Source organism: Dromiciops gliroides, chromosome X, assembly GCF_019393635.1.
Source record: "Dromiciops gliroides isolate mDroGli1 chromosome X, mDroGli1.pri, whole genome shotgun sequence".
In the NCBI taxonomy this organism is placed as follows: Eukaryota; Metazoa; Chordata; class Mammalia; order Microbiotheria; family Microbiotheriidae; genus Dromiciops; species Dromiciops gliroides.
The window spans coordinates 23,983,626-24,127,804 of NC_057867.1; the positions used below are offsets into that span (position 1 = coordinate 23,983,626).

The window sequence follows — 144,179 nt, forward strand, 5'->3', positions numbered from 1 at the left end:
TGTGTATGACAGTGATGGAATATTATTGGGCTATAAGAAATGACAAGCAGAATGATTTCAGAAAGGCCTGGAAAGACTTGTATGAACTGATGTAGAGTGAAGTCAGAAGAACCAGGAGAACATTGTGCACAGTGACAGCAATATTGTGAATGACTAATTCTATTCTATATTCTAATGACTATTCTAAGCAATACAATGATCCCAGACAATCCCAAAGGACTCTCTCTACCTCCAAAGAAAGAACTGATATTGATTGAACACAGACTGAAGCATGCTATTTTTTACTTTCTTTCACTTTTTTTCCTTTTATTCAAGTTTTCTTATACAAAATGACCAACATGCTAATGTTTTACATAATTGTACATGTATAACCGATATCTGATTGCTTACCGCCTCAGGGAGGGGGCAGAGGAGGAAAGAAAGGAGGAATATAATTTGGAATTCAAAACTTTAAATACAAATGTTTATTTATATTTTTTAAAAAAGCTATTCAGGGGCAGCTAGGTGGTGCAATGGATAGAGCACTGACCCTGGATTCAGGAGGACCTGAGTTCAAATGCGACCTCAGACACTTAACACTTACTAGCTGTGTGACCCTGGGCAAGTCACTTAACCCCAATTGCCTCACTAAAAAAAAAAAAAAGCTATTCAGTATTCAAGGCATGTTGTGTTAGTTCATGAGCCCCCTCTGATGAATTTACTTTTACTGAGCTAACCTGAAAAGACACATTAGTTCAAAGCATAAGAATTTAATCAAACAGCATAGCAAGTGGTTAAAACAAAATTCCTTCTCTACCCATACGTTCTTCCAAAAGTTCTGTTACCAGGAAGAAAAAACACACTTATACAACCCATGTGATCAGTCTGGACCCTGTCGTTAACCAGGTCAACATTACACAGTCTTCTACTCTTGAATTGCTTGCCCCTTGTCCTATTGCCATTCATGTCTTGCCAAACTCCAACCCTGGATTACCTTCCACCACCTGCTTCCTCGGCTCTTACTCAGAGTTTGCTGAATAGTACTAGACTTGTTATCTAATCTTGACTGGGCTTTCATTGCCCAAGGTAATCCTTTTTCCCTTCCCCAGTGGAATCTCCATTTCATTCCCCCAAATTCTCTCTTCAAACCTCCTACACCAACCTTTTACCCCTCTCAGCTGGAGGCCTTGTTACTTACTTAAACTTACAGCCACTTTATAAAATGGAAGCCACCTGTCACAAAGAATCACTTCTTCCCACCAACTCTGCATCTGAAAAGTCCTGGATGCCACCCTCTCTGCTCTCCTTTGCTCCAGTCTCTGATGAAGACACAACCCTTCTCCCCAGAGCCAAGTGCTCTCTGCTAGATCCCTTTATCCTATCCTCTCCTGTTTTCTCTAGCTGATTATGCCTATTATCAATCCCTGCCTCAACTTGAAAGCTCTCCCTCTCTACTGATTCTTTCCCTGTTGCCTATAAATATGCCCAGGTCATCCCCATGCTTGTAATACCAGCCCCTCAGCCATTGGGCCTAGGTCTTTCCTCCCTTTCACAGGCCAAACTCCTAGAAAAAGGATTTGTAAGTGTTGCCTCCACTCTCTCCCTTCTCACTGATGACTCAGCCTCTTGTACTTTGGCTCTCACCTCATCATTCAACTGAAATGGCCTTCTCCAAAGTTGCCAATGATTTCTGAACCACCAAAGCCAATGGCCCTTTCTTAACCCTCATTCTTCTAGAGTTTTCCACAGCATTCCATACAGTTGACCAACCTGTCTCTCCTGTGGGTTTTTAAGGCCCCCACTCTATTGTTTTCCTTCCTAACTGACCAACCACTTGTTCTTGGTCCCAATTATGTGGGGTCACCCTCCATATCTTACCCTTATGCATGTGTGTACCTTGGGACTCCATCTTGGGTCCTCTTTCTACGCTTTTTTCTCTTGGTGATCTCATCAACTCTTACGGGTTCTTTTATCATCTTTATGCAGACGATTCCCAGATTTATATTGGGTACTGACTACATTGCTGACTACTCACTCCCTCTCTTCCCATCCCAATAATCAAATCAGTTCCCAACTCTTGCTTACTCTACCTCCATCTACACTTTGCAAATATTTCCCTTCTCTCTGCTCACAGGCTCAGCCACCTAGTTCAGTCTCCTGGACTACTGCAGTAGCCTTTCAACTGGCCTCCCTACTTCAAGTTTCTCTCCTCTCCTATATAATCCAACTTTCACACAGCTGTCAGAGCACAGGTGTGGCCATGTCACTTCCCTGCTCACAAAGCTTTAGTGGCTCCCAATTGCCCCAGGATAAAACAGATATTTCTCAGTGTAGCATTTTCAAGGCCTTTCAAATCTGGCTTGATGCACCTTACTTCCCTTCACAAAATCTAATCTTGGCTTGCTTGCTGATCCTCCCAAAGGACATTCCAACCCCTGTCTCCAGGCCTTTGCTGTGCCCCATGCCTGGAAAACAGTTACTTCTCACCTCCATCTCCCAGAATCCCTAGCTTCCTTTAAAACTCAACCCAAGGGGGGCAGCTAAATGGAGCAGTGGATAAAGCACTGGCCCTGGATTCAGGAGGACCTGAGTTCAAATCCAGCCTCAGACACTTGACACTTACTAGCTGTGTGACCCTGGGCAAGTCACTTAACCCCATTGCCCCGCAAAAACAAACAAACAAACAAACAAAAAAACTCAACCCAAGGAGCAGCTAGGTGGTCCAGTGGATAAAGTACTGGCCCTGGATTCAGGAGGACCTGAGTTCAAATCTAGCCTCAGACACTTGACACTTACTCGCTGTGTGACCCTGGGCAAGTCACTTAACCCCAACTGCCTCACTAAAAAAAAGGGGGGGGTGCAGCTAGGTGGTGTAGTGGATAAAGCACCAGCCCTGGATTCAGGAGTACCTGAGTTCAAATCCAGCCTCAGACACTTGACACTTACTAGCTGTGTGACCCTGAGCAAGTCACTTAACCCTCATTGCCCTGCAAAAAAAAAAAAAAAAAGAAAGAAAGAAAAAGAAAAAGAAATAGGCAAGGAAAGAAGTAAGCATCCAGCCATGGCCTTTCTCCCATTCCCCTCAGGATGGAAATTGCAATCTCCCCTGGAAAAGAGTAGGCCAGATTACAGAGAGATCCATCCATGCCAAAAGTGAAGCACAGAGATACTTTTTGACAACCGACATGAACCATTTTACATAGCCATACATATCCTATACATTTATGTAAATATGAGATAAATTTGGGAGGGGAGGAAGGTACTAGCCGCTAGGGGGATCAGGACAGGCCTTATGTAGGAAGTGGCTCTTGGGTTGAGTTTTAAAGGAAGCTAGGGATTCTGGGAGATGGAGGTGAAGAGGAATGTACATACATGCTGTTTCTCCACAATAAGATGTAAATTCCTTGAGGGGAGGGATTATTTTATTTTTGACTTTGTGCACTTACCACAGTAGGGATGGGGGCAGGGACTAGGCCTGTGATTTCATTGGTTCAGGGAACTCCTGTTTGAGAAAACTCCCTGTATTGCTGGAGGTCAAAACCTTCTCTTCAACTTCTAGTCCTAGAGAGTTGCCTAAAGCACTGAGAGAGGTGACGTGGAACTTGAATCTGAATCTTCCTGGCTTTGAGGCCAGCTCTTTGTCCCCTATGCCATGATGTCTCTAAACACTTAGTAAATGTTTGATTTACTGATAAATTGAGGAACATACTTGGAACATGTGTGGCCAGGGCACTTCACAACTCTAATGCTACAGAGCTATTGATATCCTCTGGTGATGTTAACACAATGCATTCCCATGCTCTCTGTTAGGAGACATGACATACCTCGATGTCTTGCTGGGTTCCATTTTCCCACCAGTTCAATACTATCTCTATTGGGTGTTTCTACTGTACTCAAGCTGTGGGTGGTGTTTTCTGACCTGGTCTCTGCTACCACCTTCTGGTCTATATCTCAGCTAGCCTGGTCCTGGATCTGAAGGCACGGAGTCACATCTACTTCTAATCAAACTGTAGGGCTTATTAATAGCACCCAAACCACTGGTGGAATACTTACTCACAGGAAAGGGATACAAAGAAACACAGGCTTCTGTCTCACTGCCACACTGGGCTCATAGTCTTCATCTAGTTTTGTGAAATGAAGCTGTACATGCCCCAGAAAATTGACTCTATCCAGAGTATAGACAGGATCACCAAGAGTTGGACACAACTGAAACGAACAACAACAAGAAAGGCTATAGATTAATTCAGAATGGTCGTAAGAGAAGAGTCTGTGTGGTTTTGTACTGAGGTTGATTTTTTTTTTAATTTTCTTTTTTTTTGGTCAGGCAATTGGGGTTAAGTGACTTACCCAGGGTCACACAGCTAGTAAGTGTCAAGTGTCTGAAGCCAGATTTGAACTCAGGTACTCCTGAATCCAGGGCCGGTGCTTTATCTACTGAGCCACCTAGCTGCCCTTGTACTGAGGTTGAAAAGAGGGAGGCTGAAGCCTTTTAGAAATATTCCATTTTATGCTCTAAATCACTTTTTCCCCCTTGTGGGGCAATGAGGGTTAAGTGACTTGCCCAGGGTCACACAGCTAGTAAGTGTCAAGTGTCTGAGGCTGGATTTGAACTCAGGTCTTCCTGAATTCAGGACCAGTGCTTTATCTACTGCACCACCTAGCTGCTCCTCTAAATCACTCTTGATTAGAGAAATATAAATTTAAGTTATTCAGAGGTACCACCTCATACCTCTTAGATTGGCTAATGTGACAGAAAGGAAAACATGTTTGAGGGGATATGGGAAAACTGAGATACTAATGCACTGTTGGTGGTGTTGTAAACCAATCTGACCATTCTGGAAAGCAATTTGGAACTGTACTCAAAGGGCTATAAAACTGTGCATTCCCTGTAACCCAGCAATACCACTACTAGGTCTGTATTCCAAAGATATAAAAAAGGGGGAAAGGACCTATTTGTACAAAAATATTTATAGCACCTTTTGTGGTGACTAAGAAATGGAAATTGATGGGATGCCTATCAATTGGGGAATGGCTGAACAAGTTATAGTATTTGATTGTGATGGAATATTAATTAGTGTTGCTATGGAATACTACTCTGCTATAAGAAATGCTGAGCAGGCTGATTTCAGAAAAAACTGGAAAGACTTGCATGAACTGACAGTGAAATGAGCAGAACCAGAAGAACATTGTAGACAGTATTAAAAACATTGTGTGATGATCAGCTGTAATTGACTTAACTCTTCTTAGCAATACAATGATCCAAAGACAATCCCAAAAGACTCATGATGGAAAATGCTCTCCATACCCAGAGAAAAAACTGATGGAGTCTGAATACAGATAGAAACATACTATTTTCAGTTTTTTTTGTTTTTCTTCCATGTTTTTTGTTCTGTTTCTTCTTTTACAACATGACTAATGTGGAAATGTTTTACATGATTGTACATATATAAATTATATCAGATTGGTTGCTGTCTTGGGGAAGGGGAAGGGGAAGAGGAGGGAGGGAGAAAAAATTGGAACTCAAAATCTTTCAAAAATGAATGTTGAAAACTGTCTTTACATGTAATTGGAAAAATAAAATACTATTAAAATTTTTTAAAGCATGCCTTTCCTGTCCATTATTTATGATGTCCACAGAGAGGTCCTGTTCTTGATTTTCCTTCTTTCTATTTTCCTTGATTTTATCACGTACATAGTTGTTATCTGTTCATTCATTGATAGATGTCAAGTCAACAAGCATTTATTAAGTTCTTACTATGTGCTAGACACTGCTAAACACTAGGATATAAAGAAAGGCAACCCCCCCCCACACACAAACTGATCCCAACTCTTTAGGAATTCAGAGTTTAATATGAGGGACAACATGTACACAATTATGTACAAACAAGATATATATACTGTGAATTGGAGACAGTCTCAGAGGTAAGGCACTAGCATTAAGGGGGAATTAAAAAGGCTTCTTGTAGAATGTGGGACTTTGGCTGAGACTAAAACGAAGCCAGAGAAACTAGGAGACAGAGAGATTTCCAGGCATGAGGAAAAGACAGTAAAAATGCCTGGAGTTGCAAAATGAAGTGTCTTAATTGCTAGGTGACCTGATTCAACCTTTTAGGGAACAGCCAGTGTCACTGGATCATAAATTAGGTAGAGGTGAGTAAAGTGTAAGAAAGGTGGGGGGGAGGGCAGCTAGGTGGCGCAGTGGATAGAGAACCAGTCCTGGAGTCAGGAGGACCTGAGTTCAAATCCAATCTCAGACACATAACACTTACTAGCTGTGTGACCCTGGGCAAGTCACTTAACCCCAATTGCCTCACCAAAGGAAAACAAACAAACAAATAAATAAATAAATATATGTTATTTAAAAAAGAAAAAGAAAAAGAAAGGTAGGAGGGGTCCAAATTGTGAAAGGCTTTGAATGCCAAATAGAGGATTTTATATTTGATCCTGGAGGTTATAGGATACCACTAGGATTTATCAAATAAGAAACTGACACGACCTGCACTTTAGGAAGATTGATTTGATGGCTGAGTGAAAGAATACACTGGAATGGGAAAAGATTTAAGTCAGGGAGATCAACCAGCAGGCTATCGCAAGAGTTCAGATGTAGGTGATAATGGCCCATACTGGGGTGATGGCAATGTCAGAGAAAGAAGAGGGTGTATATAAGAGGTGTTATGAAGGTAGAATTGATAGGACTTGGTAACAGAATGAGTTGAGTGTGAGGAGTCAAGGATAACACATGGGTTGTGAGCCTGGGTGAATCGGAAGATGGTGAGAACAGTAATAGTCAACTTGGAAAGAAGGGAAGCTTTGGAAGAGAAGATAATGAGTTCAATTTTGGACATGTTGAGTGTAAGACATATATGGGACATCTAGTTTGAGATGTCTAACAGGAAGTTGGAAATGCCAGACTGGAGGTCAGCAGAGAGGACAAGGACAGGAAAAGGAGATTTGAGAATCATCAGCATAGAGATAATTGAACCCATGAGATTTGCGAAGACCACTCAGAGAAATAAGACACAGGGAAGAGAAAAGTGGGCCCGATACAAAGGGTTGGGGGACACCCACGGTTAGCAGGCAAGACCTGGATGCAGATCCAGTGAAGCAGATGGAGAAGGTGCAGGCAGACAGATAAGAGGAGAAATCAGGAGAGAGCAAGAAGTATCAAGTAGAGGCTAATTGTGTCAAAGGCTGCAGAGAGGGAGAGATGTATGAGGATTGAGAAATGGCTGTTAGATTGGGCAATTAAGAGAGAACTAGTAACTTTGGACAGAACAGTTCTGATGGAATGATGAGATTGGAAGCCAGACCGCAGAGTTCAGAAGAGAGTGAGAAGAAAGGCTGTGGAGGCACCATAGATGCCCTTTTCGAGTTTAGCTAGTTGGGGACGGCCAGATCAAGTGAGGGTATTTTGAGGATGTAGGAGACATGGGCATAGTTGTGGGTGACAGGGAATGAGCCAGTAGAGAGGGAGAGACTGAAATGAGAGAGTGGGGGTGAAAGAAGGGGCAAATTGCTGAAGGAACTGTGATGGAATGAGATCACTTGTACATACAGAGGGATTTGCAATGGGCAAAGTAACCGAATGATATGAAGTGAATTAGAGGGAAGAACATGGAGTGCTCAAGAAATAGACTCAATTTTTTCCAGGGAAATAGGAAGAAAAATTTTTAGTTGGGAGGATGGGGAGAGAAGGGTCCATAGGAAAGTCCGTCCTTCTTCCAAATCCCCCTGGGGACCCTTAGTTGTCAGACAAGAAGGACCTTGCTGATGTTCTTTTGTTTAATTGAGTCAAAGCCTTTGTTGCCTTGATGGTCTTACAATCTGAGACCTAGAGCTAGAAAGGATCTTAGAAGTCATTGAGTCCAACCCTCTTATTTTACAGACGAGGAAACTGAGGCGTAGATGGGTGAAATGACTACCCAGGGCCACACAGCTAGTGTCTGAGGTTAAGACCATCACTGGCCATAACCACTGGGGCAGCTAGGTGGCGCAGTGGATAGAGCACCTGCCCTGGAGTCAGGAGTACCTGAGTTCAAATCTGGCCTCAGACACTTAACACTTACTAGCTGTGTGACCCTGGGAAAGTCACTTAACCCCAATTGCCTCACCCCCCCCCCAAAAAAAAGACCATCACTGGCCATAACCACTGTACTGGATTTTTTCTTATCCTGAGTAACATTCATGATAAATTTCCCATGTAGTTCTCCCCTCCTCCCCACCATCATATCAGATACTATTGTTTTGCCAGCCCTGCATAAAACTGACATGGAATCAATCTACATATTTATTAAGCACCAACTATGTACCAGTAATTATAGCAATACTAGATGAGTCTCTATCTGGTGATTAAATCGACTCAGAATTTTACCATTATTTCATATGTCAAATGTCCTCAATTGGGTTTGTCTCTCCAGAAATATGTCTGAATATCTGTATATCTCAAAAGATGCCAGAATTTGTATGAGCATTAATAAAAGATAACAGGGGGCAGCTAGGTGGTGCTTCAGTGGATAAAGCACTGGTCCTGGATTCAGGAGGACCTGAGTTCAAATCCAGCCTGACACTTGACATTTATTAGCTGTGTAACCTCAGGCAAGTTACTTAACCAGCATTGCCCTGCCCTACCCCCAATAAACAAACAAATAAATAAATAAAGCCAAAGAGAAAATGGAAGTGAGGACACTGATCTCTCAGTTACAAAATCCAATGGTCTTTTCTTTTTTTTCTTTCTTTTTTTTTTTTGGTGAGGCAATTGGGGTTAAGTGACTTGCCCAAGGTCACATAGCTAGGTAAGTGTCGAGTGTCTGAGGCCGGATTTGAACTCAGGTCCTCCTGAATCCAGGGCTGGTGCTCTATCCACTGTACCATATTATTTCCACTTTGCCAAGGAGAATGATCTTTGCACTGAGAATACTTAGAACACATTTGGCATGGGAGAAACCCAAGATAAGTAAGGAGATGGCCAGACAGAATCTAGCTGACCTCAAACATCACAAGTCACCAGGCTCATAAAAAGTAAGGTGCTATGATGGATGACTGATGTGGAGAAGGTCTCAGAGAATGGGAAATGGTGTCTTAGGATGGGAGAAGGACAATTTTGTCACAATTTTCAAAAAAGGATGAGGATGGGCAGCTAGGTGGCACTGCAGTGGATAAAGCACCGGCCCTGGATTCAGGAGCACCTGAGTTCAAATCCGGCCTCAGACACTTGACACTTACTGTGTGACCCTGGGCAAGTCACTTAACCCTCACTGCCCCCAGAAAAAGAAAGGATGAGGGTGAATTCAGTAAACTCTAGACTGGTGAGTTTAATTTCTAGTCTTGACAAAATTCTAAGACATATTATTAAAGGAATGGGTTAGGAAGCCATGAGCACTGAAATTCAGCATGACTTCTAGGCTGGTAGATCACGGGAGTATAATAAATATACTATCCCTAGATTTCAGCAAAATGTTTTTTAAAATCCATGCTATTTTCCCTTTGAGGCTCTTTATCAGAATAATTTCTGCTTGTATCTTTATAATTTCCTCACTGTGAGTTTTCCATCGTTCTCCAGCCGTCTTCCTCAGGTAAATACTAGGTCATTGGATCCTATTGTATGTAATCTTTGGGTACATAGATAGATAGATGAATAGATAGATAGATAGATAGACAGACAGACAGATGAGAGAGACAGAGACATACATATATACACATGAGGTCATTGGATTCTACCATATCTCTTTACAGAGATAAATATACATCTATCTATATAGATAGATCACATATATACATATACATATATATATACATATATATATATATATGGAGAGAGAGAGCAAGAGAGGAGAAAGAGCATATGATATGGTAGGATCAAATGACCTATTATGTATGCATGTATGTATTATTTATGTGTATATATGTGCATACATTTTATATATATATATATATATATACACATACATGCACATCACCAACATTTCTTCTAGTATGCTTTCCCATCCTCCTTCCAGAAAGCCATACCATATAACTCATAATATTATTTTAAGAAAAAAAGAGAAAAATCAACATTAATATATTGAAAAAGTTTGAAAATATACATACTGAACCATACCTATGAACCTCCTCCTACCTCTGCAAAGGAGGGGGATGGGGATACCTTCCTATATCTCTTCTTTAGAGTCATGCTTCTTTATAATTTTTGCAATATTCATTTTTATTGTCTTGTGATTGTTGGTTTTGCCATTGACATTGTTGTAGCCATTGTGTAGTCAGTGTATTTGATGCAGATAATGCTGCATAAGATTGTGCAAATCTTTCCATGTTTCTCTGTATTCATAATATCCATTGTTTCTTACAGCACAATAATATTCCATTACATTCATGGGCCATTGGTTAGCCATTCCTCAGTGGATGAGCTCCTACTTTGTTTCCAATTCTTTGCTATCACAAAAAGTGCTGCTATATTTTGGTATCTGTGGAGTACTCCTTATTTACAGCCTCCTTGGGGTAGATGTTCATGAGTGGAATCTATGTCAAAAGGTGAGTTTTAGTCATTTTATTTGCATAATTCTAAAGTGCTTTCTAAAATGGTTGTACTGATTCACAACTCCACCAACAATGCACCCACAATCCTTCCAACATTGACTGTTCCCATATTTTGTCATCTTTGCCCATTTACAAGGTGTACCTCAGGGTTATTTTGATTTACACTTTTCTTATTAGTGCTTTAGAACATTTTTTCATATAGATGTTAATAGTTTGCAATTCTTTTCATAACTGTTCATATCCTTTGCCCACTTATTTATTACATAATAGCTTTTGGTTATACATATATTATGTACATAATAGGTGGTACAATGAAGAGAGTGCGGGCCCGGGGGTCAGGAAGATCTGAGTTCAAATCTGGCCTCAGACACTCCCTAGCTGTGTGACCCTGGGCAAGTCACTTAACCCTGATTGCTTCCTCCCCCCCGCCAAAAGAATGTATCTCCTACCCACAGCTATCAAAGCTATATGATCTCCCCTCCTAACATTTTTATGGTGCGATCTTTAATATTAAACTCATATTAATTTCATTAATGCATTGTTGGTGGAGTTGTGAACTGGTCCAACTATTCTGCAGAACGATTTGGAACTATGCTCAAACGGTTATAAAACTGTGTATACCCTTTGACCTAGCAACACCTCTACTAGGTCTGCATTCCAGAGATATTTTTTTTTAAAAAAGGACCTATATGTACAAAAATATTTATAACAGTTCATTATTGTGGTGGCAAAGAATTGGAAATTGAGGGGATGCCCATCAATTGGGGAATAGCTGAACAAATTGAGGTATATGAATATTATGGAATATTATTGTGCTATAAGAAGTGATGAGGGTTTGGAAAAAGATAGGAAGACGTACGAACTGACGCTGGGTAAAGTGAGTAGAACCAGAACACGGAATACAGTCATAGCAATATTATACAATCAACTGTGAATGACTTAGCTGTTCTCAGCAATACAATGATATAAGACAATTCCAAAAGACGTATGATAGAAAATGTTATCAACTCCCAAAGAGAGAACTAATGAACTTTGACCAAATCATAATTTTTTCATTTTCTTTATTTTTCTTTCATTTGTATGGGTGTTTTTGTAACACAGCTAATACGGAAATGTTTTACATGACTTCACATTATAGGTGATATCATATTGCTTGACTTCTCAATGGGTGGTAGAGGGATGAGAGGGCAAGAGTTCTGAATACCATAATTTGGAACTCAAAATTTAAAGTTAAAAAAATTTTTTAAGTAAATTTAGGGGGGCAGCTAGATGGTGCAGTGGATAGAGCACTGGCCCTGGAGTCAGGAGGACCTGAGTTCAAATTTGACCTCAGACACTTGACACATTAGCTGTGTGACCCTGGGCAAGTCACTTAACCCTTATTGAAAAAAAAATTAAATGGGAAATATTTAATGAAATAAATAAAAAATATAATCAAAGGGGGAAAAAACCCACATATATCCATTTAGAATGTATTGTGGAACTTTATGTAAGGTGTTGGTCTGAGCTTAATTTCTGCCAGACTGCTTTCTAGTTTTTATTAAATAAGGAATGCTTTTCTAAGTAATTTGTTTTCTCGTTTATTGAATGCTGGATCATTAAGTCCCATTGTTTCTGATTCTCCCTTGTCTAGTCTGCTCCATTGATTTACTTCTCTATTTTTAAAACAACATGATTCTGATGACTATGGCTTTATAATAGAGTTTGAGGTCTGAAAGTGCTATTGCCCCTCTCTCTATATTTGTCTCACAAAAGGAGTCTGGTAACATTCTTTCTCAATTTTTGAGAATAATTTGTGTATTATTGGTATTTTTTTTCTTTAAAAGTTTGATAGAATTCTCCTGTGAATTCATCAGGATCAGGAAGTTTTTTCTCCCTTCCCTGTAACTTGGAAGCTCCTTTAGAGTTACCTAGGAGTAGTTGTAGTTCTCCTGAGATCAGACTATTTAAGATCTCCTTTTTGTCCTCTATTAGCTTGGGTATTTTATATTTTTGAAGGTATTCTCTTATTTTGTGTTCTCAGTTTTGTTCAGATAATTGAAAAATATCTTCTGGATTTCTTGCTACTTTGATTTGATTTTTCTGCCCTCTTCTTTTTACTTCTAAGAATTTATCAATTTTGTTAGTCTTTTCAAAGAATCAGCTTTTAATTTTATCATTTCCTTAGTCTTTTTTGGTTTCCAGTTAATCTATTTCTCCCCTAATTTTTGTTTTTGTTTTTTTGTTTTTTAGTGAGGCAATTGGGGTTAAGTGACCTGCCCAGGGTCACACAGCTAATAAGTGTTAAGTGTCTGAGGTCAGATTTGAACTCAGGTACTCCTGACTCCAGGGCCGGTGCTCTATCCACTGCGCCACCTAGCTGCCCCTCTCCCCTAATTTTTAATATCTCCTCTTTCATGCTTTAGATTTATTTATTGCCTTTCTAGTTGGTTTTTGGGGGGCGGGGCAATGAGGGTTAAGTGACTTGCCCAGGGTCACACAGCTAGTAAGTGACAGTGTTCTGAGGCCGGATTTGAACTCAGGTCCTTCTGAATCCAGGGCTGGTGCTTTATCCACTGCATCACCTAGCTGCCCCCGCCTTTCTAGTTTAAAAAAAAAATGCATATTAAGTTCATTCTATTTTCTTAATGTATATTTTTAGGAATAAAATATCCCCCCAAGGCTTGCTTTAGGTGCATCCCAGAAATTTTGATATGTTCTTTCATCATTATCATTTTCTTTCACAGAATTACTGTTGCTATGCTTTGTTCTTTGATCCACCCATTATTAAGAATTTCATTAAGTCTCAATTTGGATGGGTAATTTTTTTGTTTGTGCTCCCTGAACTGATTACTATTTTATTGTGGAATATTCTATAAAGGATGTATTTATTATTTTTGCCTTTAAAATATTTATTTACAACATCTGTGCCCTGATACATGGTCAATTTGGGTAAAAGTTCCACACAGTGCAGAGAAATGTATGTATTTGTATATGTATTGTATATGTATATGTGTGTGCGTATATATATATGTCTATGTGTGTGTGTGTGTGTGTGTGTGTATACACAGTCCTATCTTGAAGATAGCATTCTTTTAGCTCTAGTTTCTCCAGAAATATATTCAATTCTAAATTTATCTTCCTGTTAGAGTTGTCTAAAATTAAGAGGATACTAAAGTGTCCTGTTATTGCATTACTATTTCTTTGTGTAATTCAGTTAATTTTTCCTTTACGAATTTAGATGCTAAGGCATCTGGAGCACACACGTCTAATATTGCTATTAGTTTAAAGTCTATGGCTCCCTTCAGCATAATATAGTTTCTTTGTTTCTTTCTTTACGTTGTGAATTTCTGTTTTTGCTTTTCTGATAGCATGATTGTAACTTCTGCTATTTGGATTTACCCGGTGTTTAGTAAATCTTGCTCTAGCCCTTCATCTTTAGTCTGTGTATGTCTTTGCTTTTAGATGTGTTTCTTGCAAGCAACATATTGTGTTGTTTTCTTTTCCAATCTGTCACTTTAAAAATTTTGTTGAATTATTTAGTCCATTCATATTTAAAGTTAATATTTTCCTCTATTTGTCTGTAATACTGTCTTTCCCCCCTGAATTAGGATGTTTTGGGTCCTTCTGTAAAGATGGTACTTTGCCTTTTCAGTTATTTTTGTTTAATCTACTACAAGGAATCCTATTCTAGTGGGCTCTCTCTTTCCTCTCACTCTGAAACCTCCTTTCCTTCCTGTTTGTCACCCTTTACCCTAGTTTTGATGCTTTGCTTAACTTATTAATTCATCTTTCTTTTATTTAGTTATCTAATCCTTCCCCTTTTTTTTGTTTTTGTTTTTGTTGAGCAATGAGGGTTAAGTGACTTGCCCATGGTCACTCCCCTTTTTTTTCTGTTAGGTAGTCAAATAAAATTCAGCCCTGCCCCCACCCCATCCAACCCTTCAACTTGTTTTATTAGGTTCCCCTCACCCCATTTTTTTCCTTTTTCTAAAAAAGATTTCTTTCCCTCATTCTCTTCAATAATTTTCTTTCCTTTCTATTATAGACTTTTATTCTTTAAATTATGGTCCTTATACTTATTTATTCCTTTAGTTTGTATTCCTCATGGAACCAAAATTTCTAAGGTTATCTATTTTGAGTTCCCTCTTCTAAATTTACTGCTTTGTAGATCTTGCTCCCTGGCCTCCTTCCCCCCACCTTTTTGGGGGGGGCAATGAGGGTTAAGTGACTTGCCCAGGGGTGTACCTCACTCTTACAAATATCAATTCTTGCAGGGGATGGAGAGGTTATAAGTACTGCCCCATGATAGGAATTTTCCTGCCCCTAATTGTGAAGTTCTTTACTACCCTTTGCCCTCCCCATGATCATGTTTCACCCCATTTAATGGGATCTCCTTTCTGGGTCTTCAATGTCAGTTTCTCCTTTTCCTGAGGTAGGATGAGTGGTCTATCCCAGCTTCAAATGCCAGCAGATTATACCCATCACGGGTTTCCTGTATCCCTTTCTAGAACCCCCTCCCCCATCCTCATGGGTACATTTCAGGGGGATCCTCTCCCACCACTGAATGGAAATTTTGTCCTCTTTCTTTTCTCCTATTTTGGTTCCTCCCTTTGTTTTTTTTTTTTTTTAATTTATTTTTTTAATTTATTTTTTTGCAGGGCAATGAGGGTTAAGTGACTTGCCCAGGGTCACACAGCTAGTAAGTGTCAAGTGTCTGAGGCCGGATTTGAACTCAGGTACTCCTGAATCCAGGGCCGGTGCTTTACCACTGCGCCATCTAGCTGCCCCTGGTTCCTCCCTTTGTAACATTCATTCTCCTGTAGACCCTTTTCTTACTGAGAGACTAGAGGAGTGATTTTCCTTCCATTGTTTACCATTGACCCTACTTCCTTCTATATTCTTCTGCCCCTTTCTCTCTCTCTTTTTTTTTTTTTTGGTGAGGCAATTGGGCTTAAGTGACTTGCCCAGGGTCACACAGCTAATAAGTGTCAAGTGTCTGAGGCCGGATTTGAATTCAGGTACTCCTGAATCCAGGGTCAGTGCTCTATCCACTGTGCCACCTAGCTGCCCTGCCCCCTCTCCCTTTTTATGCACCTTCCCCTTTTGCAGTTTAATCCCATTAAAAAAAATTAATTCCCCAGTAGGTAGGGCATTCTGAAATTTAGTCCATGGTTTTTCAGACCTATTCCTGCACAATCAGTTCTTCCAATTGTGACAGGTAAAACTAAATGTGTGTGGTTACCCTATCTGTCTCCTTTTGAGGAAAGCTAACTAGGACAACAGTTTAACAGTTTAGGTATTAAATATTTATTAAAATATATTAGAGGTTAAGGGCAGCTAGGTGGCACAGTGGATAAAGGACCGGCCCTGGATTCAGGAGGACCTGAGTTCAAATCCGACCTCAGGCACTTGACACTTACTAGCTGTGTGATCCTGGGCAAGTCACTTAACCCCAATTGCCCCACAAAAACAAATAAATAGATAGATAGATAAATAAATAAATAAATTAGAGGTTAACAAAGAGAGAACAAGTGTCTCTGAAATAGGAAAACCCTAACTACCTCAACCACTCCTGGTTCAAGCTGCCAACCCTGCCCCCACCCCACCAGGTTCCCACCACCAACTGACAAAACCAACTGCTTCACGGGCTACTTCAAGCTGATTGGTTGAGAGTGGTCTCATGTGAGGTAACTTCGGGACACTGAACCTTAGAAAGGTCAACCCATGCTCTCACAGCAGGGAGCCTCTGGCAATAATAATATTCTCGGGGGCAGCTAGGTGGCACAGTGGATAGAGCACCGGCCCTGGATTCAGGAGGACCTGAGTTCAAATCCGGCCTCAGACACTTAACACTTACTAGTTGTGTGACCCTGGGCAAGTCACTTAACCCCAACTGCCTCACCAAAATAATAATAATAATAATAACAATAACAATAATAATAACAACAACTCTGCTCTGCTATTCTTGTTGTTTTTAACCTGGCAAGTGTCTTCCTCTTTCCAGGTTTTTCCCCCGGGCAATTTAATTATCTGTGTTTTCCTTGGTTGTTTTGTTTACCTTTGCATTTCTGTTGTCTGGGGTGTTTGCAAAGCAAACAATATGCACAGGTCTGGTTTTCTTTGTAGTAATGCTTCTCTTTTATTGAATGTTCATCTTTTTTCGTGGATGATTTTGACTCAGTTTTACCGGGTATGATACCTTGGCTTGCATCTGGAGGTCCCTTGCTCTTCAGAACATACTATTCCATTGGCTTCTGCGGTTTCTGGCGGGTATGAAATAGTTTTGTGTCCACTGAATTTCCTTTAGCTTTAGTCGCGTCTTGCAAAAATTGTTGTCTATCATTGGAACTGTTCATCTTAACCATTGTGTGTCTTGGAGTTTGCAGCAAAGGATTGTTTTCTGGAGACAATCTGCAAATTTCATTTGATGCTTTGTTTTCTGTGTTCCGAATTTCTTGTATTAGTTTTGCATTACGGCGTTCAGGTTTTTTGATTTGTTGTGTTCTTCTGGGAGACATATTATACTTAAGTTGTCTGGATACATCCTGTTTTCAGGATCATGTCAACCCACATTCAACAAATATCAGTGACCCCCTATCACCTCCAGGATCATGTATAAACTCCTTTGCTTGGCATTTAAAGCTCTTCAAAATTTGGCCCCTTCCTACCTTTTCAGTCTATGAAGTCGATGGTCCAGTTTTTTCACTGTCCTACCTAGGATGACGCATCAGTCATTTCAGTGCCTTTGCATTGCCTCCCCACCCCCCCACCCCCCACCCTGGGATGGTCTTTCTCCTCATCTGAGCCTCTTGGAATTCCTGGGCTCTTTGAAGACTCAGCAAAAGCTCCACATTCATCATAAGGCCTTCCCTGGTTCAGTTGCTAGTGCCTTCCCAACCCTTAAGGTTATCTTCCATTCAGTGTGTTCAGGACATCTTCCTACTTGGGTTAGAATGTGATATCCTTGAGAGCAGAGACTATTTCACTTTTGTCTCTGTCCTCAGTACCCGGAACAGTACCTTAGCAGAGTGTGTGCTTGCTGAATTGATACACGTACTTCATACTGAGAGGATCTGTGATTTCATCACTGTCACGCATTCCTTTTATGAATGCAAACCACAACCCCAATAACGAATTTCAAAATTTTAGTTGGATGGGACCTCAAAGGCCATCGATTCTAATCCAAAAGAATGGCCAGCATCAGCTGTAACAAAAGGTCCTCTAGCCTTTGCTTACAGACCTCTGACCACGTGGAACTCGCCTTCTTTCCAGGCCTATTCCACTTTGGGACAGCTCTACTTGTTAAGAGGCTTTTCTTTGCCCATTGCTTCTCCCTTGATTCTCATTCCTCTTCTACACTACAATCCTTCAATGAACTACTTGAAGACAGCTACTAGGACTCATTGCCACCCTCTCACCCTCCTCAAGTTTCTCCTACCCCAGGTTTAACATTTATAGTTCCTTCACCTGATCTTCCTATGACATAGTACTATATACTCAAGACTGTTCATCACCCTTGTTGATAAGCTGCAGTGTCCAAAGGAGGGTGATGTTCTTTAAGCTATAGTGCCCAGATGTCAGTGAACACAATAATCCAGATGTCATCGGACCAGGGAAGGCAGAATGCAGATGGATTATTACCTCCTTATTCCTGGCAGCTCTGCCTCTCTTGATGAAGCCCAAGACAGAATGAGTCTTTTTGGCAGTCACATCACCCTGGTGACTCATATTGAAGTTGCTGTCCAAAAAAACTCCAGACCTTTATTAAACAAATGTCTCTCTCACATTGTACCTGTGAAGGTGACTTTAAAAGTGGAGTTCCAAGTGAAAGAGGTGGCAGTTGGTTCAGCGGACATGCAGGTACTTGAGTCTTAGGAGCCTAGACACCCATAGCCATATATTTTCAATTCAATAGTATTTATTACACACCTGCTCTCTGTAAAGCACTATGCTGGCTCCTAGGGAAACAGAAAAACTGACTTTAAAAAGCTTATGTTTGGGGGCAGCTAGGTGGTTCAGCGGATAAAGCACCGACCCTGGATTCAAGAGGACCTGAGTTCAAATCTGGCCTCAGACACTTGACACCTACTAGCTGTGTGACCCTGGGCAAGTCACTTAACCCTCAATTGCCCTGGGGGGAAAAAGTTTATGTTCTCCTGAGAGGCAGGGAAGATATGTGGTATATGTGTACTCTAATTAAATACAAGATAATTTGAAGGAGAGGGGCACTAACAACTATGGGAATTCAGGTAAGGCTTCACATGTGAGTCTTGGAGGATGTGTGGAATTCTAAGAGGTGGAGGTGAGGAGAGAGTTCATGCCAGGCATGGGAGATGATCTAAGGCACAGAAGTGGAAGATAGCATATAAGTAACTCAGAGACAAGCTGTGAAGGGCTTTAAATGCCAAGCCAAGAACTCTTTTTGTGGTGGCAAAAAATTGGAAACAGAGGGGCTGCCCATCAATTAGGGAATGGCTGACAAGTTGTGGTATATGAATGTGATGGAATATTTTTGTGTGCTGTAAGAAAGGAGGCAGATGGGGCAGCTAGGTGGCGCAGTGGATAAAACATCGGCCCTAGATTTAGGAGGACCTGAGTTCAAATCCAGCCTCAGACACTTGACACTTACTAGCTGTGTGACCCTGGGCAAGTCACTTAACCTCCACTGCCCTGCAAAAAAAAAAAAGAAAGAAAAGAAAGAAAGAAAGAAAGAAAGGAGGAAGATGATGGTTTCAGAGAAACCTGGGAAGACTTGTATCAATTAATGTAAAGAGAAGTGAGCAGAACCAAGAGAACAATTTATAGTTACAAACATATTATAAAGAAAAATAATTTTGAAAGACTTAGGAACTCTGCTCAATGAAATAACTAACACTGACTCCAGAGAACTCAGGAGGAAACATGTTACCCATCTCCTGATAGAGAAATAATGAACTGAAAATGCAGATTAAGGTGTTTTTCTTTTTAATCTGAACATGGCCAATGCAGGAATGTTTTGCTTGACCACACATTTGTAACAAGGCTTTTGTTTTTCTTGCTTTCTCGATTGGTGATGGGGGAGAGAGAATGCCTATCTGAAAATACAATTTCTTTTTTAAAAGCCCCCCAAATGCCAAGCTGAGGCTTTTGTATTTTATTCTAGAGGACATCGAAGATTCTTGGAAGATTGCTTTACCAGGTGTGTGGACAGATTGGAGAAGGGAAAGACTAGAGACAGGAAGATCAATTAGGAGTCTATCATAAGAATCAGGTGAGAGATGGTGAGGCCTGAACCACAGCAGCTCTGTGAGTGGGGACAGGATGGATATGAGATCCTACGGAGGTAGACTGGCTAAGACATAACTGTCTGGATATTGGGGCGGAATGAAGGAGAGTTGAGGATAACTCTAAGGCTGTGTAACGATTGGAATGACGCCACCTGCTGGAGACTTACTGTAGAAGAGTTCTGCCCATGAAGTGAAGGTCTTTGAGGGCAAGACCAGGAGTCAGGAAGTGACGCGGGCTAGTGGGAGGAGGAAGGAAGAGACTGGCGCTCAGTCTCGCTCTCTTTCCTCTGGACTCGGGTGGAGAGCGGAGCTAGAAATGTGCTCTCCCTTTAATAGATAGGAATCTAGGCCTTTCTCTCTCTTTACCAAATTCTTATTCTCCTTAATAAATGCTTAAAAGTCTAACTCTTGCTAAAGCTTATAATTTATTGGTGACCACTCATTAAATATTTTAGACAGACTAGCTAGAATTTTAGCCCTTAACAGCTGCAAACTTGTATAACTCAATGGTGACAACCACAAGAAATGCTGATCATATTTAATTTTGAGTACTTGAGAATATAGTGTGCCTGGTTCACTGACTACTTCTTCTGTCCTTTGAAAGTGAGGCCATAGGGAGGTCCCATCTCAGACAACCAGTCACTTCTGTTTCTAGGCAGGGGCAATTGAGTGAACCCTGGGTCACTCATTCACTGGTCAGACCCCACTCAGCTTTGCTGGTCCCAATGCACAGGGTTCCTGAGTTTCTCTGATGGTTCTGATTTTGCTGCCTTGTGCTTAAGTCTACTCCTTGTAATCCATTTCTTCAGATCCTTCTCTATGTCTATCCCTTCAGGCCCTTTGGATTTATTGTCCTTAAACCTGTGTCTTTAAGACTAATTACCTAGTATTTGTGGCTAGCCTCTTCAGTACCGGCCATCTTATTCCCTGAATTTCTGCTGATATCCTTGCTTGGATACACACTGGATTTTGAACTTTTTGTGCCATTCACTTCCTTTCCCTCTGCCTTGTAGAGCAATAACCCAGTCTTTTACATATCCTAGGAGTATATCTCTATGTGCTCCTTTCTAGAATAACTAGTTCCCAACCCTGTGAGCCCACTAAAGATTTCAAATCCCACCCTGGCTGTCACCAGAGCCCCCATTACAGTATAACATTAAGATAGCTAATCGTAGGGGGGCAGCTAGGTGGTGCAGTGAATAGAGCACTGACCCTGGATTCAGGAGGACCTGAGTTCAAATGCGACCTCAGACACTTAACACTTACTAGCTGTGTGACCCTGGGCAAGTCACTTAACCCCAATTGCCTCACTAAAAAAAAAAAAAAAAAGAGTAAATAGGTTGGGGCAGCTAGGTGGCGCAGTGGATAGAGCACCGGTCCTGGATGCAGGAGGACCTGAGTTCAAATCTGGCCTCAGACACTTGACACTAACTAGCTGCGTGACCCTGGGCAGGTCACTTAACCCCAATTGTCTCACAAAAACAAAACACACACAAAAAAGATAGCTAATTGTAATCATTAAACAAATACCATCTGAAAAGATACCAAGATAAAAGACCGGAGACAGGTGGCTCACTGTGGATCTGGGGGCCCTGCATTATAGTGGGATCCAAGGGGGCAAAAAGATGATGTAGTACAAGGGCAGTACATCAAGCAAGATCAAGAAAGTGGGTACCCAAATAGGTTTGAGATCCAAAAAGTCTGTATGTTATTTGTCTCAATGTGGAGTGTGTCTTTTTGGGGCCTGGCATGAAAGACTAAAGGTACTCTCTGTTGCTTTGAAAAACCTTCAGCTGTGTGAAACTAGTTACCACCAGTTTCTCACATGGGAAACACCAATATGGTGGCAACAGTAGTTGTCATCCCAGTTCAGCTACCAAGGGGTCAGAACTGACAGGCCATCATGAAACCAGAACAGGCAGGCAACATCTGACTGCTGACCATAACTAACATGAAATACCTCTAATGCCAAGCTATCTTTTGACCGCCAGGGAGTATGTCATTACTTCAATAGCCAGTCCTCACCAAAGACCCTGGAACCAGCATTCAACTCTCATTCAAGACATACAGTATCTTTCAAGAACACTGTCCACTGATGAGAACTCACTATTTGACAAAAACTGCTGGGAAAACAGGGAGACAGTATGGCAGAAACTAGGCATAGACCAACATCTTAAACCTTATACTAAAATAAGGTTAAAATGGGTACATGATTTAGACATAAAGGGTGATACTATAGGCAAATTAGGAGAAGGAATAGTTTATCTCTCAGATCTACGGAGAGAACAATTTATGACCAAAAAGAGATAGAGAATATCATGAAATGCAAAATGGATCATTTTGATTAAATTAAAAAGTTTTTGTACAAACAGAAGCAATGCAGCCAAGATTAGAAGGAAAACAGAAAGCTGGGAAACAATTTTTACAGTCAGTGTTTCTGACAAAGGCCTCATTTCTTTTCTTTTCTTTTTTTTTTTTCAGGGCAATGGGGGTTAAGTGACTTGCCCAGGGTCACACAGCTAGTAAGTGTCAAGTGTCTGAGGCTGGATTTGAACTCAGGTCCTCCTGAATCCAAGGCCAGTGCTTTATCCACTGCGCCACCTAGCTATCCCCTTAAAGGCCTCATTTCTAAAATATATGAGGAACTAAATCAAATTTATAAGAATGCAAGTCATTCCCCAATTAAGAAATGGTCAGGGGGTCAAGGGGGCAGCTAGATGGCACAGTGGATAAAGCACCGGCCCTGGATTCAGGAGGACCTGAGTTCAAATCCGGCTTCAGACACTTGACACTTACTAGCTGTGTGACCCTGGGCAAGTCACTTAACCCTCATTGCCCCACGGAAAAAAAAGAAAAAAGAAAAAAAAAGAATATGAACAGGCAGTTTTTAGATGAAGAAATCAAAGCTATCTATTGCCATGTGAAAAAATGCTCTAAATCACTATTGACTAGAGAAATGCAGATTAAAACAACTCTGAGGTACCACCTGACACCTATCACATTAGCTAATATGACAAAAAAGGGAAATAATAAATGTTGGAGCTGTGGAAAAATTGGAACACTAATGTATTGTTGGTGGAGTTGTGAACTGATCCAACCATTCTGGAGAGCAATTTGGAATTATGTCCAAAGGGCTATGAAACTGTGCATACCCTTTGACCCAGTAATACCGCTACTAGGTCTGTATCCCAAAGAGATCATAAAAAAGGAAAAAGGACCCACAGGTACAAAAATATTTATATCAGCTCTCTTTGTGGTGGTAAAGAATTGGAAATTGAGGGAATGCCCATCAATTGGGGAATGGCTGAATAAGGCATGGTATATGAATGGAATGGAATACTATTGTGCTGTAAGAAATAATGAGCAGAGGGGCAGCTAGGTGGCGTAGTGGATAAAGCACTGGCCTTGTATTCAGGAGGACCCGAGTTCAAATCTGACCTCAGACACTTGACACTTACTAGCTGTGTGACCCTGGGCAAGTCACTTAACCCCCGTTGCCCTACCAAAAAAAGAAAAAAGAAAGAAATGATGAGGAGGCAGCTTTCAGAAAAACCCAGGACTCAAGTGGACTGATGCTGAGTGAAATGAGCAGAATCAGGAGAACATTGTGTGATGATCAACTGTGATAAATTAGCTCTTCTCAGCAACACAATGATCCAAGACAATTCCAAAGGACTCCTGATGAAAAATGCTTTCCACATCCAGAAAAAAAGAAGTGTGGAATCTGGATGCAGATTGAATCATATGATTTCTACTTTTTGGGAGGTTTCTCTCTTTTCTTCTGATTCTTCTTTTACAACGTAATACAGAAATATGTTTAATGTGATTGTGTGTATATATATATATATATATATATATACATATATATATATAACCTATATCGGATTGCTTTCTGTCTTAAGAAGGGGGGAGAAAAATTTGGGACTAGAAATTTTATTAAAACAAATGTTGAAAACTATCTTTACGTGTAACTGAAAAAAAACTATTAAGATTGGGAGGGGTCAGCTAGGTGGTGCAGTAGATAGAGCACCAGCCCTGGATTCAGGAGGGCCTGAGTTCAAATCCAGCCTCAGAACACTGTCACTTACTAGCTGTGTGACCCTGGGCAAGTCACTTAACCCCCATTGCCTCAAAAAAAAAAAAAAAAGATTGGAAAAAAAAGAACAGTGCCCACTGTGTTCTGTATTACGTTTTGTGTCAAGGCCCCTCTTCAGCCATTGGCAGCTATGTCTTTTTTCATGATCCTTAATATCTTTGGGTAATCAAAGAGAAACCATTCATTTTCCTTTTGCTTTCTTACACATGCCCCTCGAGGTCTGAGGAAAAGGAAAAACTTTGTCACCCTAACCACAGTACACGTCTTCCACTTTCTCATGCCTCCTGTTTCTCAACTCCTTGCAATCTGGCTTCTTATGTCACCACTTAACTGAATCTGTCAGTGCTCTCGATTACTAAATCCAATGGTTTTTTCTCAATCTTTGGCCTTCTTGAACTCTGCAGCTTTTGACACTGTTGCCCTTTCCTTCTTCCTGGATCCTCTTCTCCGTGGGTTTCCATAACAAGCTCCCTCCCTTCCTGATCCTCTTCCTCTCTGACTGTTCCTTCTCACTTTCCTTGGATGGGTGATCATTTATGTCCAGCTCCCTATGTGATGGTGTCTCCCAGAGCTCTGTCCTGAGCTTTCATCTACTACTCTCTATATACTTTTTTTTTTTTGGTGAGGCAATTGGGGTTAAGTGACTTGTCCATGGTCACACAGCTAGTGTCAAGTGGCTGAGACTAGACTTGAACTCAGGTCCTCCTGACTCCAGGGCTGGTGCTCTATCCACTGCACCACCTAGCTACCCCACTCTCTCTATACTTTCTTGGTGACCTCATTTGATCATAGATCTTGAATTGGAAGAGACCTCAGAGCCCACCTAGTCTAGGGTCCATGATACTGTGGTTTTAAAAAAATTTTTTTTGGATAACTCTATTTCAAGACAATTTGTTTCCTTTGTAATCTACTATATTTTATTTTATGCATTTAAAAACATGATTCTGTGAAGAGGTCCAGTGGCTTCCCCAGACTATCCAAAGGAATCCAGGACATTTAGAAAAGGTTTAGAAGCCCTGCTCTAATCCAATCCCCAGTCTTCATTTTAAATCTTTTTTTTTTTTTTTGGTGAGGCAATTGGGGTTAAGTGACTTGCCCAGGGTCACACAGCTAGTAAGTGTTAAGTGTCTGAGGCCGGATTTGAACTCAGGTCCTCCTGACTCCAGGGCCGGTGCTCTATCCACTGTGCCACCTAGCTGCCCCTCAGTCTTCATTTTAGAGGTGAGAAAACAGGCCTAGGGAAGTGAACTGACTTGGCCAAAGGCATTCAAATAGTAAATATCAAAGGCAGGATTCAAACTTAGGTTTTTGGAATCTCTGGTCAATATACTTCCCCTTATACAATGCTGCAGATGACTCCCAAATAGAAATTAGCACAGCCTCATCACCAAATGCTGACTGGACATTTTCACTTAAATACTCATAGCCACAACAAATGCTCATTGAAAACTCAAACTGAACCTCTGCAAAGTGGAATTCATTAACTATACTGCCTCCCTACCTCCTCCCATCCCCTTAAAAATTCCTAAGTTGGGGACAGCTAGATGGCGCAGTGGTTAAAGCACCGGCCCTGGATTCAGGAGTACCTGAGTTCAAATCTGGCCTCAGACACTTGACACTTACTAGCTGTGTGACCCTGGGCAAGTCACTTAAACCCCACTGCCTAAAAAAAAAAAAAAAAAAAAAAAATTCCTAAGTTGGAGAAGCATCATGGAATAGTGGAGAGCTGGAATTAGTGTCTTGAGGACTTGGCTTCAATGCGTCTTTGTTTCTTACTATCTATGTGATCTTGGACAAGTCACTTAACCTAGAATTCTGAGCCTCGGTTCCTCACCTATAAAATGAGGAAGGTTGGACTTGGGCCCCTTCTGTCTATGATCTTACTTTCTATTAAGAGTATCATTAGGGGCAGCTAGATGGCGCAGTGGTTAAAGCACCGGCCCTGGATTCAGGAGTACCTGAGTTCAGATCTGACCTCAGACACTTAACACTTACTAGCTGTGTGACTCTGGGCAAGTCACTTAACCTCCATTGCCTGCAAAAAAAAAAAAAAAAAAAAAAAAAGAGTATCATTATCCTTCCAGTTGCAGAGATTCCTAATTTTGGAGTCATCCCTGACTATTCATTCCTCCACTCCCAAATAGCCAATCAGTTAACAAATCTTGTCGATTCTACCTCCACAATTCTCATCCAACTGCTTTTCTCAATTAACACAGCTTCTATCCCTAGTTAAGGTCTTTATTACACTTCTCTACCAGACCCTTGAAGTACCCTTAACTGGCTTTTCATCTATCCCTCTACTCCATCCTTCACATGGTTGCCAAATTGATACAACTAAAGCACAGGCCAGACCATGTCACTGCCCTGCTCAAAATTCACTGGCTCTTTACTGTCCCTAGAGCAAAGGATCAAGTTCTTTGCTTGGAACGGAAATCCCTTATAATCTAGTTACAATCCATCTTTCCAGACTAATTTCATGAGTCCCCTTCATGAACTGTCCCCTATGTGATGTTCCACCTCTTGCCTCTTGTGTCTTTGCATTCTCACCTTCATCTCTACTTAAGTCAGTCAACAAGCATTTCAGAAGAGAATATCAAGTGCTGGAGATACAAAGAAAGGCAAAAAAAAAAAATTTTTTTTGAAAGCCCCACACTAGTCTCCACTCAGAGGTCCAAGTCTAATGGGGAGACAGCAAGAAAATCACTATGGACAAACAAAATATATTGGCAACAATCGACAGAAGGAAGGCACTAGCATTAAAGGGGATTGGGAAATACTTCTTGTAGGTGGGATTCCAGCTGAGACTTGAAGTCAGGAGACAGAAATGAGGGAGACATCCCATGAAAACACTCAGTCAGGAGACAGCGTCCTATTTGAGGAATGGCAAAGAGGGAAATACAAATGGATTGCAGAATGTGTGGGGTAGGCAATAGGTGCAAGAAGACTAAAAAGGTAGGGGGCCAGGATACGAAGGGTTTTGAACATCAGGGGTTTATATTTGATCCTAGAGGTGCTAGGGAGCTACTAGAGTTTGAGAGTGTGTGTGTGTGTGTGTGTGTGTGTGTGTGTGTGTGTGTGTGTGTGTGTGTACGGTGGGGGTGTCACGGAGAGAGACAAGGCTAGGAGACCAACCAGCAACCTATTTCAATAGTCCAGCTGATGTAGGTGATAAGGACCTGCACCAGGGTGTCAGAGAAGGAGAGGGTGGGAGAGAGTATGGGAGAGCTGTTATGAAGTAGAAACAGGCCTTGACAACTACCTGGCTACCGAGCTTCCCCTTCACTACCCACCCTCAGTAATGTTATAGAAAAATTGATACCGTCATAACCCACACATGCACACATACACACATTCGTGCGCACACACGCACACACACTCAGAATGCAGAAAAGTTCACCAGTTGACACAGCCATACAAGTTGGCCCCACCACTCTTGGTTTCATGGACATACACAAAGGACTAGAGACAAGTTGGGGAGGGAAAAAAGGATGAATGTGGCAACAGGTGAGAAGAGCCAAGTCCAAAGGGAAGTCGGTGTGACACACGTACTGCAGAAGACCCTCAGGGGCTGCAGGAGCAGGGTAGATCTGCCCTGGGCAGTGGGCTCCTCCTCTGGCCTGTGCTGAGCTGCAGGGCTAGGCCCAGGGGTGGGAGGGGCAGCATCCTGTAGGGTCAAGACACTCAATTGTGATTCTGACTCTGTGCTTCAGCATTGCTCCTAATCTGAAATTCTAATGTTATCTACTAAGAAAACACGCGTGCACGCGCACACGCACACACACACAAATAAAATAAATAAAAACCAAAATTTTTAAAGGGGGGGGGGAGATAAAGCACCAGCCCTGGATTCAGGAGGACCTGAGTTCATATCCGACCTCAGACACTTGACACTTACTAGCTGTGTGACCCTGGGCAAGTCACTTAACCCTCATTGCCCTGCCACCCCTACCCCCCAAAAGACATCCACTGTACATCTATTTCTAGATGTCTAATAGGCAACTGGAAGTTAGCAGAGAGGTTAGGGCTGAACAAGGTCTAAGAATAATCAGCATAGAGATAATTGAATAGTGTAGAGGGAGAAGAGGACCCAGGACAGAGCCTTGAGGGACACCCATGCTAATGGTCATGACATGGATTCTTAGGCTGCTTAGCTTCTCGGATGCTCTGCTCCCTTTTTAGTGCTTTCCCCACCTTCACCCACATTGACCTTGCATATATTTTGCATTTACGTATACATGCACATACATTCCCCAGCAGAGACTTTCATTTTTGTATCCCCCATGTCTTGCCAATCATAGGCATTTAAATGCTTGACCCAAGTTCCCTTCAATCCTAACTTGCCTGTTACTTAAGGTGACTTTCTTCAGTGGAAGTCTGAAGGAGGAGGTGGAATGTGCCAGCCAGACCTAGAATAGAATGGAATCCCCTTTGCACACTGCATTCATGCCATTTCCCGGACTTGTAATGCCTTTGCCAAATTAGATGTAGCCTTCCAGGTTGAAGCTCCTTCTCCCCTTGCCCACTAAACTCATTAGCAACTTACAATCTATACCACACAGAAGTACAGCATGAATGCCACCTGGACAATGGTGGCTTGTGTGTCTCAGCCTTGATAATAAGCAGGGCTCACAATCAGCCCCTTGGAAGATGACGCCTTGATGGGATGATCTAATGACAAAACTGGCCATCAGCGTTGGCGTTAAACATTTATTGTGCATCTGTGTGGAGGCCACAGTGCGAAACCCTGGGGATATAGAGAGGGACAAGAGCGGATACTTTGCCTTTTGGGGCATACAAGTCAAGTTGGAAAGACAATACAAATACCACCTTACATTTGGGTAGCACTTCACAGGTCACAAGATGTTTTCACAGAGATCCTCACAACAACCCAGTGACAGGCAGGGCAGGTAGCATTATCTCCATTTTTACAGACAAGTAAACTGAGGATCAGAGGATATTTACCCAAGATTACATGGCTAGTAAGTGGCAGGGCCAGGGCACATACAATAGAAAATCCAAAATCCAAGATAGTGTATGTTAGGTGCCAAATAAATAATACAAACAATAGTAGAAACACAGACTCTCACAACTGCAAGAGCCGTCTCGTCTAAGCCATATGTAAACAGGAACTGTCCCGACACTGTCCCTGATGAGTAGCCTCTTCCTGAAAACCTTCAGGGACAGGTGACTTACCACTCACTGGCAGCAAGTACCAGAGGAGTTCAGGAGGGTGCCAAGCATGGGAGTGGTGGGGGAAGAGTTAATGGAGGAGGATGCACTAGCCCTTGAAGGGTAGTATCTAATAAGTTGAATAAAAAGGAAAAGGCATTTCAGGTAAGAGAAACGGTATGGGTAAAGGCACAGAGGTGGGAATTCAAATAGCTTCCATTTGTATCGTGCTCCAAAAAAATCCCTGCTAATCCCTATTTTGGAGATGAGGAGACTGAGGCTGAGAGCTGAAGTGAATTATCTGTTACAAAGTTAGTAGGTGGATGGGATTCCAAACTAGGCCTTCTGCCTCCAAGGCCGGTGTACTTTCCACCACACCAAACGGCAAGAATGGTTAAGTTCTGCTTAGGGACTCAAGTGTAGGCCAGCTTGGTTAGAGGGTTCACATGGAAGAGAATCCCAAACAGGGAACTCGAAAGAAACCAGTCCAAAATGTAAATAAACAAGAATCCCCTCTGCAAAAGTCTCCAGTGAAGGGAATCCATCACCCACAGATGAGGCCCTTCCACTGGTGGATACCTTTTCCCTTACGTTAAGGCTAAATCTCCCTCAGCAACACCTACCTGGTTCCTTTGAGTTCTGTCCTTCACGACTAGGCAGAACAAGTGAAATCCCTCTTTCACAAGATACTTCAAAGACTTGGAAAATTGCTATCCCGTCCCCACTAATTCTTTTCTCTTTCAGGCTAAATGCCTGCAGTCAAGATAGCGCACTCCCTAGTCCTCTCGTTATCTGAGTCACTCTCTTCCAGATATACTCCTATGTGCAGTAGCAGAAGAAAAGGTTTCAGAGGTAGACAGGGGCCAGATTATCGAAGGCATTTTATGATGGGCTATGATGTTTGGATTGGAAGGTCAGTGTGGAACTCAACAGCATCGCACTGATTTGTAAGTATGAAGACACAAAATTGGATTGGGTAAGTGAGGAAATTAGGACCACAAATTGTATCATTGACAGTGTTAGCCACATAGAGCCAGTAACTCTTAGAACTCCAATTACTTAGAGAACCAGACAGGTTTGCACTCAATGGAAAGAATGTGCAAAGCTCTAGAATCAAAGGCTGCCTCAATTTAAAAGTGGAAGAGGCCCTGGAAGCCATTTAGGCCAAATAAGGCCCCAGAGCTGAAGGGATTTGCTTAAGATCACAGTCACCAGAATTAGAACTCCTGCTCTTTGACTTGAAATTCAGCCAAGCTTCCCATGGCATATGGGGAAGTCCTTAGATGGGACACCAAAGAGGGAAATCCCCCCTCCCACCCCGCCGAGTCTGCATGCCCCTGCCCTAAGTCTTGGCTCCTGTTGGTTCTCCTGGGCAGTCTACCCTCTAGTCTAGAACCCAAAAGGGGAGCTGAAGTCAAGACCTCTTTTCTCTCCACAATAAAGTCTGGTAGAAAGCACAAGTTAAGACTTAGGGACTTAGGCTTGACTCTTGCCTGACACTGGCTATGTGACCATGAACAAGTCCCAAGCTCTGGGGTCTGTTTCATTTGTAAGTGAGTTAACACCTCTAGAACCTACTTCACAGGACTGTTGTGAAATTCAGAGAGAATATGTGTAAAAGTGCTCAAAGTATTATATCATTGGTGGCTATTATTACTAGAAGGAAAAAGCAAACGATTGCTTTTCCTGTCCTTAGATTAAAGTGAATTCAATGTCCTCTTCTCCAGTCCTTGATCTTAACCTTCTCTCAATACATTTTGACTATCTCTAAAAATACTCTTTGTCTCTCTAAAATACCCCTGGGCATCACCAGCTGAGCAGATCTAACTGAACGAAGCATTTGTATTTGGAAATAACCAGAAATAAGGTTGGATGGGTACAGCGAGCAGGGTCAGCTAGGTGGTGGCCTTGGCAATCCAGGGACAATGTGGGTTCTAGAAGACATGATCAAAGTGACGATTTAGCAAAGTTAATCCAAAAGTCTTAGGCAGGAGAGATTTAAAAAAAAAAAAAAAAAGAGTGGAGCCTGGAGGCAGGAAGAGGAGTTAATAGGCAAGTGCATTAAATCCAGGCTTGTGACAGATGGCCTCTGAGGGTCTCAACTACAGCGTGGCAGTAGCAAGGCATGAAAATGAACTGACATGATTGAAAGCCAATCAGCAACGTAACACTGGTTTGGGTGTAAAACAAAGCAAGTCATAGATAAGACACACAAGCTCACCTTCAATACTGTTATAATACTACATGGAATCTAGCCATAGCATAAATTTTCTGGGGCTTGAAAAGCTGCAAGAATAACTGAAGCTTTCCTAATATTTATTAGACCCAGAGTGTTACTCTTTAGTGTGAATTTTCTCATGTGAAATAAGCTCTGAGCTCTGTTTGAAGGCTTTCTCGCATTCATCATATTTATAAGGTTTCTCCCCGAAATGAATTCTTTTATGTAAAATGAGCTCTGAGCTCCATCTGAAGGCTTTTCCACATTCATTACATTTACAGGGTTTCTCTCCCCTATGAATCCTCTGATGTACAATTAGGTTTGAGGTCTGACTGAAGGCTTTCCCACATTCATTGCATTCATAGGGTTTTTCTCCAGTATGAACTCTCTGGTGGGTAATAAAATGTGAGCGCAATCGGAACGCTTTGCCACATTCATTACATTTATATGGTTTCTCTCCACTGTGAATTCCCTGATGTATAATAAGATTTGAGATCTGAGTAAAAGCTTTTCCACATTCATTACATTCATAGGGCTTCTCTCCACTATGGATTCTCTGATGTTGAATAAGTTGGGTAGTACCCTTGAAGATTTTTCCACACTCATTACATTTATAGGGTTTCTCTCCACTATGAATTCTCTGGTGAAGGATAAAGGTTGAAATCTTATTGAAGGCTTTCCCACAATCACTACACTTATAAGGTTCCTCTCCACTATGGATTCTCTGATGTCGAATGAGGTGTGAAGCACACCTAAAGTTCTTTTCACATTCATTGCACTTATAAGGTTTCTCTCCAGTATGAATTCTCTGGTGCCCAATGAGGGATGAGATCTGACTGAAGGCTTTCCCACAGTCGTTACATTTATAGGGTTTCTCTCCACTATGGATTCTCTGGTGTTGAATGAGGTGTGCAGTCTCTTTGAAGGCTTTCCCACATTCATTACATTTGTAGGGTTTCTCTCCGCTATGGATTCTCTGGTGCTGCTTCAGGCCTGACCTTGCTGTGAAGGCTCTGCCACATTCATTACATTCGTAAGGTTTCTCTCCGCTATGAATCCTCTGGTGGACAATGAGGTTTGAGGTCTGACTAAAGGCTTTCCCACATTCATTACACTTATAGGGTTTCTCTCCACTATGAAATCTTTGATGTACAATAAGATAGGAGGTCTTACTAAAGGCATTCCCACATTCATTACATTCATAACGCTTTACCCTACTATGGATTCTCTGTCTTACAGTCTCTGGATTCAGGCTAAAGTTGTGGTTATATTCATTACGTCTCTGAGCTCTACCCCCAGTGGGAGCTCCTTCATATGGCACAGGGAAATCCTGCACTGTCAGTCCCATGTGTAAAGGGAAGCCCAAACCACAGTTTCTCCTATAATCACTATATTCGTGGCCTCTCTGCTCTAGAGAGACTTGGTTGGGGTTTAAACCCATAATGCTGAAACCTCTCTCCTGGGACAGGGGACAGCTCCCTGGGTCACCTTGCTGCCTCTCTAACCTGTTTTCACATGCAGAGACATCTCCAAAGTCAAAGCCCTGAGGAATGGCCCATGGGAAGCCTGCCAACAAAGTCCATTGTGATGCAACTTCTTCAGACATTCCTGGCTTGGAAATAGGCTCCTCCTCATTCTCAATCTTAATGCCATCACCTGAAATGATCAATTAAAAAAAAAAAAGGTAAGCACAGAATGAATGCCACCAGTTCCCTGTGCTGAAATAAAATTGCTACTCTAATCTCAATCAAAGGGAGAGTATAGGAATTAAAATTTAAATATTTATATATAATTATATATAATATATAAGTATGTATAAATTTAAATTATATATATAAATTATTTTAAATATAAATATATAGAATTTAAATCATAGAAATAAAAACCCATTTAAAATGAGAGGAAAAAGGGGCAACTAGGTGGCGCAGTGGATAAAGCACCGGTCCTGGATTCGGGAGGACCTGAGTTCAAATCCGACTTCAGACACTTGACACTTACTAGCTGTGTGACCATGAGCAAGTCACTTAACCCCAATTGCCTCACAAAAAAAAAAAAAAAGAAACGAGAGGAAAAAAGTGAGAGGAAGGGGGTGGCTAGGTGGCACAGTGGATAAAGCACCGGCCCTGGATTCAGGAGGACCTGAGTTCAAATCCGGCCTCAGACACTTGACACTTACTGACTGTGTGACCCTGGGCAAGTCACTTAACCCCCATTGCCCCACAAAAAAAAAAAAAATGAGGGGAAGAAGCCCAATTACTGGAAGGGGTGAGAGGCCACAGGATGGGAGCAGATAGCCAGACTCAGGAAGCCCCTGGTTCAAGGACCTGCCTCAGAAGTTAGGTGATATAATACAAATGGGTTCCAGACTGGAGAAAGAGCTGTTATGCTGAGAGCTTAATGACCCCATGAAATCACTGGCCTAAATCCAAACCAAAAAGGAACAATCAACAATGAGTGCAGAGCTTGCGTAGAAGGAGAAGAGAGGATATGAACTGACAGTGGAGGTGAGGTTAAACAAAACCCAGCCAGGGTGTAGGGACCTTCCATATCACTGCTGCTGCTGTAGTCTCTTACCCTATTATCCCCCGCCTCCTTCCCCCCACCCTCACCCCCCAGTACCTATTTCCTTTTCCTAAGCTTACAAATCTTCCCCTCCAATTAACCTGCAGAACAGAGTTTACTGACGTATAGTGAAGTGAGCAGAACCAGGAGAACGTTGTGCAGTGACAGCAACATGGTTGGAAGAAGAACTGTGAGTGACTTAACTATTGTCAGCAATGCAATGATCCAAGACAATCCCAGAGGACTAATGATGAAGTATACTGCCCACCTCCAAAGAAAGAACTGATATCAATCGTGCAGACAGAAGCATGCTATTTTTCACTTTCTTTCATTTATTTTTTATTTGTTTTCTTATACAAAATGCCTAATATGGTAATGTTTTACATAATTGCACATGTATAACCCACATCTGATTGCTTATCACCTCAGGGAGGGGAGGGCAGGAAGGAGAGATAAAATTTGGAACTCAAAACTATAAATAAAAATGCTCATTATTTCAATAAACAAATAAATTAACAATTGGAAAAAATAACATGTGATATTCACAGTCTTCATATGAATAACTGTTGCACTTTCAGATTTTAAAAATGGCAAAATTCATTACTTTTGTTGGTTGAGAACTCTATGCAGCTGATAAAGTGGTTAAGTCCAGTTCAATGACTAAAATGCTACTTTCCATTTTTGCAGAATTAAGTAAAATTAGAAAATGAGAAGAAAGTCGACAAATTAAACCAAAGAAGTTTACAATGCTTCTTTAAATATTTTTTTTTTAAAGAGGGTACATTTATACTCTACCTCTGGGCTATTGTAAAAAAAAGCATGATGTGAATTTAAAAGTGATATATCAATGTTATTACCCACAGAAGTTCAGCCACAGACTAGGTCCACTGTCCAAGAACTAATTGAGCTGAGTATCCCCAGTAAGGTGGGCTGCTGGGTAACAAGCTTTCTGGAAACCACCATCACAAATGAAAGCATGGGGGGGGAGGAGGGAGGGAGAAAAATTTGAAATTGGAAATCTTATAAAAACAAATGTTGAAAACTATCTCTATATGTAACTGGAAAATAATAAAATACTTTTATTCAAAAAAAGAAAAAAACAAATGAAAGCATCAACTGGCCACCGTGACTGTGAGACATAGTGACAGCAGAAAATGGGGAAGAAGGTGCTAAGAAACACATTTTTTTGGACTATAAACATTAACTTAGCATCTGATACACTAAATGTATTCTAAAGAGAAAGATATCAATTCTGATTATTAACAGTTCCTACAGAAATGTATATAAAGAAGCTGCCGAGAGGCAAAAAAAAAAAAAAAAAAGAAAAAACCAGCTTAGAAGTAGCAGTTGCTGGCAAATCATCTCCATCAGCCAAAGCCATCAGTGGTTTAGAATATAATAATAATAATAATCCCACCACGCTTGCAAAACATTGCAGAGGAGAATGAAATGGTGGAAGATGATGAGCAGCACCACTTTACAAAACAAAAAAACCAGCAGAACGGACAGTAAGTATGCAAGCGTTTGACAGGACGCCAAAGCCAAAGCCTTAAGCATCCTTATCTATCAAAGGGAGGGGGGGATGGTCAGGGTTTGGATCTGACTTCCAAGCTCTCTTTTAGCTCTAAGTCCGTCTCTGATCCTACCACACGTATGGGTGTCACAACCACAGAGTCTAACAGAAGAGGGATTCTCTATGTGGTCAAGCCCTTTGGCCAACTCCTGTTTGTGGACGACTCCGTGTTGACTCACCAAGCCCTGGAACGTTTCAGTGTCTCCTAAACAACTTACAGTCGTCATCATTCAAAGGAGGGGGTTCAGCCTTAACTATTAACAGAATGCCTACTTTTTACTATGATGTGCAGCATGAAGGACAGCCCCAAAAGGTGGTCCCCAAATTGAACAAGAGGAGGAAAGCAAGCTGTATTGTCTTAGGAAAACTGTTCATTGTTTTTAAGGAAACTGTTTCTCCCTAAAACAAATATCTGTTATTTTGTTTGTTTGCAGGGCAATGAGGATTAAGTGACTTGCCCAGGGTCACACAGCTAGTGTCAAGTGCCTGAGACCAGATTTGAACTCAGATCCTCCTGAATCCAGGGCCAGTGCTTTATCCACTGCACCACCTAGCTGGTCCCAAAGGTCTGTTATTTTAACAACATTCTTCCGGTATTGTTGTGTGGCTGAGTCATAGAATATAATCATCTCCGAGGCTGAGGATCATCCATAGGGTGGTGGAGACATACAGTCAGAATGAGTAGACAACAAATACATTACCAACCAAGAATTATATGAGCAGCATAAAGGATGCCATCAGAGAGATGTAAAATCAGCAAAGGTGGGTTTGTCTTAGGGCAAAACTTAGCTTGTTCCACTGGTATCCATAAAATGTCACAAGAAACTACAAGAAAGGCCTCAACATTTTGCATGGAATCCAGGTGGAGAATTTACAAGAGGGCATGGAGAAGCGGCACAGCACGGGGTGAAATCTGTGTCAGTGAAGGAAGTACTAACTATATTTTGTTCATCTGGTCAGTGGATCAGAGGCCTGGTTAAACATTTAAGTAACATTTAACGCGAACATTTCTGCCTTTATATTCATTAGGGAAAGTGGTCTGTAATTATTTGAGTATTATCTTGCCCAGATGTGAAGATGAATACCATACTGTTCTCCCCAAGATTAGTGGGGCAGCATCCCATCTTTCGCTACATTTATGGTTATTTGTTCTTTGAACACATGAACCTATTCAGCTATGAGCTGGTCTAGGCCATGTGATTTTCTCTGAAGCAGTTCTTTGAGGAGTCCTCTCTTTTATTTCTTCACAGATTAATAACTGAAATGAGTAATTACCTCTTGTAACATCAATTCTGATGCTTTTATTTTGGGAGATAATCATCTATACCCTTTGAATTCCCTCCCTTCAGAACATAACTACATGCAACATTCCCTAACATCCTCATTGTTTGTTGCTTCTGTGTTCTTGCAAAAGCTTATCTATCTCTTTTTCTTTCTAATTTTGCTGATCTGCGTTTTCTCTCACCTTTTAGAAATTTAGTTTTCTTTTCTTTTTTTTTTTTTTTTGTGGGGCAGTGGGGGTTAAGTGACTTGCCCAGGGTCACACAGCTAGTCTCAAGTGTCCGAGGCCAGATTTGAACTCAAGTACTCCTGAATCCAGGTCTGGTGCTTTATCCACTGTGCTATCTAGCCGCCCCGAAATTTAGTTTTCTAATGGTTGTCAATTTATAGCTTTTAAAAAACCCCATTAACTGATCTAATAGTTCTTTGAAAATTTCCCCTCTTCATAATCTTCTCACCCACAGGCTCTCCCTGTATGCAAGTACTGGAGGATACAATGGGACAGGGTAGGCCAATTAACCTTCCTGCACAATAAACTCCAGTGGCTCCCTACTGCCTCTAGGAACGAATATTAAATGTTGTGTTTGCATTCAAAGCCCTTCATAACCCAGCCCCCTCCAACCTCTCCAGTCTTCCATCCAGTGACTGGCCTCTTGGCTGTTCTAGGAACAAGACACCCCATCTCTTGACTCCAGGCATTCTCTTTGGATGCCCTCCATACCAAGAATACTCTCCTCCACTTTGACTACCAACTTCCCTGGCTTCAAGGCCCAAATAAAATCCTATCTTGTACAGGGAGCTTTCTCTAACCCCTCTTAATTCTTAATTGGTTAATTATCCCCTAATTAGGCTGTCTAGAGCCTGTTTGTATGTAGTTGTTTGCATGTTGTCTCCCCATCAGACTGTAAGCTCCTTGAGGGCAGAGCCGGTCTTTTGTCTCTTTTTGTATCCCTAGCACTTAGCACAGTACCTGCCACATAAGTGGGTGTTCAATAAACGTTTATTGAGTTGACCTGTATTGGTTCCCAAACATACACTAGATCCATACTGGCTAAGGTATCGCATCCAAACTTGACAGACTGGCTTTCAGGAGCCTACACGATTGGTCCCTGCCTGACCTATGTCCCCTCATTTGCCACTAATCTCTCTCCAAAGCCTGTTTGTCCAACCAGGCTGGTCTCACTAGGTCATCCTAACACACGTGTCTCCTCTTTTTGTCTTCCTCACGCCTCCCACCTTCACTACCTCAAACTCCTCTCTCCCTCTCCGTGATCCAATTCTATCCATCTTTTCAAAAAGGTCAAGTTCCTGTCCCACTTTCTCCAATGAAGCCTTCTCAAAAACCGATTCTTATCTCCAAAGTGTGTCCTTGCAGTTTCAGAGCTGATCATGGTGGCCCCTTGCTGAACAGCCCGTCGGTGCCCTCACCCAGGTTCCCACTCCTTGGCCTGGCTCAACTGTAGAGCACCAATCTCTCTTTGGCCCAGTCCACACTACACTATTCCTTTCCAGGCAGCCCCCACTACATCTCCCGTCTAGGCTTCGAACCTGCTTCTTCTCTAAGCTCTACTTACTGAATCATCCCTTAAGGCTTAGCTCAAATGTCCCAAACCATAAAGAAGTGGGAATGTCCATGGTGTGTATGGGTGACTAGGAAGAGTGCCTGGACTGGTCAGAATAGGCAGGCTAAGGGAAAAGCAGCAGAGAATGGTGGCAGGGTCGGAGAGCCAGATCAGGGAGGGTCCTGCAAGGCAGACCTCCAAGGGAGCAGAACAACATCAGTGATCAAGACTAACATATGCAGAGACCTTTATGACTTTTAAAAGCTTTCCAGGTCATTCCATTTGTTTCACTCTGTAGTCTCATGAGATAGGCAGTGCTAGGAAGAATCACACCCATCCTATAGTTAAGGAAACCAAGACTTGGAGAAGCCAGGTGACTAAGGTCACACAACCAAGAAGTGTGTGTGTTTTTAAATAATTGCTATTGCTATAGAGATCCGTTTTGGTAGTGAGCATATTATTATTTGATTAATATTATGTCAGTAAAGAACTGACCATGAGTCTCCCTAACTTCTCGGGGTCTCAAGCCACGTGGTCAAGAAAGCAGAAAAGACAGCTTCAGCATGCCAGTTAGCATGGGCAGGAGAAAAGCCCTCAAAGCCCCACGCTGTATCTCAGAGAGACAGCACGTGATCTCAAGGAGACCCAAGAGAGTTCAGAAGACCTACCAGACCGATGCTGTCCTAAGAGGGAGAGCCAAGAGGGCTCCTGGTGTCTACCCAGGGCAGCAGAGATTTCAGAGCCAGGTGTCCTGATGCCATTTCCACTGTTCTTCCCACTGCATCCCAGCTGCCTCACCAAAAGATGTTTAATAAATGTTTGCTGAACTTGCATTTGAATGTACAGTGACCCCTTCCACATCATGACTTTCCCATCATACTTTCTATATAGTGCAGGTCGGCATGAGAAATTAAATAGGAATTTTTGTGGAAGCAAAAGCCAGCAGATGACACAGAAAAAGTTTAGAAACTCAGAAATGCATAAAACCTATGTATAGTATTAGATAATATGAAGATATTTTCTAATAATTCAGACTTCTTCTCTGGTACAAAGGGAGGGCCAAAAAATTTTCCAGATCACGGGGTGCCATGCCCCCCAACCCCTGCAACATGGAAGGGATAACTGTACTTGTAATCTTGTAATACTAACTCTGTTACATGTGTTCATTTTGGTCCCCTTTGAGACTATTAAATGTCCAATGTGTTAGAGCTGACGCTTTGGTCACAAAGCCAGGGGACAGATCTAGAAGTGGGAAATTCAGGGCAATGCCAGAAGAATAGATTCCCAATGGGAGTCTGGCCAACTGGCGGGGGCTACAGGGCCAAAAAGAACTCTTGTCAATGTAACGACCAATCATGGCTTTGAAGACTGATTATAGGGTATGCCCTCATCCCTTGGCAAAGAAGTAGGGGACAAGGTGTGAAGAACGAGGCATACAGTTTTAGACATGACCACCATGTTCAATTGTTTGGCTGGACCGTATTTTTTTGTTACAGGGGATCATCACTGGGCTAATTCTAGAGGAAAATCTAAGCTCAGTGGATCGAGTGCTGGACCTGGAATCAGGAAGACCCCAGTTCAAATCCAGCCTCCTCAGATACTTCCTGTGTGATCTTGGGCAAGTCATTTCACCTGTCTGCCTCAGTTTCCTCAACTACACAATGGGGATAATAATAGCACCTACTTCCTAGGGTCATTGTGAGAATCAAATGCGGTAATAATTGTAGCGTGCTTAGCACAGGACCTGGCACACAGTAAGTGCTATGCAAATGTTAGCTGCTATTATTATTATGGTTTGCAAACATCTACCAAGGGAAGCAATGATTCCAAAGAGCCACTCTGACTTCACCAAAAACAGTTAATACCAGACTAACTTAATTTCCTTTTTGGACAGGATTATTAAACTAGTAGATGAAGGAAATGTGGATACAGTCTTCCTAGAGTTTAGCCAAGTTTGGGTTTGTTTGTTTGTGATGAAATATACCACTCTTATGGAGAAGACATAAACTTTTTGTTGTTGTTTGTTTTTCAGGGCAATGAGGGTTAAGTGACTTGCCCAGGGTCACACAGCTAGTAAGTATCAAATGTCTGAGGCTGGATTTGAACTCAGATCCTCCTGACTCCAGGGCCAGTGCTTTATCCACTGCGCCAACTAGCTGCCCCTAGACATAAACTTTTTTAAAAACAAAATTTGATATAATTTAAAAAACCTGCTTCCCTGGGACTGACTGAAGTAATGGGCTAAGATACAGTAGGTAGGCAACAAGTTTTCAAGGAGTAAAGGAAGGATAGAGAGAGAGAGAGAATTGCTGAGCTCAGGAGGGGAAGGCTAAGAGCTAGGGCTGGAGAAAAGGTCTCATGCTCTACCACTCAGAGCTGGGCAAGACCAAAGGGGTGACTAGAGAAGGCTCACTCTGGAAAGTGTCTGAGGCGCCCACACACTACACTGACTCACCTGCCCAGCTGGCCTGGTCCTCTCCATGTTCCACACCTTGAAGGTCTGAGATCCACGGCATTGCCCCTTGTTCCAGCTTGGCAATCACATCGGGCTTGGAAATGGGAATCCCTGCTTAAAGGGAAAGGTAAACACATGATGATTCAGGCTCAGGACACAGCACTCTCCCTTCCCTCCAAGCACAAGTCCATAGTGGCCAGGAAGAAAAGGGAAATAAATACCCACTGATGTTACAATGAGGAGGGGCTGGGGAACTATCTAAAAGGTACATGAATGGGAGGTGAGAATGGTAAAACTGAGAGGGAATCAGTGTCATATCTAGAGGTTGGGCTGGGCACACAACACTTAGATGCATTTACCTTTGACCTCCTCAGAGCAGGTAAATGAGCTGGGGATCAGCACTAGGGCACTGGGAATAGAACAGGCTAGAAGGATATTGAGAGGTTGGAGATGATCAATTGGGTTAGTTGCCAGTTTCACCTCCAGCAAAGCCTAAACCCAGCCCCTGGGAACAGGGCCGAGTGGTGAGGAACCTACAAAATCTGTATTCAACTGAGGCTAACTTGATGGCTTTTCAGAGTCATAAGTGACCAAAGGGGAAAGAAGCACTTCTGAGTTCCAGAGGTGGAGCCAAGATGAGCTCTCTGAAACCAGGAAGCTGCCTGAGCTCTCCCAAATTTCTCTCAGAAACAATGTTAAATTAAGCCTCTCAACAGATTTTAGAGCTAACAAAACCTGTAAAAACAAAACAACAACAACAAAAAAAAATGGAGCAAAACAACCTTCTGACTTAAGATAAGCTAGAAGATCTTCAGAAATTACTTGCACCAACTGATGATGAGTGAGATGAGCAGAACCAGGAGAACATTGTACACAGTATCATCAACATTATGGGTTGATCAACTGTGATAAGACTTGATTCTTCTCAGAAATACAACAGTACAAGATAGTTCCAAAGGACTCATGATGGAAAATGTTCTCCATATCCAGAAAAAAAAAAGAACTGTGGAATATGGATGCAGATTGAACCATACTATTTCATTTTTGGTGCTGTTGTTTTTCTTTTTTGAGGTTTTTCCTTTTTGCTCTGATTCTTCTAACATGACTAATGCAGAAATAAGTTTAATGTTATTGTACATACATATAACCTATATCAGATTACTTCCTGTCTTGGGGAGGGAGAGAGAAAATTTGAAACTAGAAATCTTATAAAAACAAATGTTGAAAACTATCTCTACATATAAATGGAAAATAATAAAATACTTTTATAATAAAAAAAAAAGATCTTCAGGAAAGGTCTGTTTCATCTGGGTAAAAGGGGAGCATAGCTCAGTGCAGAGGGTGTCTGGGCAAGCCAGCAAAAGGCTTAGTCACACCACAGATCAGCAGCCCTGGTCCTAGCCCTGGAAATTAGTGGCACAGCAGGCCAGTTATGAGGCCTCCAGCCCCAGCACAGAAGGCAATCTGCAAGCTGAGGTATCGGCTACCCAACAGGTCAGACTAAGCTGGGGCCCTCCAGTGCAGTGAGAAGTCACAAGCTGCTGATGCCTCAGAGCAGAGAGCTGGTGACTTAGCCCCTGGCCCCCAGCAAAAGAAGCTCTGGACAGTGCATGCTGTATCCCAGGAACAGAACTTAACCTTAAAAGGCACCAAAGAAGCTAAAATAAAAATAAAAATATGAATAAGAAACCAAAAAGAAACCTCACCATTGACAGTTACTATGGTGACAGGGAGGATCAAAACAAAAACTCAGAGGAAGACAATGATAAAACTCCTACATGTGAAGCCTTAAAGGGGAAGAAGAATTGGTCTTGAGACCAAAAAGCCCTCCTGGAAGAGCTCAAAAAGGATTTTACAAATCAAATAAGAGAGGTAAAAGAAAAATTGGGAAAAGAAATAAGAGAGAAAGTCAATAGCTTCAAAAAAGAAAATAATGCTTTAAAAATACAATTGGAAAATTGGAAAAGGAGAATAATTCCCTAAGAATCAGAACTGAGCAGATGGAAGCTAATGACTCAATGAAACAACAGGAAGAAGTAAAGGAGAATCAAAAGAATATAAAAGTACAAGAAAATGTAAAATGCCTCTTCAGATAAACAACAGACCTGGAGAACAGATGCAGGAGGGACAATATAAGAATTGGACTACCTGAAGACCATGATCAAAAAAAGAGGCTAGACCGCGTATTCCAGGCCATTATCAAGGAGAAGAGCTTCTGCATAAGAACAGGCCACGTGGTACAGCCTGAAAGGTGATCATGGAAGTCCACTATTTCTGTTCCGCTTCCAAAGATCTAGGACTTCAGCTATGTGGATACTCCTTCCACCGACACAAGAAAGTACCCCCTCCACACCTTGGTTTTTTGGAACTGCTAGGAACAAGACAGATTAGCCACAGAGCAGCCAGCTTCCTCCACACTGAGGTAGGCTGGCCTCTGAACGACAGTCTACCCCTGGGCCTCGACTGGGGCTTTTCCAAAGAAGCAAGACTTTCCTGAGTTTATTCTCCACTGGCTGAGTCTTCCTCAGAGAACCTGGGTCACTTCCGTGCCATGAGGCAGCATTGGAATAGGGTTTTAATGGAGGTTGAAAAACAATATAATCTAGAAAATGACAAAGGGTTGGAGAAAGTTAATATGGGAGGTTTCATTTTTAGCTGAAAACATACACTTCCATTAAAAAATTTAGAGGTGGCACAGTGGATAGAGGACTGAACTTGGCAGTCAGGAAGCCTTGAGTTTGAACCATAATACATTTATTAAGTGGGTGTGACCCTGGGCCAGTTACTTAACCTGAGTGCTTCAGCCTTCTCATCTGTAAAGTGGAGATAGTAAGAGTACCTACCACAGAGGCTTGTTATGTGAGGAACAAAAATGCTTTGCAGACCTAAAAAGAGCTATAGAAATGTTAACTGCTTTCCTTCTTTTTATTCCAAATGTGTTGCTTTTTGTTGCAGAAAAGAAAAATTTTAATTTTATGATCAAATCCATCCATTTTTTTCCTGACATTTTTATTTATTGAATTGCTAAAAACGTTTCCTCTCCATAATTAGCAAAGCAATATTTTCTTTCAGACTGCAAATGATTTTTAAAAATATTTAGATTATGGATCCATTTGGAATTTATCTATCGCATATGGCACGAGAAGCATGTCTAACACCACTCGCTGTTGTGCTGCTCTGAGTTGCCTGGGGCTTTTCACTTCTTCCGTAATGTTCTGTAATCTAGGATTTCTCAAATATGGGCTGATTGGATACTTGGGGTTCTAATTCTGGATGATTCATTCTAAATAATCTTTTGACAAACTCCACTCCCAGGCAGCTTGCTAATTACTGCTTTACTGTATAACTGGCAGTAAGGGGGGGGGGGGCCCAAGGGCTTTGCATAGATTACGTCATTTGAGACTCATATCCACCTTGGGGAAGTAGATTCTACATGTATTCTGTCCATTTTACAGATGAGGAAACTGAGGCTCAGAAATGTTAAATGACTCGTCCACCTAGGGTTACACAGCTGAGGAGTGTGAGAGAGAGAAGGTCTAAACCCAAGTCTCTCAACTGCCTCCCTTGCCTTGGGTGCAGGGGCCCCTACCTCCTTTCTCAAGGCCCACACGGTACCCCTTGATACTATTTCCAGTGGTTGCTTGTCTCTAAAATGCAAACAGTATTGGTCCTTCCAGAGTTTGGTAACATCCACTGGTACAGAAATGTAAACTCCACACGATTAACCAATCTGAAAGCCTAGAATGGCTTCTGTGTCAGCAAAGAGACAGCCCTTACCAAGCGAGGTGACATTCACGTAATTCTCCAGCATCACGTCCCGGTACAGGGTCCTCTGACCAGGGTGTAATCGGTCCCATTCCTCCTCCGTGAAATATACTGCCACATCTTCAAATGTCACAGACTCCTAAAACACCAAAGACAACCCCCACCATGACCCCATGGAAATGGCAAAGGCTGGGCATTAGAGACCAGAGAGGGATGTGAAGCTGATAGGTGGCAGCACCAAGCCAGGCCACAAAGGGCAACAGAGACAGGAGGCCTGTGCCCCCTAGCCTGTCTCTGCCACACCTCTGCTGTACCCTCTGAGGTAAGCCATTCAGCCTGCCAGACCTCATGTGCAAAATGGGGATAGGCAAGCTCCCAAAATAATGACAATCCATGACATTACTTTGTCCAAGCTGCTGGGAGAGGGGTCTGGGGCTCAGGCGCCCAGAAGGGACACGGGAGGCTGAGGCAAACTGGAAAATTGAGGAAGGACAGAGGAAGCCACAATTCACCTGAGACCTGAGTGTCAGGAATGGAGCTGCCATTGCCTTTCTTCCTGGGCCCTCTTGGGCAGGGTGGGAAAGAAACCTGGAACTGTGGGAAGACAAAAGAGCCAAGAGTTAGAGCAGCCCAGCCCTATGGTTCCCCTGGGGAGCCTTGGATGCCCCCTCTCCCACCAAAGGATTCTGGGAAACCAAGGAAGAACCCCTTCTAAGCAGCCCTTACCCAAATGCCTGGTGTGCCCGAGACATTCTTCTAGTGGGGACAAGGGAGCGGACAGGAACAGGGGATCACTGGGCGCTGCCAGGGGCCCTTCCTAAAATCTTGGCTCAGCATCCACAATGTGCCCTTTAGGCTTTGGAAAGGAGGCAGTAGCCAGCCCTCAGTAGCCTGGCACACGCTTGTTTGCAGCATGGAGCTGAAGCTAACCCAGTGGGTCCTGTGGAAGCTCTCTGGGACTTCTCTATGGGTGATGGCTCACTCGCTGGCTGGTTGGCTGGATGGCGAGGGGAATAGTGCTGTCAGCAGCAGCCCAGAGGAGGAAGGAAAGCAGACATATGCTGCAGGCCCCAGAGCTGGCTCCCCACCAAACATCAGGCAGCCAGATGGTAGAGTCCCAGCCAAGAAACACTCCAGGGCACCCGTTCCTGGCTTCCTGGACAGGACAACGGAACGGGCTGGGGTCATGGGACTCTAGCCTAAGCCCCATCTTCTGAAGGGACCAGGGCAAGTAGCAGGGCTGGCCTTAGGCCAAAATCTGATGGGGGCTGCAAAGTGGTCTCTCATGTCCTCCCGTCTCTACCCCGTGCCCTGACCTCTGTTACATCCTCATGGGACCTCCAGGGGCACCCAGTCCAGTGAGGAAACCGAGGCCCTAGGAAGTAACGGGACCTGCCCAAGGTCGCACAGCTCTGAAGCATCAAAGGAAGGATCTTTGACTCTGGAGCCAATGCTCTTCCTACCTAAGGTCAGACTCCTTTATCTTCCCCAGGTGACTACTGTTATTATTGACAATAATAATGGCAGCAGCATGCATTTATATGGCACTTAAGGTCTACAAAGCACTTTACAAATATCTCAGTTGACCCTCACAACAACCCGTGGAGGCAGGTGCTATTAACCATCCCCCCCCCCATTTTACACAGAAGGAAAATGAAGCAGACAGGGTTAAGTGACCTACCCAGGATGGTTCACACACACAGCTGGTAATAAATGTGTGAGACTGGATTTGAACTCAGGGTCTCCTTTCCCCACTATGCTACATGTTCCTGAATTTAAGTTCCTTGAGGGCAGACAACTTCAGCTCTCTCTCAGTTCCCAGTGCCTAATCCATAGTAGGCATTACTGCCACCGTGACCCAATCTGCTACTTGATAAAGGGGTGAGGAGACAACCCTCACTTTGGAGGTGAGGGAACAATCCCTGTGTTATGCCAAGGCCAGTTCGCAGCCCTCCCCCCAATTTCTATTCCATGATAGTACCCTGACAGCCAGGAAACCCAGAGGGTGGGAGCCTGGGGGCCTAAGTGGAAATCAGTTTATTTTGGAACATGCAGTAGGAGAAGAGGCCCTCCCTAATCACTTGAGATCTCAGGTCTTTCTGTCAAAATTGAACCTTTTCAGTGAGGCAGAGCTCACCTTCCTAAGACCTGCTTCTCAAGTCCAATTCCATAAGGGCCTTCTGGCTCAACTGGGGTCATCTGAGACAATGCTTTGAGTGGGCCTTCTTCCTAGGAGGACTATTACCCAAGGCTCCCCCTCCTCACCTCCAAAATGGAAAATTCACTCAAAACTGAAAGGCCCTTGGCCCAGTCCCAGGGGCTTACTTCCCCCTTTTATGAAAAGAAAACTGAAAATGTATATACAATACTCTCTCTACTGCAGATGAGGTAAAGATATTCAGCTGATTTACAAACAAAAAAACTCAATTATTTTAAAAGATTGTTTGCTGCTTGAAAAAAGCTTATTTGGGCCACTTTAAATGTCTTAATTATAGTTTAAATTAGAGCCAGAAGGTCACCCCTTAAGCTATACACTGGTTGTCTCTTAGTTTTCAGCACTTCATGAGAACCAGGAACAAACCTGACTAGAAAAGGCAGTTGAGATTATAGCAAAATGTGAATTGATTCTCCCTCCACCCCCTATCACCACCCCCATGAGGGATGGCTCTCTGAATGGGGGAGGAATATAATGGGAAATGAAAGAGATGTTTAAAAAAAATTAATTAAAAAAACCTTTGAAAGGAAAAGAGACTAGATAGAGTCAAACAATTTTCTAGCCTTAGCATCCTCTATGGGGTCAAGATGGTAAAGAAAATGTTCAATCTCTGGACCAAAAGAAGCAGCAAATACCTAACAGACAAATGGCCATGGAATTGGGGTTGCTGTACGGGAGTGGGCTTGAAACTGTAGCCTGAAAGCTGCCTGTCACTTTGATCAATGGGGTGTGTGACTGCAGGACCAAGGGAAGATAATGTAAATGGCTTTGAAACAATTAAAAATAAAAATAAAAACAAACACCAAACAAATCCAAACCCAACATCTGTTCTTTTAGATTAGGAAGAGTTTCCTGTTTTCAGAGACAAGGAGTGTGGTTTCCTCTCTTCCCTACTTGTCCCTGCATCTTCATCATTTGAAAGGCTTTTACTAAACGCAGAAACATAGGCCCTCAGAAGCAGAAGGAACTTCAGAGAGCAGTTTAGTGCAATTCCCTCCCCCCAAGAAAACTAGAATAAGTGACTTGCCCAAAGTGACACACAGCATCCTGGTCCTAGAGCTGGACAGTGCCTGAGGCCATGGATCTAAAGCTGGAAGGGATGACCTCAGAGGCTGTCTGGTCCAATCCCCCTCATTTTACAGAGAGGGAAACTAGGGCCCAGAGGAAAGGAAGTGACTCGCCCAAGGTCACACCTAAGATCTAGATCTAAAGCTGGCAAGGTCCTCACAGGCCATCTAGTCTAATCCCTTCATTTTACAACGGGGTAAACTGAGGCCCAGGGAGGGGGAGTGATTTGCTCAAGGTCACACAGGGCATCGGTGGCAGAGGAAGGACTTGCACCCACGGCTCGTGCCGCCTGAGCCCAGTGCCAGCATACAGTAGGCACTTGCTTACTGCCTGGTTGCCATGGCAGGGCCGTTACCAGGCAAGGCAAGGGACAAAAGGAGGGGGGCCGCTGGTGACGATTACAAGGCCCCCCGGCTGGGGAATGGGGACAGGAAGAGGGAAGAGGGAGGGGGAGAAGGAGGAAGGGGCGGGGAAGAAGGAAGGGAGGAGGGAAGAGGAAGGAAGGAAAGAAAGAAAGGGAGAAAAAAAAGAAAGAAGAAGGCAGAGGCAGCAAGCCCGCCCAGCCGCACTCACCTGCGACCGGCCCTAGCAGACGGACGATGGCGGGGCCGGAAGTGCGGCCCCACCCCCAAGCGCCCGCTCCCGTGGGCTGCAGAGGCCGGCCCGCCACTTCCGCTGCCTCTCTAGGACGCCTCGGAGGTCTCCGAGTCTCGGTAGTCGTTCCCCTCGCGCACCTGGCCGACTGGAGGCTCCTTTGCGGAAGTGGGGGACAATGGGTGCGGGATGCTGCATACGCTGCCGAACGCGGGAGATCTATTGGACTTTTTGCCGGAGGAATATTGTATATGTCTCGGGACGCCCCTGTCTCCTGGCTCTCCTACCTCTCTGACTGCTCCTTCTCTGCCTCCTTTGCTGGCTCCTCCTCTATATCATACCTTCTCACCACAGCTGTCCCTTAGGGTTCCACCCTGGGCCCTCTTCTCTTCTCCCTCTAGGCTACTCCTCTTGCTGATCTCATCAGCTCCCATGGATTGAATGACCATTTCTATGCTGTTGATTCTCACATCTCCCTTTCCTGCCCCAACCTCTCTGCTGACCTCCAGTCTCCCATCTCCAACTGCCCTATGGACATTTCCAACTGGAAGTCCAATAAATATCTTAAACTCAATATGTCCCAAACTGAACTCATCATTGTACTCCCTAAAATATCCCCCCTTCCCTATTCCTGTAGAGGCACCGCCATCCTCCCAGTCCTCAGGCTCACAACCTAGTTCCTGGATTCCTCACTATCTCTCTCATCCCCCCATATGAAATCTGTTGCCTAGGTCTATCCATTTCACCTTTGCAACATCTCTCCTCTGACACTGCCACCCCTCTGGGGCAGGCGCTCATCACGTCACACCTGGGTGATCACAGTAGCCTGATGGTGGGTCTGACCGTTTCAAGTCTCTCTCCACTCCAATCCATTCTCCATTCAGCCAGGAAAATGATTTTCCTAAAGCTCAGGTCCGATCATGTGATTTCCCCCTACTCAATAAACTCCAGTGGCTCTCTATTGCCTCCCGGAGCAAATGCAGAATGCTCTCTCTGTTTGGCATCCACAGCCCTTCATCACCTAGCCCCCTCCTCCCTCTCCAGGCTTCTTATACTTTTCGTTTCAATGCAGTGACGCTGGCCTCCTGGCTGTTCCACCACCAAGACCCTCCATCTCTTGACAGCTCTGGACATTTTTCTCAGGTTGTCCCCCATGCTTAGAATGCTCTCCCCTCCTCCACTCTGACTACTGACCTCCCCGGCATCCTTTAAGTCCCGACTAAAATCCTACCTTTTACAGGAAGCCTTCCCCAACCCCTCATATCCTTCTTGTTCATGATTTCCTATTTATCCTGTATATAGTTTGTTTGTATATTGTTTTTGTCTCCTCCAATATATTGTGAGCTCCCTGAAGTCCAACACTGTCTTTTGCCTCTTTTGTATCCTCAGGGTTTAGCACAGTGCCTGGTGCATAGTAGAAATTAATAAATGTTTATCAATTGGCCAATTTTTGCATTTCCCTTTTTAATCTTTGTTACAAGGGATAACTCTCCGAATAGGAGAGGGGAGGCATATATTCAAAACAGAATATGATGTCAAAGAAAAAAAACATTAAAAAACCCACAAAGAGTAAAAGGTAGGAGATCTTTTTGCAGAGGTGGGAGACTATGAATGTGAAATATTGAATACAACTTTCATGCATTGATTGTTTTTGCCTCTTTCTCTGGTAGAAGGGATGGCTTCTCCACAAGTTCACCAAAATTGAAGTTTATCACTGTTAGCAATCTCTGCCAAGTTATTGGGAGTTACATAGTATGAAGGGTTTCTCCTAATTTGTATTTCTGATGATTGGATAGTTTAAGGTTTTTCAGTGATTAGGATTAATTTATTCTTTTGAGAACTGAGTGTTCAAATCTTTTGGCCTTTGAGGGAGAACTTCTTAGGGTAACGCATTTTCCTCCCAGGGTTCCTCTCCCTCCTCTTCTGGGTGCATCGTTTTTTGTTGTGTCAACCTTATGCTTACTAATCAAACTCATCTATTTTGTTTCTCATAATTTCTTCTATTTGACAGATAGGTAAGAATTCCGATTTTTGTGACATCAGAAGCCAGTTGATTCACTTGGTCTTTATTGTGGTATGCTGTGTGAGATCTCCTAAATGCTATCTATCCTGACTCAAGAGTATGGGCTGAGGAGAAACTTGATGGCTGAAGAATGGCCAGAGTCCAGAAGATACCACACAGTTGGCCCAACCGCCCATATGGTCTCTTTATCAATGCATTAGATCTTGGATAGACACTACAAATGAGCTGGGAGCTGGCCCAATGTTGAAGAGGAGAGCAGGCCAGACCATCTTTGGGAAAGGGCAGAATGTTTTACTGATGCCAAGACTGTCCCTGCTCAAAGGGCCATCTATTAAACATTAATCGCTGAAGTGACTTGTCCAAAGCAGCAGGGCAAAGAAATGCTGGATCTGGGACTTGAATTGTATTAAGAGGTAGAAGGGACCTCAGAGGTCAGCTAGTCCAACCCCCTCATTTAACAAAGGAGGAAACTGAGGCCCAGGGAAGGGAAGCAGCTGGCCCAAGGCCACACACAAGACCCTAGATCTAAAGCTAGAAGGAACCTCAGAGGTCACCTAGAACTTGGGCAAGTCACTTAACCTTTATTGCCCTGCAAAAAAAAAGAAGGAAAGAAAGAAAGAAAGAAAGAAAGAAAGAAAGAAAGAAAGAAAGAAAGAAAGAAAGGAAGGAAGGAAGGAAGGAAGGAAGGAAGGAAGGAAGGAAGGAAGGAAGGAAGGAAGGAAGGAAGGAAGGAAGGAAGGAAGGAAGGAAGGAAGGAAGGAAGGAAGGAAGGAAGGAAGGAAGAAAGAAAGAAAGAAAGAAAGAAAGAAAGAAAGAAAGAAAGAAGACATTGAAGCCAAGGAGGGGAAGTGACTGGCCCAAGGTCACACAGACAAAAGCAGGATTTGAACCCAGGTCCTCTGGGGCCAAATCCAGCATTCTTTTTACTATATTGTCTGTGTTTTTAGTGTATGTCTTCTGATTCCAAGACCAATGCTTTTTTTTTCGTTCTTTAAAAAATATTTTATTGATGTTTTCTTCTTTTTCCCCCTAGATTGTCATTGTCATTTCCTAATAATAACCACCACCCCCCCCCCAGAGTGGTATAGTAGATAAGATCCTGGACTTGGGTGCCAGGGAGACCTGCATTCAAATCATGCCCCTGACATTTAATAGTTGTGTAAACTCTGGGCAAGTTGATTTACTGCCTTGGGCTTCAATTTCTTCCTCTGTAAAATGAGGAATTCAGACTATCTACACTTAACACAGTGCCTGGCCCATAGTAAGCAGACAATAAGTCCTGATAGATGACCCCTGGACTTCCCTCCAACTTTCAAGCTGTGACCCTACTGTGTAACCTTGGACAAGTAATTTCACTTCCCTGGGCCTCAGTTTCCCCCTCTTTCTTCCCCTCATCCCCCTTCATTTCTTTCCTCCAAAAATTCAAGGATTGGACTAGATGGCCTCCAAGATCCCTTATGGCTCTAAATCTTCAGAACAAAGTAGTAAGCTAAGCAAAACCAGTAGATACATTCCCAGCATTCCTTTCACTGCACAAAGGGCTCTTTATTCAAATTAGGGGTCGTGCATTCGAGAAGAAGCCATTGCTGGAGATGTGCCAAGGGAGATAGTGTGCCTCTCAAGAAAAAGGTAGAAGATGTGATCCAGGAGCCTTTTATGGATGCAGGAGAATTTGTTCCAAATGCCAAGTGTATGCTGGGGGTCGAGGGAGGCTCTGGGCTGGGGAGGGGCAGGGCAGAAGCTGTACTGGAATGAAGGGGAGAGGTGGTAGGAAAAAAAAGTATTTCTTCCCAGACAACAGTGATTAGGGAAGAGATTGGGAAGTAAGGCAAGGGGACAAATTGGTCCAGAGTTAATGAAGTGTGCACAGTTAGTCTGGAGGGTTAGTGTGAGTGAAATGTTAATTAAGGTTTACTAGAGTGTTCTGGAGCCAGCTACAAATCAGGGCTTGATTTTTTTGTTTTGTTGATTGTCCAGACTTAAGAAAGTGAGGGAGAAAAGTGTGTTGGGAGTTCACTGTTGGGAGGAGAGCTGGTTGTTAAACACCAGAATACCATTGGTTTGATGCCATCATTGTAGAGACCAATGAATTCACCTTAAGGTGTCACAGGCTGGGTATCAAGGTTCCCACTGGGGAGAGGGGGCCTGTCAGATCCTGAGCCAAGTATCTTTGGATAAAGGACAGAAGAACATGGCACAGTGGAAAGTGTGGTGGATTAATGAGCAAGAAAATCAGAGTTCAAATTCCTTCTCTGCTTACTTATTACAAATATACTACAAGTATTATTACAAGTATATTATCATGGGGGCAGCTAGATGGCGCAGTGGATAGAGCACCAGCCCTAGATTCAGGAGGACCTGATCGAATCCGGCCTCAGACACTTAACACTTACTAGCTGTGTGACCCTGGGCAAATCACTTAACCCAAATTGTGTCACCAAAAAAAACCCCAAAAACAACAACAACAACAAAAAAAAAACCCAAGTATATTACCACAAGGAGGGAAGGGTAAAAGAAGGGAGGGCAGAACGGGGAAGGGGGGCAGTCAGAAGCAAAACATTTTTGAGGAGGAACAGGGTAAAAGAAGATAGAAAATAGAGTAAAAAAAGTATATTACCAGGTCACATAGACTCTTGAGCCTGTTTCCTTCATCTGTAAAAATGGGGAGATTAGGGGCAGCTAGGTGGCACGGTGGGATAAAGTACTGGCCCTGGATTCAGGAGGACCTGAGTTCAAATCTGGCCTCACACTAAAAAAACAAAACAAACAACAAAAACAGGGCAGCTAGGTGGTGCAGTGGATAGAGCACTGGCCCTGGAGGCAGGAGTACCTGAGTTCAAATCCGGCCTCAGACACTTAACACTTACTAGCTGTGTGACCCTGGGCAAGTCACTTAACCCCAACTGCCTCACTAAAAAACAACAACAACAACAACAACAAACAAACAAAAAAAGCCAAATCCGACCTCAGACACTTAACACTTACTAGCTGTATGACCCTGGGCAAGTCACTTAACCCCAACTGCCTCACTAAAAAACAACAACAACAGCAACAACAAAAAACCCAACAAATCCGGCCTCAGACACTTGACACTTACTAGCTGTGTGACCCTGGGCAAGTCACTTAACCGTCATTGCCTCCCCCCCAAAAATTGGGAGATTAGACTCAGTCTCTTCTACCTTTATATCAGTGAGCCTGGCATCTGGACAAAGAAGCCATCCAAATAAAGTGCTATGAGAAATATGGGGAGGGAGAGATTACTTTGGGGTGTGATGCAGTAAAGGGGGAGGTCTGGATAGGCTTCACTGAAAAATCAAGGCCTGCTGGGCTGCTTAGCTTGAATGAAAGGAAAGAGATGCAGAAGTGGGTCGATTCCAGGCATAGGAGAGGGTAAGAAAAAACAAAAACCAAAAAGAGGCTAGAAAGAGAAGCATAAACAAACTACAGAGAAGTTGAAAGGGGAAAAAATTAAGCCTAGGTGACTTCCAGGAGTTTGAAGGTTTTTATTCTCGAAGGAAAAGAGAGTTGGTGAATGGTACACAACTTCATAGAGAAACTGGCATTAAGTGTGTAGACAAATGACCGGGAAAATGGCATCGTAGAGGCAGAAGCTGGGAAAAGATGTCGTAAGAGGAACAGAGAGTGAAGGACGATTCTAAAAACTATGACTGGAAGCAGTAATTTGCAATTATCCAGCTGAGAAAGCCTCCTCAGATTTAGAAATCATTTGAATTCGTGGCCTTTGCAATGGTTTGCTCATGATGAAAAATATCCTGCCCCAAGCGCTTTAAGCAAATCTCACTGTCTTTGGGAATTATGAACAAGGGAAGCTGCCCCGAATTTCTTTTCTTTCTTTTCTTTCTTTTTTTTTGGTGAGGCAATTGGGGTTAAGTGACTTGCCCATGGTCACACAGCTAGTAAGTATTAAGTGTCTGAGGCCGGATTTGAATTCAGGTCCTCCTGACTCCAGGGCCGGTGCTCTATCCACTGCACCACCCAGTTGCCCCAACATTTGCCCCAAATTTCTGTTCCAAAACCATTGGAAAACTTTTTTTGGCGGGGGGGGGGGGGGGCAATGAGGGTTAAGTGACTTGCCCAGGGTCACATAGCTAGTAAGTGTCAAGTGTCTGAGATCAAATTTGAATTCAGGTCCTCCTGAATCCAGGGCTGGTGCTTTATCCACTGCGCTACCTAGCGGCACCTATTAGAAAACTCTTACAGCCTGAATCATTCCTCCTACAAATTTTCAAAGATAAAAGATTTGTTTTAAAGCAGATTAATATTATAAAAAGTGGGGGTGACGGAAGGCGGGCTTGATTTTAAACCATCATCACTGTTTACGCCTCTAGCAATCTGGAAGTCAGGGTCAAGGTGTGAAATCCCCAAGAATGAACTATTTCCTTCAAAGGCAAGTTCTTTACAGAACTCTTTCTCTCATACCCACAAAAGAAAAAAGAAAGAGAAGGAAGTAAAGCAGGAAAGAAGGAAGGAAGGAGAGAGGGAAGGAATGAGGGAATGAGGGAGGGAGGGAGGGAGGGAGGGAGGGAGGAACCTGACAGTTCAAGTAACTTTCCTTTCTGGGCATTAGCTTTCCCATATGTACTATATTTCACACCAGAGAGCCAGAGAAAATTGAAGCTAATATTTGATGAAAGCATTAAGTTTTATTTAAATAAGGTAATGATCAGCCTTGAAAATAAGTGCAGGTACCTATAAGAATAGTTCACATTGCAGAAAAGGAAAATGACAAATGTTGGAGGGGGTCTGGAAAAATTGGGACACTAACTAATGCACTATTGGTGCAAACTGGTCCAATCACTCTGGAAAGCAATTTGGAACTATGCCCAAAAGGCTATAAAACTGTGCATACCCTTTGACCCAGCAATAACACTACTAGGTCTGTATCCCAAAGAGATCAAAGGAAAGGGAAAAGGACATACATGTACAAAAATATCTCTAGCAGCTCTTTTTGTGGTGGCAAGGAATCAGAAATTCAGGAGATGCCCTTCAATTGGTAAATGGTTGAACAAAGAAAGACATTGGGAAAACTCACGGAGGATGAAGTGAAGTGAGGATCTTAAGAGATGGTATATGGATGTAATGGAATACTATTGTGCTGTAAGAAATGATGGGCAGGCAAATTTCAGGAAAACCTGGAAAGACTTAAGTGGACTGATGCTGAGTGAAGTGAGCAGAACCGGGAGAACATTGTACACAGTAACAGCAACATTGTGCAATGATCAACTATGATAGACTTAGCTCTTCTCAGCAATATAATTGTCCAAGATAATTCTCAAGGACTCATGATGAAAAACGCTCTCCACGCCCACAGAAAGAACTGATGGAGTCTAAATGCAGATTGAAGCATACTTTTCAAAGCTTTATTTTTATTGCTTTCTGGGGTAGAGGAGGGACATAGCTAATATGGAAATATGTTTTGCATAATTTCCCATGTATATTGGGTATCATACTATTTGCTTTCTCAGTGGGTGAGGGAGGGAGAGAATTTGCAACTCAACAATTTTTAAAAGAAGAATGTTAAAATAAATAAATAATGGTGGGGTTTTTTAAGTGCAGGACAAAAAATTCAAAAAGGCAGACTGGAGAGTTCTGGCTTTGGAGTCACAGGTCCTAGATTAAAATCTCAGCTCAGTTCTACTTTTGTGACTTTGGACAAGTCGCTTCTCTTCCCTGGGCCTCAGTTTCCTCCTCTGTAAAATGGGGTGATGGGGCAGCTGGGTGGCACAGTGGATAGAGCACCAGCCCTGAAGTCAGGAGGACCTGAGTTCAAATCCAGCCTCAGACACTTGACACTTACTAGCTGTGTGACCCTGGGCAAGTCACTTAACCCCAATTGCCTCACACAAAGAAAGAAAGAAAGAAAGAAAGAAAAACAGAAAATGGGGTGGGGAATAGATGGTCTCTCAGTTCCCTTCCAGCTCATCATCTAGGATCCTGTGATCTCAGATGAAAGCTTCCTGGCAGAAACTCAACATAGAAATATCAATCACTGCTCTAAGAAGGATTAGTCCAACAGCTTTTTTAGTTCGAGATACTTAATGTGAATGAATGACCTTTAGGTTCTTGACATTTTTGTAGGAACAGTATGTGAACATACAAGAAAACACAGATATGTTCTAGACTTCTTCCTATTCATTTTTATCTATAAAAGTTAGGAAAACTGATTCTATTCTGAAAATTTTTATTAAGATTTTATTATGAAAAAAATGACGAAGCCAATTATGGTACATGACTATACTGTAAGAAATAACAAGGGGCAGCTAGGTGGCACAGTGGATAGAGCACCGGCCCTGGAGTCAGGAAGACCCGAGTTAAAACATTTTTTAAAAGCTGGCTTGAAGCTTAACATAAAAAAAAACTAAGATCTTGCCAACTGGTTCCATCATTTTCTGGCAAATAGAGGGAGAAGAAACAGAAGCAGTGTCAGATTTTATAATCTTGGGCTCAGAGATCACGGCAGATGGTGACCGTAGCCATGAAATTAAAAGACACTTCTCCTTGGAATGAAAGCCCTGGCAGATCTGGATAGCATACTAAAAAGCAGAGACATCACCTTATTGACAAAGGTCTATATAGTAAAAGCTATAAGTTTTCCAGCAGCAACGTATGGCTATGAGAGTTGAACTATATGGAAAAGTCATGAATCAACACTTTCAAATTGTGGTGCTGGAGAAGACTTTTGAGAGTCCCTTGGACAGTAAGGAGGTCAAATCAGTCAATACTTAAAGAAATTGATTCAGGCTATGTGTTGGAAGGTTAAATACTGAAGCTGAAACTGAAATACTTTGGCTATTTAATGAGAAGACAGAACTCATTAGAAAAGCTATTGATGTATCATGGAAATGACGAACATGAACTTGGACAGGCTTTGAGAGATAGCAGAGGATAGAAGGGACTGGTGTGCTATGGTCCATGGGGTCAAAAAGAACTGGACACAGGGGGCAGCTAGATGGCACAGTGGTTAAAGCGCTGGCCCTGGATTCAGGAGTACCTGAGTTCAAATCCAGCCTTAGACACTTAACACTTACTAGCTGTGTGACCCTGGGCAAGTCACTTAACCCCAATTGCCTAACTAAAAAAAAAAAAAAAAAAGAACTGGACACGACTCAACATCTACAACAAAGTAGAGCAGCAGCACAAAGAATTAATACCATAGATGAGGAAGAACTTAAAATTAATGAGGTTGATCTTTTGAACAAAACTACTGGGAAGTAACATATCCAAATGAGTTTTGTTCCCTTCAAAGACTTGGGATCTGACCTCAATGTGCTGCCAAAAACATGTTGGAAACTTAAGAGTTCAGTGGTTATAAGCAATAGTTTTGAACTTTCTCAATGGTGGCAAATCTTCATTGTCAAGAGTCAAGTCCAGCCAGCATGTGAGACATAAAATTGACCTGGGCACTAATATTTGTTAAATTGAAAAACACCTTCCCTCATTTCCTGTTCTCTCTCAAACAGGTTCTGCCAATTTCCCCAGAGGATTTGAAGGGCAGGGCTGGACAAAGTGCATCAATACCTTACAGTGATTACTTTTAAGGGGCCAACATGGTGGTGGTGGCAGTAGTAGTAGTAGTAGTAGTAGTAGTAGTAGTAGTAGTAGTAGTAGTAGTAGTAGTAGCAGCAGCAGCAGCAGCAGCAGCAGCAGCAGTGGTAGTGGTAGAGAGAACACTAGTAAGAAAACCTGGGTTCTATGCCTGACCCTACCAAGATTAGTCCTATGGACCCTAGAGAACTGGCCTCCAAGTCAGGAAGCCCTGGGTCAAAGCCCAGCTTCTGACACATACTACTTGCATGAACCTGGGCAAGTTAACTTCACTTGAAGGCTCTAGGCAACTCTACGAGACTGTAGGCTACAAGGAAAGGTCCCAATTTGCATTAGTAGAGGGAATTTCCTCACCAGGAGTTCCCTATATCAACGAAATCCCAATTTCAATGTCAATCTCTGTCTCAATACCCTAGGTAAGTCACTTATTCTCAGTTTACTCATCTATGAAATAAGGAAAGGTGCTATTTACCTCACAGAGTTATCATGAGAAAACCAATTTAAGACTCAATTTGAGATATTAATAGAATATATGTTGTCTTCTTAAAAACACATACGTATATAATTGGCTTTCAAATTTATCATGTGGTTTTATGTTTTGCAATACATTTACCTTTCTATTTATGTTTTTCTTAGGCCCATAATTCTCTCTCAAAACTTTCCATAACTGTTTCAGTTACAGCCTATCCTCTAGAAGCAACAAATAAGGTCAGAATAATCCCACAGTGGTTCTCGTTCTTATTTCAAGGTTAAGTGGTTTTCCTATTTTAGCATATGGAGGGAAAACATTTCACCATAGCCATCTGTGGATGTCCACTTGGGTTCGGTATGTAATGCTAGGCATAACACGTATGCTTAATCCAAACAATCCATGAAGTGGTTTGGGGATTCTTTTCCTCTTGCTTTCACGACTCCAAGACACATCCCTTAGGGATTGGGAAATATCCAAAGCTTTCCAACCAGGAAGGACAGAAAGTCCCTCTGGATCCAACTCCCAACCTCTCTTGTGCTGCTTCCTCACTGCTGTTCCACTTACCTTTCTGATGATGAATGAGTTCTGAGTTCCCATGTTCTAGTCTCATTTCTGCCTTTCCTGGGGCTGCCTAAAATGTGGATTATTTGGGGGTGGCAGAAGTGGGTTCAACTGAATTAATATTTACTAAGTGCCAGGAGCATTCTAGTTGTGGCCGTCTATTAAAGAGGGTCAGACCTGGCTGGAGACAAAAATTCAGAACCGTTGGTTAGGATTTGGGTCACTCAAGTGCCTGGACTTAGGATTCAACAATCTTCCCTACTGCTACCAGCATCACCTCCAGACAAAATGTGGTTAGTCTTTTACATAGACCCCATTTCATCCTCAATAACCCAGGGATGTTGGTACTAAGAAGGTATTATCCCTATTTGGGAGAAAAAAAAGCACACCCACATTGACTTTCCCCATTGCCACATAACTGGTATCGGCCATAGGATATGAATCCAGGTCTTCCTAATTCTTTCCATTAAAACTAGTTCTCAGACTATATTCTAGAGATAGTGGAAAAGCAGCCAAAACCAATTCTTTCTTGTAATAAGGGACGTCTTCTGGTGTTCTCTACGCCAGAGGTGTCAAACTCAGATATGTTGTCTGAACCAGACTCAAGTGTAATTGGGAAATGTTTAACAAAATAAATAAAAGTACAATGCAACATAGATAATACTGATTTGTGGTTTTCTAGGTCAATACATGACATTTGGGGATCAACTCTGCTCTTCACCACTAAAGGGAATCCATGATAGTAATGGCAGCAGAGATGCACCCTTGTCACAACGGCCATGCCAACAGAGTCTAGTTCCAAGAGAGAAAACAGAACAAGGATAAAAGGCTGTTGAAGAAAGGCTACTAGATGGGGGAAGAGATGGTGAAGAGCATCTGGGTGATTAACATAGATACAGAATAATATTGTCAAACTATATACCAGGGCTTCTTAAACTTTTTCTACTCATGACTCCTTTTCACTTGAAAAAATTTTACGCAACCCCAAGTATATAGGTATATGAAATAGGTATACATAACCTTTTATTGGTGCCAAAATTGTCATGACCCCTACATTCAGTTATGTGACCTCTATATGGGGTCGTGACCCAAAGTTTAAGAAGCCAGGCTATACACTACAGACCACCTAGACAGAAAGTGGAAATAGAAGAGTTTGGGGGGGGGAATCACAAGCCTAGCACAAGGCAAGCTATAGAAGTGTTGTCCAATCATTTTTTTCCAATTTTGTTTGGCTCTTTGTGATTTCACTTGAGATTTTCTTGGCAAAGATAATGGAGTGGTTTGCCATTTCCTTCTCCAGCTCACTTTACAGATGAGAAAAGTGAGGCCAACAGGGTGAAGTGACTTGCACAGGGCCACACAGCTAGTAAGTATCTGAGGCCAGATCTGAACTCAGGAAGTTGAGTTTTGCTGGTTCCTAGCCCAGTGCTCTATCCACTGCACCACCCAGCAGCACCAGCTATAGAAGTAACAGGGCGGGGCAGCTAGGTGGTATAAGGTTAAGGCACTGGCCCTGGATTCAGACACTTGACAATAGCTGTGACCTGGGGGTGGGGGGGGGAGGAGGAGGGGGGGAGGAGGAGGAGGAGGAGGAGGAGGAGGAGGAGGAGGAGGAGGAGGAGGAGAAGGAGGAGGAGGAGGAGGAGGAGGAGGAGGAGGAGGAGGAGGAGGAGGAGGAGGAGGAGGAGGAGGAGGAGGAGAAGAAGTAACAGGGGCCCATTTCCCAGACAGGCTGAAATTTTCTGAAAGGCAGAGTAAATAATGATTTCTTGACATCCCTTAACGAAAATTTCATACCACAAAAGGTAGAAGAATCAATGAGGGAAACTCATTTTTGGACACAATTCTCACTAGAGAGTATCTGGTTGCTAGGATGGAAATGAGAACTTTGGCGGTGGGAGTGGAGTGGGAAAGGTGGAATGCCCATCCTATCCTATCCTATAAATTATGATAGGGAAGGGGGCAGCTAGGTGGCACAGTGGATAAAGCACCGGCCTTGGATTCAGGAAGACCCGAGTTCAAATCTGGCCTCAGACACTTGACACTTACTAGCTGTGTGACCCTGGGCAAGTCATTTAATCCCCACTGCCCTGCAAAAAAAAATATGATAGGGAGGAATGCCAAGCATAGCCACCTATGCTAGTCGGCACACCATGACTTGGATCCTAGATTTCAGGAGTGGCTATTTTGGATGATTCAGAGGATGGTTCAGTAAGATCCCTTGGTCTAAAATTCTATAGGGAAAGTCAGCTCTGAAGGATGAAAATTTGAAGACTCAAAAAGAAACAATTCCAGTAAAGAAAAGGAAGAGCTATCTAAAGAGACTGGTGTGGACACACGGGGAAACTGATCAATCAAAAAATTGCTTACATGAAAGATGGAAAGAAAAACAACAAGTGGGGCAGCTAGGTGGCAAAGTGGATAGAGCACCAGCCCTGGATTCAGGAGGACCCGAGTTCAAATCCGGCCTCAGACACTTAATACTTACTACCTGTGTGACCCTGGGCAAATCACTTAACCCTAATGAAAGAAAGAAAGAAAGAAAGAAAGAAAGAAAGAAAGAAAGAAAGAAAGAAAGAAAGAAAGAAAGAAAGAAAGAAAGAAAGAAAGAAAGAAAGAAAGAAAGAAAGAAAGCTAGCAAAGGATAAATACAAAAGCTTGCCATGGTCCTGTAAGAAGAGTGGTCAGGGGTGGTCATTCTGAAGTCACCGAGAAAAAGGTTTGGGGTTTTGTTTTTTTTAAAGCTTTAGTGGGGAAAAGATGAACCAAGAAGGGATAGGACTGATTTTCAGAGATAATGGGATCATACACAATGGAGAGAAGACAGAGCTGCTTTGATTGTTTCTGACTTCTTTGGATTTAGGACAGACCAAATATGGTTCACAAGGAGTTCAAAGGTAAGCAAAGTAATGAGAGAGTAAGTGAGCCCCTAGCTGCTCTTGGTAAGATTAACCCACCTGGCCCAGATGAACCACATCCTCCAAGACTGAAAGAAGTAGCAGATGAGATGCCTGAGCCAGCATTGGTGATAACTGAACCACACTAGAGAACGGGAGATCTGCTACAGGATTAGAGGACAAATGTCCTGACTTACCAAAAAAAAAGGAAAGAGAAGAGAGTTCACAAACCATAAGGCATGATTGACTGTGATCCCTGGAAAAGTTATTAATATTATTATTATTATTAAAGGAATGGTTAGTAGTGGAAGTCATCACAAGGAGTCAGAATGCATTTTTCAAGAACAGGTCATGGACAGCTAGGTGGCACAGTGGATAAAGCACTGGCCCTGGATTCAGGAGGACCTGAATTCAAATCAGGCCTCAGACACTTGACACTTACTAGCTGTGTGACCTTGGGCAAATCACTTAACCCTCATTGCCCCACCAAAAAAGAAAACAAAAGGAGTGGAGTTCATGCCATCTCATTGGCTAAAAGAATAAAAAGCATGTCATGGCCTCCCTGCAGGTAGAGTCAGGAGGGCTAACATACAGAATGGATTATTTATCTTGAAGAGAAGACTTAGTTGGTACATAGATTCCAGATTTAGAGCTGAAAGGGCCCTCAGGAGCCATCTAGTACAGCTTCGTTTTACAGAGGAGGAAACTGAGGCCCTCCCCAACTGAGGAGGTGAAAGGCACTTGTGTGAGATCAAACAGAGGTTCCTACATGAAGAACTGGAAAGTCCCTCCCGACTTGGAGATCCTGTGAAGCAACAGGAATCCCCCAATTCTTGTCCCAGGCAGTATTGTGGAAATAGGCTTAAAGGTCCATCATAGTTCAACCCTGTCTAAATGTTTGGTTTGGCCAGGGCTTTTTGGCAAAGGTAACCCTAAAACTGCTTTCTGAACCCCTTGTTTAACTCACCCTGAGGGCATAATCCTTTTCTTTTCTCCCAGGGCAATGAAAGTGAAGCGATTTGCCCAGGATTACACAGTTAAGTGTTTGAGGCTGGATTTGAACTCAGGTCCTCCTGAATCCAGGGCCAGTGCTTTATCCACTGTACCACCTAGCTGCCCCTCAGGGCATAATTCAATAAGCACCTTGTTTCTAAGTTATAATCTTAGTTGCCCTACTCACCTTGTCCTCAATAATACTGCAATTATTTATTCTTAATTTTCTTGCAACTATAGTCTAAAAATACACATGTGTACACACATATGTGTGTGTGTGTGTGTGTGTGTGTATGAAATGTTTGCTTTTTCAATATTTATTCAGGACTTGGTACCCAAGTAAATGATCACTTTGTGAGAGTTTCATTTGCAACTTGGAAAAAAAAATGTGTATTCCCTGTTTCTTCCACTTATTTCACTGCATACTGGATAATTTAAGTAAGTAGTTTAGACCTGTGGTTTCTTCTGTATTTGTCACAGTCTAATAATGGAATATCAAAGTTGCCAATCATATCTTTCCTCTGATTCTTCTTGTGATGCTGATAATCTTTAAAAACTGGCTTGCTGTGTGAATCATTTTTTAACTTTTGCATTACATAACACTCATGTCTATCTCTTTCAAAGTATTCAATTTGGTATTAAAATTTATTTTACATCATTACCACTGTGCCTGTTCTTTAACTTGAAGTTGCATAACATACTTTAGACCAAGATTTCAAATTTTAGTCTATTACCATTTTTTTGCATTGGTTCCGGGAAGCTATGTATTTAAGGGTTGTTTTTTTTTATCCATTCTGTAACACTATCCCTTTTAATAGAATTCAGATACTTAACATCATTAAGGATTAAATTGAATTTGTCTCTGGAATTTTTTATTTTTCTTCTCATTATTATTGAAAAGTGATCTCTACTTACTTTTCTGCAACTACTTCTACTAAAATTCATGAATAAACCAATTTTTTGTCTGTTAAACCACTTAATGCTATAATTCCCTGTGACCTGATCCTCTTTTTGTTAAATACATGGGCTTTGCTTTGAGAAACACTGGCTCTTCTCCTTTTCCTCTTCACTTTTTCCTTTATTTCTTAGCAAATTTAAATGAGTTTTGGTTCCAAAAACAAAACAAAACAAAACAAAAACCCTAAACACTTTAACTCTTCTCATTTTCATTACATTTTTTAAATGTCATATGGAAATTATTACATTTCTCTTATAAAGTCTTAATCATTTTGCTTTGCAATCTATTATATGTAACCACAGGTTTAAATTATCCTGCACCAACTATTTGTTTGGACTTTTCAATGGTAGACTTTTGCCAAATTCTTTGAAATTATTTCTACTGATGGTGCAACATTATTTTTATGCCTCCTTCCTTCCTTTCTTTTTTTGGGGGGTGGGGGTGGGGCATTGAGGGTTAAGTGACTTGACCAGGGTCACACAGCTAGTAAGTGTCAAGTATCTGAGGCCAAACCTGAACTCAGGTCCTCCTGAATCCAGGGCCCGTGCCCTATCCACCTAGCTGCCCCCTTCCTTCCTTCCTTCCTTCCTTCCTTCCTTCCTTCCTTCCTTCCTTCCTTCCTTCCTTCCTTCCTTCCTTCCTAGATCCAGCATCTAACCCAAGGGCTAGAATATAATGTAGGAAGTGTAACTTTCAGATCCAAATCTATTCTTTTTTGTTTGTTTGTTTTGTTTTTGGTGAGGCAATTGGGGTTAAGTGACTTGTCCAGGGTCACACAGCCAGTAAGTGTTAAGTGTCTGAGGCCGGATTTGAACTCAGGTCCTACTGACTCCAGGGCCGGTGCTCTATCCACTGTGCCATCTAGCTGCCCCCAAATCTATTCTTTTAAAATTCTGCCATTTTCCTTTGGCATGGCTGAGAAATTTGGAGAGATTTTGATCTGTACTTAAAGTATTTTTTTTCTTCACCATTCTGAAATTTAATAAATTACATCTTCTAGATGTGAACAAGGATTGTTTTTATGCTGGAATTCCCAAGTTCCACACAATTGCACAGCAATGCCTGGTTGTGTCAATTCTATTAAATGTTCTCCAATTATTTCTTCACAAATGGAGTGATACCTTCTGGGAACCTAAGTAGTATACGGTTTTATCTGCCAAGTCTTTAACTACTTTGGGGGCATCCTGTGACTTGCTGTATTTCTTGTCCAATTGTATTAGAAGGAAACACGGACGTGTGTCTTGCACCTGCATTGGAAGACATCGTGCCATCTGCATTGGAAAAAACACTCGATTTGGAGTTGGAAGACATGGCTTTGAGACCTTACCACCGACCAGGTATGCAACCTTGGATAAGTCATTTGACTTTAAGGATCCTGTTTCTTCTGTAAAATTGGGCTGGGGTTAGAATATAGATTATATAAAATTAGAATGACAGCTGACATCTTTAAGTCACTTTAACATTTGCAAATGTAATTTGCATAAGGTTTACATGTTATTTCTTTTTTTTGGTGGGGCAATGAGGTTTGTTTTTTTTTTAAATTTTGTGGGGCAATGGGGGTTAAGTGACTTGCCCAAGGTCACACAGCCAGTAAGTGTCATGTGTCTGAGGCCGGATTTGAACTCGGGTACTCCTGAATCCAGGGCCAGTGCTTTATCCACTGCGCCATCTAGCTGCCCCGACAGCAATGAGGTTTTAAGTGACTTGCCCAGGGTCACACAACTAGTAAGTGTCAAGTGTCTGAGGTCAGATTTGAACTCAGGTCCTCCTGAATCCAGGGCCGGTGCTTTATCCACTGTGCCACCTAGCTGCCCCAGGTTTACATGTTATTTCATTTGACCCTCAATAGTATGAGGTAGATACTGCAGAGCTTATCATTGTGTGAGAAACTGAGGCTCTGGGAGGTTAGGTGATTTGTCTGTGATCGCTTAGGTAGTTGAGTATTAGAAGTAAGTTTGAATTGCAGGTATCCAAAATCCAGTCCTTTTTCCCCGACTCACATTGCCTTGAAGGGTCTGTTGAGGATCAAATGAGATCTGGGATATAAAATACTAGACAAATATTAGCTATTATTATTCACTGAACTTTTCTCAGATACTTATTTTTGCTTCTATTGTCATTTCAATTTGCTGTATTCTTTTCCATCAAGAGGCAGCATGGAGTAGTTGTAGTGGTTCTCAAAGTGTGGTTGGGGGATCTCTGGGTGTCTCAGAAACCATTTCAGGATATACATGAGGCCACAATTGATACCAATTTTGTCTCTGGCATTACTTTTTCTTCTCAATGTTAACGAGAAGAAGTGATCTCTACTTACTTTTCTGTAACTACTTCTACTAAAATTCATGAATAAACCAATTTTTGTCTGTTAAACTCAGAAAAACAATACAAAGACATTTCAATTTCTAAGATGGTCGGATTTGATAGTCATAACCCCCATAAACAAAAGCTCTTTGGAGGGGAGGATCCTCAATAATTTCTTTTCTTGGTTTTTTTTTGGTGGGGCAATGAGGGTTAAGTGACTCGCCCAGGGTCACACAACTAGTAAGTGTCAAGTGTCAGATGTCATATATGAACTCAGGTCCTCCTGAATCCAGGGCCAGTGCTTTATCCACTGAGCCACCTAGCTGCCCCTCACTCAATAATTTCTAAAAGTGTAAAGGGGTCCTGAGACCACTAAGTTTGAGAACCACTGGAGTTACGTACAGGGAGATGGTCTCGGGGTCAGGAAGATGTAGATTCAAATCCTACCTCTGACACAGAACGGCTGCATGAGGCTGCAGAAGTCTCTAAGACTATAAGTTGCAGAGAGGGAATTTACCAATCCACCCTGCATTAGTAGAGGCAGTTTCGTGACCTGGGAGTTCCCTATGCCAGCAAAGTCACAAGGCTGGTCCCTATCTTTGCTTTCCATTTTTCCTATATCTCTTCCTTGACTTTTTGTGACTGAATTCTAGAATTTTCCTTTAATGTGATTATCCAATTTATATTCCCTTTTGGGATTTTCTCAGTATTTGTGGGACTGATTCTACTGGCATTTCTGTCTTCATTTTGTCCATTGGTTCTTTTATATTGAAAATTTTTAAAACAAATCCAGTTCTCTGACTTGGTAACTATCTATTGGACAGTGTTATTCTTTCCCTTTGTTAATTCAATATTTTTTCCCACCTTGAATAACTTGAGAGGCAGATTACCCTAGATTTCAGATCTTTTTTTTTCAGGTCTCTTTTCCTTCTCCTCCAGTGGGGATCATCCCTGAAGGTGGGGTCAGAATGGGGGACAGGGGTATAGATCAATAGATTTGGAGTAAGGGGACTTGAGTTCCAATCCTAGCCATGAGTAATCTTGGGAAAATCCTTCGATCTTAGAATCCCAGTCTCCTCATGTGCAAAACAAGGATAGTCATCCACGCCAATTCTAAGTTCCATCTATGATTCTCTAATTGCAGCTCCAGCCCAGAGGTCAGGTATAGTAGTTGCTAACAGATGCTACCAGCCTGTGATCCACTGCTGTCCAAAAGGGGACCTTCCCTTCCATTTTTCTCTAGCTTCTTGGCCTACCTACATGGCCAGCCTGGGCAACAACTCAATCTCCTCAAACCCTTTGGTCCTCGTCCCAAGGTAGCAGTTTCTGGACCTTGCTCTCTTCTCTCCCTCCTTTCTGGTGGTGGTGGCTTCAGGTTTCCTCTTTTCATTTTGGGGGGTTAATTTTGTTAATATCCCTACAGTGTTTTTTTTTTTTTCAGGAATTTGAAGAGAGCTGGTTCCCTGAATTAGGGTTTCTATTCATGACGCATAGTCTAACCGTCATCAAAGGCTGGGTTTCTACCTGAAGGATTTGTCAGTGGCAGACAGGATTTCTCTCCACTAAGAACAATGTGATACACTATCAAGTCTGCCAGCTGAGCGACATCTCTCCTGCATTAATCACATTCACAAAATTTCTCTCCATTGTGAACTTTCTGATGTCGAATTAGATGTGAGTTCCTACTGAAGGCTTTTTCACATTCATTACATTCATAGGGTTTCTCTCCACTATGGATTCTATGATGTCGAATCAGGTGTGATCTCCCCCCAAAGGCTTTCCCACACTCATTGCATTCATAGGGTTTTTCTCCATTATGAATACTGTGATGATCATTAAGAGCTGATCTCCACCTGAAGGTTTTCCCACATTCCTTACACTCATAGGGTTTCTCACCACTGTGAATTCTCTGATGTCCGATAAGATATGAGCTCCTACTGAAGGCTTTCCCACATTCAGTACATTCATAGGGTTTCTCTCCACTATGGATTTTTTGATGTTGAATGAGATGTGAACTCCAGATGAAGGCAATCCCACATTCATCACATTTGTAGGGTTTCTCTCCACTGTGAATTTTTTGATGTCCAATAAGTGATGATCTCTGACTGAAGGCTTTCCCACATTCATTACACTCATAGGGTTTTTCTGCATTGTGAATACTCTGATGTCTAATGAGGTGTGAGCTCCTGCTAAAGGCTTTTCCACATTCAGTACATTTATAGGGCTTCTCAGTCCTATGGTTCCTCATGTGTCTCACACATTCTGAATTTTGCTTGAGGGTACGGTTATATGAATCACAACTCTGGGATTGCTCCCTCATCGGATCTCCCTCATGGGTAATTGGCTGGCAGCTTGGCTCACAGGTCCACTCCTGTCCATGGCACTCATGGCTGCTCTCCTCTGTGACCCTCTTCCTAGGGGTGACAGTCATCAGCCTGGTACCTGGGGGCTGAGAAGGGGAGTACCTCGGCCTCTTCTCTTCTAGGTTTTGTTGGGGCCCCTCTAGCCTGCTAAGATAGGCAGAGGGTTCTACAAGACTGCTGCCTTGTTCCCTAGGGAGGCCTGCCAACAAAATCCACCGAGATTCAGATTTTGATATTTTCTGATTATGAAGAGATTCCATGTTGACCTTCTCAGGCCCATCATCTGAAATGATAAGAACAAAACACAAATGTCACCTGTTCTCTGTAGTGAGAGCAAAGAAATTGTTAGTTTGAAGCCAAGGAATGAGGTTCACCTAAATGAAATCAGTGCTTGGGTGACATTTCCTGTTGCTTTATAGATCTGAGTCTGTTCTTGTTTGTTGTTCAGTTGTGTCTGACTCTCCGTGACCCCATTTGGGGTTTTCTTGGCAGAGATACTGGAATAGTTTGCCATTTTCTCTTCCAGCACATTTTACAGATGAGGAAACTAAGGCAGGCAGAGACTTGCCCGGGGTCACACAGCTACTAAGTATCTGAGGCCATATTTGAACACAGGAAGATGAGTCTTCCTGACTCCAGGCCCATGGCTCTATCCACTACAGCACCACCTAGCTGCTCCATATTTGAGTTTGCAAGTCCCCAAATCCTACTTTACACTTGTATAGCAACTTCTCATTTCCAAGGCACTTAACATCCACTATCTCATTTGATCCTCACAACATTCTCTGTGGCCTTATTACCTTCATTTTAAGGATGAAGAGCCCAATGCTTCTAGAGGTTAGGAGACTTGACCCAAGGTCACAAGGCTAACAAATGGCAAGGCCAACACTAGATCAAGGCTTTTGGATTCCTAGGCTATTGTCCTTTCCTTAATCTGGCTGCAGGGTACCTTTCCAGGTTGGGGAGGGAATGATATGATTGTAGCGTTTGCTAGACAGCATCAGCTGAATGTGGTAGTTCATCAGTTGAATCAGCCCCTATTGAAAATCGGTGCCACAGACAAAGCTGATGCTAGAGAACTCCACATTTTCTACCATAGAAAACATTATGACAGCATTAGAAAAATTAATGACAATTCGGAAACCCTTGCCACTTTGACATGCAGAGAAGTGGGGAACCAGTTAAAACAATGTGGCATACCCCAAATTCTGACTGCTTAAATACTTTAACAAGCTTTTCCTTCTTCAGGTAAACCGTTTGTTTGTTTGTTTTTTGAACCATGAGTTTAATGAGTCTGTTTATGGTATTATGGTATTATGTTTAAAACCTATTGCTTGATTTATCAATGGACATATTGAATATTGAGTCTTATTTCTTTTTGATAAATTGTTTATTACTTTAAGTATCTGTTACTGTCATACTAGATAGAGAATTCATGTATAAGATAATGTGTTTACTTGCTAAAAGAAGATTATGTAATAATGTCTAATATCAGTCATTTACATTCATTTATCATTTACATGTCATTGTGACTATGTATACTCTGGGTATGGTTTGGAATTATTGTATATATTACAAGTACATCATCAGTTATGCAGCATAACATGCATTTTTACGATCATACTGTCTTTGGTGAAATTAATATGAGATTTATGAATTACGGAAACTTATCATCTCAGAGACTAACTGCTCTTACAATGAGTTTGATATAGGCCCTGTAGAGAATATATGTACAACAGGAGGAGAGACAGGTACATGTAAATCTATGGTTTGCTTATGATGGCAACTATATAGACCACAATTGCTGGACACTGTCCAGTTTCTTCCTCTCTCCCTTCTAAAAGTTTTCTTTTTCTTTCACTAAGTCTGATGGCATGGTCAGAATCCATCCACCTGTGGCCTAGCACAATTACTGGATGTCTCGAAACCATGAGATGTGGTATGATAACCTTTCCATAACATTTACAGGTATCATGAACACGTTACTAAATTTGGCTTTGATCCAGACACATGGTGTTATAGATTGCATAACTACCTCAACCCTCTATTATATAAAGGAGGGAATGTAATGGAATGTATTAAATTTGATCATTGACAATGCTATGCTAAGGTTTAGTAAAAAATCCAGCAATTCAAACAGTTAAAGAAGAAGAATCCAGCTTTCCAGACCAGAATCCAGCTTCCTCCTGATGACATCTTACCACTCCAAGAAGACAAGAGAACTGAGAAAAGACTTCCAAAGACTTAATTATTTATTTTTTACTGTTTCATCAAGGAACACCTGTTCCTAGAAGAAACAAAGGGGGGAATGTGATGAAATAATGGGATTTAGCAGATACTCAAAGACCCACCTGGAGATTAATCTATACTGATTGAATCAAGTGAGAGTGATTGACTGCTGATTAAGCCTACTTCAAGTTAACTGGACTGTAATCACACCTGACTATCCCTTAAGAAGGCATTGTTCTCAGAAACTAGACTGTGAACTCAACTTGAGAACACCTTCAAAGCCAATGGATTGGGGCAGCTAGATGGCGCAGTGGATAAAGCACGGGCCCTGGATTCAGGAGTACCTGAGTTCAAATCCGGCCTCAGACACTTAACACTTACTAGCTGTGTGACCCTGGGCAAGTCACTTAACCCCAATCGCCTCACAAAAAATAAAAGAAGAAGAAGAATAAAAGGCTTTAAAAAAAAGGGGGGGGGTGCAGTGGATAAAGCACCGGCCCTGGATTGAGGAGAACCTGAGTTCAAATCTGGCCTCAGACACTTGACACTTACTAGCTGTGTGACCCTGGGCAAGTCACTTAACCCCCATTGCCCCACAAAAACAAAACAAAACAAAACAAAAAAAGCCAATGGATTTGGATGATGCCAACCAATCAGCTTGAAGCAGTGTATAAGGACCGCCTCTGTTCCAGACCTATAAAAAGCTTCCACAATCAGCTTGCTAGAGAGTTTCTGATTAAAGCAGGCTCCTGGAGGAGGACTTGAAGAAGAACTCAACCAGGCTGGAACTCTAGGCTAGGTAGCACTTCTTTTTCTTAACTTTATGAACTTGTAAATATCTGTATACTTTAATAAATGTTTAATGCCCAAAGACTGGTGCTAAAGCTTCTAATTTAAGGCGACCACAATTTAGATTTTAAACATCACACCCAGCACCCAGCAGAATGCCTTGCATGGGGAAAATACTTACTAAATGGCTGTTTAATTGGACCAAATTATATCATGTTGTCCAACTTCATGGAGGCTGATTATTTCTTCCTATCCACTATGCCTACATTAGCTTAGTGTTTAAAGGATGAATCATAGTGCCTTGAGTTGTGGATGCATGGGTCAGCTGGTTCAGCCTTCCCCAGGGGGAGTTAGCTGAGAGAATGCTGTCACTTCCCAGAAGGTTATGCCAGATTCACTTCATTTTATTTTCTACAGGGATACTGTAGAGAATATTTATAAAAGTTCCCTTCTTAAAGGACCTTGTATTTACTTTGACTTCATTCTGTATAAACTTATGTGTACTTATTGCCTCTCCCCATTGAACGAAGCTCCTGGAGGGTAGGGATCATTCCATTCTTTTTTTTTTTTTTTTTTTTTTTTTGCGGGGCAATGGGGGTTAAGTGACTTGCCCAGGGTCACACAGCTGGTAAGTGTCAAGTGTCTGAGGCCGGATTTGAACTCAGGTACTCCTGAATCCAGGGCCGGTGCTCTATCCACTGCGCCACCTAGCCGCCCCCCTCATTCCATTCTTTTTGTTTGCCCAGTGCCTAACACAGTGCCTGGCACATAGTAGGTTTGGTGATTGATAATTGTTTGTTGATTGATCTAGATTACCTAGGTTTCAGAAAGGCATTTGAGGGAATGTTATGAAATGACCGTGGCCAACACAGAAACACATGAACTGGATGATGCTGTTAAATGGATGAGGAGCTGGCTAAGTGCCCGGACCTAGAGATCAGTGATTACTGGATTGATGTCAAATTGTCAGATGACAACCTGGGGGGGATGTCTCAGGTGCAGTGCCACAGGGATCTAGGCCCTGCACAGCTCTGTTCAACACTTTTATCAGTGAATTTGATGAAAGTACCAGATGGCAGATTTGTGAAACTGGCAAATGACACAAAGCCAGAAGACACAGCTATATGGAATGTGGAATCAAGTCCCAGGGTCCATAAAGCTCTTGACAGGTTAGAACAATGAGCCCAATCTAAGAAGACGAAGATGAATAAGGATAAATGTGAAATCCTTAACTCGAATTCAGCAAACTAACTGCATAGGTCAAGGATGTGAGAGACCTAGCTAGACACAAATTCTCCACAGACTGAATGGGCTGCTTCAGGAAGTGGGGGGCTCGGGGGACATGTGTGTTACTGGAGGCTTTTGAGCAGAAGGTAGGGGGGATGCTGGAAGACAAGAGCCATGTTTGGGGTAGACGTTGGATTGGATGACCCTTCTTCCTAAGAAGCACTTCTGCTTTTTCTTCAACCCTAAACAAAAGCCTCTCTCTTTTTTTTCCTTTGGGCAGGGCAATGAGGGTTAAGTGACTTGCCCAGGGTCACACAGCTAGTAAGTGTCAAATGTCTGAGGCTGGATTTGAACTCAAGTCCTCCTGAATCCAGGGCAAGTGCTTTATCCACTGCACTACCTAGCTGCCCCCTAAAAGACTCTATTCTTAAATTAGCTTTATAAACATGGAATTATCACTGATCTTAGAGATTTCAAAGGTAAGAAACATTCTAGAGTCAAACTAGAAGAAATACAAACACTTGGACACCTCCACTTAAAAACTCCCCAATTTGGCAATCAGTAAGTACCAAAGCAAACCATGGTTGTTGTTTTTTTAACTTATTCAGCTTTAAGAAGCAGCTTCATCCTAGGATACTGCCTCCAGCCTCTAACACCACACTTCCAGCTCTGACTGTCCAAGTGAAAACTTATCTCTGTTCTGTTAGTTCCAAGGACCGAAACAGCCCTGCATGACATCCCTTCAACGGTGAAACTGCTTCTTCCTCCCCTGGTTTTCTCAGCTACCCCATGGCTTAGCACTTGGCCAGAGGCGAGCTCAAGAAGACAGCCTGGCAGGGGCTGGGGGGGTGGTTTAACAACTTGATGTTCCCTGGCAACAGCTTTAAGAGCCCCCACCTATATCCAAACTGATCTGTAAGTTATTTTGCTTCTAATTCCTTACAGTTCATCATTGGCTGGTCCAACACAGGCCTGGTCCTCCATCCCAGGCCACTTTGTAAAGAGGCTCTCTCTGACTTGGTCCCAGCAGAACATTAAGGAGACATTGAAAGAACACTCAAGCAGAGAGTCACAGTGGTTTTCTCTCCAAGCTGGGCAGCTCCCCAAGTGACCTCTCAAGCCAGAGAGAGAATTAGAACTGGGGGAAGAGGAGGGGGGGAGAGGGCAGGGCAATACAAGAAGATAATAGGTAAAGCTAGTGCAAGCTTTCCTTACTGCCAATCAGTATGGATAAGAAGTCTGTTTAGGGAAGAGCAAGCCTGCTTAGGCATTGGGGGTATGGGGGTAGGAATAACTACTTGGCATTATGAGTGGAAAGAAGAATGTCTACCTATAGGAGGGGTGAAAAAACAGAGCCTGTAGAGCTGAGTAAGAGGCCTTCTCAAGAAGGGAATTAAGGAGAATCCCCCCACCCCCTGCCCATGCCTATTCGCTGTCCACGCTGCCAGCCTCGTGGCCTCCTTAGAGAGCTAGCTTTGAGACCCAAATGAAGCCCCACCTCCTCAATAGACTCCAGCCCCCACACGGCTCTCCTTTGCCAATCCTTCTGGTATTCATTATCTGCAGCACATAACACATACCTTTGTACAAAGTGTTCTGTTCTCTGACGAATGTTGTTCAACGATTTATATTATGGGTTTTTTCTTCTTTATGGCCCAGACCTGTGGGTTCATCAATGTAGGGAACTGAATCCTCAGAGAGGACAATTTCCTCTGGCAATGCAGGGTGGCGCCTCTTCTACAACTGAGAGATGAACAGACTGGCCCAGGGTCACACAGCCAGGACAGATGAGAGGAGACCCTCAACCCAGACCTTCCTGACTCTGACAAGAGCTCGCCATCCACTATACCAGTGGTGCCTCATCACATGAGTGAGCTAAAAGAGCCATAAGCAATCATCTGGTCCAATCACCTTATTCTAAAGATGAAAAGAGGGAGGCCCAGATTTGAAATGACTCCCCCAAGGTCACAGAGCTCCCTCCCTCCACCACCCAACTTCCCATTATTTGCCTTGTCTTCTTAAGTAGAACTCTGAAATGCTCTGATGGCCTGGGCCAAGTCTTAAGCTTCCTTGCTTTCTATGCCACAGTAGCCAGAACTGGGAAGCCAATGGACACTCAATAAATGCTGTGGGGTTGACATCACTGCCTCACTCACCAGGCCAGGTGGTCTGATCGTCCTCTGGTCCCTGCAGATCTGGGACCCAGGGCATTTTCCCTTGCTCCAGCTGTGATATCATTTCAGGCTTGCAAACAGAAAAACCTGCTCGTGGGGAAAGAAGAGAGACATGAAACCCCTCACCACCTCCTCAAGTTGCTACAGTTTTCTTCCACATCACAGCCAAACTTCTGGAAAACGAAGGAAGGAAACACACATTTCTTAGGCATTTAGTATGTCCTAGGCACTGTGCTATGGGGGGGGGGGGAATTCCAAGAAAGGCAATCCCTGCCCACAAGGAGCTTATAGCCAACATCCTCCTGGGAGAAGACCACACACATGCATGTGCACCACGTGTGCACGCACGTCTATATGCATCGCTTCCTCTTTCTCACCTCTCACTTATTCCTACCCCCAGCATTTTGGTTTCCAACTGAAATTGCTCTCTCCAAGGTCCCTTAGTGCTGGTGGGTTTTACTGCTAAATCGAATGGTCTTTTCTCAATCCTCAACCTTGACCTCTCCGAAGCCTCTGACCCTGCTGACTTCTCCACCCTGGATCCTCTTTCCTCCCTGGGTCTCCATGATATTGTACTACCGGGGTTCTCTGTTTACCTCATGAATCAATCCTCAGTCTTCTTTGCTGGTCCTCTATCTATCTATCTATCTATCTATCTATCTATCTATCTATCTACTTTTTGTGAGGCAACTGGGGTTAAGTGACTTGCCCAGGGTCACACAGCTAGTAAGTGTTAAGTGTCTGAGGCCGGATTTGAATTCAGGTCCTCCTGAATCCAGGGCCGGTGCTCTATCCACTGCACCACCTAGCTGCCCCCCCACCAACTATATTTTACTCCCTAAGCATGGGCAGACTCCAGGGCTCTGTCCCGGGCCTTTTCCTCTTCTCTCTTGGTGCCCTCACCATTTCCCATGGATTCCATACCCACACATCTAGCCCTAACCTCACTTCTAAGCTTTGGTTCCATACCTCCAACTGTCTACTGACCACATCCCTTTGTGCAGCCATAGGTATTTCAAACTCAACATATCTAATACAGAACTCATGATCTTTCTCCCTAAAGCCACCCCTTCTCCTCACTTCCCTATTTCTGGCAATGGCACCACATTCTTTAAGTCAACGAGGTTCACAGCCCAGGTGTGACCCTTGACTCTTCACCTCATCCTGCCCTCTTCCATCCCCATCCCCTGCTAAGTCTTATAGACTCTACCTCACCATCTCTTCCATCCATTCCCTTCTATTAGTTCATTTTTTTCTGCAGGGCAATGAGGGTTAAGTTACTTGCCCAGAGTCACACAGCTAGTAAATGTCAAGTGTCTGAGGCCGGATTTGAACTCAGGTCTTTCTGAATCCAGGGCCGATGCTTTATCCACTGCAGTGCCACCTAGCTACCTCCCATCCCCTTCTCTTTACTTATACCATGACCATGTTCATTAGGGCCCCCACTGCCTCTTGTTAAGAGATAGCCCCATGTCCAGTGTCTCCCCTCTCTAGTTCAGCCTCTACTCATCTGCCAATGGGATTTTCCTCAGGCTGCTGTCTGACCATGTCACCCCTCTGCTCAAGAGGCTCCAGGGGCTCATCCATTGCAAGTGTCAGGAAATAAATTCTTCTGTCTGGAACTCAAAGCCCTTCACAGTCTGTTTGGTGTCTGTCTTCCCAGGCTGACCACACACCATGCCAGATGTTCTGTGATGGCTGGTGTGGATGGGGTCACTTCAAGTTGAGGGGGAAACTGGGGAAGGTCGCACTTGAACTCTTTCTGAAGGAAGAAAAAGATTTTTTAAAATGGAAATTTGTGATTCTCTTCTAGGCAAGGAGGACTGTTTATCCAAATTTACAAAGATAGTATGATCAGAGAACAGAGATTTGGTGTGGCTGGATTGGAGTCCATCAAAGGGAACAGTGTGAAATCAGGCTGTGAAAGGAGACTAGGACAGACTGACTGTGGCAGTCAGTGAATTGAGTCACTATTTTATTGTGCAGGCAATGGAGAGCCACTGAAGGCACTGGAGCAGGAGATGTGCTCCACAATTTACTCCTTCTCTGTGCTCTCACAGCTACCACCCTAGTTTGGGCCCTCATCACCTCTCACCTAAATTGGTGCAACAGCCTCCTAACTGGCTCAGGTCTCCCCCACTCTAGCCCATCTTTCACACTGTCACCAAAGGGATTTTTCTTGAATGCAGTCAGTCAGTCAATAAACATATACTAAGTGTCTACTGCACTAAGTGCTGGCTCACAGATCTACCCAGGACTCCATCACTCAAGCAACTTCAGTGCCTCCCTATCACCTCTAGGATGAAATGGAAACTCTTCCATTTAGCCTTTAGCTCCCTCTACAAACTGGCCCCAACTTATCTTTCCAAACTCGACGGACGTTATTCCCCCTTCTACAGATTGCCATCTGGCCATACTGGACTTTTCTCCATTCCCCACAGACCATACTCGATCTCCTGTCTCCATGCCTTTGGCCCTGCTATCTCCTTTCCCTGGAATGCTTTTCTTCCTCACCTCTGACTCATGGAGTTCTTCTTTTCTTCAAGACCCAGATTAAGCACTGCCTTCCTCATGAAGCCTTTTTGGGTTCCCTCCTCCCCCAACCCACCTCCTAATGCCTTCCTTCCCTCCCTCCCTCCCTCCCTCCCAACCTACCTTCTACTTAACTACTCTATATTTGCTCTATCTTTCTATGCACCATACACTTATAGACATACTTCTTGTCTCAAACAGTTGGACTGAACTTCTATTCGATTCTTTGTACTTATATCCTCAGCACAGTGCCTGGTACATAGTAGGTGCTTAATAAGAGCTTGGGGGTAGCTAGGTGGCGCAGTGGATAGAGCAACGACCCTGGAATCAGGAGGACCTGAGTTCAAATCCAGCCTCAGACACTTGACACTTACCAGCTGTGTGACCCTAGGCAAGTCTCTTAACACTCACTGCCCAGCAAAAAAAAGGGGGGGGGCTTTATTATTTTTTAAATTATGCTTTGTTATTTAGGTCTGCAGATGAAGACCACCCAGGCAGGAATGTCAAGGATGGCCAGGAGAGGAGAGACACTGGATGCATGGAAAACAGTGGAGAGATTATTACTCCAGAAGAAAGTTCATTAGAACCTGAAGGTGAAGGGAGAAGAGCAGTAACAGAGGAGAGATATTCTGGTGGTAGATTGATACTTGGGCCCTGGGGATTGGTTAAATTGGGAAGGAGAGGGTGTGGTAGGGAGGGAAGAGTCAAAGATGTCTTCCAGCCTGGGTAACTGGGACAACAGTGGTATCGGTGACAAAAATGGAGAAGTTGGGGGACAGCTAGGTAGCACTGAAGTGGATAGAGCACCAGCCCTGGATTTAGGAGTACCTGAGTTCAAATCCAGCCTCAGATACTTGACACTTGCTAGCTGTGTGACCCTAGGCAAGTCACTTAACCCCAATTACTTCACTAAAAAAAATGGAGAAGTTGGGAAGAAGAGTGGGTTTTGGGGAGATGATGCTGGGCTAAGTTTTGAACATGCCATTTGAGATGCCAATGGGAGATCGAATTGGAGATGTCCAGGAGGTAGCTAGAAATGCAGGGTCGGTATTTGGGGAACAGGATGGAATGGGGTTCCAAATTTGGGAATCATCAGTATAGAGATAATAACAAAAGCTATGGGAGTAGATGAGATTGACAAAGAAGAGTCCAGGAGAGGACTCAGTTGAAGCCCACATTTAGGTCTTAGGAGGAAGAGGAGTTCAGAACTAGAAGGGATCGGCAATGCCATCTAGTCCAACCCATAAGTGAAAAAAAATTCCCTGACAGATGTGATCTGTGGTCATCAAACTTCTGCTTAAAGACCTCCTGTGAGGAAGATCATTAGCCTCCTCACAAGACGGAAGTGGTGGTCCACAATGTCAAATGCAGCAGAAAGGTCCAGGAAGTTAAGGACAGAGAAAAGTCCAGTGCATCTGGCAGTCGTGTAACTGTGGAGAGGAATGTGAACAACAGAGGAGGGTTTAAAAAAAAAGCCCAGAACAAAATAGAGTGGAGATCACATGTCTGACAAGATACCACAGTAACTGCTTTTAGCAACCCTAACTAAATGAAGCAAACCACAGGAAAAGGAATTACACATCAAATAGAGAAAGTAAAGCTGAGTCCACAAGATAATAAAGCATAAACATAAGCATTATGAAAAAACGTCATGAGTACGGTGAGCACAAGAAAACTCACAGACTTGAGTCAGGGAAAAAAACCAGCTGGGGTCCAGGCCTCTCCTCCTGGAGCTTACTCTGAACAGTGACCCATCAAATCTGGCCTCAGACACTTGACATTTACTAGCTGTGTGACCCTGGGCAAGTCACTTAACCTTCACTGCTGCACAAAAAAAAAAAAAAAAACCCAATTAAAATTAAAAAAAAAAAATTTAAGGGGCAGCTAGATGGCACAGTGGTTAAAGCACCGGCCCTGGATTCAGGAGTACCTGAGTTCAAATCCAGCCTCAGACACTTGCCACTTACTAGCTGTGTGACCCTGGGCAAGTCACTTAACCCCCATTGCCTAAAAAACAAACAAATTTTAAAAGTAGACCAAGTCTGAATAATTTCTCACATGCAATAACAGTGACCCAGGCCCATACAACCTTCACACCCAGCCATGGCAGTCTGGTCTGGGGAGCACTGGGAGGCAAGTGAGAAAGGCCGAAAGCCCGGAAGGTTCAGAGAGAAAGGCTAAATAGGGACTCACAAGTGGCTAAATCGACAGAGAGAGTCATCGATGCCTGAGGAAGAGTGAGCATTAATTCAAAAGGAGGCCAGAACACCAGGCACAAGTGCTATTGAAATGAAGAGAAATGAACTCAAGTTACCCAATGAAAAGGAATCAGTCCTGTGGACTCCTAAGAGATCATGGAACAATAGCAAGAAATTCCAGAATGGTCCAAAAGAAAAAGAACATTTTTTTTTCAGGGCTTTGAACTCAGGTCCTCCTGAATCCAGGGCTGGTGCTTTATCCACTGCACCACCTAGTTGCCCCGAAAAAGGACATTTTTTTAAGGATATTTTTAAAATAAGAAATTAGGAATGGATTTAGGTTACATACATATCAGAGCTCTCAACAAAAAATGTTTTAAAAAACCACAAACAGCAGAATAAGAAAAACTGGAGGGGTAGCTAGGTGGAGCAGTGGATAATGTACTGGCCTTGGATTCAGGAGGACCTGAGTTCAAATCCAGCCTCAGACACTTGACACTTATTAGCTGTGTGACCCTGAGCAAGTCACTTAACCCTCATTGTCCCGCAAACAAAAAGAAAGAAAGAAAGGAAGAAAGAAAGGAAGAAAGAAAGAAAGAAAGAAAGAAAGAAAGAAAGAAAGAAAGAAAGAAAGAAAGAAAGAAAGAAAGAAAGAAAGGAAGAAAACTGGATACATGATGGAGGATAGGGAAAGAGAGGCTCGAAGAGAAAGAATAGATTTGTAACACAAAAATACTTAAGAGGAGAAAAACTGGGAGAAGAGAAGGTTCAACAATATTAGAAGAACTTGACATGGGCCAAAATGATCGATTGCCCTGTTTTCTTTCTTTTTCAAAGAAACCACTTATTTATTTTTTTATTTTATTTTATTTTATTTTATTTTATTTTATTTATTTATTTATTTTCCAGGTTTTTTGTTTGTTTGTTTGTTTTTAATAAATTATTGATTTTTTTTAACATTTAAAAATACTTTGAGTCTCAAATTCTTTCCCTCCATCCAGCTGACTGCCCTGTTTTCAAACAAGATGTGCAGATAACTTAAGAATCGTAGGCATGGGGCAGCTAGGTGGTGCAGTAGATAGAGCACTGGCCCTGGAGTCAGAAGTACCTGAGTTCAAATCTGGCCTCAGACACTTAACACTTACTAGCTGTGTGACCCTGGGCAAGTCACTTAACCCTCATTGTCCCGCAAACAAAAGAAAGAAAGAAAGAAAGAAAGAAAGAAAGAAAGAAAGAAAGAAAGAAAGAAAGAAAGAAAGAAAGAAAACCGGATACATGATGGAGGATAGGGAAAGAGAGGCTCGAAGAGAAAGAAGAATAGATTTGTAACACAAAAATACTTAAGAGGAGAAAAACTGGGAGAAGATGGGGCAGCTAGGTGGCGCAGTGGATAGAGCACTGGCTCTGGAGTCAGGAGTACCTGAGTTCAAATCCGGCCTCAGACACATAACACTTACTAGCTGTGTGACCTTGGGCAAGTCACTTGACCCCAATTGCCTCACTTAAAAAAAAAAACTGTAAAAAAAAAAAACAACTGGGAGAAGAGAAGGTTCAACAATATTAGAAGAACACAAGAATTTGACATGGGCCAAAATGATCGATTGGCCTGTTTTCTTTCTTTTTCAAAGAAACCACTTATTTATTTATTTATTTTCCGGTTTGTTTTTTTTTTTAATAAATTATTTATTTATTTTTAGCATTAAAAAAACTTTGACCTGGGTTCAAATCCGGCCTCAGACACTTAACACTTACTAGCTGTGTGACCCTGGGCAAGTCACTTAATCCCAATTGCCTCACTAAAAACAAACAAACAAACAAAAAACTTTGAGTCTCAAATTCTTTCCCTCCATCCAGCTGACTGCCCTGTTTTCAAACAAGATGTGCAGAGATAACTTAAGAATCATAGGCATGGGGCAGCTAGGTGGTGCAGTAGATAGAGCACTGGCCCTGGATTCAGGAGTACCTGAGTTCAAATCCGGCCTCAGATACTTAACAGTTACTAGCTGTGTGACCCTGGACAAGTCACTTAACCCCAATTGCCTCACCCAAAAAAAAAAAAAAAGAATCATAGGCATCCCAGAAAGAAAACTAAAAAGAACTGAATATCATTTTACAGGATATAATATAAAACTTCTGTCCAGAACTTCTGAATAAAGAGGACAAAGTATTAGTTGGTAAGATTCCAAGATCGATGGGGTTTGGGAGAAGCTCGTACTTCTAATTTCACATAGCGGTTATATTTCACAATTTCAATAACGCAGACACTATTCAAACAGCCAGAAAAAAGATCTTGGAATATGAGGGAAAGGCCTTTTGGAGAAGGAAGGCTCATTCTGTTTGGATGAGAAATCAGAGAACAGAAGAGCATATTCTAAAAAGGGGCTCAAGTTTCACCCCAAATGAATATAGCTTCATTTCAGCAACACCTTCCAGAGGGGTGCCAACACTCTGAACAAATGAAATACCAGAAAGTAAATAAACACATATAATTATTATTATATTTTTTTTAGTGAGGCAATCGGGGTTAAGTGACTTGCCCAAGGTCACACAGCTAGTAAGTGTTAAGTATCTGAGGCCGGATTTGAACTCAGGTAGTCCTGATTCTAGGGCCGGTGCTCTATCCACTGCGCCACCTAGCTGCCCCTAAACACATATAATTATATGAAAAGGCTAAGCACTGAACCACTTCTGTCATTGAAAAGCATTTTTAAAATAAGCTTTTCTTTAAAAAAAAAAAAAAAAAGGATGGGGTAAAAGAGTGAACAAAGTCAAATCACCAAGGTCAAAATAGACTCAAGGGGTTCAAGATTGATTAAGGGGAACTTTTTTTAAAAATCGGGAGAACAGGGGCAGTCGGGTGGTGTGGTGGATGGAACGCCGGCCCTGGATTCAGGAGGACCTGAGTTCGGGTCCGGCCTCAGACACTTAACACTTACTAGCTTAACTCCAAATGCCTCACCAAAAAAAAAAAAAAAAGTAAAATTAAAAATCAGGAGAAGAGATAGAAGAAAAGTTGAAATATGAATATTCCACAGATGAAATCCTCAAACCCCTTCAAAGAGAATCAACACCTTTTATGGGAGGGAATAAGCAAGTGAGAAGCTGGTGGGATGAAGCTAGAGGTGATGAGTGACAGGGGGAACTGGTGATACGCCCTGACCAAATCCAGAGATCAACAGCCAAGAATTTCCTCCAGTCCTTTGGAAGGGAAGGGCAGGACAGAGGAAAGGGATCCAGGGTAATTAAGACCAAGGAGGTGGGGGGAGGTGTTGAGATAGGGATCTTATAATGGGTTCCATCTGGGGGAAATGTGTACATTAGAAGATGAACTTCTCAGAGAAAGGATTGTATCCATCCCTAGAGAACATCCCGATCCAAGAGCGGGAATATGTGAGTACCTACAGGGCAGCCAGCACCAAGCAGAGAAAGAATAGAACATGGTCTTGGCAACGAAGACCAATGGGGGGTTGGGAGGGTCAGGACTGTGTCTAATAAGACACCGCGCGACTGTCACCACACAGCGCTTCTTCCATCTGGTAAAGCTTCCTTCACGAACTGTTATTCCGAAGAGATTCTTTCCTCTATCTGACTCTCTACTGCCCACATATCTAATCTCCTGCCAAAGATTCTACCTTGGTACCATCTCTTGTCCCTTCCTCTCCTCTGATGCCACTGCGACCATGGCGCAGGCCCTCATCACCTCATGCCAGGACTGTGGCAATGGGTGCAGGTGGAGCTGCATGCCTCAATCTCCCCCCCATCCTCTACCCAGCTGCCAAGTGATCTTTTTTTTTTTTTGGTTGAGGCAATTGGGGTTAAGTGACTTGCCCAGGGTCACACAGCTAGTAAGTGTTAAGTGTCTGAGGCTGGATTTGAACTCAGGTCCTCCTGACTCCAGGGCTGGTGCTCTATCCACTGAGCCACCTAGCTGCCCCCTGCCAAGTGATCTTAAAGCCCAGGCTTAATAAACTCCAGTGGCTCCCTATCATCTCGAGGATCAAATATAAAATCCTCTACTTGATGTTCAAAGCCTTTCCTAATCTACTCCCCCCGCTCCCCCCAGCTTCTTTCCAGTCTACTTATACCTTCCTCCTTCCTTGTGCTCTAGGGTCTAGCGAAAGTGGCCTCTTGGCTGTTCCTCTAAGACACTTCTTACATCCTGCATTTTCCCAGCCTGGGACAATGTCTTGAGGGCTTTCCCTCCCCATTTCTGCCTCCTGGCTGCCTTCCAAATTCACCCCAAATCCCACCTTCTGCAGTAAGATTTTCCCAATCCCCTTAATTCTAGTGCCTTCTGTCTTCAATCATTTATGTTTTACCCTGCGAATGGATCGTTTGTACAAAGCTGTTTGCATGTGGCAGCTCCCCCACTAGCCTTGGGGTTTCTGGAGAGCATGGGCTGTTTTTCTCCTCTGTGTTCTTGGGACTTAGCCAGTGCCTTGCACACAGTAGGCGCTTAATGGTTACTAGCTGACTGACCGGTTGACTGTCTGCAAAAGGCTATAGCTCTGCTTCTTATTTTTCTTCTTAACAGTATTTTATTATTTCCCAATGATGTGTAAAGAGAGTTTTCAATACTCATTTTTCTAAGCTTTTGAGTTCCAAATTTTTCTCCCTCCCTCTACCCTGCCCCCTCCCCAAGCCATCAAGCAATCTGATGTATGTTATACATTACTATCACGTTAAATGGATTTCTGCATTATTCATGTTGTGAGAGAAGAATCAGAACAAAAGGGGAAAAAAACCACAAGAAAGAAAAATTTCAAAAACAACAAAAAAGTGAAAATAGTCTGCTTCCATCTACATTGAGACTCCACAGTTCTTTCTCTGGATGTGGAGAGCATTCGACATCATGAATCTTTTGAAATTGTCTTGGATCATCCCTTTGCTGAGAAGAGCTAAATCTATCGCAGTTGATTGTCACACAACGTTATACAGTTGTGCTTCATCTTCCCAGCCCATGGTTTTTGCCTCAATTACACTTTCTTGTCCTAAAGGCTTAAGACATGCTTGCTGCCTGCCTAACTGAGCTAACTCTGCTTCTTACTCCTCAGTGATCCACTGTGTCTCTGGAACTGCAGAATTTGGTAAAACCCAACATGTCTCCCCTCCCTATCCCCTCTATACTGGCCTATCACAAACATCTGCACCTTCTCCTTCCCACCAACTAACAGGGGAACTGCCCCTTCCTGGGATGACATCAGACACGTCTCTCCTAGGCCCTTGATCATGGGACTCAGCCATCTCACAGACCTACAGAATTCAATTCCACTGCACTCACATTTACTAGGCACCTACCGTGGGCATGGTGTTGCTTTAGGCAAAGTTCTTTCTATATATGTGGCACCCCAGGTATGTTTCAGCTTTGCAGATGTGAAAGCATTTTCAACCTAATTCAACCCAACAAGCAATTATTAAGCACCTACTATGTGCCAGGCACTGTGTGCTGGGCATATGAAGACACAAATGAAAGAGACCCTGACCTCAGGGAGCTTACATTTACTGCACACAGACAAGGAAACACAGAGTATAAATCCAGTAATGTCAAGAAAGGACAGGAGAAGGAGAGTGAGAACATTTGGGAGAATCAGGAAAAGCCTCTTGTAGGAAGCAGCTCCTGAGATGGGGTTGGAAGGAAGCTGAAGATCCGAGGAAGTGAGGAGAGCCTGGGGGGCAGTGTGGGCACAGCCAGCCTGCCCGCCCACCCTGGGAGGGCCTCGCTCTGCCATGAACAGGGGCACCATCTGGAAGGGGAGTGGCAGGGGCCTCCAGATGCCCGGCTCCTGGGGGAGCCGCAGCACAGCTGGGTAGGGAAGGTGCTGCCTTCCTGGGCAAACAGAAACTTTCCTGCAGGAAGGCTGCAGCTCTGCCGTGGTGATGGCCAAGCTTGTCATCCCAGTGTCTGGACGGGGTGCTTGGCCTCTACTGGGCTAGATCAGGGTCTGGGATGTGGTTGGACCTGGGCCATGGGTGTTGGGCGTGTTTGCTATTAATGAAGTTTCCCAATTTAATCTTGCTTTTCTACTTTAAGGAAATGGTTTGTTTTCACATGTGGGTATCATGTAATTGACAGTCAAAATGGCTTGGCCTCCTGAGGAAGAAATTCTGCGGGACTGGGAGATGGGGAGCATGCATTGGAGCCTGCAGGAGGTTGTAAAGCTTAGGAGCAGCTGAGGGCCTCCACTGGGGAACCAGGGGCCTGACAAGTCTATCTCCTCAGGCCAATGAACACCTTCCTGGCCCATCTGGCCAGGAAGAAGCCCCAGGTCTCACAAGTAACAAGCCCCAAGCCCCAGATCTATTCCTGAGGTCTGGTGGCCACAAGAGGCAGCAGGATTCCAGGGACAGATGTATCGTGATCTGGGGCACGAGGATCACACTATAGACAGGCCAGAGAAGCGACCTACCTGTGGTTTCACTGGTTTAAGGAACTTTTGGGTGAGGAAACTCCCTCTCCCAGTGCAGATCAGCACCTTGTCTGTGATGTGCAGGCTTTAGGAGGGGCCTGGAGGGCAAGGTGGGGGGCAGTGACTTGCTCAGGGGCCAGCAGTCAATGCAGATGATGTGGCCAAGGCCAGGTCTTCCTGGCACTTCAGTCAGCTCGCTAACCACTATACCTTGCTATTTCCACTATAAGACAATTCCAATTCAACTCAATGTTAGCCTAACTTTAAACAAGGAAACAACATCTGGAACATACTCAATTTTCTATCAGAGGACTTGGGTGTAAATTCTGGCTCTTCTACCTTTGTGACCTTGGCCAAGTCACTTCCACTCGCTCAACCTCACCTGCTGGCCCCAGGGGCTACATTCCTCCATTATATGCATTACATACATGTCCTCCATTAGAATCTGACTCCAATGTCTCATCTAAGTGGGGCAGGGACTTTGGGGGCTGAAAAGCTGTGTCTGCCCAATGCCAAGGATAGATCCTATGGCTAGCTAGAAAGGCTTCGAGTTAGGGACCAAGCAACAGGGTGTGTGTGTGTGTGTGTGTGTGTGTGTGTGTGTGTGTGAGAGAGAGAGAGAGAGAGAGAGAGAGAGAGAGAGAGAGAGAGAGAGAGAGAGAGAAACACGAGAACCAGAGAGAATCAGAGGAAGAGAAAGAACTAGAGAGAAAGAATGAAAGAGAGAGAGCAAGAGAAAATGAGAGAGAATGAGAAAGGCAAGAGAGAATGAGAAAGAACAAGAGAGAGAGCAGAGAGACCAAGAGGGGAAAAGATGGAGGGGGGAGGGAGGGGCAGCCTACTAAAGTATGGAGTGACTTACCAGCTGGTGGGTTTTTCAGCCATCAGTGACAATAAGCTGAAATGTGGAGGGGGCTGAGGCCTGCAGCAGCCAAAGCATCATCCATAGCAATGAGACTGCACATTCTTAAAAGACTAGATAACTGAAATATTACATGATGGGCAGCTAGGTGGTGCTGCAGTGGATAGAGCACTGGCCCTGGAGTCAGGAGGACCAGAGTTCAAATCCGGCCTCAGACACTTAACACTAGCTGCGTGACCCTGGGCAAGTCACTTAACCCCAATTGCCTCACCAAAAAAAAAAAGAAAAGAAAAGAAATATTACATGATGAGTTTAAATCAACTTTAGATTTTTAAAGTAACCAATTAAGAGCAATGTTGTGGAGGTTTAAGGACACTGTGGAGATGACTGACATATAGTCTCCCTTTCCCCTTCCATATGTTCAAGTCTTTCCTTTATTTCAAGACCCAATCCAGACATCACCTCCTCAAGGAAGCCTTCCCTGGTTCAATGGCTGAAAGCCATACTCCCTGCTAGGCTTACTGACAGCACTGAAGCTGGGCTTCTCCTTTGCACTAAGCACCTTCTCTCTCACACCCCCACCCCCACCCCCCACCCCCAGACTGTAAGCTACTTGTGTTGTCTTTCTATCTCCACCAAAAGAAAGTGTTTTGCAAACAAGTGATGCTAAATTTGGGAACTGATGGTATTCTCAAATTTGGAGCATCATTTCCCTTTCTCAGCCATCTCTTCTTGGACCATCATCTCCCTCTCCTTCTCCTCCTCCTCCTCTGCAGAACCCTAGAGCTCTGTGAAATCACCCAGGGCTCCAACTGGTGAGCTTCCTGGGGCCAGCCACAAACTTGTTCTGCCCCTGCCCACTTCTGGCTGCCCACTCTGGGCTGTCTCCCCACTAGAATAAAACCTCTTGGAGAGAAGAGATTGCCTTGCTTGTGTGTATTTGTATTCCCAGCACTCGGGCAGTTAGGTGGTACAGTGGAGGAGGACCCAAATTCAAATCTCGCCTCAGACACTTACTAGCTGTGTGACCCTGGGCAAGTCACTTAACCCTCATTGCCCTGCCAAAAAAAAGAAGTAGGGATTGAGAAGTATGTGAGGGGCAAAATCCTTACCAAGTGAGACCACATTCCCATAATTCTCCAGCATCACATCTTTGTAGAGGGCTCTCTGAAAAGGGTCCAGTTGGCCCCACTCCTCCTTCGAGAGATACACCGCCACATCGTTGAATGTCACCAGTTCCTAGAACAACAGGTGCCTGCTGATCCAAAGGCATTTCCATAACTTTACCTCAGGATGAGGACAGAGCCTGCAGATGTCAGAGAGCAGAGGAAGGGGCCTCCGGCCATTAGAAACACTGACAATGACGGTTAGTAGGCAGGAGAGACAGTGAGGGAGAAGTCGCCCCATGCTGTCAGCAGCCTTGGCAGGAGTCGGAAGGCTATCTTCTAGCCTTGCCTCTGCCATAAACTTGATGAGTAAACTGAGGCAAGTCATTTAACCTCAAGGGGCCAGCCTCAGTTCCACTATCGGTGTTATGAGGAGAATCATTATTGGTGAAAAAAATTAACAGTGAAAAAAATCCTGAAGTTGAAAATCACAATAGGAGTTGAAAGACCAGTGACCTGGGCTGTTGATCCAGATTTGCTATCAATGAACTATATGACCTTGGGTAGATCATTTACATCCCTGTTCCTGTTTCCTTACTGCAAAACAGGGGTGGGGAAGGTGAGAAGATAATAGGTAATCTTTCTATGGCTTCTGGGCCTCATAATAATCATGTACAAGAAGGACTGTGATCATCATTTTACAGATGAAGAAAGGGCTCAGAGGAAGGAGGAAACCTGTCCAAGGACACACAGCTATCAACTGGGAGACAGGACTGTCGCCAAGCCTGGTGCTCTTTCCCTATGGCCAGGCTGCCTCTCCAGAAGAGCCCACCTCGTGTCTCGTTTTATACATTAGCAGGCTATTGCTGTGGAAGCAAAGGCACAGGTAGCTGACACCCAGTGGACAAGCCAGGCATCGACCACGGAAGCTGCTAGAAAGAGCTCAGTGATATTTCTCTAGTATTAAATCTTTTTTGTGTGTGTGAGGGGTTAAGTGACTTGCCCAGGGTCACACAGCTAGTAAGTGTCAAGTATCTGAGGCTGGATTTGAACTCAGGTCCTCCTGAATCCAGGGCTGTGCTCTATCCACTGCGCCACCTAGCTGCCCTGATGTTTCTCTAGTAAAAGAACTAATTCCAATTTACAGGATTAGGGGGCAGCTAGGTGGGGCAGTGGATAAAATACCGGCCCTGGATTCAGGAGGATCTGAGTTCAAATCCAGCCTCAGACACTTGACACTTACTAGCTGTGTGACCCTGGGCAAGTCACTTAACCCTTATTGCCCCGCTTAAAAACCAAACCAAACCAATTTATAGGACTAAGAGTCATTCCCCAACAGATAAGTGGTCAAAGGTTATGAGGTGACAGTTATTAGAGAAATGCAAGCGGGGGGAGACGTGCATTACTGGAGGCCTTTGAGCAGAAGATAGGTGGGGATGCTGGAAGACAAGAGCCATATTTGGGGTAGAAATTGAATTGGATGACCCTTCCTCCTAAGAAGCACTTCTGCTTTTTCTTCAACCCTAAACAAAAACCTCTTTTCTTAAATTAGCTTTTAAGAATTGTTCCTTTTGGGGGGCAGCTAGGTGGTACAGTGGATAAAGCACCGGTCCTGGATTCAGGAGGACCTGAGTTCAAATCCAGCCTCAGACACTTGACACTTACTAGCTGTGTGACCCTGGGCAAGTCACTTAACCCCCACTGCACCACAAAAAAAAAAAAAAGAATCGTTCCTTTTTGCAACATTGCTACTACTCTGTAAATCATCCTTCTAGTTCTGTTCACTTCACTTTGTATCAGTTCATAAAAATCTTTCCAGGTTTCTCTAAAACCATCCTGCTTGTCATTTCTTTTAGTACAATAGCATTCCTTCACCATCATATACCACAGTTTGTTTAGACATTCCCCAAATGATAGGCATTCCTTAGATTTCCTATTCTTAGCCACCACAAAAAGAGCTACTAGAAATATTTTTTGTTTTGTTTGGGTTTTTTTGGTGAGGCAATTGGGGTTAAGTGACTTGCCTAGGGTCACACAGCTAGTAAGTGATAAGTGTCTGAGGCCGGATTTGAACTCAGGTCCTCCTGAATCCAGGGCCAGTGCTCTATCCACTGTGCTACCTAGCTGCCCCTAGAAATATTTTTATACATGTGGGTCCCTTTCCTTTTTCTTTGATTTCTTTGGGGCATAAACTTAGGAGTGATGTTGCTGGGTCGAAGGGTATGCAGTTTTCTAGCCCTTTGGGCATAGTTCCAGATTGTTCTCCACAGAATGGTCAATCCAGTTCATGACTCCACCAACAATGCATTACTGTGCCTACTTTTCCACATCCCCTCCAACATTTGTCATTTCCCTTTTCTGTCATGTTAGCCAATCTGATAGGAGTAAGGTGGGCCCTCAGAAGTGCTTTAATGTGCATATCTCACCTGGGGCCTCGCCATCAGAAGAGTAGCTGCCATCAACTGGTCTCTTGTGGGCCCTTAAAGGAGAAGTACAGGAACCTGGCAAGCAAACAGAAGAGTTATGGGGGTTTTATTATTAAATTAATAAGCTTGGCTCACTCACCCAAAACCACTGGGTACCTTCTCTCATAACCCATTCAGGAGCAAGAGCCTACAACTGAGAAATCCTCCTCAATGGTAGGAGGCTCACATCCCTCCAGTGGCCTCCTACTTGTCTGGAGTTCTATTCTCCAGCTACTCTTGGGATGAAGGCAGGGTTTTCCTTAGGCAAAATGTCTTAGTTTGATGACCTCCTGACCCTTAGGGTACCGGGCATCTTCCCATGGCCCTCCTATTGACAAAATCTTACACTGAGTTGTCCTCCACCCACACCTGCCATCCCTTGGCCACTGTGATCCAGTCTGTGCCCCTGAGTGAAAGGATATCAGAGTTTCCCTGAAGAGGAGAAAAAGCAGCCCCAGCACCTGAGTTTCTGCCTTGCCCCACTTCACACTTCCACTGTGTGCCCCTTGGATCCCACACCTGGGCTCTACAGGAAGATCAGGCCAGCCAGGCCTTCATCCCCACCCAGATGAGCACAGCAATATCCTCCTAATCCTTGCTACTGCAGGCCCTCTGCTGCCTCCCCAACCTGCTCTGGTGCAGGGCTCTCATCACTCGGCATCTGGACTCCTGCAATTTCCTTCGCATTGGTCTCTCTGCTTCAAGTCTTTCCCCACTCTCGGCCATCCTCCACTCAGCTGGCAAAGGGACTTTCCTAAAGCACATGTCACTCCCACTCTCTCTCCAACTCCAGTGGCTCCCTATGGCCTCCAGGATCAAACACAAAATCCTGTTTGGAGTTCAAAGTGCTTCATAACCTGGCTTCCACTCTTCTTACACCTTACTTATGCCTACACACATCCAGCCACATGAGCCTCCTTGCTGCCCCTCCCTCACAACACCCCATCTCCTGACTCCTGGCATTTTCACTGCCTGCCCTTCATGCCTGAAATTCTCTCCTTCCTCTTCTTTGTTTCCCATAGCCCAAACCCCACATTCTACTGGAAGCCTTTCCTGATCCCCTTGAGTGTTAGTTCCCTCCCTCCATTGATCCTCTCCAGTTCCTCCTGTATAGAGCTTGCTTTGTATATACTTGTTTTGCAAGTTGTCTCCTCCATTAGATTGTAGGCTCCTTGAGGGCAGGAACTGCCTTGTGCCTTGTTTTCCATCCCTAGCATACATCAGAGTTCCTGACACATAGACGGCCCTGCCTGCCTGAACAAGTAGCCAGCTCGCTCACACCTGAAGCCCTCTTTGAGAAGTCCACTCCACTTCAGGGCAGCTGGAATGCTGGTGAGTTTTTGTCATCAAGCCAAAATTGATGCCCAACAACTTCTAAGTGCTCTGGTTTCTGTTCTCAGGGGCCAATCAGAACAAATCTAATACTTCCTTCAGTGATAGCCCTTCACATACCTGCCCAAGCTTATGTCCCCAATGAGGCTTTTCTTCTGCAGGCTAAAACCTCCAGCTCCTTCGATCAATGTTCACACGACATAGACCCAAGCCCCTTCACCATCCCGGCTGCCTTCCTCTGGACCCTCTTGGGCTTATCAGTGGCCTTCTTAAGCCATGTGCCCAGAAGTGGTCTGCTGAGGGCACAAGACAGAGGTTTCTCACCTCAATTCCCAGGGGCTCATTTAGCTATCCCATCACACTGTCAACTCAAGTAACTTCCAGGTCTCCAAAGAGGTGCAGAATCCTTTTTGGACAAACTGAGTGCACTCTAACCTTAGCCTGTACTTGGGAGGTTGACTCTGCATCCTCCAGTGTAAGATATTCCATGTTATCTTTCCTGAGCATCCTCAGCCCAATGTACTAATCTGTCAGGACCTCACTGGATGCCATCTCATCACCCACTGTGTTCAGCGTCCTCTCCAGCTCTGGGCCATCCACACCCTTAAGCAGTTATCCCCATAAAGTCTCCTGGCCCCAACAACTAGCACAGTGCCTCATGAGAGTGGGTGCTTAAAACATGCTCAGTGATCAATTCTCCTCCATTGAGCTGAAACTCCTCGGGTAACCTTTGGCCCCTTCTCTGATTCTACAAGAGCCTGCTCAGTGATGGGAGTGGTGGCGGGGCTGGGGCCTCTCCTACCATAATCATGGCAGGTAGGGCAGTGGAAATGAGATCAGATGAGCAGGCCTGGGGTGGGGGGTGGGGGTAGGGAGTAGAGGGGGATGGGTAGGGAAAGAAACAAAAAGTTAAAGAACTCTTTCTATATTGACCTTCCTTATAGGTAGGCAAAATTTCCCTCCTGGCTACATCATACCTGCTCCTATCCCCTGGGGCCAAGCAGAGTGAGTCAAAACTCTTCCCTATGATGATGCTCCACACACTTGATGATACCACCATGGACTCCATTGAGTTTTGAATCCCATCAAAATCCTGGTTGCTGTGTGCTCCAGCTTGCCCACACTGAACGTGGCGCCCAGGACAAACTACTCCCAGATGGGGTCTGTCCAGGAGACAATCACCTTCCTCATTCTGGACACTGCTCTGCCAGCAACCCAAGCCAAGGTTGCGTGAGCTTTAGAAGCTGCCTTGTCACCCTGTTAACTTCCAGTGAGTCTACCCTTTGCGTTGCCGCCACTCTCCCTACCATTGGCATTTTTCTCATCGAATCCCCATTTTGTTAGATTCAGCCCTATGTTCCAGCCTGTCAAGGTCCTTTATGGTGCTCTTTCAACCATCCGTATCAGCCAATCTTGCCAGCTTCATGTCACCAGCCTTCATCCAAGTCACTGATAACCACACTGAATAGAACACACCACATTCTAGTCAACTAGCTTCAAATCCACCCAACTGTGATCCACCCCAGATGCCTTCATCTTGTCCCCAAGGATCACAGACTTAGAGTAATCATCTAGGCCACCCCCCATCCTTTTCGAGATGATGAAACTGAGGCCCACAGTGGTTGAAAGACTTACCCAAGGTCCCTATGGCTAGTCAATGACAGTGCTGGCCTTTTGACTCCAAATTTAGCACTCTTTCCAATATTATTATCAATGGGACAGTCTCATGTCACCCATCCTTGGCCTTCAGTGAAAGGTGGCCACACATCTCTGCTCACTCACCATTTGGGTGGGTGAGTGGAAAAGCCAGTCCTGTAATTTCATTAGACAATTCCCTGTACCCATGTAGATCTGCAGCTTCTAGTCTTAGGGTTGCCTGGGGCATTGAGAGGCTGTCACAGAGTCAAGTGCTGCAGGAGGGGCCTGGCCTTAGGTCTTTCCTGGATCCCAGGACAGCTCTGTAGCCACTGCCAGCCACCATCTCCCTTGCTCGCTGACATCACTTGTACAACTGGTCACCAAGCTGGAGGTGAAGGCAGTCGTCACTGTTGCTGGCAAACCACCTTCTGTTCCACTGTGCCATCCATATTCCGAGAGCCCAACAGCAAGAAATAATAACCACGAAGAATCTCAGGGCATACGGGAAGACACGTGTGAGCTAAAGTGAGTCAAATAAGAAGAACCAGGAGAATAATATGCGATGACCTCTCCAACGGACATGGAAGGACCATGTTTTAGTGGCATTGAATTCTGATCCACTGGAAAGCCAAAGATGTCACAGAGACAGAAACATAACTCCCTCCTCCTGAGGAGCTGGGAGAGGAGCCCCCTAATCTTGAGAATGACACCTACACCATCAAATGAGGTCATTATAGCACTTGGTTTTCTTTGTTACAAGAGAAGGTAGGAAAGAGTACACCCAGAGAGGAGCATGATATAAAAACAGAAAGCCATCGATAAGACTTGTTTTCACAAAGAAAGGAAGAATAAGAAAGATCATGTTCAAGGGTGTAGTGACTGGAGATACCAAAGACCTGGGTCCAAGAAGAACAATGCTTAGGAGAGAGAGCCAAAAGGCAGAGCTACTCCGTTTATTTTGCTGATGTTCCCAGCCAAGGAGAATGATCTTTGGGACGGTGATTATGGAACAAAAACCTTTAATAGGGAGTTGACACCCAAGATAATTAGGGATACAATAAGAGCACTGCTCTGGCTGACTTTGAGTCCCTTGGCCCAGAAGAGTTCTGTCGAAGTTGGCGGGGGTAGCTGCTGAACCATGCTGAGAACTCCTGGCACTTCTCCCATTATCCACAGGCTCAAAGGAAGACAAATAGCTCCATTTGGGTTTATAAGAAGGGAAGACCAGACTCCCCGGTGGGCTTGACTTCAGTTCCTGGCAACATTCTCGAACATATTATTAAAAGACTTCTTAGTGAACGCTGGAAAAAGGAAGTGGTAATCACAGAGCCAGCTCGGCTTCATGAAAACTAGGGTGTGCCAGACTAACCTTATTTTCTCTTTGAAACAAGGTATTAGATTGGCAGAATTCAAGAAATGCTACAGGTTATCGAGATTTTTAAAAGCATTTGACAAAGTCACTCATGTTATTGTGCTGGACAAACCGGAAAGATGTGGCCTAGATGTTAATGTGCTTTGGGAGAATTGGAACTGGTGGAATAATGGCCAAAGCCAGACAGATTTGCTGCTTTGGGGCAAGCACAGAAGGAAGTCTCTAGGGAAGTACCCCAGGGCTCTACATTTGGCCCTGTGATGTTCAACGTGGTCCTCAAGGACTTACAAAAGGCCACAAACCTGTGGATGACATGAAGCCATGAGGGATGGTTAACACGCTGAATGAGAGGAAGAATTCAAGAGACTAAATGAGATGGTACAAAGGATACTGGGAGGGCAGCTAGGTGGCGCAGTGGATAGAGCACTGGCCCTGGAGTCAGGAGGACCTGAGTTCAAATCCAGCCTCAGACCCTTAACACTTACTAGATGTGTGACCCTGGGCAAGTTACTTAACCCCAATTGCCTCACTGAAAAAACAAAACAAAACAAAGGATACTGGGTTAGGCAGCAGGGAAGCTGGGTTAAAATCCCAGACTAGAACTTAACTCCAGCTAGACCTTGGCCAAGGAGCTGGACTAGATGACTTGTCATTCCAACTGGGCCAAGCACATCAAGGTGAAATGTGACAGAGATAAACGTAAAGTCTAATTGTTGTTCAGTCATTTTCCAGTTGTGTCCAACTCTCTGTGACCCCGTTCGGGGTTTTCTTGGCAAAGATACTGGAGTGGTTTGCCATTTCCTTCTCCAGCTCATTTGACAGATGAGAAATCTGAGGCAAACAGGGTGAAGTGATTTGCCCAGGGTCACACAGCAATAAGTGTCTGAGGCTGGATTTGAACTCAGGTCTTCCTGACCACAGGCTCAGAGCTCTATCCACTGCAGCACCTAGCTGCCCCATAAGATACTTGGACTCAGAAAAGCAAGTTCTTAAGTACAAGATGGGTAATGCACGGTTAGGCTATAGGGGGTGGGGTGGGTGGGTTCATGGAATTCCAGCTCCAACAGTATGAGTGGGCCACCAAAAAGTGAACATGGTCTTGAGTGGCATTCTGAGAGGCCTAGTGCCTTAGAACAAGGGAGGCAGGGCAGCTAGGTGGCGCAGTGGATAGAGCACCGGTCCTGGATTCGGGAGGACCTGAGTTCAAATCCAGCCTCAGACGATTGACACTAGCTGTATGACTCTGGGCAAGTCACTTAACCCCAATTGCCTCACCAAAAAAAAAAAAAAAAAAAAAAGAAGAACAAGGGAGGCAAAAGTTCTTAGTTAAGTCTCTGGGACCATAATGGCTTGCGTTCTGGGTGCCATATTTTAGGAGACACATTAATAAACGAGAGCCCCCAGAGCATGAGAACTGGGATGCTCAAAGACCTTGAGATCCAGCTCTAAGGGAGGAACAGGATCTGGCACACAACAGCCTTCTTTTCTTTCCCTCTGAATGGACGTGGATGCTATTGTCATTAATAAAATGCACATTCAATTCCAAGCATTAATGAACTCAGAAGGGCTTTTGGTCATGTATTTTCTCAAGAATTTTCTCAAGACATTAAGAGTACAACTACAATAACAGACATACTATAGGACCTTGAAGATCCTTTAATGCAACCTTCCTCGTGTGACAAATGAAGAAATTGAGGCCCAGAGAGGTTCAATGATTCACCCAAGGTCATAAGTAGCAGGACTGGCCTATAAACCCAGATCTTTTGGTTCCAAATACAGCACTAGTTCACACTGTTCCTCTGTGTGTGTGGTCTTTATGCTTGCTCTAAATGAAGCATCATGGATTATGTCTATCTGCACTGGTGTCTCCTAGCCTTCTAGTAGATGCATTCCTTGTAGGAAAGTTCTGTCTGAACTTTCCCTAGCACAGTTGACATTTAATAAATGTTTGTGGTTAATACTGCCTTAGATGTAGTTATTTTGGGCCTGTGGGCTTGAAGTCATGAAAAAAGCACCAAGATGTCAGGTATAGAAGGGCCCTTAAAAGGCATCTCCAGGGGGCAGCTAGGTGGTGCAGTGGATAGAGCACCGGCCCTGGAGTCAGGAGGACCTGAGTTCAAATCCAGCCTCAGACACTTGACACTTCCTAGCTGTGTGACCCTGGGCAAGTCACTTAACCCCAATTGCCTCACCGGAAAAAAAAAAAAAAGATAAGCAAATAGGGGCGGCTAGGTGATGCAGTGAATAAAGCACCAGCCCTGGATTCAGGAGGATCTGAGTTCAAATCTGGCCTTAGACACTAGCTGTGTGACCCTGGGCAAGTCACTTAACCCTCATTGCCCTGCCCCCCTCCCCAAAAAGATAAGCAAACAGGTCGAGAGTCATGTGACTTAACTCTAATAGGGTGGCTAGAATCTCCTCCAATATCTAGGGCTCTTACTCCCTATTAACTTCTTTTTTCTTTCCCTCCCTCCCATCTTCTTTCTTTCCCTCCCTTTCTCCCTCCCTCTGACCCATTCTGGCTGTGTGACCTTGGACAAGTCCCTCAACCTCTCCAACCCCAACCAGCTTCCTAAAACTACAAGATGAACAGCAGCTGTAGATCTGTGTGGATAGAAGAAATTGGGGAACACCACATATCCCCTGAAATCAGAGGGCTTTTCCAAGAGCGTTTTAAAATTATCATTTAAATGATCATTTCCTACTCTAATCTTTCTTCTCTCCCTGCTGCCTACAAACAAATCTCCATCTTCAAAAAACTCTCATTAGATTCTATCATCCGTGCCAACAATCACCCTCTATTTCCCTTCCTTTCTTCATCCAAACATTTTGTGAAAGCCTTCTACCTACTGTGTGCTTGCCCCTCCTATCCTCTGGCCCACTTAACTCCCTGAAATCTTCAATTGATCTTTCTCCAGTTACCAAGGATCTCTTCATTTGTCAAAATCGAATGGCCTTTTCTTGATGCTTACCCTTGACCTCTCTGCTACGCCTGGCACTGCTGATCACCTGTCCTCTCTCTGGGTTTTCAGGACACTATTCTCGCTCTGTTCTCCTACCCATCCAGCTGCTCCATCTCCATCTCCTTTAAGGACTTGTCATCCACATCATGCCTAGTAACTGTGAGTGTATTACAAGGCTCAGTCCTGGGCCCTCCTTTCATTTTCTCTCTGGGTGATCTCATCAACTCCCATGAATTCAATGACCATCTATATACACAACTCCAAGACCTGCATTTCCAGTCCTTGTCTCTCTCTTGAGCTCCAGTTCTCTACCACTAACTGCCTATTGAATATTTCCACCTGGTTGTTCCATAGGCATTACACAGTCAACATGACCAAAATCTGAACTCTGTCTTCCAAATCCACCCCTCCCTCAACCTTCGCTATTATTGTCAAGGGCACCATCCTCCTGGTCACCCAGGTCTGTAAACTCAGTATCATCCTCCACTCTGCACTCATCCCACATATGGAATCAATGGCCAAATATCATCCTTTCTATCTCCACATTTCCTCCATTGTCCCCTCCTGGGGGAACAGTCACAGGCCCCCAACTTCCTGCTTGGATTACTCCAAGAGCCTAACTAAGTCTCCTTTCTCTGCTCCAAACCATCCTGCCAAAGTGATTTCCCCAAAGTACAAGTCTGATCATGTGACTCTCCCCTTCCCCAGACTTCAATAAGCTACAGTGGTTTCTTGTTGCTTTGAGGATAAATATAGAGAGCAGCCAGGTGCCGCTGCAGTGGATAAAGCACTGGTCCTGGATTGAGGAGGACCTGAGTTCAAATCACTTGATACTTACTAGCTGTGTGATCCTGGGCAAGTCACTTAACCTTCATTGCTCCCCCCCCAAAAAAACAAAGAGCATAAATATAAACTTTTCTGTTTAACATATGAATCTCCTCCCAGTCTAGTTCCTTCTTCCCTTTCCAGTCTTCTTATAGGTTATTCCTTTTCCAAATCTGTGGTCCAGCCACGCTGGCCTATTGGATGTTCTGCACATACAATACTGAATCTCCTGTCTGCATGCCTATAACACACTCCTTCCTCACCTCTATGTCTTGGAATCCTTTGATTCCTGCCTTCAAGGGCCAGTTTCTGCAAAGACCCAGGCCTTTCCTGGGCCCCATAGTTGCTAAGAGCACCCTGTCCCCAGACCATCTAGCATTCCTTTTGTGTGTATTTTACATATACTCATATGTGTACTCATTAGACTGTACATTCATTCAGAAAAGGGGCTGTTTCCCTTTTGTCTTTGTATGTCCAGGGCTGAGCACAGTGCCCAGTACATAGTCAGCATTGAACAAATGCTTGTGGATTTGACTATTGATTGGTTGATTTCTGTTTTTTCCATCACCTTCACTTCCCATACCCTGGGAGTCATCTCTTGGGAAAAAGATGCAAAAGAGAAAGAGAAAAATCTTCCACAAGACCAACAAGCACATCTCTAGTGTCTGAGGGCATATGCATTTCACATCTGTAATTCCCCATGGCAAGAACCTCAGGAGAGAGGTATATTTTCTCTAACCCTCTCCAGGACCAAGCAACCTACATGACTGCTTGTTTTTTATTTTGGCCTCTGAGGTAGATGGAACCAGAGAAGGTGCACCCATGGTATGGTGCAAAGAGAGTTGAATTTGGAGGCAGTAAGGTATGGGATCAAATCCTATCTCTACGATTTACGACCTGTGTGACCTTGGGAAAGTCCCCTCCCAGGGCAACAAAGTCTCCCTAGCTGTAAAATAATAGCTAATAATAAAAGCTAACATTTATCAGGAACCTATTATGTGCCAGGCGCTGTGCTAAGTGTTTTCCAAATGTTGTGATGATAGAAACGACAAGATTTGGCCATCGATTGGGTATATGTGATGGGTGGATATGTGAGTTGATCTCGTTTGATCTTCACAACAATACTGGGAAGTAGGTGCTGTTATTACCCTCCTTTTACAGATGAGGAAAGTGAAACTGACAAAGGGGAAGTGACTTGCCCTAGTAAGTGTCTGAGGCCAGATTGTAACTTAGGGCTTTCTGACTCCAGACCCAGCGCTCTAGCCATTGAAGCACCTCAAAGGGATACATAAAGGTTTCTTTATCTGTAAAATAAAGGAACTAAGCTAGCTGGCTTCTGAGGTCTCTTTCACCTTGAGGTCTGGGACACTGTAAGAGTTGAAGACCCCGCCATCTCCCCTTTGGTCCGTTATCCTCAGACCATCCCACACTAGCAGTACTTCTCGGTTCCGGCTGGGTCTGTCCCCCCAGAAGCCAGCGCGTCCCTGGGACAGCTGGCCGGCCAGCGTCGGATGAATGTTTTATGAAGACAGTAGCTTCCTCTAAGCCTTTCTTCCTGTGGCCTTCGGTGTCGGACCCCAGAACGGTCCGACTCCAGAAGCAGGAGCCGCCAAAGAGAACAGGGCTGTTGGTCAGCCGTCCGCCCCCCTCCCTGCCCTGCCCTGCCCTTCCGACAACGAAACAGACAAGTAAACAAACTCCCTCTCTCTTCTTACCGGCCATCAAAACCCGGCAAAGGCACCGAGCTCCCTACCGGAACTCAAAGGAAACTAACAAAAGCCTAACCGGAAGTAGTGGTAAAACTTCCGGGGCGAAGACGCTCTCGGCGGGGGAGGATGCGTAGGCTGTGCCTTCCTCTCTAGGCCGCCTCGGAGGAATGCTCGTCTCGTTTACTCATCCCTGCGTTTCGCGCATGCGTACTTTCCGTTGTCAACACGTAACGGAAAATTCGGAAGGCCGATTAAAAATCATAAGTAGGTAGTAGACCCGGGGAGGAAACTTGGCCTGGTGGGTAGCGAGTCAGCCTTGGAAGTCCGCAATTCAGGCCCCACCTTTAATACACACGAGCTTCGTGCCCTTGGAGCTGTCATTTCCCTACCAGGGGGTCTCAGTTTCTTCCTCTTTTATTTATTTGTTTGTTTGCTTGGCAGGGCAATGACGGTTAAGTGACTTGCCCAGGGTCACACAGCCAGTAAGTTTCAAGTGTCTGAGGCCGCATTTGAATTCAGATCCTCCTGAATCCAGGGCTGGTGCTCTATCCATTGCACCACCTAGCTGCTTCATCTTTCCTAGATTATTTTTCTTTATATGTGTGTTTTGTTTTTGTTTTTGTTTTGGAGCTGGGCAATGAGGGTTAAGTGACTTGCCCAGGGTCACACAGCTAGTAAGTGTCAAGTGTCTGAGGTCAGATTTGAACTCAGGTCCTCCTGAATCCAAGGCTGGTGCTTTATGACTGTGCCACCTTGCTGCCCCCAGTTTCTTCCTCTTTTAAACAGTAGTGTTGGGCTTGATAGCCCCTAAGGTGCTTTCCAGCCCTAGGTCTAGGATTGCATTATTATTTTGTCAGTTAATCAAACAACATTTATTAAGCACTCACTATGTGCTGGGAAGTGTGCTGAGCACTGGAAATACAGAAAGAGGAAAGAGATGGGCCCTGTCCTCAATGAACTTGCAATCTAGTCAGGGAAACAACAGGCAAGACAAATATGCCATATGCTGAGTAAGCTCTATACAGGATAAACAGGAGCCAAATAGGGGGAAGGCACTGGAATTAAGAGGGCTTGGGGAAGGCTTCCTATTGAAGGTGGGATTTTAGATGGGATTTAGAGGAAGCCAGGAAGATCCATAGTCAGTGAAGGAGGCACAGCATTCCTGGTATGGGGGATGAGCCAGAAAGAATGCTGGGAGCTAAGAGATAGAGGGTCCCATTCATGGAAATGCCCAGAGCTCAATGTCTCTGGATCACAGAGATAAGGTAATAGGATATAGAGATAAGGAATAATAAAAGTAGAAAGGTTGGGGGAGAGGCAGGTTATGAAGGTCTTTGAACTCCAGAAGGGGGTTTTAGATTTGATCCTGGAGAGAAAAAGAAAAAAAAAAAAGATTTGATCCTAGAGGTGACAGGGAATCACTGGAGTTCATTGGGCAGGGAGCTTACCTTCCAAGGAGTTCTATGTACAAATGAAAGAACAGCAAGCATTTACATAGTATTCTTAGGGTTTGCAAAAATGTCTTAAAGATATTCTCTCGCTTTATCCTCAGAACAACCCTGAGAGGAAAGTACTGTCATTGCTCCCACTTTGAAGATAAAGAAACCAAGGGGAATAGAGGTTAAGTGACTTGCCCAGGGATAAAAGCTAGTAAGGGTCTGAGGGAAGCTTTGAACTGAAGACTTAATGGTTACCAGTCCTGCACTCTGTCCACTGTGCTACCGAGATGCCGGTGAAACCACAGGTAGGTCGCTTCTCTGGCCTGTCTATAGTGTGATCCTCGTGCCCCAGATCACGATGCATCTGTCCCTGGAATCCTGCTGCCTCTTGTGGCCACCAGACCTCAGGAATAGATCTGGGGCTTGGGGCTTGTTACTTGTGAGACCTGGGGCTTCTTCCTGACCAGATGGGCCTGTGACGTTAAGGTGTTCATTGTGGGCAGCTAGGTGGCGTAGTGGATAGAGCGCTAGCCCTGGATTCAGGAGGACCTGAGTTCAAATCCAGCCTTAGACCCTTGACACTTACTAGCTATGTGACTGTAGGCAAGTCACTTAACCCCAATTGCCTCACCCAAAAAAAAAAAAAAAAAGGTGTTCATTGTCCTGAGGAGATAGACTTGTCAGGCCCCTGGTTCCCCAGTGGAGGCCCTCAGCTGCTCCTAAGCTTTACAACCTCCTGCAGGCTCCAATGCATGCTCCCCATCTCCCAGTCCCGCAGAATTTCTTCCTTAGGAGGCCAAGCCATTTTGACTGTCAGTTACATGATACCCACATGTGAAAACAAACCATTTCCTTAAAGTAGAAAAGGAAGATAAAATTGAGAAAATTCATAAAAAAGTGTAATAAGGGCTTGACGCATGTATAGTGCATATAAATTGGCATCATCTATATGTAAGAGGACAGTGGAAGTGCTTCTGGGATACTGGAGGACTGGAGCACACGTGGACATTGTGCCTACCACATGGTAGGAAACAGCCATTTCGCATTGGCTGTGTAGCTGGGAATGTCAGCGTCTTGATGGAGCACACTTGGGTTGTTTAGTACACTCTCCCCTGAGGGTGAAAGGTGCAGACCCTGGAGTAAGGGGGGAATGCTTTGAGAACCACCTCCCTCCCCCCCCCTGCCCTTTTAAAATTTTTATTATTATTATTATTTTTTTTTTTTAGTGAGGCAATTGGGGTGAAGTGACTTTCCCAGGGTCACACAGCTAGTAAGTGTCAAGTGTCTGAGGCCGGATTTGAACTCAGGTCCTCCTGACTCCAGGGCTGGTGCTCTATCCACTGTGCCACCTAGCTGCCCCTCCCCCTGCCCTTTTTAGCCCATTGTGGCTCTGAGAAGCAGGCCCAGAGTTTTGGCCTTGTCCTTGACCATTCTAGATACAGGAAGTGGAGTCTCCAACCTGGGAGCTACAGGCCAGGGGACCCAGAAACCTGGGAATGCAGGCTCGGTGTGGTAGCCAGCTCAGCAGGGAAGCCCTGAGGAGCAAAGGTTCCAAGGAAGCCAGCCCAATAGAGTTTTGGACCGGAGTTTGGTGGGACTAATGCTATGGAGGAACAGACCCAAGCTATGAGCCTAACCCTCCACCTTCCCCAGCAACTGAGGGGGTCTAGTGGGGGACTTATGTCCTAGAGGTGTTGGAGGAAATGTCTATGTGTGTGTTCTTGCTATAGCTTTGAAGTAAATGTCTCTTTATAAAAGCTAATCAAGGGGCAGCTAGGTGGCGCAGTGGATAGAGCACCAGCCCTGGAATCAGGAGTACCTGAGTTCAAATCTGGCCTCAGACACTTAACACTTACTAGCTGTGTGACCCTGGGCAAGTCACTTAACCCCCATTGCCTCACTAAAAAATAAATAAATAAATAAATAAATAAATAAATAAATAAATAAATAAATAAATAAATGAGTGAATGAATGAATGAATAAATGAATAAATAAATAAAAAGCTAATTAAGCTAGTCATAGGCCTGGTAAAAGTGGGAGAACACAATCAGTGGGGGCCCAAGCCAGTGTCATAGAGGAGAGATTCCCCAAACCATGTAGGCTCCTGGAGAGCCCTGTGAGGGTAGAAACGTAACAAGCCTGGCCCTTGGAGAGTGAGGCCAGAGTCGAGCCCTCTTACAACAGTAAACACGCCCAACACCCATGGCCCAGGCCCACCCACATCCCAGACCCTGATCTAGCCCAGTAGAGGCCAAGCACCCCGTCCAGACACTGGGATGACAAGCTTGGCCATCACCACGGCACAGCTGCAGCCTTCCTGCGGGAAAGTTTCTGTTTGCCCAGAAACTTTCCCTACCCAGCTGTGCTGCAGCTCCCCCAGGAGCCGGGCATCTGGAGGACCCTGCCACTCCCCTTCCAGATGGTGCCCCTGTTCATGGCAGAGCGAGGCCCTCCCAGGGTGGGCGGGCAGGCTGGCTGTGCCCACACTGCCCCCCAGGCTCTCCTCACTTCCTCGGATCTTCAGCTTCCTTCCAACCCCATCTCAGGAGCTGCTTCCTACAAGAGGCTTTTCCTGATTCTCCCAAATGTTCTCACTCTCCTTCTCCTGTCCTTTCTTGACATTACTGGATTTATACTCTGTGTTTCCTTGTCTGTGTGCAGTAAATGTAAGCTCCCTGAGGTCAGGGTCTCTTTCATTTGTGTCTTCATATGCCCAGCACACAGTGCCTGGCACATAGTAGTAGGTACTTAATAATTGCTTGTTGGGTTGAATTAGGTTGAAAGTGCATTCACATCTGCAAAGCTGAAACATACCTGGGGTGCCACATATATAGAAAGAACTTTGCCTAAAGCAACACCATGCCCACGGTAGGTGCCCAGTAAATGTGAGTGCAGTGGAATTGAATTCTGTAGGTCTGTGATGGCTGAGTCCCATGATCAAGGGCCTAGGAGAGACGTGTCTGATGTCATCCCAGGAAGGGGCAGTTCCCCTGTTAGTTGGTGGGAAGGAGAAGGTGCAGATGTTTGTGATAGGCCAGTATAGAGGGGATAGGGAGGGGAGACATGTTGGGTTTACCAAATTCTGCAGTTCCAGAAACACAGTGGATCACTAAGGAGTAAGAAGCAGTGTTAGCTCAGTTAGGCAGGCAGCAAGCATGTCTTAAGCCTTTAGGACAAGAAAGTGTAATTGAGGCAAAAGCCATGGGCTGGGAAGATGAAACCCACCTGTAGCCTCTTACAGATGACATGATGGCCTACTTTGAGAACTCTGGAGAGTCAAGTCAAATCAATTCACATCATAGCTTCAGCAAAAATGACAAAAGAGTAAAATGACAGATTTTGGTGGGGATGCGGACTGTTTGGGTTGTGACTTGGTCCAGCCATTCTAGAAGGAAGTTTGGAACTATGCTCCCAAATTTACTAAACCTGCAAACATGCCCTCTCACCCAGCTATCCCCTATTAGGTCTATACCAGAAAGAGATCAAAGAAAGATAGAAAGGACCTGTGTGTACCAGAATCTAGCAGGTCTTTTTGTGGTAGCTAAAAATTGTTAACTAAAGTGGGACTCTCCTTTTGGGAAACAGATAAAGAAATTGCGTTTGAATATAATAGAATATTATTGTACCATAAGAAATGATGAAATGGACAATTTCAGAAGAAATGAGTAAGATTTCTATGAAGCGATGCTGAGCGAAGAGAGCGGAACCAGAAGAACATTTGATACAATGACACAAACATGATAAAGAAAAACTCATTTGAAAGACTTTAGAATTTTGGTAAACACAATGGAGAACCAGCAATTGAAAAGAATAAAGAAGAAATGGCACCCTCACCTTTTTTTTGGTGGGGCAATGAGGGTTAAGTGACTTGGCTAGGGTCACACAGCTAGTAAGTGTCAAGTGTCTGATACCAGATTTGAACTCAGGCCCTCCTGAATCCAGGGCCTGTGCTTTATCCACTGCACCACCTAGCTGCCCCCACCCTCATCTTCTACCAGAGACATAGAGACCCGATCAACTTAAAATGCAAAAAGAAACATACATTTTAAGACATGGCTAATGTGAGGATTTGTTTTTGCCAGATGTAGTTATGTTTTGATGGTTGTTTTTCTTTTTCTTTTTTTTTTAAATAATTTGCTCAGTGGGGAGAGTGGGAGGAACAGATTAATAAAAAAACAAACTCTGTTACTTGAAAAACAAAAATAGACATATAAATAGACATATACATTTTTAAAAATAGACATAGAAACTTCAAAATTTTAAAATAGACATAGAAATTTAGACATTTAAAAAGAGACATCAATAAATGCCTTAAAAGACCAAACTTTTACTCTGTGCCAGGCACTGTGCTAAGTTCTGGAGATGCAGAGAAATGTAAAAACACAGTTTCTGCCCTCAAAGAGTTCACAGTCTAATTGTGGGGGAAACATAGAAGTAAAATGGTGTGTATAAGTTATAGACTGAGTACAGAGGAGGTGATCTTTGCGGGGAAGTGACTAGCAGTGGAGAGTGGGGGATGAGGAAAGTTCTCCTACAGAAAGTGATGCTTGAGCCAAGTGTTGAAGGAAGCCAGGGAGCTAAGCCATGAGGATGAGGAGGGAGCATTCCAGGCGTGGGGATCAGGCAGTAAGTCATGGAGGTGAGAGATGGAGAATAGCATAGATGGAGGGGCAAGTAACGAGGAGGGGGTGACATTGATGTATCCACTGGTTTTGCTAAACTGTTTTCTCGGTTACAAGAGTAGACTCACTGGGAGAGAGGAGAGGGGAAGAAAGAACTAGAAATGACTATGATATAAAAAAACAAATGGCATCAAGAAAACTTTTTTCAAAAAGTAAAAGAAAGTGGTGATCACAAGGAGCCGGCATGGCTTTAAGAACAGGTAACACCAGACTAACCTCATCATCTTTTTGTGACAGGGTTACTAAACTGATACATCCCAGAAATACTCTAGATATTACCTGCTTATATTTTAGTGAAGCATTTGACAAAGTTTCTTTTTTTGTGTGTGTGAGGCAATTGGGGTTAAGTGACTTGCCCAGGGTCACAAAACTAGTAAGTGTTAAGTGTCTGAGGCCGGATTTGAACTCAGGTCCTCCTGAATCCAGGGCCGGTGCTTTATCCACTGCACCACCTAGCTGCCCTGACAAAGTTTCTTAATGTTTTCATGGAATATTTGGAGAGTTGGGCCAGATGATATATGGATTCATAACTGGTCATATGGCCAAAATAGTCATTAGTGGTTCCATATCAACTTGGAAGGAGGTCATCAGTGCATCAGTGGACATCCCCAGGGCTCTGGGGTTGGCCCGGTGCTATTTAACATTTTTATTAGTTAAAGTGTTAAATGAAATGCTCATCAGTCAACAAGCATCTATGAAGTTCTTACCATGTACCAGATGACAAAAGTCTAGGAAAGAATATTGGGCTTAGTTGATTAAGCTGAAATTTAATAGGGATAAATGTAAACTCTTACGTTTGGGTTCAAAAAATCAACCTTGGGGCAGCTAGATGGCGCAGTGGATAGAGCTCCGGCCCTGGAGTCAGGAGGACCTGAGTTCAAATCCGACCTCAGACACTTAACACTTACTAGCTGTGTGACCCTGGGCAAGTCACTTAACCCCAATTGCCTCACCAAAAAAAAAATCAACCTTACAATACAGTTTTTAACGGGGTTAGCAGTGGAGAAAATTAAGTGAGAAAAAAACTTACAAGGCATAGAGGCCATAATCTTTGACCTTTCTGGGTTTATACAGCTTGAGGAAGGAAGGCTAAGTAAACAAATGGTCAAATGACAGTGGGTAGTTGGGACATAAACATATCTGGAACATGTATGATCTCCTAGGCTTAGTGCATGGCAAGTTGCCTCCTTTTTCCTCCACACTGTACATAGCTTACCTATGCCTAAGGCAAGGTGGTTTCTTTGTTTTCAATTCATGTCCCTACCTGTACAGGATACTTCCTAAGGAATGGCTTATCCCTGGATTCAGGCAACTCCAGGGCAAAAGTAGCTAGGCAGGGTCTATCTTTCCCCCTTCTTCTATGCATTTCCTTTTGTATCTTTTCCCCCCTTTGTGTATCTTTTAATAAAACTTTAATAAAACAGCTGGGTGGCTCAGGGGATAGAGTGGAGGGCCTGTAACCTGAAGTGAAATCTGACCTCAGACACTTCCTAACTGTATGACCCTGGGCAAGTCATTTAACCTCTGACTGCCTCAGTTTCCTCACTTGTAAAGTAGGGATGATAATAGCACCTACCTCCTAAGGTTTGGGGGAGGATCAAATGATATAATACTTGTAAAACGCTTATAGTCTGGCACTATATAAATGTTAGTTATTGTTAGATGAAAGCAAAACTCTGATGTTTAAATATTTCACGGCATTTGAAGTACTCTTTGTCCAAAAATCATTCCAAACTGTTTCTTAATGTCAAGGCATCCGGTCTCCCACCAGACATATACTTGAGATATTGGTTACTAGATCAAGGTTCATTCTAACTATGGTTACAATATGTAATTTTCCAAGCGTGCCTTAGATAGTAAAAGGAATTGTAACTTGTGTGCATGCACACCTTATCTCAAGGTTCCTCCTGTCCTGTAGCCAGACGTGCTGATATCCAGCCACCCTGCCCTGATACCATTTTGAAAAACAAAACAAACTGAAACAAAAATCTATTAGCCTATGTTTTTCTTTCACAGCTAAAGTCCTTGATAAAGCTATCTACACTTGCTGCCTCCTCTTCCTCTCCTCCCTTTCTTAACATTTTGTAATCTGGGGTTTTTTTCTCCATTATTTTTCTGAAAATGCTCTCTCCAAAGTTACAGTGCCCTCTCTCTGTTGGTAAATGCACACTGGTCTTTTCTTAATCCTACTTCATCTATTTGACACCCTTGGCCATCTTCTCTTCCTTGATCCTATCTCTTTGCTGAATTTTGGAGACATTACTCTGTCATGGCTCTTTTTCCCCCTGTGTGATTAACCCTTCTCCATTTCCTTTACGGAATCATGATTCATATGCTCCCCCCAACCCAGGCCTACACATGGATGTGTCCCAGGGCATATCCCAGACTCCCTCCTCTATTTACTCTAGCACAGTGATCTCATGATTTCCCAGGGATCTGACTATTACCTCTGTGAAGATGATTCCCTAGTCTGCAAGGCCAGCCTGCCCTAATCTCTCTCTCGAGCTCCAGCTCTTCACATCTCACATCTCATTTCTACCTTGATGGTCCATAGGCATCACAAACTCAGCATCTCCTGAACCAGACTCATTATGTTTCACCACAAAACCCACCTCTATTCCTAACTCCCCTATTTCTGTCAAGGATATTGCCATCCTCTCAGTCACCCAGGGTCACAGCATCACAGGTTGTTGTTGCTGTTCAGTCCTGACCAATTCTATGTGACCCCATGGGCTTCGGCCATGGAGTTTTCTTGGCAAAGATACTGAAGTGGTTTGCCATTTCCTTCTCCATTGTGTTCTCATTTTACAGCTGAGGAACTGAGGCAAATAGGGGCTAAGTGACTTGTCCAGGGTCACCCAAGCTAATGAATATCTGAGTCTTGATTTGAACTCAGGTATTCCTGACTTTAGCCTAGCCTTCCATTCACTGCCCCAACATCACAGTCATCCTTGATCATTCAGCCTTATTTAACCTCTACTGATTCTTGTCATGACTTCTCACATCCACCCCATTCTCTGCCCTCACACAGTCACCACCCTAGTTGAGATCCTCACCAGCTCCCATCTGGATGATTGCAATACTGTCATAGCTACCCGTCTCTGCATGCATGTTCTCCCCTCTCCTATCCAGCCCACACGCTCCAGGCAAAGTGATATTCCTGAAGTGCATGTGTGATCATGTCATCCTGCTCAAGAAACCTCAGTGGTTTCCTTGACCTCCAGGGTAGAATGTAAGCTGCTCTAGCTCTGGACTATCTGTCCAGGCTGATTTCCCATCATACCCCTCACACAAGCTATACTCCAGCCAAATTGGCCCATCTCTGACTATGCCCACAACTCTTCTTGCTTCTGCCTCATCACATGTTTGTGACTCAGTGGCCCAGAAGTGCTTTTGGTCAGAGCTGGTCTCCCAGGAACATATCCCTGGCAATTGTTTCAGTGATCTTGGAGAAGACAACCAAAAGATGAGTGGGTTGGCCCATTTGGTCAGAAGATGTGTTCCAGGAGTTGCTTGAATAGTGCAGAACTGAAGTGATATACGGAATCCCTATTCAACAGGCCCACAAACTACTTTATGTTCTGAGGGTTAAGTATCAGCCTCCTGAGAGATTGTAACAGTAGTTAAAACTTTTTGGATCCCATTTTGTCATTCTCTCAATGCACACTGTTAATCTTTTGTATCTTTTAGAATTGCTTTTGGATGTAGGAAATAAATATCTGTCCCATACCTGATTCATATTGTAGACAGAATAGTTTTCTGCTTCCCCTTTTGGGGAAGAATGGAAACAAACATTTTTTACTAGGCTCCTTTACAATTATTATCTCAGAGGCAGCTAGGTGGCACAATGGATAAAGCTCCAGCTCTGGATTCAGGAGGACCTCAGTTCAAATCCGGCCTCAGACACTTGACACTAGCTGTGTGACCCTGGGCAAGACACTTAACCCTCGTTGCCCCACCAAAAAAACCCCACGAGTATTATCTCAATTGATCTTCACAACAATCCTGCAATGTAGGTACTATTATTATCCCCATTTTATAGTTGAGGAAACTGAGTCAAACAGAAGGTAAGTGATTTGTCCAGGACCATATAGCTAGTTAAGTGTCTGAGCCTGGATTTGAACATGGATCTTCCTGACTTCAATCCCAGTGTTCTAAGCACTGTACCAACTAGATGCTTCTAGTGGGAAAACACTAGACATGAGCCACAACGAAAGTTATAAGCAATTTGTCCTGGGAGTGCTAAGGTAGAGGAGGTAATGAGCCAAGTAGTGTGAGAAAAGGGAGCCCCTAATTAGAGGCCATATTCCCCCAGGACTAAACCGAGTTGGACTGTGAATCAGTCACTCCATAAACATTTGTTAAGTGCCTACGACTATGTGCCAGGCACAGCACTAAGCTCTGGGGATACAAAAAGAGACAAAAGATAGCCCCTGCCCTCAAGGAGCTCACAATCTAATGCTCTGTGAGCAGAGCATATGGGTCCCTTGGTGAAAAGAGTTCCCCAGTCGATGGGCCCAGCAGCAGTTTTCAGTGTAAAATAAGCTATTCCCCAGGCCTGAAATGCTCTTCCTCGTGCTCACCTCTGTCCCTTCAAGGTTCAGCCCAAGTATTTCTTCCTTCAAGAGGCCTTTCATGATTCCCCCAGCTGTGAATAACCCTCTCTTCTAAATCGCTTTATATTTCTTCTGTATATAGCCTGTTCAGTTATCCCTTCCACATTGTGGGGATTAAGGACATGGGTGCCCCCTTGTTCTGGAAAATCTGTGTAAAATGTTTTGGCCCTCTCTTTGTACCAGAGAAGTCTGACTTTTTTCTCTTTCTTTTATGGGGTGTTTACAGTACCTCATTGTAAAATGTGACTTATGTATTTGGTCATAGGCTTTGTGTTGTCTGCTGACCATTGCATGTCATTTGCTGCTTACACAAGACTCCCCCCAAATTCCCATTTAATTTCTTAGGTTGATCCACAATATATTGAAAAGCTTGATGGGAAAAGTCACGATGTGGAAGGGATAACTGTACTTAATGAACTATGAAGGTGTCACAGTTGCCCGCAGCAGACTGTATGATTCTTCAGGGCAAGGACTGTATCAGGTTTGTGTTTGTACCTCCAGTGCCTAGCAGCAGCTAGAACACCGGTGGCACTAGATGCTCATTGGATGGCTGATTCTTTCCATCGTAAGGGTTAGACCTTAGAGATCCCCCTGAACAGGGAAACTGACAAACCCCTCTCTTTAACATCTGCTACTTTACTTTTTTTGGGGGGGGCAGGGCAATGAGGGCTAAGTGACTTGCCCAGGGTCACACAGCTAGTTAAGTGTCATGTGTCTGAGGTAGGATTTGAACTCAGGTCCTCCTGAATCCAGGGCCATTGATTTATCCATTGTACCACCTAGCTGCCCTCTGCTAATTTACTTCTTAACAAGACTATGCTCAGGGAAACTCCAGTGTTAGAAGCAGCAGCTATGACATAGAAGGCAGGGAGCTGGCCTTGGATTTAGCAAGATGCAGGGTTCATGTCCTGTCTCTTAAATACACTGGCCACATGACCCTGGCCAAAGATGCCACCTGCATTGGTAGAGGGAATTTCCTCTTCAGGGAGGTCTCTATAACAATCACATTTTGAGCATGGATCCAGTTAAAAGGAGAACAGTAGGGAATAGACCTAGTGTAGGACCACGGAATGGGAAATGGTTGAATCTATGATGAATTGGCAGGGTGTGAGGGAAAATTCGAAGTTTCAAATCCATCAAAATAAAGGGTTTTCTATTTGTACCTTGGGGCAGCTAGATGGCTCAGTGGATAGAGCACTCACCTGGAGTCAGGAAGACCTGAGTTCAAATCCACCTTCAGACACCTACTAGCTGTATGACCCCAGGGCAAGTCACTTAACCTCTTTTTGCCTTAATCCACAGTAGAAATCAATGACAAAGCACCCCGCTATTCTTGCCAAGAAAACCCCATGGGCCCTATGTTCATGGGGTCAAGAAGAGTCAAACAGGACTGGATGATTGAATGAACAACAAAAATGTGTGCCTCTCCCAGGGTTGTTGTGAGGATGAAATGAGATAGTTTATATAAACCACTTTGTAGGCCTTCAAGCTCTCTCTAGATATATCTTAGCTGTTATTATAGTTTGTGACAACATCGCTCAAATGTATTCAGTATATCTAAACTAGTTGATCTAATATGAGGCAGCACGGCTCAGTCTTGGCCCTAGACTCAAGATCTGGACTTAGCTCCCATCCCAAGCATTTATTAGCCACGTAACCTTGGACAAGTCACTTCTCTAAGGGCCTTCAGTTTCCCCAACTATAAAATGAAGGCTTTAGGCTTGATGGACCCTGAGATCCCTTCCAGCTGTATGAAATATACAGACTCTCACTGAGTTTTTTTTGTTTGTTTTGTTTTGTTTTGTTTTGTTTTCGGGGCAATGAGGATTAAGTGACTTGCCCAGGGTCACACAGCTAGTGTCAAGTGTCTGAGGTCAAATTTGAACTCAGGTCCTCCTGAATCCAGGGCCGGAGTTTTAGCCACTGTGCCACCTAGCTGCCCCTCACTGAGTTTTGTTTTGTTTTTTTGAAGTAAAACATACAACCACGTTAGTTTTTAATATGTTCTCTTCCTATCATTTAAAGTTCTTCCGGACAGGGTCTAAGCATGACAGAGTAAGGTAAGAGGGGAAAAGCTCAAAGGCCCAGGAGGCCCAGCCCAGCAGGGCCAGACCAGCTTAACACATGGTTAACATAAGGGGAGGAAAGGATGTCATGGAGCATTCTAAACTTCCAGCAAGGTAATTGTGACATAGAAAGTACAGAGCAGGCCTTGGAGACAGAAAGATCCGGGTTCAAATCCCACCTCTGACTCATCCTGGCCACATGACCCTGGACAACGGGACCACCTGCCTTGGTAGAGGGAGTTTCCTCATCAGGGAAGTCTCTATACCAATTGTACCTTTTGAGTGTGGACCCATTTGGAAGGATAACAAAGAATATTCTGAATAACAAGGGGGAGAAGAAGATGTCAGATTGGCAGGATCCCAGTGCTTGGTATAGGCTCATAGGAACTTCTAATCTTTATGTTGAAGGAAAGGAGGATACTTCTTTACCACTAAGGGAGATAAAAAGTGTGCAGAATAAGAAATCAGGCAAGGGAACAATGCTCTAGTTGTCTTTGATTGGGACCTAAAAAAACTGGCCAGTCAAGAGAACCAGTTGAAAAGTCAGACATATCAAGGCAATGCCTTTTCCCTCTCCCATGTATTCTGAACCTAACAAATACCAATGAAAATTAACATTTCTGTAGACATTGGACAGGGGATTGGAAACTGCAAGTTGCTAATTATGTATAACTCGCTTCTCTTTTTAAGTATATAATAAACCAGAGAGTAATTTTTCAAGCTGTCCTGCTTATCTGGAATCCCTTCTGGCCTTTCTGCTCTCATGTGTTTTGTTTTGTTTGGGAACCCTATCCTCAGGGCATCAAATTGCAGAGCAGAGGTGGCTTTGTGAAAATTTAGCCTTCTCCTGGGGGGGCGGGGTCCATCCGCCCCCAGTGTGGATGCCAGGGTTTTGGAAACCAGAATCCCCTTTTGACTCTTGATTAGCACTTTTATGACATGACTCCCACAGGGGATTTGTTGTTTTCTGGGGTCATCATCCTTAGAAGGAAATACCCATCAGTCTTGTCATTGATTCACAAGTTGGGGAACCCTTTGGGCTGGGGGACCCTGTGCCTGCTCCTTCTAGGTGAGGAGGGCCCCAGAGAGAGTAGTGGCAAGCCCCTCCCACCAAGAAAACGAGGGAAGGCTACCTGCCTACTGGGCTTCAGCCAGACACTGAGTCTGTGAGAAAAGGGTGGGGGAGTTAAAGATTTCTGAAGCAGAATAATCTAAACATTTAGAAAGCAAAGCATAAATTGAAAGATAAAAGCCCTATTTATACCAGGAATGCAAGACCGATTCAATATTAGGACAATTATCAGAATAATTGACTGTAGCAGTAATAGAAACAACAAAATTCATAGTTTTGTCTCAATAGAGGCAGAAAGCTTTTTGACAAAAAGCAACATTCATTCCTATGAAAAACACTGGAAAGCATGAGAATAATTGGAGCTTTCCTTAAAAAGAGAAGTAGTATCTAAAATCATCATCAAGCATTATCTATAATGGGGATAAGTTAGATCCCAGTAAGATCAGGGCGAAGCAAGGATATACATCATCACCACTATTATTCAACATCGTTCCAGAAATACTGGCTATAGCAGTAAGACAACAACAACAACAAAAGAAATTAGGCAATGAGAAAACCAAACTCTCACTATTTGTAGATGATATGATGGCATACTTAGAGAATCCTAGAGAATCAACTAAAAAACTAGTCAAAACAATGAACAACTTTAGCAGAGTTGCAGCATATAAAACAAGTCCACATATGTCATCAGCATTTCTATATATTACCAACAAAGTCCAGCAGGAAGAGATAGAAATAGAAATTTGACTTAAAATAACTGAAAACAGGGCAGCTAGGTGGCATGGTGGATAAAGCACCAGCCATGGATTCAGGAGGACCTGAGTTCAAATCCGACCTCAGACACTTGACACTTACTAGCTGTGTGACCCTGGGCAAGTCACTTAATCCTCATTGTCCCACCAAAAAAATAACTGCAGACAACATAAAATACTTGAGAATCTACCTGACAAGAGAAACCCAGGAACTACACAAACACAATTACAAAACACTTTTCACATAAAATCAGATCTAAATAATTGGAGAAATATTAATTGCCCACGTGTGGGCTGAGCCAATATAATAAAAATGACAATTCTACCTAAATTAATTTACTTATTCAGTGCCATACCAATCAAACTACCAAAGAATTATTTTATAGAGCTAGAAAAACAATAACAAAATTCATCTGGAAGAGCAAAATATCAAGAATATCAAGGGAATCAATGTAAAAAAAATGTGAATAAAGGTGGCCTAGCTATACCAGATCTCAAATTGTATTACAAAGTAGTAATCATGAAAACAATCTGGTAATGGCTAAGAAATAGAGTGGTAGATCAGTGTAATAGATTAGGTATACAATATACTGTATTGTTTTTCTAGCTCTATAAAATAATTCTTTGGTAGTTTTTTTTTTGCAACATGGCTAATATGGAAATATGTTTTATGTGATTTCACGTGTATAATTGATGTCACATTTCTTTCCTTCTCAATGGATTGAGGAGGGGCAAGAGAATTTGGAACTCAAAATTTTCCAAAAATAAATAAAAAGGGGGCAAAGACATGAGTACCTTCCATCATAGGAAGGGTTTAGGATTCTGCAGTTCTGGAAAATCCATGTAAGATGCAAGCAGCTTGGTCTAGAGCAGCAGTCCTCAATTTATTTTTGGTCTCAGGACACCTTTATACTCTTCAAAATTATTGAGGACCCCCAAAGAGCTTTTGTTTATCTGAGTTCTGTCAACATTTACAGTATTAGAAATTGAAATGGGGGGGGGCAGCTAGGTGGCACAGTGGACAAAGCACCAGCCCTGGATTCAGGAGGACCTGAGTTCAAATCCTGTCTGAGACACTTGACACTTAGTAGCTGTGTGATCCTGGATAAGTCACTTAATGCTCATTGCCCCGCAAAAAAAAATTGAAATGTTTTAGTACTTTTACAAAAATAGTTTTTAATATACCAGAAGGGCCTCAGGGATCCCCAGAGGTCCCTGGACCATACTTTGAGAACCAATGGCCCAGTGCATGGAGATCTAGGCAATACCAGAGCCTCTGACACATTCTTCTTTGAAGCTCAGGCTTCTAAGTTCTAAGACTCTAATTTGCAGAGAAGTTGCTGATTTCCATTGGTAAAGGGAGTCTCCTCATCCCTACTGTGTCTATGCCCAATCTTTTTACCTATCGTTTGAAGGTCTTTCCTTCCAGAGACAAAATTCCATTTATAGGTCTCATCCTCTCAAGTCTCAGTGATACAATGAAGTCTAAAATTCTTTACACTGGGATCTCAAGTTCATCTAGATCACAGGTTTTGAGTTGGAAGGACCTTTTTTTTTTTAGTGAGGCAATTGGGGTTAAGTGACTTGCCCAGGGTCACACAGCTAGTAAGTGTTAAGTGTCTAAGGCCGGATTTGAACTCAGGTACTTCCTGACTCCAGGGCCAGTGCTCTATCCACTGCGCCACCTAGCTACCCCTGGAAGGACCTTTGAGGCTAAACCTGCTTATTTTAAAAACAAGGAAATGAAAGCCCCAAAGAGCTCACCATCACACACTGGCAGAGCCAGCGTTTGAACTAAGTGGACTAATTTGAACTAATTCCTGATGGACTCTCTTACATAGACACACTACCGCCTACCCATACTGGGGACTAGACATTGAATTTGGAGGTGACTGACTTTGGGATGCAGCCACCAGAGACTGGAAAATTGAGGAACAAGACAGTGAACAATCTACCAGCACTGCTGCAACATTGTAAAGGCTTAAGACATTCTTGTTTATTGACATTTGTACCTAGAATATAATGGAATTCTTTGAAGGAATAAATTAGGGACTCCTGAGCTATACTGTACAGCATAGGGGCTAATAGAGGAAGAGTGGGGAACTCTGTTTGCTGGAGGATTTATCCTTTAATATACTGAGTGAATTCATCCAAGGACAGATAAATGGTGGGAACTAACAGGGATACTAAGTCGTCAACATAATGTAGTTGGAAGGAACGCTGCTATTATTATCCCCATCTTACAGTTGGGGAGACTGAGGCAGGTGGAGGTTAAGTGACTTGCTTAAGGTCACAGCTAGTAAGTGATGCTGTATTTAAATCTTCTTGACCCCAGGTCTAGCATTCTCTGAACTATAGCGCCACCTTGTGGCCGATCATGGCAGACTCCTTTTCCTGAACTCTCTCCTCCACCCCCATCCCATCTCCAGTACCACAGGGGAAACAGGAAATAGGGAAGTATTCAGTGTATATTAGGTAAAGTAGGAATGAGACAGGTATTTATTTTTACCACTCAAAAAGCTCTCACAAGTGTGCATTGACAGAAAAACATAAACAAGCACAGTATTGACTACTGTTATACTCTAAAACATCAGAACTTGAAGCATTTTGGGACCCCTCCCCCAATATCTGGAAACTTCTATGCTAGTCTAATGGGGGTAGTCACAAATTCCCACACACAGTGCGAGGAGGTATATCCCCCATTGCCCTTGGAATAGTCTAGTCTAGAAATGTCCAATTTCCTTGTTGGACCGATATCTCTTTACATGTGACCTTGGGGTGAGGAACCAATAAGACTTATTTGAGCAGGTCCATCTCCTTTCTCTATAAAAGGCACGAGGGGGCAGCAAGGTGGCACAGTGGATAAAACACTGGCCCTGATTCAGGAGAACCTGAATTCAAATCCGGCCTCAGACACTTGACACTTACTAGCTGTGTGACCCTGGACAAGTCACTTGACCCCAATTGCCTCACCAAAAAACAAAAACAAAAACAAAACAAAACATTAGAGCAACAGTTCTCTGAGGGTGATCTTTGAAAGACAAAGTACAAGGGGCAGCTAGATGGCGCAGTGGTTAAAGCGCTGGCCCTGGATTCAGGAGTACCTGAGTTCAAATCCGACCTCAGACACTTAACACTTAATAGCTGTGTGACCCTGGGCAAGTCACTTAACCCTCATTACCCCGCAAATATATATATATATAAAGGCATGAGTGACCCTGATTCCTGAATGATCTTGGTGCCTGGTTGGGGGGGCACTAAAGCTTGGACCCAGGAGTCCCAGTGAAAGTTGGGCATAGGCCCTGGGAGCAGCCTCTTGGTAGACTTGAAGAACAAGTCTGCTATGGCCTCAATACCACTGGGCCAGAGGCTCCCAGATAGTTGCCCTGGCCCCCTTTCCTAGTTGGGCCTTACGGTAATAAGTCCCAGACCCAGTAAGGAAGTTGGTGGACTGACCTAGTTTTGAGGAGTGTCCCAATGTGAAGTTTGTGTGTGTGTGTGTGTGTGTGTGTGTGTGTGTGTGTGTGTGTGTGTGTGTGTGTGTGTGTGTGTAAGGTAGTGGGAGCATTTCTGGGCTCCTCTGAAATCCTTTCCTTAATCCTGTCTCCTTTGGGCAGCCCCAGTTAGACCATGTGGTCTAAACGTACAAATGAAAGGCCCTTCTGTTTTCAGCATTGCCTGGCATGCTTCATTCCCTGGGAAGTCCCTGTTGACTCTGACAAAGAGGCACTGTGGGGCAATGGAGATTGGAATCATGAAAACCTGGGTTAACACTCTATTCCTAATATTTCCTGGTTGACTTAGTGTTTTTTAGCCTCAGTTTCTACATCTGTAAAGTGATAGCAATAATCCCTATAGTCCTTTCCTCACAGGGTTGTTTTGAAGACCAAATAATAATTCAGATAGCACTAATTTCCCTACAAATGTTATCTCATTTGACTCTCACAATAAACCTGGGAGGTAGGTGCTATTATTGTCCCCATTTTAGAGATGAGGCAACTGAAACTAAGAAATGGCATGCGACTTGCCCACAGTCCCACAGCTGAGGCACGATCTGAATTAGTTCTTCCTCATTCCAGGTCTAGCCCTATATCCACTATGCCACCTAGTGGCCTGTAAAGCATTTTACATTGAAGACTGTACAAGTCTGCATTTAACTTTTTGCATGCTTTGTCCCCTAGCTGGGTAGCCCAGTGGATAGAGTTCTGGATTTGCTGTTAGGAAGACCAGAGTTCAAATCCTTCCTCAGACCCTGGGCAAGTCCCTTACTCTCTCTTGGCCTTTGTTTCCTCACCTGTAAAATGAGGATGATGATAATAGCATCCCCCTCACAGGATTGATGTGACGATTAAATGAAATGATATATTTAAAGTGTTTTTCAAGCCTTAGAGCTTTATATCAATGCTAGATTATTATAGAACGTAGGCTCCTTGGGGCAGCTAGGTGACGCTGCAGTGGATAAAGCACTGGTCCTGGATTCAGGGGGACTTGAGTTCAAATCCATCCTCAGACAGTCGACACTTACTAGCTGTATGACCCTGGGCAAGTCACTTAACCCTCATTGCCCTGCCCTGCCCCCCCCCACAAAAAAAAGAAGAAAAGAAAAAAGAAAGCAGGCTCCTTGAGGGAACACACTCTTTTCCCCTTTTGTTTCTCATTCAATCAACCAGCAAGTTGTTGTTGTCCTTCATTTTCTTTTTTTTTTTTTTTTAGTGAGGCAATTGGGGTTAAGTGACTTGCCCAGGGTCACACAGCTAGTAAGTGTCAAGTATCTGAGGCCGGATTTGAACTCAGGTCCTCCTGAATCTGGGGCCAGTGTTTTATCCATTATGCCACCTAGCTGCCCCTGTCCTTCATTTTCAAAGAGGACCAATGGCATCACAGGGTGATGTCCTGACTCATAGGTAGATTCCATTTAAGGGAGGCAGAGTGACTATAAGGTGTCAGCCTCACTCCCTCTTCCAGAGTCGTCCAAAGTCCGGTGGCAGGACAAAATTCAGTGCATCTGGCGATGGTGCAGGATACATCGGGTGCACTTGGTGTCTTCCATGTCTGATCAAGCCTGCTTCAGCCTTCTTCATGGCTGTTGGAACAAATTGTTCTCATCCCCCCATACTGTTGGGGGAAGTCTTCACATGCTTGAGATTGGACCCACCCCCCCACCCCCACACACACACACAACACATTCACAGATAGACCTGAGGCCTGATAATTACCCTCAGCCTGGTTTAGCCCATCTGCCGAGACGGTTTACCAGAGTATGGCTGTGTGCATGTTACAGGTTTTTGGAGCTGCCGGTGAACGTTGAGTGCCAGGTGGACACCAAAGGCGGATGAATAGCCCTGAAAAAGGCGCAGCAAGTCCTCCCACCAGAGGTGCTAGTCCTTCCTGAACACCCTATACATCCCCTAACCAACACGGGTTTATTAAATACCTAATCGAAGTCCAGGCACTACAGTGCCTAGGCACAAGGGATATACACGCAAAGAATGAACTTACTCCTGAAGTGCTCACATTCTCATTTCTTTGCATCCTTCATGTCTAATACGGTGCCTAGTACATAGTGAATACACTATGCTTGTGTAAAGGGGGCAGCACTGAGCCACATGAGTCACTACGAGTGGCCAAGGAAGCCCAGCTCAGCTCCACCCATGCTCCCCAAAAGTGTGCTCTAGCCAGGGCAGATCAAGGGGGCCGCTGATGGTAATTATAATGGTAATCCCTTATGTTTGCTTCTTAAACTGTCACGTTGGATTGGATTCTCCCTACAAATTTCGGTCCAATTTACTCTTTTTTTAAATTTTATTTTATTTTATTTTAAAAAAATGTCCAATTACATGTCAAGATATTTTTTATTCCAAATTTTTCTCCCACCTTCCTTTCCCTCCCCTAAAGCCAGCAAGCAATCTTAAATATTATATATTACAATCATGTTAAAAATAACCTATTTACTATTTTTTTTTTGCGGGGCAATGAGGGTTAAGTGACTTGCCCAGGGTCACATAGCTAGTAAGTGTCAAGTGTCTGAGGCCGGATTTGAACTCAGGTCCTCCTGAATCCAGGGCCGGTGCTCTATCCACTGCGCCACCTAGCTGCCCCAACCTATTTACTCTTTTTTTTTTTTTTTTTAGTGAGGCAATTGGGGTTAAGTGCCTTGCCCAGGGTCACACAGCTAGTAAGTGTTAAGTGTCTGAGGCCGGATTTGAACTCAGGTCCTCCTGACTCCAGGGCTGGTGCTCTATCCACCGCTCCACCTAGCTGCCCCAACCTATTTACTCTTGATGACTGCCATAGCATACCAGGGTCTACACCTGGTCCCCTCTACCTCTAGAGACAAATGCAGAACGGCCTGGCCAGTAGGAAGGCCGTCTCTCCAATCCCAGCTCCACCTGCAGCTCCCCTGCTTGCAGAGTAACCAGTGGTGGGAGCTGATGGCATTGTCCTCCCCTCCCCCATGCTCAGTCTTCACTGGCCTCCATGGACAGGGGTCCCGAACAACTGTATCTTTACCCATCCTAGGATGGGCAGACTTCCAGTTCTTGCTCTCTTTACAACTCTGTCCGGAAGCTTCTGGGCAAAAAGAGCCTTCCTTCTGTTAAACCTCATTCTCTAGAGTCTTCTTCTGTCCCCTCCACCTTGCCTTTGGAACCCCTTTTCAATTATTTCCCAATTCCCCTTCAACATAGATTGTTTTATCCCCAACATTGGACATTGTCCAGGGCTCCGTCAGAGCATCCCAGAGTTAGCAGGGACTTCAGAGACCATTTGGCTCAACCCCTTCCTTTATGGAAGAGAAAACTGAGGCCCGGGGGGAGGGAAATGACTTGTTCAAGGTCACACAGGGGATTCTAGAGCTGGAAGGGACCATCCAGTCTGACTCCCTCGTTTTACAGATGAGTAAACTGAGGCCCAGGAAAGGTTAAATGATTTGCCCAAGGTCACACAGGTAGTGAGGATGGGGAGGTATGCTTCACTTGCCGCCCATCCAACGTCATGGTTGGTCCTTGAATTATTCAATTGGCCCTTGATTACCTTCCACACTTCAGCTATTCCAAACTGTCCCTTTCTTTAGTCCCCTATGTCACCTCCTTCCTACTCCCTCTTTACAGTATTCTTGTGTCCTATTTTACTGAGGAAAACGAGAATCTCTTCTGTGAGCTCGCTCTTTCCCCCACTCCACACCTTGCAATCCTTTTTTGTGCTCCCTTTCTCTTTCCTTCTTTACTCCAAGCTCCGAGGAATAGCCCCTTCTGCTTGTGTTCCTGTCCCATCCCCTCCTGTCTTCTTTAGGAGCCTTCCCCAGGTCATCCCTTTCTCTTTCATCTTCAGTCTTTCCTTACACCCTGGTTCCTCCCTAGCTTCTTACCAATAGGCCCAGGCCCTCTCCCCTCTCCAAGGTCTTCTACTTTTCAGAGCCAGGTTTCTAGAAAGCCAAGCTCATTGCCGTCACAGTCTCATCTGTCACTCACTTCTCAAGCCCTTTCAATGGAAAGGGCTTTCTTCAAGGATAAAAGCAATCCTTTAATTAGTGCTCCCACTGGCCTTTGCTCAGTTTTCTTTCCTTCTTAACTTTAATACTCTTCACCACCCCCTCTTCCTGGATACTTTCTCTTCCTTATCTGTTTGGGTTTTTTGGCAATGTTCTCACCTACTTTCTTTTCTTTTCTTTTTTTTTTTTTGGTGAGGCAATTGGGGTTGAGTGACTTGCCCAGGGTCACACAGCTAGTAAGTGTCAAGTGTCTGAGGCCGGATTTGAACTCAGGTCCTCCTGAATCCAGGGCCGGTGCTCTATCCACTGTGCCACCTAGCTGTCCCACCTACTTTCTATAGTTGAGGAAATTGAAGCAAACAGAGGTTAAGTGACTTGCCCAGAGGCATAGAGCTAGAGAGTACTTGAGGTTAGATTTCTAGGGCCAGTGCTCTAACCACTGCACCACCTAGCTACCTGTAGTAGGAAAACACTAGATGTGCGCTGCAACCAAAGCTATAAGCAATCTGTCCCTGGGATGCTGAGGTAATGAGCCAAATGGTGTGAGAAATGGGAACACAATATCTCTAATTAAAGGTCAAACTTCCCCTAGGACTGAACCCAGTTGGACTGTGTCAGTCACTCAATGAATATTTATGAAGCACCTACAATGTGCTAAACATTGGGAATACACAGAAAGGCAAAGGGCAGTCCCTACCCTCAAGGAGCTCCCAGTCCAACAGAGGAGATGACATGCCAATGACTATGGACACACAAGATCTAGAGGGGAGAAATTGGAGATAATCAACAGAAGGAAGGCACTAGTGTTAAGGGGATTGATGAGGAAGGTGGAATTTTAGCCGGGACTTGGAGGAAACCAGGAAAGCCAGAAAATGGAGATGAGAAGGGAGAACATTTGTCTGGCTGATCAACCACTCTCGTTGCTAGGAGGTTTTTCTTGAAGCTTGTAGGTATTACCTCGGTGGGGGGGAAAAGCCAGAGAAGAGAAAGGTTTCCAAATTATAGCCAGGGGGAGAGCAGCTAGGTGGCACTGCAGTGGATAAAGGATTCAGGTGTACCTGAGTTGAAATCCGGCCTCAGACACTTAACACTTACTAGCTGTGTGACCCTGGGCAAGTCACTTAACCCTCACTGACCTACCAAACAAATAAATAAAAGAGGAAGAAATTGAGACCCCTGGTAGGGAAATGAAAGCCCCAAGGGCGCGCAGCCCATGTGTATTTTTTTTTTTGTGAGGCAGTTGGGGTTAAGTGACTTGCCCAGGGTCACACAGCTAGTAAGTGTTAAATGTCTGAGGCCAGATTTGAACTCAGGTCCTCCTAACTCCAGGACCGATGCTCTATCCACTGCGACATCTAGCTGTCCCAGCCCATGTGTATTAAAGGTGGGACCTGAATTGTGGACTTCCAAGGCCGACTACCCACCAGGCCACATTTCCTCCTCAGGTCTACTACCTACATATGATTTTTAACCTACACTTCCACTCCTTGCTCCTATTTCTACTCTTTGGGGCCAAATAGAACATGGCTAATCCATTTTTCCCATGACAGCCCTTCAGATACTTGAGTATAGTTATTGTGAGTCTTCTCTGGACTATCTCCAGCTCCTTTGATGACTTCTGTGAGCTGAACTCATGGTTCTCTACCATCCTCATGGTCCTCCTTGGGATGCTCTTTAGCTTATCAATGTATTTCAGAATTGTGGTCCCTGGACCATACAATCCATGGCTTTATCCAAATGAGCGATAAAAAATATTAAATGGCATGGCACTTCCATTCTCTCTCTCCTCTCTTGTACATCCTCTAAACAACTGCCAAATTCATATTCCCATCTGAGCATGTCACTTTCCCAAATTCTCCAGTGGCTTCCTAATGCCTCTGGCATTCAGGACTCTCTGTAATCTAGCTCCCATCTACCAAGATGCAACATGGTATAGTAGAAAGAGTATTAGATTTGGGGTTTAAGGACCTGGATTCAAATCCCAGCTTGGTTACTCATTACTCTTCTGCCATGACCTCTGTGACCTTTGGGGAAGTCGCTTTGACTTTCTGGGTCTCATTTTTATCTTCTGTAAAATGTTGGAATGGAAGACCTGTGGACTATCTTCTAGCTAGCTCTTTTTTGTTGTCTATTTTTGTTTTGTTTCGTTTTGTTTTGCAGGGCAGTGAGGGTTAAGTGACTTGCCCAGGGTCACACAGCTAGTAAGTGTCGTGTCTGAGGCTGGATTTGAACTCAGGTCCTCCTGAATCCAGGGCTGGTGCTTATCCACTGCAGTGCCACCTAGCTGCTCCTCTAGCTAGCTCTTAAGCTTTGACTCTACCTTTCCAGACCAAAAGTGCCTCCCCCCAGGAACTATGTTTTTCCACCAAGTTGGCCTAAAGACTCTTAGTTAAACTCTATTTTTTACCTTCTGCCTCTTGTCTTCCATGCTTAGAATATTTCTTCCCCCACTGCCCTCATTTCCCATACCTTCTAGAGTCCCTGGTTTTCTTCTTATTTCAGCTGGGGTTCCATTTCCTTTCCTGCCACCCCCCCCCCGACCTTGGTTGTTAGTGACATTTCCTTTATCAAGTCATCTTTTACTTACTAACCCTCAATAGATAGTTCTTGTTCTGAAGGAGCTTACCATTTCATGTTTCTTCTTGTATCTCTAGTACTTAGCACAGTGCCTGGAAACATGGTGAACACTGAATAAAAACTTGTTGAATTTTATTCTTTTTGGTGGGAAGGAACAGAGATATAAGTGGAAGTAAAGTGCTAAAACCTTGAGGACTTTGTCTATAAGGTGGCAGTAAGCCAGGAGAGGAATATATTCTGGGACAAGACATACAGAAGAGGAGTCAGTAGATTATGCTGACCAAGTGGGTGATGCCCATGGTAAGCATTTGGATTACAGCTCTCCCTTGTCCTGGGCTATCTAATGTTACATAATGCTCTCACAACAATCGGTTTTAGATCCAGAAGAGTGGAAATTGAAAATAGTCCTTTCCCCCAACTTTTAGATTTGGGGATCTGCTGTATTGGTATAAGATGGGCATGAGACACCCTTCTGGAGAATATCAATGGATAACATGACCCCAGTCCAAATCCTATTCAAGGAGTATCCTCCAAAGGGGGGAATGTAATATGACATATATATTAAGTTTAAATATGAGTTATATTTTGAAGAACTCTCACTGTTTAATTTTATCATTGACAATGCTATACTAAGGATTAGTGAAAATCCAGCAGTTCAACAGCTAAAGAAGTAAAAGAGTCCAGAGACAACCAGAATCTGGACCAGAATCCAGTTTCCCTGATGACATCTCAACACTCAAAGACAAGATTTCAAAGGCTTTAAATGAACATTTTTGTTTTTTCCTTCTGTTATTATATACATCATCTGTAATATGTATTCTCTGCAGAGACCCTCTCTCTGTAGACATTGTCAAAGTGCGGATCCATGAGGGACTGCCCCTCTGGACAAAATTTTCCCTTTCTCCCTTTCCTATATTGCTATTAACATACTGTTTGTTAGCATAGGGTATTATATTCTGTTATTTTTTTTACTGTTTCATCAAGGAAACGCTCCATGTTTCTCGATGAAACAAAGGGGGGAATGTGATAAAATAATGGGACTTGGCAGATGCCTGGGAGCCCCCACCTGAAGTTTGATTTGGAATTGATTGAATTGGGTGAGACTGAGAGAATAAGTACCTACTTGTGATGATTAAATTGAGACCACACCTGGCTGGCCCTGAGTAGGGTGTTGTTCTCAGAAGTTGAACCTAGTTAAGGTTGATTAAATTGAGATCACAGGTGGGCAGCCCTGAGGAGAGAGTGTTCTCAGAGGCTGTAGACTGCAACATCAACAGGAGACGCTCTCTCGACCAATCAACTTGAAGAACCTCCCATTTCGGGGAGGACAGGAAGTAGTAAGTGGGGGGCTGGCGGACGAGAGTTGGCTCTTTTGGTTTGAAACACTGGCTTGGTGGCAGGACTTCACATGGGCTGTTAGGAAAGGAAAGGTTTCTGTCTCTCTGGCTATACCAAATAGATCCAAACTTTAATAAATCCTTAAAAGCCTAAACTCTTGCTGAATTTATCAGTGATTTTAGCCAGCTTTCCCCCAAGACTGGGGGGGGGCAGATTAGAACCCACATTTAGATTTTTAAACAACACAAAGGGCAAGTAGTGATGCAAAAACATACTTTGTCTGAAAATTGGGCTATCCTGATGATTAATTTTGCTTTCAAATGAGTTTATGAAAGAGTCTTGATTCAATTGTACAATATATATAACCCAACCAAGGCCATTAGTATCAGAAGTAAAATTTTGCAACTAGAAAGGGCATTCTTGTGGGTGCATGTAGACTTTTTTTTTTGTTACTCTGAACCTAACAAATACCACTAGACATGAGTATTTCCAGATATAGTTGTTGCTACTGCTGTTGTTCTTGTTCTTGAGAAGGAAATGGCAAACTCTACTATCTTTGCCAAGAAAACCCTAAATGGGGTCATGAAGAGTCAGACACAACTGAAAATAACTGTACAACAAAAATATGAAAGCATGATTCTCTATTGCTTACAGCTTTTTAAAAAAGTAAATAATAAATTCAACATGCGAGTTTCAAAGCTTTCCTACTTGTCTGTGTCTCCTTCTGAACTTCCTTCTGTTTTTCTTCTGTGCATTTTAAGAAACACTGACTTGGTGGCTCTCTTTTCTTCTGCTGCTTCTTTTTGGGGGAATTCCTATTACTAGCCATACTTTCCCCACAATTTTTAAAGCCCTCCCTTGTAACAAATAAACAGTTAAGTAAGATAAATCTAGGAGCAGCTAGATGGCGAAGTGGATAGAGCACCGGCCCTGGAGTCAGGAGTACCTGAGTTCAAATCTGGCCTCAGACACTTAACACGTACTAGCTGTGTGACCCTGGGCAAGTCACTTAACCCCAATTGCCTCACTAAAAAAAAAAAAGTAAGATAAATCTTCACATTGGCCATATCTGAGAATATGTCTCATTCTGTACCCTGAATTCATCACCTCTTAGATAGAAGATGGTTAGCATGAGATAGCATGTGTGTGCCTTGCAAACCTTAAAATGTTTTATAAATGTTGTCATCATCATCACCATTGTTAACATTATTGTCATTATTAATTGGTTCTCTGGATTTATGGTTAGTCATTACATTGATCAGAAGTTTGAAGTCCTACAAGATTGTTTTCCATTACAACGTTGCATTTATTGTGTAAATTGTGGTCTTGGTTCTTCCTACATTGCTTTGCATTAGTGCATGTAATATAAGTGATTCCAGATTTCTCTGAATTAGTCCCTTTGATAATTTCTTGCAGTGCATTAATATCCCATTACCAGAATGAACATTTTGAAGAAACTACTCAAGGCAACAGGGGAAGGAGAGGATAATGAGTATTCTGTGTGGGTCACAAACTAAGAAGTGGTATTTCATGGCCAAGGGACTTTCCTGCGTCATTGAACCTTGGCATGAGGAGAAAAGGAAATAATCCACTGACTCTGATGGGGTAGTGGGTTAATCATAAACTGAAAAGTGGGCAAAAGAAGTTTCCCTGGTTGCTGTTCACTGTAGTTGAGAAATTGGTTACTCAGTTGCATATAGTTAAAGAGAAATTACAGGACACATAAGAAGAGAATAAAACAAGGTGATTGACCCAAATAGTTTTACAGAAGTCCTTGAAAGTACAGATTGCCAGGACCAAAGCATTAGAGGCTCACTTAATTGCATTTTTAATGCTCTTACTTGGGCCTTTGGAGTCAGAATAGCAAATTCAAATCCTAGCTCTGTCACTTACTAACCTGTGTGACCTTGGGCAAGTCCCTTCCCCTCACTGGGCCTCAGTTTCCTCCTCTGTAAAAAATGAGAGGGTTGGACTAGGTGTCCAGGTATTTCGGCAAGTAGAGGGGGGGGGGACACCGAAGCAGGAGATGATCAGGTGGAAGACTTAAAAGATTACAGAACTAGAGCCAGAAGGGACCTTTCAGGGTGTCATATCTGCCCTCATTGAATGGAGCCTCATTTATGGGATCATAGAACATAGATCTAGAACTGGAAATGACTTCAGAGGCCACACACAACCCTATCCTCCTTCTTGAGCAATAGCCACAAACTACCAACTGCCTCCATATTCATAGACATCTGAGACTCAGCGTGTCCAACCTTCCCCCAAGACAGCCCCTCTTCTGAACTTCCCTCCCACTGTGGAGGGCACCTCCATGCTCCCAGGCACCCAGGCTCGGAACCCTGCTGTCATCCTTTGCTCTTCCCTCTCATCCCACATATCCACTCGATTGCCAAATTGTGTTATTTCTCCAAACCACTCCTCCATATATCTCCTTCTCTCCCCTTACACAGCTGCCACTCTCCCTTGGGCCTTCATCACTTTTTACCTGTGCTACCAAAAGAGTGTTCTGATTGGCCTAAGTATCTCCTCCCTCCAGTCCATTCTCCATTCAGCTGCCAGAGGATTTTCCTAAAGTCCAGTTCTGAACGTGTCACCTCACTACCTCTTATCAAATGAGATAATATTTGTAAAGTCATTAGCACAGCAACTGGCACGTAGTAGATGTTTAATAAATACTCGTTCACTTCCCCTTTCCCTCTACTCGGACTACACTGTAATCACAAAGTCCCCTGTTGGACATTTAAACCTCTTCACAACCTGGCCTCTTCTTGCCTTTCCAGTTTTATGAATTAATCTACTGTCTAGTTCAACCATACTGGCCTAGTTTCTGTTCCTTGTCTGTACATAGTCCCTCATGCCTGAAATGCCCTCCTGCCTCACCTTTACTTTTGAGAAGGAATTCCTGGCTTCCTTCAAGACTCAGCTCAAAGCCCATCTTTCCTGGTCCCCCAATTGCAAGTGTCTTCCCTTCCAAGGTTACTGTTTCTCTATTCTGTATATATCATGTATATAAACTATTCATGTACATTTAGGCTCCCCTATTAGACAGTATTCCTATGTGCCTGGCACACAGCAAAAGCTTAATAAAGTGTTTGCTGATTGACTTGCTAACTGCCTATCTGAGAATCTGACATTTTCTTCATTTGTAAGTCTGATAGATGTGAGCATTCTTTTAATTTGTAATAATTGCATTTTATTAGTGATTCAAAGCATTCTTTCATATGGTTGCTGCTAGCTTGCACTTCTTCTTTTGAAAACTGCCTGTTCACATCCTTTGACTACTTATCTATTGGGGAATGACTCTTGTTCCTATATATTTGTATTAATTCCCTGTATATTTTGTATATCAGACAAGGCAACTATTTAAGACCATCCATTGCAGAGCAGGTGCTGACCAGCTTTGGTGGGAAAAGTTTGCTGAATAGGAATTCCCTAAGCCAATGAAACCACAACTCCAGTCTCTATCCCATCCCTATATTAGTGGGAAAAGCCAATAGAATAAACCTTGCTAGTAAAAAAGCCAATAATAAACCCCTGCAGCTCCCACTGTCATCCAAAATAGTAACTTTAACATAATACAGGATCCCAGGAGGTGGGTAAGAGCCTACAAACAGCATTCAGAATGTCGGGAAAAAATTGAAATTCTCAGCGCCACTAACCCTCCATTTTATTCCATGTGTGGCTGGTTTTTGGCAGGTGATGGTGGATTATGGGGTCTCCTATTGGACAACAATGCCAGATGTAGTAATGCTGGCTGACATCTGGACTGCCAAGGACACTAGGAATAATCATTTCCTATGTTTCCTTTGAGATTCTTCAGTTCCTTTAAAAATCTGGCCCAGCAGAGGCAGAGTGGCTTAGTGGAGAGGGGGACAACCCTGCCTCTGATACCCACCGTCTGTGTAACTGTGGGAGCCAGAACCTCTCAGGGCTTCCCCAAAACTCTCTAAATACAAGCTGGGGAGGAATTGATCATCTGGACTGGGGGAGAGAGTTTCCACACCAGAAGTCCCTCATACTGATGAAACAAATAACCCTCCCCCCACCAAAAAAAACGAAAACAAAAACCAAAACCCAAACAACCAAACTACCAAACCCTTTGGACAGGATCTCAACTGCACTACCCCAAATCTCCAGCAGGTGTCAGAAAAGCAGTATCTAGGCCACATACTTATAATAGGAGAAAATGAGAAGGAAGTTGTTTTGACTGACTGGCTACTTATATACAGAGCAATGGAGAGGGAAGGGGATGGAACCAACTCTCAAAAGGCCAGACTCAATCAGTGAAAGGCCCAATTTGACATGAGACCTGGAAAATCAGATGCTTTTAGACGTTGAGAAAGAGTTGACCTTCCCTTGGCCCTTATTCACATCATCATCCCATTTCTTTAGGGCAAAGCATTTTACATATATTAACTTATTTGGTCCTCACAACAACCCTATGAACTAGGTGCTATTATCATCCCCATTTTACAGATGAGGAAGTTAAGGCACAAAGAGGAAAGTAATTTGCTCAGTGACACAACTAGTTAGTGTCTGAGGAGGATTTTGAACTCAAGTCTTCCTGACTCTAAGTCTTGTGCTTCATCCACTACTCTACTACTCATGACCCCATGATTCCAGAAGCATTCATGCAGTCCACACTAACTCTATGGGGTCTATGGCAAACATCACAGGGGAGCCCTATTAAAAGACCTTGGGGATTTGGGGGCACACAGCTATCTGTAGCTGAATAATGGTAGTCAGCTTGAAAAGCAGGTGTTGGGGGGCAGCTAGGTGGCGCAGTGGATAAAGCACCGGCCCTGGATTCAGGAGTTCCTGAGTTAAAATCCGGCCTCAGACACTTGACACTTGCTAGGTGTGTGACCCTGGGCAAGTCACTTAACCTCCATTGCCCCACCAAAAAAAAAAAAAAAAAAAGCAGGTGTTGGCCTCCTACTGGGCTTTAGTTGAGACAGAATGCCACATGCAAAGCAACCCAGTTTAATTCCAGCGCTCAATCCCAATAATGCTGTGGATATAGAATGATTCCTCAGTCAACAAGTTGAGTATGGCTTTGAAACTATCAATATTAAGTGGAAAGGTACATTGGTAAAATCTGATCTCAGCAGACCTTCCATGAAATAATTAGGAACATATTTAGAGTTTGATGGTACCATTGATAGAAACCATTGAATCCATTGAGGAAATTGAAGCACAATGAGGTTAAATGACTTGCCTGGGTCACACAGCTAGTGAGTCAGGATTTGAACCTGTCATCTTTTTTTTTTTTTTTTTTGCAGGGCAATGAGGGTTAAGTGACTTGCCCAGGGTCACACAGTTAACATCAAGTGTCTGAGGTCAGATTTGAACTCAGGTCTTCCTGAATCCAGGGCCAGTGTTTTATCCACTGTGCCACCTAGCTGCCCCTAAACCCAGGTCTTCTTGACCCCAACACTGTACTGTGTTACCTCTCCCCTACCAATCTTTTTTTTTTTAAGTGAGGCAATTAGGGTTAAGTGATTTGCCCAGGGTCACACAGCTAGTAAGTGTTTGTTTTTGGGTTTTTTGAGGGGCAATGGGGGTTAAGTGACTTGCCCAGGGTCACACATCTAGTAAATGTCAAGTGTCTGAGGCTGGATTTGAACTCAGGTACTCCCGACTCCAGGGCCGGTGCTCTATCCACTGTACCACCTAGCTGCCCCTCTCCCCTACCAATCTTAGAAAGCACTCCTGGAATGAGCCCAACCCTGAAGTCCCCAAATCAATAAGCCCGAATTTGATTTGCTGATGGTTTGGCTCAGAATGTCCAGGGGTAATAAACCTAGAAGTCTGTGGCACTTAACATAGCAACTGGAATGTGATTCATGACCAGGTCCTAAGGAGATAATGCCAATGGGCTGAATTGTGGACTGGGAAAGGTAAGGGAAGAGCATGCGAATGAAGCATGCATTTATACTGACACCTGCACAGCAGCTAATGGATTAAGTGGCCAAGTCCCAGAAATGGAAGAGAAAATCCTAGAACAGCTCATTAAAGAGATGGTTAGTGAATATTTAGAAAGGGAAGCTGAGATTGCAAAGAGTAATCCAGTCTCTGGCTCAAGAACAAGTTATACCAGAATAAACCCATTTACTTTTTTTTTTTTAATTTTTTGATCAAGCGACTAAACTGGTTGATCAAGGGAATGTTGTAAATGCAATTAGCCTAGATCTTAACAGAGCTTTTGATAATGTATCTTACATTATTTTGGTGGGAAAGGGGGAATATAGGCTAGATGATAATGGAAATAGATTTAGAAGTGGTTGAGTAATACTTGAAGAGTATTATTTAAACTTGGAAGGAGATCTCTAGTAGGGTTTTGTACTTGCCCTTACAGTAATTAGTAATTTTACTGATGACAGATAAAGCTGCAGATGAAATGCCCATCAATTTTGCAGATGCCATAAAGCTGGGAGGCAGAGCTAATACACTAGATGCCAGAGTCAGGATCCAGTAAAGGAGCAGTGAGCTGAATCTATTTTTATTCCATGGAAATGAGGGTTAAGTGATTTGCCCAGGGTCACACAGCTAGTAAGTGTCAAGTGTCTGAGGCCGGATTTGAACTCAGGTCCTCCTGAATCCAGGGCTGGTGCTTTATCCACTGCAGCACCACCTACTTGCCCCCAGTATAAGCCCTCTTATACCAGGTAGTAGTCATCTCTCCTCCCCTACCCCTATCCCCAGGTCTTTTTTCCAGGTGTAATATCCCTAGTTATTTTACCTGATCCTCAGGTGACATGGACTTTTAAGGCTCTTCACCCTCCTAACTCCTGGCTTTCCAACTCAGAACTCCAGATGAGGCAGCCCCAGACAACACTAGCTTTTTTTTTTTTTTGGCTGTCCCAGCACACTATTGACACATGGATCTTGTAGTCCACTAAAACCCCCAGATCTTTTTCAGACAAGTTACTGGCTAACCATGCCTCCCCAATCTTGTACTGGTGAAGTTGTGTTTTTGAACCCAAGTGTAAATTAACTGAAAATCACTGGATTTATGCTTTCCTTGATGTGGAGCATTCCCAGTAGGGAAATTCCAGTTGCTTTGTAATTTCTATTTATTTAGAATTTTATTTTTTCAAATTACATGTAAAAACAAATTTTGAAATCAATTTTTTTTGGAGAGGCAATGGGGTGTAAGTGACTTGCCCAGGGTCACACAGCTAGTAAGTGTCAAGTGTCTGAGGCCGGATTTGAACTCAGGTCCTCCTGAATCCAGGGCCGGTGCTTTAGCCACTGTGCCATTATGAAATTTTTAAAAAGACATGCTTTTGTGGCAGCTAGGTGGCGCTGCAGTGGATAAAGGGCTAAAACCCTAGCATATGGTAGGCTCTATGTAAAAACTTATTGCTTCCCCAATTTATATACTGAGGCAGTGGTGGTGAAGTGGAGAGAGCACTGGCTGGGTCTAGGGTCAAGAAGACTTGAGTTCTAAGCTGGCCTCAGACACTTACTAGCTGAGTGATTGGGCAAGTAACTTGAGCTCTGTTTGCCTCAGTTTCCTCAACTGTAAAATGGGGCTAATAACAGCATCTACCTCCCAGGATCAAATGAGGATCAAATGAGATAGTAATTGTAAAAGTGCTTCACACTCCCCATCTCTGTGCCTTTAGGCTGGCTCTCCTTCCTCAACTCATTCTCTTGGCTCAAATTGGCTCTTTTGTAGGCATCTTTCCAAAAGAAAGGAAGGAAGCTGTGTAGCACTAGGACTCTCCAGGAAATCATATGGCCTTAGAGATGGCAGCAGTGGGAGCCAGTGAGAAAGTGGCAAGGAACTGTTGGGCCAAACTGGGAAACTATGGCAATGTGAACTTATAGCAGGGGTGCAACAAAGGACAAGTTCTTGGACCATTTCAAATTCCTGGAATGAAAGCAGAGGAATCTGGACAAAGTGGGACTCAGACCTGAGAAGCCTCAAGGGATGGGGATCCATGAAGCGAAAGAATATGCATGCACCTTGTCCTCCATTGTTGAGTTACATGTATTGAAATCTGAGGAAGGACGTTGGTTCTTAAGTAACCCCAAGGGCTTTCTCCTGTCAAGGTGGGGTGGCATCCAGCATAGCACGACCCAGAAGGACCATGTAGCTTCCTTGGATTCCAGAATTTCAGCTGGGAAGGACCTTAAAGGCCACTTTATTCAACTCATACCTGAAAAAGAATCCCTAAAATATTCCTTAATGTTCCTTGAAGATAAATATTCCTTAAGAGAAAGAATGGTAGGGCTTTCAAGAACATAATCCTGATGGAGGAAACACAATTTCTGATGAAAAAGAAAGGGGGATATGGGCAGGGAATTTCTAAAGATACCAATATGACTACAAGAGCTAAACTCAGACTTTAAAAGGTCCCTAACAAGGGTAGAGGTCAAGGCAGGTAAGTGCTGATGAGGATAAAAAAGTCATGTGGTCCTAGAGGAATGGTGGGGAGTGCCTAGCCCCTTATAAGAATGATGTTGGTAACATTAGCCAGGTGCCAAGTTGGTCTGCCTTAAAACAAGGAGGGAAGGGACAGCTAGGTGGTACAGTGGATAGAGCACCTGCCCTGGAGTCAGAAGGACCTGAGTTCAAATCCAGCCTCAGACACTTACTAGCTGTGTGACTCTGGGCAAGTCATTTAACCCCACTTGCCTTACCTTCCTCCCAAAAAAAGATAAAACAGGGGGGAGACAGATAAGACATTTTCATGAGGTGAGGGAGGCTGTGTTTTAGGGGAAGATTGTGTGTCTATTTTTCCTTAAATGCATTCCCTTGCACTAACTGGGCTATGAGCAACCTAGACTTTGCTATGAAGGATTTTACTCTACAAACATATCAGCAACAACTGCACCCCTACCAAAGTCACTTCCTGTGACTACCAAGCATGCTGACCAGCATGAAAGCAATGGGAAGATGACAATTGAAATTCCATCTTTGCCCAGCAGTGAGAAGGGAAAAAGAGAAAGGGAGAAAGCCAGAAGTGGGTGGCAGTTGGATCCCCGCCCCCGCCCCCCCCTCCTGACAGACAGACGCAGACAACTAAGGTTAAGGTTAACTGCTGTTTGCATTAGGCCCTAGGCAGGAAGCTGCTATTTATAAATCAAGCCCAGCTGAAAAAGACAGCACAGGGTGACTTCACATCTAGAGCAGAGGCACCCAGTACTGCCCCCCCCAACCCCACTCCAACAGAGTCTCCAGGCAGTCAAGGCGTGTACAGACAGACAATTGGTCCTGATATTAAACTATGAAATTTAATTACACAGACGAATATTAGCAATTCACATTTCCATAGGGTTTTGCAATGTTCTTTCTTCACATTAAGGTAGAGGATACAAGGATTACTATTTTTATTTCACAGATGAAGCAAGTGAAGCCCAGAGGGAGAAAGTGACTTATGCTTATGTTCCCCCTTCCTTCTATCACTGAAAGCAATTACTCATGAACTCTCCATTATATGAGTGATTGATTTACTGTCCATTGATTTACTGGTTTGGGTATTTCCCTGTTTTTCTGTCTATAGCATATATGCATATACACACATATATGCATGTGCATAGCTATATGTATCTGCTATATATCAGCTATATAACTGGTATATCTAGATAGAGTTAAAGAGATGGATGGACAGATCGATTGATCAAAAGATGGATCAATCGATCAGTGGTATAGGCCAGTGGACCCTTGAAATAGGACAGCATCAATGAGCCAAACAGTCTGTTAGTCTATTAATTAACCACTAAGGGTCGGCCCTCACTAACATAGGTTCAATGTAGACTCAGGGGTATGAAAATGGAATCTTGTGCCTAACTATTGAGAAATTATCAAATAGTCCTTGTGATTGGCCACCCCCCCATCCCCATTCCTGGGACCTGCCCCTCTCAATCTGGATTGCCTATTATTATACATACAATGATAATAGTAGCTAACATTTATATATAGGTACAGGTAGGTGCTAAAGTGGATAGAATGCAGGACCTGGAGTCAGGAAGACTCATCTTCATGAGTTCAAATCTGGCCTCAGACACTTCCTAGCTGTACGATTCTGGGCAAGTCACTTAACTCTCTTTGCCTCAGTTTCCTCATCTTCAAAACAAGCCGGAGAAGGAAATGATAAAACTACTCCATATCTTTGCCAAGAAAACCCCAAATGGGGTCATGGAGAGTTAGACATGACTGAAAAATAACTGGACAGAATTGTGCCAGTTAATGAGTTATATATGTTTTTTTTACAATTATTATTTCATTTGATCATTACAGCAAACATAGGAGGTAGAAGTTATGATCTCCATATTAAAGGGATGAAGTAATGTAGAGGAAGAAGAGGGTCTAGGACAGAGCCTTGGAGGACACTCATATTAGTGGGTGTGATCTGGAGGAGGACGAGGCAAAGGAGACTGAGAAGGAATGGTCCGGGGCAGCTAGGGGGCGCAGTGGATAGAGCACCGGCCCTGGAGTCAGGAGGACCTGAGTTCAAATCCGGCCTCAGACACTTAACACTTACTAGCTGTGTGACCCTGGGCAAGTCACTTAACCCCAATTGCCTCACCAAAAAAAAAAAAAAAAAAGAGAGAGAGAGAGAGAGAAGGAACGGTCAGATAGGTTAAAAGAGAACCAGAAGACAGTGATATCTTAAAGACCTAGAGAGAAGAAAGAAAAGAGAGTATCAAGGAGAAGATGATCAACAATGTCCAAGGAGATCACTGGTAATAGAGTTCTGAACTTGGGACCATGGAGTCAAATCCATTCTTTGGCCTACTTAGCAGCTGTAGAATAAGTCCCTTCCCTTCCCCTGACCTGTTTCCTCTCCTATTAAATGAAGGCCTCTCCAAGAGGGCTCTTCCAAGTTGTGGTAATTCCCAGGTGTGGCTCCACCTGAGCACACTGTAACCTGCCTGGCCTTCTCATTTTGTGCAATTCTTGTTCAAGCCCTCTCTCTATAAAACATTCAATCCATGTACTAGATTAGAAGGCTGCCTCCTTCTAAGATCTCCTTACATTTCCCAGGTAACAGTGCTCCTGTTGTCCCTCCCTCTCACTGCATGGCTGGTCTACTTCTTTCTCCTATCACGTGTGTCTTTGAGGGTATCATTTGTGCCACCTTTTGCCTACAGATAGATTATCACTGGGAACTCGATGCAGCTGTGCTTATGTCTACCATAGGGCTCTCCATTGCCCTCTGAGTTACTTTTGCTTGGGAGATGGGCTAGAGGGAGTTGTAGGAACAGTTTCTTAAACTGACTGCACCAGTTCATTACATAGTGTCTCTTTGGTAGTGTCTGTGACCTTTCTGAAGATAAGTATAAAGATGTTTTGCTTCTTAGAATTTTCTTATCTGTCTTTGGGGGAATGCAAATTGAGAATACTTGCTACAGACTCTGGACAATGGACACACAGAGGGGGCAGCTAGGTGGCGCTGCAGTGGATAAAGCACCGGCTCTGGATTCAGGAGGACCTGAGTTCAAATCCGGACTCAGACACTTGACACTTACTAGCTGTGTGACCCTGGGCAAGTCACTTAACCCTCGTTGTCTTGCCAAAAAAACCCCAAAAAACCAAAAGCAATATTAAAAAAAAAAGAAAGACAATGAACACACAAAGTCGTAATTGGGACCTCTTCCTCCTGTTAGGATCTTGTCCAGGGTCACACATCTAGTAAATATCAAGTGTCTGAGGCTGGATTTGAACTCAGGTCCTCCTGAATGTAGGGCTGGTGCTTTATCCACTGTGCCACCTAGCTGCCTTGACTAGATGGCTTTTGATAGCCGATTCTAGAACTATAATTTTATTACCTTTCTGAGCCTGTTTCCTTCTTTGTGTTGGGCTAGATAGTATGATATCCCTTGTAGCTAGGAATCTATGTGTGACCTTGCCCCCTTCTCTGAGTCTCAGTTTCCTCCTCTGTAAAATGTGGGGGTTGGGGCAGCTAGGTGGCGCAGTAGATAGAGCACAGGCCCTGGATTCAGGAGGACCTGAGTTCAAATCCAGATCAGACACTTATCACTTACTAGCTGTGTGACCCCTAGGCAAGTCACTTAACCCCCAACTGCCCTGCGAAAAAGAAATGTAGGGGTTGGCCTCTGGGGACTTCCAGCTCTAGATCTAGGTAACCTAAACCTTGGGTAAGCTATTTCTCTTTGGGTCTCAGTTTCTTCCTCTGTAAAGTGAGAGGGTTGATGACTAAGAAATAGAGTGGTGGGGGCAGCTAGGTGGCACAGTAGATAGAGCACCTGCCCTGGATTCAGGAGGACCTGAGTTCAAATCTGGACTCAGATACTTGACACTTACTAGCTGTGTGACCCTGGACAAGTCACTTAACCCCAACTGCCTCACCAAAAAAAAAAGAAAGAAAAGAAAAGAAATAGAATAGTGTATCAATGGAATAGGTTAGGCACAGGAAACACAGTCGTAAATGACTTAAGTAATGTACTGTTTGATAAACCCAAAGAATCTAGCTTCTGGGATGGGAACTCAGTATTTGACAAAAATTGCTGGGAAAACTGGAAGAGAGTATGGCAGGGGGCAGCTAGGTGGTGCAGTGGATAGAGCACCAGCCCTGGAGTCAGGAGGACCTCAGTTCAAATCTGGCCTCAGACACTTAACACTTACTAGCTGTGTGACCCTGGGCAAGTCACTTAACCCCAATTACTTCACTAAAAAAAAAAAAAAGAGAGAGAGTATGGCAGAAATTAGGCATAGACCAACATCTTACACCTTATACTAAAATAAGGTCAAAATGGGTACATGATTTAGACATAAAAGGTGATACCATAGGTAAATTAGGAGAGGAAGGAATAGTCTGCCTTTCAGATCTTTGGAAAGGAGAACAGTTTATGACCAAACATGAGATAGAGAATATTATGAAATGCAAAATAGATGATTTTGATTACATTAAATTAAAAAGATTTTGTACAAACAGAAGCAATGCATCCAAAATTAGAAGGGAGACAGAAAGCTGGGAAACAATTTTTATAGCCAGTACTTCCGATAAAGGCCTCATTTCTAAAATCGAGAACTAAATCAAATTTATAAGAATTCAAGTCATTCCCAATTGAGAAATGGTCATAGGATATGAACAGGCAGTTTTCTGATGAAGAAATGCAAGCTATCTATTGCCATATGAAAAAATGCTCTAAATCACTATTGATTAGAGAAATGCAAATTAAAACAACTCTGAGGTATCACCTGACACCTATCAGATTGGCTAATATGACAAAAAAGGAAAATAATAAATATGGGAGAAGCTGTGGAAAAATTGGAACACTAATGCATTGCTGGTGGAGCTGTGAACTGACCCAACCATTCTGGAGAGAAATTTGGAACTATGCCCAAAGGGCTATAAAGCTTTGCATACTCTTTGACCCAGCAATACCACTATTAGGTCTTTTTCCCAAGGAGATCATAAAAAAGGGAAAAGGACCCACATGTACAAAAATATTTATAGATGCTCTTTGTGTGGTGGCAAGGAATTGGAAATCGAGGGGATGCCCATCAATTGGGGACTGGCTAAGTTGTGGTATATGCATGTAATGAAATACTATTGTGCTGTAAGAAACAATGAGCAGGTGGATTTCAGAGAAACCTGGAAGGACTTACATGAACTGATGCTGAGTGAGATGAGCAGAACCAGGAGAACATCGTACATAGTATCAACAACATTGGGTTTTTGATCATCTGTGATAGACTTGACTCTTCTCAGCAATACAATGGCCCAAGATCTCAGGATGGAAAATGCTCTCCAAATACAGAAAAAAAAGAGCTATGAAATCTAGATACAGATTGAACCATACTATTTCTATTTTTTTGTTTTTCTTTTTTGAGGTTTTTCCTTTTTGCTCTGATTCTTCTTTCACAACATGACTGAATGCAGAAATGTTTAATGTGATTGTACATATAAAACCTATATCAGATTGCTTGCTGTCTTGGGGAGGGGGGAGGGAGAAAAATTTGAAACCAGAAATCTTTTTTTGGGGGGGGTAGAAATCTTATAAAAACAAATGTTGAAAACTATCTCTACATGTAACTGGAAAATAATAAAATACTTTTATGAAGAAAAAAAATTAGAGGGTTGGACTAGGTGACCTCTGGGAGCCCTGCCAGTTCTAGATCCAAGAACTTTGTGAGGAGAGGGATGCCAGGGAAGGTAGGTGGAAAAGCTGGCATTTGATCTGGGTATTGACAGAGATTCCTAGGAGCAGAGACCGGGCACAGGGCAAGCCAGGAGAAACAATGCTTGAGCAAAGGGCTGGGAAAAGCCTGGACATCCATGGTGCATTGGGGAGTGGGTGGGGAGGGCAGGTAGGGTTGTGCCACACTGTGGAGGGAGGAGACAAGGTTTCAAGCATGGTGAACAGCAGTTCGTCTGAGATAAAGGGTGGAGTAAGGAGGAGCAGGTTTCGGGGGGGGGTGAGAAAGTAAGTTCGGACAAGTAGAGGCAGGCCCAGCAGGTGATCTCCTATAGGTGGTTAGAAATGTAAAGCCTTGCTTAGGAGAGAGCATGGGGCTTATCTGAGAGATGTGGGATACTAAAAGCAGATGGAAAGCCAGATCCCATTTGGAAGTGCCAAGCTGATTCCTGGTTCAGATCTCTTCCTTCTGTTGCACACCAGGAGTTCATTTCCCCCAAGCAGAGGCCTTTGGGTGACTCAGTTCTAGGGATATGTGCTTGGCCCAGTGCTGTTTAACACTGTTCTAGGGGCAGCTAAGTGGCACAGTGGATAGAGCACAGGCCCGGAAGTCAGGAGTACCTGAGTTCAAATCCAGGCTCAGACACTTAACACTTACTAGCTGTGTGACCCTGGGCAAGTCACTTAACTCCAACTGCCTCACAAAAACAACAACTCTGTTCTAAGAACGACTTTGAACAAATAAGTTATTTTGATTATTGTAAATACCCAAATTGAGGACAGATGAAGAAATATGCTCTGATAGAAATATGTATAGAATAAATTTACACATATCTATCTGTCCATCTATCCAGCCATCCATATCTACACACACACATTTATGTCTAATGGTAGCCATCTCTATGTGGGGGAGGGGGAAAAAGAAATTTACATGATAACTTTGTTGTAGTATGCCATGACATGGGGGTGATGTCATGACTTGCAGTGAATTGAATTGAAGTGAGGGAGGGCTGTGCAAGGTCCCTAACCTCACTCTCTCCTCCAGAGCCATCTGGGTCCAGGGCAAAATATACTGGAGATGGTCCTGGATTTTTTTTTTAGTGAGGCAATTGGGGTTAAGTGACTTGCCCAGGGTCACACAGCTAGTAAGTGTCAAGTATCTGAGTCCAGATTTGAACTCAGGTCTTCCTGAATCCAGGGCTCCTGCTTTATCCACTGCATCACCTAGCTGCCCCCTCAAAAGAGTCTTAATAGGTAGAACATTGGGATGGATCTAATGAGGTGATGTTAAATAGAGAAAAATGTCAGCTCCCAGGAGGTGGCCTGCCAGAGAGGATTCAAAACCTAGTTTCGGAATCAGAAAGACCTGGATTCAAGTCTGCTTCTGACCCAGCCTGGCTATAGGGACCCTGGGCAAGTCATTTCAAGCCCTTCACCTTTCTTCCTCTGTACTTCACAAGCTGACTCCCTCCTACCTTGTCAGTCACTGTCCTCCCCTCCATGACCCCTGCCACCCACTATCCAGCCACACTTACCTATAACACCCCATCGCCCACTTCTGTGACTCTGCATTGGTTGTGCCCCATGCACAGAATGTTCTCCCTCATCTCCACACCTAACTCCCAGCTTCCTTGGCTTCCTTCAAGGCTCAGCTCAAATCCCACCTTCTGCAGAAGCCTGTGGGGCCTCCCAACTGCTAGTGAATGCCCTGCGGTGACTTTCTATCTCCACTGTATCTCATATGTACAGTTATTTACATGGTGTCTCCCCCATTAGAATAAGAGTTTCCTGGCAGCAGCTAGGTGGCACAGTAGATAAAGCACTGGCCTTGGATTCAGGTGGACCCAAGTTCAAATCCAGCCTCAGACACTTGACACTAACCTGTGTGACCCTGGGCAAGTCACTTAACCCTCATTGCCCTGCAAAAATAAATAAAATAAGAGCTTCCTGAGGGCAGAGACCATGATTTTGCCTTTCTTTGTATCCCCAGGTGCTTAGCACAGGGCCTGAAACATAGTAGGACCTTAATAAATCCTTGGTGATCGATTGATGGACCACTTCTTGGTGCTCCAGGCCTCTCTCTAAGGCTAGAAATTACAAAGCATTATGAAGATTGCAATCCATCTACAAAGAATGAACTGATGTTATCTGAACAGACTGAAAGCATTTAATTTTTTTGGTAGTTCATTAATCTGAAGGTTTGTTTTCTTTCACAACATGCTTTGTATGACTACTCATGTATAACTTATATTGCTTGAGTTCTTGGTGGGGTGGGGAGGAAGGGAAGAGAAGTTGGAACACAAAGTTTTTAAAAATTGATGTCGGGGCAGCTAGGTGGCGCTGCAGTGGATAAAGTACCGACCCTAGATTCAGGAGGACCTGAGTTCAAATGTGGCCTCAGACACTTGACACTTACTAGCTGTGTGACCCTGGGCAAGTCACTTACACCCCATTGCCTCTCCAAAAAAATTTGTTGTCAAAATTTGTTTTTACATGTAATTTGGAAAAATAAAATTCTAAATAAATAGAAATTACAAAGCAACTGGAATTTCCCTACTGGGAATGCTCCACAACAAGGAAAGCATAAATCCAGTGATTTTCAGTTAATTTACACTTGGGTTCAAAAACACAACTTCACCAGTACAAGATTGGAGAGGCATGGTTAGCCAGTAACTTGTCTGAAAAAGATCTGGGGGTTTTAGTGGACTACAAGATCCATGTGTCAATAGTGTGCTGAGACAGCCAAAAAAAAAAAAGCTAGTGTTGTCTGGGGCTGCCTCATCTGGAGTTCTGAGTTGGAAAGCTAGGAGTTAGGAGGGTGAAGAGCCTTAAAAGTCCATGTCACCTGAGGATCAGGTAAAATAACTAGGGATATTACACCTGGAAAAAAGACCTGGGGATAGGGGTAGGGGAGGAGAGATGACTATTACCTGGTATAAGAGGGCTTATACTGGGGGCAAGTAGGTGGTGCTGCAGTGGATAAAGCACCAGCCCTGGATTCAGGAGGACCTGAGTTCAAATCTGGCATCAGACACTTGACACTAGCTGTGTGACCCTGGGCAAGTCACTTAATTGCCCCACAAAATTTAAAAATAATTTTTTTAAAAAAGGGATTGTACTGGTTCTGATTGGCCCCAGAGGATGAATTAATGGTTAAGGCTCAGTATCAGGAAAACCTCCCTAACAATTCAGATAGAAATAGGGTATAAGGAACTCTCAAGTAAGGAAAGCCCCTCTCCCAAGGCAGGTTGGAATGTTCTCTGTCATTTATCATCTTAGAGTTCCTGGGGCACTGTGAAGTTAAGGGGACTTGTCCAGGGTCACACAGCCAGCTTGAGTCAGATGACTGAACAATTGGAAAGGGCTACATGTAGAAAGGAATGTATTCTCCTCACTGAGAGTCTTAAGCAGAGGCTAGATAAGCACTGGTTATGTGGTAGTGGACATTCTTTGGGGAGGGGGGGTGTGAGTTGGGCTGGGTGACCCCCTCTCAACTCTGAAATTCTGTGATTGCTATGTTCAAGGAAGGCCCTATCCACCAGGGCTACAAAATGAAATAATATTTTTCCTATACTGTAATAGGGGAAACAGGGACCAGACTGGACCTGCTATATCAAATCGACAAGAGCTTGGCAACACTTGGAAGAGTTCATTTCTCTACCAAGACAATTTGGCCTCCTCTCTTCAATGCAGATTCATACAAGCAGTCCCTGTCAGAGGCCGATCTGGAAGCCAAGTCCTTCCGGAATC

General features: G+C 43.5%; 1 protein-coding gene and 1 pseudogene across 2 annotated transcripts; both read right to left on the reverse strand.

Annotated features, from left to right (window-relative positions):
* Positions 1–28,546: 28,546 nt before the first annotated feature.
* LOC122733483 lies at positions 28,547–100,313 on the reverse strand (annotated as a pseudogene).
* LOC122733482 (zinc finger protein 2-like) lies at positions 34,639–48,370 on the reverse strand. 2 transcript variants are annotated; one of them, XM_043973926.1, is made up of 5 exons: positions 48,295–48,370; positions 44,951–45,032; positions 44,451–44,577; positions 40,674–40,787; positions 34,639–34,751 (listed from the first exon to the last, which is right to left on the reverse strand). In XM_043973926.1, exons 2-5 carry the CDS (start codon positions 44,981–44,983, stop codon positions 34,681–34,683), a joined length of 345 nt encoding a protein of 114 aa, XP_043829861.1. In that variant the 5' UTR covers positions 44,984–45,032; positions 48,295–48,370; the 3' UTR covers positions 34,639–34,680. The 2 variants fall into 2 exon arrangements, with proteins under 2 accessions (XP_043829861.1, XP_043829862.1); XM_043973927.1 differs by lacking the exon at positions 34,639–34,751 and adding an exon at positions 38,885–39,007.
* Positions 100,314–144,179: the final 43,866 nt, after the last annotated feature.

What these genes read in the sequence shown, in the direction of transcription:
- LOC122733482 (XM_043973926.1), bottom strand. Translation starts at nt 44,983, where the DNA reads ATGGCAGCTCCATTCCTGACACTCAGGTCTCAG. An exon ending in TCCTGACACTCAGGTCTCAG is followed by an intron (nt 44,578 to 44,950) that starts GTGAATTGTGGC and finishes TTGGTGTTTTAG; the next exon opens with GAGTCTGTGACATTTGAAGA. An exon ending in GGACCAGGCCAGCTGGGCAG is followed by an intron (nt 34,752 to 40,673) that starts GTGAGTCAGTGT and finishes GGTGGTTTCCAG; the next exon opens with AAAGCTTGTTACCCAGCAGC.